The 113264-nt window shown below is 48.9% G+C and overlaps 7 protein-coding genes and 1 long non-coding RNA gene across 15 annotated transcripts; 3 read left to right on the top strand and 5 right to left on the bottom strand.

Moving 5' to 3' along the window:
- The first annotated feature begins 9491 nt into the window (after positions 1–9491).
- Cripto (cripto, EGF-CFC family member) lies at positions 9492–13252 on the top strand. The gene is made up of 4 exons (XM_034524994.2): positions 9492–9624; positions 10030–10144; positions 10237–10346; positions 12305–13252. Exons 1-4 carry the CDS (start codon positions 9492–9494, stop codon positions 12418–12420), a joined length of 474 nt encoding a protein of 157 aa, XP_034380885.2. The 3' UTR covers positions 12421–13252.
- A 13587-nt stretch (positions 13253–26839) lies between these two features.
- Fam240a (family with sequence similarity 240 member A) lies at positions 26840–39598 on the top strand. Its single transcript, XM_034483620.2, has 4 exons — positions 26840–26978; positions 27711–27790; positions 37706–37851; positions 39054–39598. Exons 3-4 carry the CDS (start codon positions 37709–37711, stop codon positions 39142–39144), a joined length of 234 nt encoding a protein of 77 aa, XP_034339511.1. The 5' UTR covers positions 26840–26978; positions 27711–27790; positions 37706–37708; the 3' UTR covers positions 39145–39598.
- A 7127-nt stretch (positions 39599–46725) lies between these two features.
- Als2cl (ALS2 C-terminal like) lies at positions 46726–70332 on the bottom strand. Of its 8 annotated transcripts, none has more exons than XM_034484576.2 (27): positions 70179–70332; positions 69292–70082; positions 65053–65181; positions 64217–64415; positions 63846–63911; positions 63376–63526; positions 62779–62910; positions 61947–62066; positions 61010–61068; positions 60796–60862; positions 60245–60441; positions 59797–59862; positions 59347–59445; positions 59077–59238; positions 58623–58734; positions 57649–57726; positions 56853–56983; positions 55659–55832; positions 55446–55542; positions 55108–55265; positions 54492–54557; positions 53923–54096; positions 53121–53163; positions 52243–52304; positions 51791–51940; positions 51470–51566; positions 46726–50678 (listed from the first exon to the last, which is right to left on the bottom strand). In XM_034484576.2, exons 3-27 carry the CDS (start codon positions 65153–65155, stop codon positions 50598–50600), a joined length of 2844 nt encoding a protein of 947 aa, XP_034340467.1. In that variant the 5' UTR covers positions 65156–65181; positions 69292–70082; positions 70179–70332; the 3' UTR covers positions 46726–50597. The 8 variants fall into 8 exon arrangements, with proteins under 8 accessions (XP_034340467.1, XP_076773824.1, XP_076773830.1 ...); XM_076917709.1 differs by having other exon boundaries at positions 69591–70082; XM_076917715.1 differs by having other exon boundaries at positions 69930–70082.
- Positions 70333–73401: 3069 nt separating this feature from the next.
- LOC143435331 (uncharacterized) lies at positions 73402–78692 on the bottom strand. The gene is made up of 5 exons (XR_013105539.1): positions 78358–78692; positions 77507–77610; positions 76821–76891; positions 76401–76484; positions 73402–76260 (listed from the first exon to the last, which is right to left on the bottom strand). It is a non-coding gene; the product is annotated as an uncharacterized LOC143435331 (long non-coding RNA).
- Tmie (transmembrane inner ear) lies at positions 75926–83935 on the top strand. Its single transcript, XM_034484477.2, has 4 exons — positions 75926–76021; positions 78872–78989; positions 82028–82177; positions 82695–83935. Exons 1-4 carry the CDS (start codon positions 75926–75928, stop codon positions 82790–82792), a joined length of 462 nt encoding a protein of 153 aa, XP_034340368.1. The 3' UTR covers positions 82793–83935.
- A 1078-nt stretch (positions 83936–85013) lies between these two features.
- On the bottom strand, positions 85014–91203 carry Prss50 (serine protease 50). Its single transcript, XM_034484613.2, has 6 exons — positions 91044–91203; positions 90744–90965; positions 88052–88214; positions 86950–87233; positions 85734–85900; positions 85014–85354 (listed from the first exon to the last, which is right to left on the bottom strand). Exons 1-6 carry the CDS (start codon positions 91186–91188, stop codon positions 85118–85120), a joined length of 1218 nt encoding a protein of 405 aa, XP_034340504.1. The 5' UTR covers positions 91189–91203; the 3' UTR covers positions 85014–85117.
- Positions 91204–92619: 1416 nt separating this feature from the next.
- Positions 92620–103442, bottom strand: LOC117693794 (serine protease 46). The gene is made up of 5 exons (XM_034484550.2): positions 103301–103442; positions 98626–98803; positions 98160–98422; positions 96888–97051; positions 92620–93143 (listed from the first exon to the last, which is right to left on the bottom strand). Exons 1-5 carry the CDS (start codon positions 103383–103385, stop codon positions 92889–92891), a joined length of 945 nt encoding a protein of 314 aa, XP_034340441.1. The 5' UTR covers positions 103386–103442; the 3' UTR covers positions 92620–92888.
- Positions 103443–106194: 2752 nt separating this feature from the next.
- Positions 106195–112386, bottom strand: LOC117693710 (inactive serine protease 45). Its single transcript, XM_034484432.2, has 6 exons — positions 112239–112386; positions 110622–110648; positions 108696–108843; positions 107966–108240; positions 106959–107122; positions 106195–106666 (listed from the first exon to the last, which is right to left on the bottom strand). The coding sequence occupies exons 1-6, from the start codon at positions 112342–112344 to the stop codon at positions 106442–106444; spliced, it is 945 nt and encodes a 314-aa protein (XP_034340323.2). The 5' UTR covers positions 112345–112386; the 3' UTR covers positions 106195–106441.
- Between the last annotated feature and the right edge of the window lie 878 nt (positions 112387–113264).

The following is a 113264-nucleotide window of genomic DNA, read 5'->3' as shown; positions in this document are numbered from 1 at the left end:
AGAGTCAGAGGTTCAGGGCTATCCTAAGCTCCTTAGCCTGGGCTATATAAGACCCTGTGGAAACACACACACATACACATACACACAATCTCACAATTTCTGAGTTCCCAGCATGCACCAGGTAGGCCTGTGCCCTGTGGTATTCACTCCCCCGTGTGTCCTCAAAAAATCAGAAACAGCCCAAAAATATACACTGATAACACAACTTCCTCATGACTAACCCCAGCTGGAATCCAAGAGAATAATACCTTTTAAGGCAGGGTTTCTCAACCTGTGGGTTGTAACCCCAGGGATAGTACAATCCTTTCACAGGGGTTATCTAAGATTATCAGAAAACACAGGTATTTGCATTACAATTCACAACTATAGCAAAATTACACTTATGAGGTAGCAACAAAACAATCCTATGGTTGGGCGTCACATGAGGGTTGAGGGTTGTAGCATTAAGGTTGAGAACCACTATTTTTCGGCATTCAGCTCAGCTCACAGTCTCTGCTGAAGACCAAGGTTTTGCCTCTCTGTGAGGATGCAATCACACTTAGCTCCCTTCCAAAGGGGTTCTACCCACAAGCACACCCAAAGCTTCACTCAGGTCATCTGAGACTGTGCCTCTTACCGGAATGTGAGTCACATGCATGGCAAAGGTTTCTTCCAAGAAAATCTGATGTCCCTCACCTGACCTCCCATCCTTTATGTTGTATGCACAGAAGAGTGAAAAGTATTATGTTACCGCCTTCCACCTCAGTGACCAATTAACTGGTCCTCACTGGTGTGGGAGCAAGTGACAAGGGCTCCTGGCTAGTGGTTTCACATTTGCAGGCTAAAACTTCAGTCACGCTGGGCTGATGATGGTCCTCGTAGCTCATTGGCTGCACTCCCAGAGTGTAAATGCACTATGCAGCAGCCTCAGCTACGGAGCGCCGGAGCTGTCATCTTCACTGTCAATTGACTGGACTTAGAATCCCCTAGGAAACACTCTTCTGGGGTGGTTGTGAGGATGTTTAACTGAGTAGAAAATCCCTATTCTGAATGAGTAGCACCATCCTGTACAAGGATGTACAAGGAAGTAACAAGGAAGAAGTGTGTGAATGCTGGCCTTTTTTTTTTTCTTCCTGACTGATGTGTTTATAAAAAGATAAAGAGAATATGTTCTGTGGGTGTGTGGAGAGGTATGGGGGAAGGGGATGTCTCAGCCACACACCAGTATAGTATAGAATAGTTTATTCAGGACATGTGGAGGGGAGCCAGGAGGGTAGTAGAGGCAGAGAGAGAGGAGAGAGAAAGGAGAGAAAGAGACAGAGAGGAGAGAGACAGACAGAGAGAGAGAGACAGAGAGACAGAGAGACAGAGAGAGGCAGGCAGAGGAGTAGAGGCCAGCCATGACCACGTGGAGAGAGGGAAAAGGGGTGAGGGGACAGGGGGATCAAGAGAGCAAGAGATCAAGAGAGAGGAGGAGGGGGCAAGCAGCTCCTTTTATAGTGGGCCAGGCCTACTTGTTGCCAGGTAACTGTAGGGGTGGACTTTAGACAGAATGCTAAACACTGAGCATACAATATGACCGCCCAAAAAGTTCACTAAGATGGCTCAGAGACCAGAGGCACCAGATGGAATCTGACTACCAAGTTTGATCCCTGAGGCCCTCATGGTTAAAGAAGAGTGACTTCTCAATCTGTCTCCTGATCTCACACATTCACTGAGGCACAGGTCTTCATACTCATGCACACAAAGTAAATATACAAATCAATAAAATATAATAAAAATGTTAATAAACGTGACCAATATACTAGGCTGACCTGAAATCAACTGTGTTAAAATATCTGCATCAAAAACTTAATTTTAGGGACTGGAGAGATGGCTTAGTGGTTAAGAGGACTGACTGCTCTTCCAGAGGACCCGAGTTCAGTTCCCAGCACATGGCAGCTTTCAACTGTCTGTAACTCCAGTTCCAGAGAATCCAATACCCTCATACCAATGCCCATAAAATAACATTACATTTTTAAAAAACAGTATTTCAAAAAGGTGACCACAACTCACTATTAATTCACTGATTTACCGATATATTAGGGATATATTGGGTGAAACAAAATATAATATCAATGTAAATTCCTCCTGTTTCTCTTTACAATGACATAAAGCCAGGCATGGTCTGCCTTCTACAACCTCCACTGTAAGGGAGCGGAGGCAGGGATCCCTGAAGCTTCTTGGCCCTCCAGGTCTAGCAAATCAGTGAACTCCAGGTTAGGAAGAAGGCCCTGTCTTTAAAAACAAGGTGGGGTTGGAGGGCTGGAGAGATATCTCAGCAGTCAAGACTTGTTGCTTTTGCAGAAAATCTGGGTTTGATTTCCAGCGCTTACATGGTGGTTTAGAACCATCTGCAACTCAAGTTTCAGGGGATGCAATGCCCTCTTTTCAACTCCCTAGGCACAGGCATGCATATGGTGCAGACATACAGGCAAAACCCATACACATAAAATACCAATACATTCATAAAAAATGATTTTAATCTACAAAATTTGCAAAGACTAGAGTTGTGTCTCAGTGACAGAGTACTGGCCTAGCATGTGCACAGTTCAGGCAGGGTTCAATCCCCAGCATCGCAACAATAACAACGACCGCAACGGCGATAATAGTTAATTTTTTAAATGATGAGGTTACATTAGTTCTACATTGCTAAAAGTTATCAAGTCTTACAAATTCAATGACTTGAAACAATACCCAACCTGGGCTTTTAATCCCAGCAGTTCTGAGGCAGAGGCCAGCCTGGTCTAGAGTGAGTTCCAGGACAGCCAGAGCTACACTGAAACCCCGTCTTGGAAAAACAATAACAACAGCAACAAAAACCCAATGCCCACTTCATTTCTGTAAGCCAGAAATCCAACTCAACTGACTTTTCACAGGGGAAGACACATGTTAATGTGCCTGGGACATTTGCACATAAGGCATCTGCTGGCTGCTCAGGACAGACTTACATCTGTTTGTGATGACAGCGTGGGCCTGTACCCAGGCTCCCACCTTGCATTTGCATTACACTCATTTCAAAATCCCTGAGAGCTGTGAAGAATGCGTGTGAGCAGTCAAATACAAATCCACTTAAGACTCGCTCTGAAACACCATCCTCCCTAGATCTTGTGAAAATCTTCCTGATTGTCTCCTGGGGCACTGTCTGCCAGCCTGTCTGCTGAGGCCAATTAACGTTGACAATGTCTGGGAACAGTCAAGATATACCTGTCCCTCTCTCTCACCAGGAGCTTGGGGATGCAACTAATATGGTATTTGGCTTGTCTTATCTAGGATGGGAAAAGGAAGCCAGAGCATGCCCCACCCGGCAGGCAATTTCTGGCTCCCCGGCTCTGCCATGCCCCAAACGGCTGGTCCATAAATAGCTAATCAGTTTGATTGGCAAAAGAAAGATTTGTGCTAAAGAGTTGAGAAAGTTGGGGGGAATGAGATGACTCAGTGGGCATAGGAGGTTGTTAACATAACCGGCCTAAGGACCTGAGCTCTATCTGGGGGACCTAACATTGTAGAAGGAGAGAACCAACCCCTGCAAGGTAACCTCTGACCCCCACACACATGCCAGGCATGGGCAAACACACATAAATGCACACACGATAAACAAATAGAATTGTAAAAATTGTGTGCATGCGATATATACACATCTAAAGTGTAAATCAAACTACCTTCCTCTGACACATTTCCCAGGAACTGAACCAAATCACCTTGTGCTTGGCAAACTTTTTAGAATAAGGAACCCAGCATATCAATAATGTCTGCAACTTCAGTGTTTCTTTCCTTCCTTTTTGGAGGAAAGCAATGTTCTTTGTTATTTTTCTAGACCAGGCTGGGGCGAAGGGAAGTATTTTCTTCCTGTCCCGATTCTCAGAATGTCTTGCATTAGCCCCTATTTTAGAAATTAGGGGGCTGGAGAGTTGACTCAGCGGTTAAGAGCACTGGTTGCTCTTGCAGAGGTCTTGAGTTCAATTCCCAGTAACCACATGGTGGCTCACAACCATCTGTAATGAGTTCTGATGCCCTCTTCTGGTGTGTCTGAAGACAGCTACAGTGTACTCATACATAAAATAAATAAATTTTAAAAGAAAGAAAAAAAAAAAGAAAGGAAGAAAGAAAACAAAAAAAAAAAATAGGGTAGTGTCTTAGTTTCAGTCTGCTACAGGTGGCCTACAGGTGGCGATTTCCCTGAGTTGGCTGGCTCAGGGAGACAGCGAGAAGCTGAGAGTTCTAGAAAACCAGGTTTTAGACCTCCTAGTGGGAACCAAGGGAAATGGGGTGAAAGACAAAGAAAATAAGAAGTTTACAATCCAGGGTTAGCAAAGATAAACTCTGGGGCAGGGCAGCCGGTACTGCAGTTTAAGGCCACAGCTGGAAGTCAGTTTAGTCAGAAAAGGTGCCCAGAAGGTCTTCCCCGAGCAAATGACCTTGAGACTGAGCCCAAAGAAGCCAGTTCAAGTCAGATCCACCAGCCAGGTCATAGGAAACAGACTACAGATACCAGTAACACAGTGAAACAAAGAAAAAAAAATGCAAATCCAAACAACAAAATGCTAAGTTTTCACCTCAAGAATCAGCAGAAACGAAGCTTCATTGTTTGCTGCAGCCGCTGTGGACAAGTCCAGAGAGAGGAGCCGAGGACACAAGAAGGGACAGGGGTGGGATTCTGGGAAAACATTTTGGAAGCATTCATAGATTAAGCAAGGAATTTCAGGGCACAATATTTACCAGGACACACCCTCAAATATCCCCAAGTGATACACCCAAAGGAAGACAAATGTGTCCAGGTAGGATGAAATAATTTCTTTAGGCTACACAAAGAAGAAAACAGAAGCCACACGGAAACAAAAGCAGTCCCCCTCCTAATCCCTTAGCCATTCCTCCTGTCTGTATGCAGGAATCTGGTCTTTCAGACCCCAGCAGGGAACTAGTGTATTCGCACCACTTTCTGTTTGTCAAGGTCTCGGTGAAAACAGCGGTTAGTTTGTTAATGAAGGAGCGCCAACCTTCTCGGAAATAACAGATTCTTCCCCTTCCCCCGCCCCATTCCCACCCCACCCCCCATTCCCACCCCCCATCCCCCACCCCCAGTGTTTCAGGAACTGGAAAAGTGGCCGGAAGCTCATTGTGCCTGGGGATGGGAGGGAATGGGGGGAGAGGGTAAAGAGACTGGGTGTGTACAGAATTCCTAGGCCGGTCTAGGTTCTTCCCAGAGGACAAAACGGAAGTAAATCTCTGTAGAAGCCTGTGGCGAAGGAGGGGGCTGGGCTGTTGGTTTTGTTATTTTGAGGCTGGGTTTTAGCTGTTCTGGGTGATATGTGCTTGTAATCTCGGAATTTGGGTAAACGGTAGCAGAAAGGTCGCCAAGTTTCATGCCAGCCTGATCTTGAGACCCTCAAAAGAAAGGAAGAAGGAAGGAAAAGTAATCTTGCCTTGTAGCACAGGCTGGCTTTAAACTCACCCTGAAGGGCAGGCTGGCTTCTAACTTCAACCCTCCTGCCTCCACCTCCCAGGTCCTACAATCACGGGCCTGTGCCACCGTGTCCTACTTTTGTGGTCTATATAACAATGTGCGGTATATATCAATATGTATCACACACGGATGGGTTTCTCTGCGGGTTGTGACATAGACCAGCATTTAGAAACGGAGAGGTACAACTCCACTTGCAAGTCAAGGCTCTCCCCATCCGCCCACCAAAAAATTAAACTAGTAAACTGCAGATTATCTACATAGTACATTGGGTTGGTCTGAGGACCCGGAAGAACCAAGTGACCTCCAATAGTGCTTGTGAAGCCACAGATTTAAGCTTCCGGCAGCCGCTCGGACCCCCCCCCCCCGCGCCCACCCGCAGGCTCCGGGCCAGCGCTGCAATTCAGACGCCAGGAACCCAAACCCAGACTCAAATCCCTCCCGACCTTGACCTTGCACCACACCCAAACACGTCCTCGCTGGCCGTCCGCGCAGCTTCCCTAGCTACCCCAGCTTTCATGGCCTCCAGCACTCGGCTCCACTGGGAGTTCGGATGAACGCCACGTGCAGAGTTAAAATTTGGCAGTTACCCTGGCGGTGGTACCCCTTTAATCCCAGCATTCGGGAAGCAGGGGCAGGCAGACCTCCTGGGTTCGCGGCCAGCCTGGTCTACAGAGAAACACGGTCTCGAAAACCAAACAAGCCGGGCAATGGTGGCGCACGCCTTTAATCCCAGCACTTGGGAGGCAGAGGCAGGCGGATTTCTGAGTTCGAGGCCAGCCTGGTCTACAGTGTGAGTTCCAGGACAGCCAGGGCTACACAGAGAAACCCTGTCTCGAAATAAACCAAAACCAATAAAAAAAAAAAAAAACCAAACAAAATAACAAAATTTGATAATGACGTATCAAAGACCTGTATATTTATACATGGTCTTTAGACTTTATTAATTACTTTCGTGTTTGACCACCTTGGTAGAATAACTAGACTCTACAACTCCCATTCTCAAGAGAAGTGAATATTTGCATATAACCAGACAGTGCTAGTTAACCAAGTTTATCTCTGGGACTTGTGGCTTCAGGGCCCTAGCAATGGGCGTAGGACTCCCGTCTCCCCGCCCACCTGAGGGTCCTCCCCTACACCTCGAGTTTCTGTGAAGGGAGGACTATTCCTGGGACGTTCTTTCTCTATCGCCAACCTTTTATAGGAAGAAGAGGGCCCATCCCCCACTGGTCTACACAGAGATCTTGGCTGTTAACTTCCCACAGACTCTCCCGGACAGGTGCCTTTCTCATCTGGGATTATCTTTCTTTTTAATCTGCCATTTTCATTTTGTGAAATTAGGCTTTGGGTGTTTGGGGGAATGGCTCTATGAACTAGAGCCACCTGCTAATACTGTCTTTCTTGTATTTTCCTCCAACGTTTTTACAAGCCGTGGAAGATGGGGTACTTCTCATCCAGGTATGAGCTAACCTTGACTTTTTGATTGCTGGAGATAGCCACTTCCGAAAACTCATGTTCTAAGCCTCTCTGGTTTTACCTTGCTTGAACCTTAAAAGGTTGTCAGGAACATTGCTGCTTTCCCTAAAGAACCTGGAACTTTATAGTTAGACTCATACAACTTGGCCATTTGCTTCTTAAAATATCAGTTTTTTAATGTCTGTGTGTGTGTGTGTGTGTGTGTGTGTGTGTGTGTGTGTGTGTGTGTGTGGTGTGAGTGGAGAGAGGTTAGACAATGATTTACTGGAATCAGATCCTTTGGGTCCTAGACATCCAACTCAGGTGGTAAAGCACCTTCTGGGTTCATCTCATCAATCACGCTGATGACTCTGCCAGAGAAATAATGCTTTCCTACTCTTGCATAAATAATATTAATATTACAGCCGAATTAAGACTGCCTCTAAAAGTTAGTGGTAGAGACATTCAATACTTAAGAAAACATCAAGAGTAACAAGCCAGAATAGGTTTTTCCCCGGTGGTGCTGGGCATTAAACCACTTGCACATGGTAGGCAAATCTACTCCAGCCCCAGTCCTTACAGCCATTTAAAAATTTTATATATGCAAACAATGCGCCGTGAAAAAATATGCAGTGTATGCAACATAGAATTGTTTAGCTATTTAATTTTATAACTACTTAAAATTGTGTGTGTATAAGGGTGGGGGCCTAAGGAACGTACATGATGAAATATTGGATGTTGGGGACTTGTTTTAAATAGTTAATGCAAAACACAGCCCTTGCTCTGAAGAGTGAGAGAGTTTATTCTGAGCCATGTAGGGATGACCATGGTTTGGGAACGGGGATTCATTTTACCCTAAATGAACATGGAAGAGGTTACATGAGCTCCTTGGTAGTCGCAGAACAAAAGAAAGTGCAAGTCTGATTCGTGTACGTTATCTGTATACGTGTAAATAATTTAAACATTTAACTGTGCGTCAGTGAAGACATCAGGTCGGGTTCCAGCCTTAGTTTTCTCCGGAGCTGTGATCTGCTTACACTGCTTCATCCCAGCGGTGTTTATGTGACTGCCAAAAGGATATTAAGTCACATACGGAGAGGTTCATGATAAACAACCATCACATGGTCGTTAAACATAGCCCAGGATACTTTGGGCTGCTAAGTGTGCAGCGTTCCAACTCTCTACAGTCACAGATGTCAGTCCTATAAAGTCATCTACATGTGGCTTTTTAAAAAAGATTTATTATGTATACAGCGTTCTGCCTGCGTGTATGCCTGCAGCCCAGAAGAGGGCACCAGATTTCAGATGGGTTATGAGCCACCATGTAGTTACTGGGAATTGAACTCAGGACCTCTGGAAGAGCAAACAGTGCTCTTAACCTCTGAGTCATCTCTACAGTCCAACATGTCGCTTTTTAAAAGAGGGAACTTCTGTCCAGTTTTGTTACTGGAGGCAACACTGGAAGAAGCGAGGTGGGGCCATTCTCTTTCTCCTTTGTGGTCTGTGCCCTCATGCTGCAGCCTCCAGTTTCCTGCCTGTTTTGCTAACTGATGTCCAATTTCCTTCTCCCAGTGTGGTTTTACTTGTGGCCATTTGCAATGCATTTGAATTTGGAGTCGTTGCTGGTGAGTTTTCTTTGGTTTGGGGTTCAGGGTTTTGTCTTTTTTTTTTTCTGGGGCTGGGGCTTCAAGACAGGGTTTCTCTGTATAATAGTCAGTTCCAGGTTGCCTTGGAACTCACTCTGTAGATCAGGCTGGCCTTCTGCCTCCAGAGCTCTGAGATTAAACGCGTGTGCCACCACTGTATGGTTGGCGCGTGTGCCACCACTGTATGGTTGGGGTTCAGGGTTTTTGAAACTGGATGTCACTGAACGCAGGCTGCCCTGGGACCCCTACTCCTCTTGCCTTCTCCAATCCTGGAACTACTACCATATCCAGTGAGCTTTGTATACACACACACACACACACACACACACACACACACGCACACACGCACGCACGAGCATATGCGCATGCATACACTTTTGTCTTGTTTTTTGGTTAAGACCTTGTATCCCAGGCTGCCTAGGAACTCACAATACAGGCAAGGTTGAACTTGAACTCCTGATTCTCCTGCCTCTGCCTCCCAAGTTCACTACCAAATCTGGCTGAAGTTTTGTTTGTTTGGGGTTTTTTTGTTTGTTTGTTTGGTTGGTTGGTTTTGACGAGCAACTTTTGTTGCCATTGTTTTTCATGTGATACTGTGGATTTAATCCAGACTTTTGCACCTATTATTGGACATACTCCCGGATTACCGTCCACCCCACTCCCACTTCTGCATTGGCATTAAACCTTAGGCTTACTCAGAACACTGCCGTTGAGCTTCCTCCTCAGCCCCTAGTGTTTTTGGATGGGACCACTCAGTCTCATCTCTAACTGGATCCCTCCTCCGCCTCTTGAGTGCAGAGATCATAAGCAAGCATACTTCATAAGCGCACTTGTTGGTGGGTGGTGGGGGGAGGTGTTTTTCTTATGAATACCAACAATCTTTTATGTGGCTTAAAATACATAATACAGGGATGGGCCGCCGTGAGCTGGCTATTTCCTCTCAGAGAGACCTCCCCATCAGAGATAACAGCATTTGGGACCAGAAAGCACCTGCAATACGCGATCGGTCTTTACAGTTTGTGCCTTCCGTGGGGATACAGAATAGTAAGACTTTTGCCTTAATCCATCTCTGTCATGGCCCTTGATCTCTGAAATAACCCTTTAGCACTTACCCCAAGAGACATGATGTGTGAGGTAGCAGCTAGGTGGGTTGTACTAGCTTGACATATGAAGGTGAGTGAGGTGTGTGTGTGTGTGTGTGTGTGTGTGTGTGTGTGTGTGTCACGTCCCTGATAATTCAGTTTCTCTCCTGGTGCCACTTCATGCTGGGACCTGGGTAAGCATCAGACCAGGTAGCCGACCTGGTCTGAACTTGAAAGTTATTTCCCTGAAAGAGTCATGTACTACAGGCCCTTCAGAGTACTCTGGGGAGACAATGCCAGCTGCATGAACCTTTGCCTGTGGACTTTTCAGTCCTCCACCTGCCCCATGACTTCTCTTACATTTCAGGTAAGCTGCTTAATAAAACTTGCTGTCTGAATGGAGGGACCTGCATCCTGGGGTCCTTCTGTGCCTGTCCTCCTTCCTTCTATGGACGCAACTGTGAACATGATGTACGCAAAGAGTAAGTGCTGTTGGAGGGGACAGAACTGGATGATGGGGAAGGAAGAAGGGAAAGGAATTTCGTGACAGTGGATGTTGTCTCTTCTCTCTCAGGCACTGTGGGTCTATCCTCCATGGCACCTGGCTGCCCAAGAAGTGTTCCCTGTGCAGATGCTGGCACGGCCAGCTCCACTGTTTTCCTCAGACCTTTCTACCTGGCTGTGGTAAGCGACTGTCCCTCTTTCTTTAATCCTTTCAAGTCCTTCAGATGCCCAAGGGACTCCCTTTCTACCTCCTGTTCTGCCAGAGAGTTCTTCATTGGCTGACAGGGACATACAGCCTCGGAATCCTTGACAGATGCTCTCTTAGGCACTGGGTCCTTAGAAAATGCTCCCTTAGCTAGAAACCCTGGGAAAAGATTCTTTGATTGTGCATCATGGTGACCCAGGGTCATTGATGGATTGTACCTTAAGTGTATAAGGTCCTAACATGTGGGATCTTTGGGATCTTTTCAGATGTGGGGTTCTTAGTGGACATGCCCTCAGATGCAAGGCCATTGGGGAATGTTCCTAAAGCTCTGGCTTCGAATCCCCTGGGGTTTGAAGCTGTTGGTGTGCAATCCCTGATCCAATGGCTCTTTACGACGTGTGGGATCCTGGCTGAAGAACACTCCCTCAGCTCCTACCGTCCCACTACAGAGTTCCCTCAAGTCTCCTTGAGATAGTCAGTGGGCTTCTGCTGGAGACACAAAGAAGTGCTTTCTGCTGTCTTTTCCTCTGGCTAGAGAGTCCCAACAGACTTGAGTGGCCATTTAGTTAGAACCCAACCCTACAACTAATCCCTCCTGTACTTTGGTGTTGTTTTGTTTTATTTTTGATAAAGTATCTTATTCTGTATCCCAGGCTGGCCTGGAATTCACTCTAGAGTCTAAGCTGGCCTCAAACTCCCATTAGTCTTCCTGCCTCAGCCTCCACAATGCTGCTGATCCAGGAATACACCACTAGCCTGGGATCTACAAGCACTTTGACTCTACTGGTGGTGGCCTTTTCAGACAAGGTCTTACCACGTAACCCTGGCTGACCCAGAACTCAGAGATCCGCCTGCTTCTGCCCCACCCCACCCCCAATGCATTGGCTACCACGACTGACTGGTTCTTCCTACATCCTAAAGGTCTGTGGTAGCTGGTCACAGCCCCCTTCATCTTACAGATCTGAGGAGATAATGACAAGGGGGTCAGGACATAGAAGAGAGCAGGGGAACTAGTGATGTCCCTACCCCATGTGGCTGGGGCTTTTTTTGAGCGTCTCACATCTGGACTCTTTTTTTTTTTTTTGGTTTTTCGAGACAGGGTTTCTCTGTATAGCCTTGGCTGTCCTGGAACTCACTCGGTAGACCAGGCTGGCCTTGAACTCAGAAATCCACCTGCCTCTGCCTCCCAAGTGCTGGGATTAAAGGCGTGCGCCACCACCGCCTGGCCACATCTGGACTCTTATAATTGACTATGCAAGTTCATTGAACAAATGATCGTGTTGTGTCATCTGGTATAAGTTGAAGCCCTATTACTCCCCCAGTAGAGGGTCAGTATCTTTACCATTGCATCCTGGGTATTGTGCATAGACTAGCAAACGGAGGTAGGGTGATTAGATAGACAGGGGGCATGTTTTCTTCCTGGAATTTAGGTCCTGAGATGTGTTCTCCCCTTACCAGAGCCTAATCAAGGTCTGCACCAACACTGGAATAGAAAAGTATGTAGGGAGCAGGGCAGTGGTGGCACTGCCTTTAATCCCAGCACTTGGGAGGCAGAGGCAGGCGGATTTCTGAGTTCAAGGCCAGCCTGGTCTACAGAGAGTTCCAGGACAGCCCGGGCTACACAGAGAAACCCCGTCTCAAAAAAAAAAAAAAAAAAACAAAAAAAAAAAAAAAACAAAAAAAAAAAAAGGAAAAAGAAAAAAGAAAGAAAAGAAAGTATCCATCCAGGGAAGAGTCAGTTAACAGTAGGTCTGTGGTTTTGATGTGAGAGTGTCACGTAGCTACTGCCGATACCATAGGTAAGTCTACTGTCCTTAGGGTTAGGCCCAGCCGAGTTCTGGATCCTATAGACAGGCATGAGTCAGGCAGTGAAGCCAGCAGGGTAAACTGCTGGAGGGACTTCCTTTAATGACCAAACATCTCAACCTTTCAGATGGTCATGTGATGGACCAGGATCTCCAAGTATCCGGGACTCTGCGGCAAACACCATCTGTGCCAACCACTTTTCTGCTAGCTGGCGTCTGCCTTTTTCTAGAGGTGAAAGTATAGGTGTCACGTGAATTCAATGCCAGTGTCATAGCAAAGATGTTCATAGTAAGCCCCTAAAATTACCCCCAAAACACTAACTAGGCCCTACCTCTGCACAACCCCTCTTTCTGGATGTGCTGGCTGTAAACTCATGACGTGTGTGCCAAGCGCCGTAACACCAGGTTACATCTCTAACCTAAAAGCTACTCCAAAATATGCTGTCTGCCACATCCTGTGTTTCTTGATAAAAGTAACTCTCTTACTTGTCTTCCTAATACTTTTAAACAGTTCTGAAGATTATTAAATCCTAATGTGCAGTGCAACTGGAAGTAAATCCAGAATAGGTGAATACAGCTGAGAAGTTATCTTTAGGCGGGGAGGTGGTGGTGCCTACCTTAAATCAGGCAGAGGCAGCTGTATTTCTGAGTTCCAGGATGGCCAGGCCTATGCAAAGACACCCTGTCTCAGAAAAACAAGGAAGAAAAACAATTATCTTTAAGGAAAATTAATGAGCCAGGTATTGTGGCAGATGGCTTTAATCCCAGCAGTCAGGAAGTAGGCATCTTACTACAAGGGTCTGTGCAGAGGGAGGAGTTCATGGCCAACCTGGGTTATGTTCTGAGTACCAGGTCAGCAAAGACTGAATGGCAATACTCTCTCACAGAAAACCCAAACAACTAAATCTCTTCTGTAAAATTACGAAGGCTTTCTCTAAGCTATACAACTATATCAACTGTTGTGGAGGAAAGAGAATGTTTATTATTGTGGTAGTAGTAGCAGTAAACCAGATTATAAAATCACATATTGTCAAGTCAGTCTTTATAATATATTGTTCATGAATATGCACAGTAAAAATGGGAAATGTTGATCAAAATGTGAGTAGTGTCTATTTCTTATTGGTAAGTTTAAAAATAATTTATTGTGGTGGGTGGCTTTTTCTTTTCCCTCTATACTTTCAAATTCTCCATGATGAGAACATAAAAAATAAGGAACATGGCAACTGTATCACACAAGCCAGATCAACACCAAAAATCTGATGGATGTCCAAGTTGTATTTTTTTTTTCTTTTTCATATATGATTTACTTACTATGTATACAGAATTCTGCCTGTGGGCCAGAAGAGGGCACCAGATTTTATGAGCTACCATGCTGTTGCTAAGAACTGAACTCAGAACCTCTGGAAGAGCAAATAAAGGTGTTTGTTTGTTGTTTTGTTTTTGAGCCATCTCTCCAGCCCCCTTTTTTCTTATTTTTTGAAATGTGGTCTCATTTTGAATGTAGCCCAGGCTGGCCTTGAATTTTGGATCTTTCAGCTTCCTGAGCTAGAGACATGCACCACCAGTTGGTTTTATGCGATGCTGAAGACCAAATCCAGGCCTTCGTGTGCTCTGTGCAAACATTCTGCCTGCAGAGCTACATCCTCAGAGCACCCCCACACCCCTAAAGAAGCATCAAAAGCCAGGTATCATAGCTCGCATCTGTAACCTCAGCACTGAAGATTCTGAGACGGAGTCAGCTTGGGATACATAGTGGGACTATGTGTGTGTGAGGGGGAGAAGGTTGAAAAGATGCCTCAGTGGTTAAACCTTCTTTGATTTGACTTCTAGCGCCCGCATGGCAGCTCACAGCCACTGGTAACTCCAGTTCCAAGGAATTCACAGTCCTCTAGTCTCAGGCACACACAAAATTTAACTAATCTTGTGGCTGAAGAGAAAGGCCCAGCAAATAGTACTTGCTGTTCTTGCAGAGGACCTAAGTTTCAGGTCCTGGCACCCACATGATAACTTACATAACTCGCATTGCAGGGGATCAGGTGCCCTCTTTTGCCCCTCAGAGGCATCAGGCACACACAAGTCTTTTAAAAGTAGGTACAGAATAATTCAGAGACACTTTACATGTCTACACTCACATGTGCACACATACACACAAAATAGACAAATGTGAAAATGATTTAAAAACAAAACTTCGTGCTGGGTGTGGTGGCGCACACCTTTGGTCCCAATGCTGTAAGCATGGTTCATACTCTTTGTCTGTGAGATTCCTTTGCAAGCAGTTTGATCAGCTGCGTTGGAATTCTTGACTCTCAGAGAGATGTAAACCAGAGCTGGGAAATGTTGGGCTTTTGACTTTTCTCACGTCCCATTAACTTTTACTTGTGATCATGTTGGGAAAGACAGATAAAGGGGTTCAGTCACACACACAAGTGAGCTAATCTTCAAGGGGCTAACAGGAACTTCTGGTTTTTATAGAAAAAGGAGACAAAAAGGGAGTTGGGTTTGCTCAGATGACAACAGAGGCAATCTAGTCAGACCTGTGATCCAATCTGTCAGCTGATGTCACAGAGTTCTAGAGAAGTTGTCATCACTTGAGGGGACACTGGTTCCCATGAGATGATCCCTGTTCACTCCTGCTTTGGGGCCTGTTCCCATCTTGAGATGCCATTGAGTGATCTCATCCTGGAGGCCTAGCGGTTGCTTGGGGGTGTGGTGGGGGCACAAGAGTTAGTGATCTCCCTTGTCACAAATCAGTCCTATCTTCCTTGAAATCTAACTTCAGAAGAGGATGAGTCCTGGGGGGAAAGGGGAATCAGAAGACACAGCAGATGTCCAGCCAAACAGTGGCAAGGCCTGGACAAAGAAGGCTAATGTTGACAGAATAAGGGATAATACAGTTTCCTCTTTGTTTAATCTTTATTTAGTTTTATTTTGGGGATCTGGCTTTCCTGGAACTCGCTCTGTAGACCAGCCCTTAACTCAGAGCTCTGCTGGCCTCTGCCTCCTAAGTTCTGGGATTAAAGGCATGTGCCACTACTGTTCTCTTTATTTTGGATGTGTGTATGTCTGCAATTTGTACAATGTCCAAGGAGGCCAGAAGAGTGCATCAGATTTCCCCCCTGCAATCGGAGTTACAGGTGATTGTGAGCTGCCATGTGGGTGCTGGGAACTAAACCCGTGTTCTCTGCAAAACAACAACTGCTCTTACCTGCTGAGCCATCTCTTCAGCCCCAAGATTTATCTTACTTTTAATTATATGTATGTATCTGTGTGTGAGTCCAGAAGAGGACAACAGATCCCTTGGTCTAGAATTACAGGCAGTTATGACCCGGATGCTGAGAAAGAAGCTCAGGTCCTCTGGAAGAGCAGAGGCCCCGGTAGCTTCCATTTTTAAGTAGCTAGATGGGAGAATGGCTAGCAGAGCCAGTCTCTCAGCGTTCAGTACAGTCAGAAGCCTGTCTAAGAGGGAAACATCTGCAGAGGAGCAGAGGGCTTCCCAACGACTCTACTGATGGTGAATACAGAGTGGGCCCCAAAGCTATGAAATACCTGAGTGACCTCAAAAGCTGTAAGAGGTCAAGGAAGCCCGGGAACCCTACCTGCCTGCTGGTGAGAACTGGACTGGGCTTTGAGCGAGATAGCTTCTGTTTAAGAATGTTTATTCCCTGGGGCTGGTGAGATGGCTCAGCAGTTAAGAGCACTGACTGCTCTTCTCAAGGTCATGAGTTCAAATCCCAGAAGCCAGCAACGACATGGTGGCTCACAACCATCCGTAATGAGATCTGATGCCCTCTTATGGGTTATCTGAAGACAGCTACAGTGTACTTATGTATTTTAAATAAATAAAAAATCTTTGAGCAGGAGTGAGCAGGGCTGAAGCAAGAAGGGAATTGTGCCTTGTGAAAGGCTCAGACTAAGGTAACAGAAGCTCACCAATCTTTGATGATGGATAATTTCCCAACCTATGCTGTCTTTGCTTTCTGGTGCCCTCTTCCTCCACAGGGTGACTTGAGTGGCCACTGAGTTTCCAGGATCCCAGTTCTCTGACCCAAGTCCATGTGGGCCAAGAAATGGACTCTACCACACTCAGGGATCTCTATAAGGAGAACTGAAGGGCGAATGAATTTGCTTAAGATAGCAGTTATGGGGCTGGAGAGATGACGCATTAAGTCTACCCAAGGACCTGGGTTTGATTCCCAGTACCCACATGACAGCTCATAATCACCTGTAACTACAGTTCCAGAGAATCCTATGGCTTCTGGCCTCTGGACACTGGCTTACAGACAGACAGACAGACAGACAGACAGACAAATACCAATACACATGAAATAAAGTAAATCTTAAAAGATCGTAATACTTTTTCTTCAGGGTCTCTAGCCCTATATAGCTTTTAAGGCCTACTATTCTAACATACAACCGAGACCCAATCAGTTCAAAATCAGGAAGGAGGCTGACCTCAGAACGGAGGCCAGGATCACTGGGAAGGCCCGGATGAATCCCCCTCTTGTCTCTGACCCGGCAATGTCAGCTCTGCACTGACTCGGTTTTCTTTCACAGCCACAGTTGGTGCTTCTTAGACAAGGCCACACCTGAAGACTGATCACAACCTGTCCTCAACAGTCTCTCTGGATGTTGCACAGAGGAATCTCAGCTACTATAGTGTCTGGGCATAGTCTTTCTCCCAAAAGATTAAGCTGAGGGCTTAGAGCCTTTGATGACTTCCAGCTAGAGCTAAAAAGGCTGTAAACCCCAAACAGAAGAGCTGGCACTCCATATAGAGAGTGGGGGAAGGCCTGGATGAGCCAAGGTATGGTTGACATGAGCATACCTTGTTGCAGCCCCGTGGGCGTGGTAAAGCCTCATGGGCTCAGTGTGAGGTGAAATACTAACTGCAGCTTCCTCCAAGCTAGCCAGCCCCTCCCACTACTGTGTGTAATAAATGCGCTGAGGTTCCAGTCGCACAGTAAGTAGTGGGCTCATCTCCATCCGAGCACGTGCTTCCCACCTGACCCCAGCTTTTCTGATTGTGTAGCTGTGCATCTGTCACTTCTTCACTCCTAGTCAGCACACAGCAATGCCAGTAGTGTATGTATATATATATATATATATATATATATATATATATATATATATATATGATGCTATGGCCCACCAGCTGGCGCCTTCTTCCCTGGACTACCCCAATGGCCATACCTGATCCTCTTGACATGTTCTTAGAACAGCCAAATTAGTTCTCTCTCTAGACATTTCTCTGGTTTTTTTTTTTTTTTCCTTTCTTTCTTTCTTTTTTTTTTTTTTTTGAGACAGGGTTTCTCTGTGTAGTCCTGGCTGTCCTGGAACTCACTCTGTAGACCAGGCTGGCCTTGAACTCAGAAATTCACCTGCCTCTGCCTCCCAAGTGCTGGGATTAAAGGCGTGCGCCACCACCGCCCGGCTTAGACATTTCTCAAACTGTTGCTCCTTACACCAAGAGGTCCCTTCTCTTGTCCCTTATAAATAACCTCTTTAGAGCTTCTTTCTCTCAACACATTACTAGACTTAAAGACTCCAACCTCAGTTGATGAGATGGCTCAGTGGTTAAGAGCACCAACTGCTCTTCAGAAGGTCATGAGTTCAAATCCCAGCAACCACATGGTGGCTCACAACCATCCTTAGTGAGATCTGATGCCCTCATATGGGTGTCTGAAGACCGCTACAGTGGTCTTTGGGCTGAAGTGAGCAGGGCCAGAGCAAAGGGGAAGACAGAGGGTGTGAAATGCATGAAAGGCGAGTGGGAAGACAGCTTGTTTTCACTAGGCCTAGGAGTCAGGATGTTCTGGCTGTGAAATGTTTCCCTCAGACTCTTGTTCTGCTATGTAGAGATTTGGGGAAGGTGTGGCAACTTCAGTCACCAGGGGCCACCGCCATAACCTCTGTTATGCCTTTCCTGCCATGGTGAACCAAAACCCTTTCAAATCACAAGCCAGGGCCAGTGAGACGACTCAGTGGCTAAAGGCACTTGCAACATAACCTGATGACCTGCTTCAATCCCTGAGACACACAGTGGGAGGAGAGACCCAACTTAACAAGAATTGTCCTCAGACCTGAGGCACGTATGTTCCCCACACACTAAAATAAATGAGTAATTGGATAAATAAACAAGTGATAGGCCAAATGAATCTTTTTAGTCTGGGTCAGTTGAGCACTAAGGAGGTAACTTACACCCTGCAACTGTGGTGAGGGCGAAGAGTGGAGGCCTGCGGAGGGGAACAGACCCGGGAGAGCCCGGTCTCTTGGGTAGAGGTCAGCCAGGGTTTGACAGAGAGCTGAGATGGTAGGACTGACCTATGTGCTCCATTTCCTGTATACTGAAGACCTCACCACACAGATGTGGGACCTGGGGATTCTGTAAGAAGGTGACTTGATAATGACCTTCCTCTGACCACTGCCTCTGAGTGGCCTGAGATGCCGTCCATTGCATGGTCAATAACTGTAGGGAACTGGAAGCCCAGGCTCCTGGTGATTTGTCTTGAAGGACCCCATTGAAACTGACAAATGACAGGAGTTGCAAAACCGATGGGGTTGGATTTGTGTGACTCTCGTCCTGACCTTTTTTCAAGCCCTCTATAAATCTGATCCATATTCGATTACCTTTGGATAAGCAGCCCCTGCCTGGCTACTGAGGTAGACACAGCTAGTGAGCTGTCTGGATTATAACAGCCTGTCTTCTGGAGTCTTCCAGGCCATTCCCTGAAGAAAACTGAGAACAGGGAAGATATTTTGGCAGAACTTTTGGGAAGATTATTTTGGGCAAGAGACTTTGAGGTCTTTCCAGACATTCCAAATGAAGCCTCTGAGGCCAGTCATGTTAGTTCAAGCGTGTCTATGGGACCCAAGGGACACGACTTGTTCATAAAGCAGCCCTGTGGCCAGCTTGACACTGGCTTTTTAAAGAAGGGGGTGGAGCAGAGGAACAGTGAAGTTAGAGTCTCCCCACCCCCCCATTCTACATATTTCACACCCTCTGTCTATGAAGAAATGAATGACTGATGAGTCCTATGTAAAACATCATGGGGTCCTGAAGAAAATGACTCCATGAAACAATAGAAAGGACTGTTGTCAGTCACTAGGAAGGCCTGTGTGCCCAGCCCTGGGAAAGCCTTTCCTGCTATGGTCAGCTTTCCCCAAACAGAGCTGCCATTTGTGTTTCTTGCTGGACCTCTGTGGCTAGTGACACATGAACTCAGCTTGCATTAAGTCTACAGACTCAGTCCTTCCTTACAAACGGCTCATAGTCTCATCTGTGAGTCGCTGGTTGAACCAGGTTGCCACCTTCCCGGAATCCACTCTTGATGGTTAGCGTTCCGGGTGCAGGCCTGTCTCACTGGCTGTTTTGCTTGGCCCGTTTGGTGGAGAGTTTTTTGAGCCTGGCTGACATCTCCCATGGGGCAGTTCTCCTCGGTCCCTACTATTTATTTCTCTTTCCCTGCTGCCTTCACATCTAAAAACTGGTCTTTGTAGCCAAGAGCGTCTGCTGTGCTGAATACAAACGTTTCAAATCCAACTGGCCCCTGGCAGTCTCTTGAATTTTCCTTCATCCTTTTAGGACAACCCGTGGTAACAAACTGTAGCTGAATAAACCCTCTATTTCTAAGAAGGAAGAGCAGGGATGTGCCGGTAAGAGCCGGCGCGTCGCCATCTGCCAGGGTCCCCTCCAAGACAGGAACTCTGCTGGCAGCCAAAGCAGCTTTATTTCCAAATGGGTTTCCTGGTGGGCATCTCAAAAGACTGTGTGGCATCTGCTTCCACCCCCTTCTCCAAAGACTGTGTCAGCCACCTAGCCTTTTGTAGTTGGGCAGAGTCCAAGAAGAGAGTCCTTCAAACCCTGGGGTCCTCACATCCATGGAGTTGAGTACAAGTGAGTAGAGACTGACAGGGCATCAGAAAACTCTGCATTGGTTCCATGGCTCTCATCTGAAAATGCAGGAAACAGGACACAAGAGCTGGAAAACGTGACACATTCCTCCACTGAAGCGGACAGGCCGAGCACCGGGATGAATTCAGCCACACCTTTTCTCCTTGGAGAAATGGCTGATGGCAGGGTTGGTCTGGGGCATGAAGGAGGAAGCTGGAGCATCTTCTGCTGGAATAAGGAAGTGCTCCGTGGAAACACTTCAACGGACCAAGAGAAGGAAGCCAGTGTGAGTGGCTCTTACAGGCCACATCTGCTGATGTTTTTGGTTTTAAGACAGCATTTCTCTGTATAGCCTTGGCTGTCCTGGAACTTGCTCTGTAGGTCAGGCTGGCCTTGAACTCAGGCTGGTTGAACATCAGAATGAAAGGTGACTGTAATTATAACAACTCACTAAAGTAGTGCCCATAATAACTAGTTAGCTATTCAGAGAGAGAGAAAAAGTCTTTCGCAGTGTACATTATCACCTAATAGGAGCTGGTGAGATAGTTTAGTCCCATGTAGACATAAGGTCAGGAGTGTGAATCCCATGTACAAAAGCTGGCCTTGCTGGCACACACCTGTAATCCCAGTGCTTGCAGAGGCAGAGACGGGAAGATCCTGAAACTTGCTAACCAGCTAGTTTTGACAAATCAGTGAGCACCAGGTTCAGCAAGAGACCCTGCCTCAAAAAATAAAGTAGAGGGCAGGGTGTGGTGACTCACATCTTTAATTCCAGCACTCAGGAGGATCACTAATGGATCTCTGTGAGTTCGAGGACAGCCTGGTCTACAGAGGGAGTTCCAGGACAGCCAAGGCTATAGAGAGAAATGCTGTCTCAAAAAACCAAAAACATCACCAAAACAAACAAACAAACAAAAAACTAGAGAGGGCAAGTTTAATGAGTCCTAAGATACTTGCTTAGTCTCTCAAGATCACTCTTCCAAGTACTTAGTAATTAGAGGCAGAAGTGGCAACTTTTCCATAGAAACTATCAGGTGCTGATGTATCACTTTATCAGAACCAGAACAAATGACTGTCTTGTACCCCACTGTGATGCTTAGCTTCTGTCAATTTAATATAAACTAGAATCACCCTAGAAGAGGGAACCTTAGTTGAGGAATTATCTCCATCAGACTGGCTTGTGGGCATCTGGGGGACATTCTCTTGCTTACTGACTAGTGTGGGAGGGCCTAGCACACTGTGAGTGGTCCATCTCCTGCAGATGGCCCTGGATCATGTAAGAAGTCAACCTGAGCAAGCTATGGAGAGCAGGCCAGTAAGGAGCACCCTTCTGTGGTTTCTGCTTCAGTTCCTGCCTCCAGACTCCTGCTTTGAGGTCCTGCCCTGACTTCCCTCAGTGACAGGCAGTTGCCTGAAAACATAAGATGAAATAAACTCTTTCCTCCCCAAATTGCTTTTGCTCATGGTGTTTATCACAGACAACAAACCAGAACCCTTGTGCTTGGATACTGGAGCTAGAACAATGTCACCTCCATGATACTGATAGCCAAAGTCCCTCCCTAAGCAGATTCTGCTGGTGAGGATGCGTCAAGCATAAGCAGTTTGAGAAGCACTCTAAAAACACTGGCCTGAAGCCTTTAAAATGTCAGTGTCATGAATGAAAAAGGAAGTAAGGAGAAGGGACAGGAGGGGAGAGAGAAAAGGGAGGAACGGACAGGACTTCACTTAATTGTGAAATCATTTCAAATCAAAAAAGATTTTCAAGGGCTGGAGAGATGGCTCAGGGGTTAAGAGCACCAACAGCTCTTCCAGAGGTCCTGAGTTCAGTTCCCAGCAACCACATGGTGGCTCACAGCCATCTGTAATGGGATCCCTTGCACTCTTCTAGTGTGTGTCTGAAGACCACTATAGTGTACTCACACATAAGTAAGTAAATCTATCTATCTATCTATCTATCTATCTATCTATCTATCTATCTATCTATCTTTAAAAAAAGATTTTGGAATGCCCGCCTACCATGATGGAGGCATGATGGATCCAATGATGTAATCACGGCACAAGAATTACGGAGGTAACCAGTAGCTTTTGGCTTGGATTTGAGGTCAGCTCCACAGGAGGAAATTCATGCCTGATACTGCAAACCTGATCAAAGTCCATGACTCAAGAGATCCTTGGCACTGGGATATACTAGTGGGAAGACATCCAATACTGTTGTCTTTCTAGATGGACATGCTGTCAGACTGTCTTTTTAATATTTGTTTATACCCACAGCTCTGTGGTGCCCTCAACCTTGACCAGAGGAAGTTCTCTCTGCAGTTGCCAGCAGTTAATGCTAAGACTCATAACTGGTTAAAGTGAGACTCTGTCTCCAAAATTTTCTTCTTTAGGAAAAGAAGAAGACACTAAATAGGTTCAGTGTAGTCACTCTGGAGGCGAGTTTGTAGCTTCTTAAAACCTTCAGCATATGCTTACCATGTGACCCAGCAACTGGCCCTTACTGTTATCCCTAGGGATGAACACTCACATTCACAGAGATCTGAACTTGAATGTTCCCTGCAGCTTTATTGGTAATAGGTTTGAACCAGAAACATCTAGAACGTGCTTCCACGAGTGGATGGTTAAACCGTGCCGGAGTGCACCATGCAGTACAGTCAGCATGGAGAAAGTTGGCTGCCCAGGAAATGATGCTGAGGGCCAACCTCAGAAGATCACAGGCGGTGTGACTCCAGTTAGGTAGCATTCTGGAAATGGCAAAAGTACAGACACGGGAGAAAGGAGTGGGTGCCAGACATGCTGGGAAGAGGGAGGGAGAGTGGTGGCTGCCACTGTAAAAGGTAAACTCGGGAGACCTTGGCATGGGATGGGTCGAATCTTCATTGTGGAGGGAGGTACACAAACCTGCTCATGTGATAGAATAGCCTGCAAGCATGCTGCGTGCATGCACACACGTGTGCAGAGCACATGGAACCAGTAAGACCTGAAGAAGAATTAGCAGCTCATGTGTGACACCATTGTCACTGTTCTGGTATTGACAAAGCACTGTTAGTTATGTGTGGTGCTGAACCCTGAAATTCGGGTTAGAGAGATGGCTTAGCAGTTAAGAGCACTGACTGCTCTTCCAGCGGTCCTGAGTTCAATTCCCAGCAACCACTTCTGGTGTGCCCTCCTGGTGTGTCTGAAGACAGCTACAGTATACACATATATGTAAAATAAATAAATAATCATTTAAAAAATCCTGTTACTTACTAACTTACTATCAATAAAGTCTTGGGTAAATTTTTTTTTTTTTTTTTTTTTGGTTTTTCAAGACAGGGTTTCTCTGTGTAGTCCTGGCTGTCCTGAAACTCCCTCTGTAGACCAGGCTGGCCTCGAACTCAAAAATCCACCTGCCTCTGCCTCTCAAGTGCTGGGATTAAAGGCGTGCGCCACCACTGCCCAACATGTTGGGTAAGATTCTTATGTGTCTCCATTTCTTTCTCCGTATGATGGGTTTGGTGATAGTATTCAGATCAAAAGAGCTGTACTCGGAGTTAATAAATGTTAGTTATTACCTACAAAAATAGTAAAAAGTAGTGAACTATAATTATTATAGCTGTCTGGTATCTGCACAGACTTACTATGCCTATTTTAAAATGTCATTTTTTTTTTTTTTTTTTTTTTTTTTTTTGGTTTTTCAAGACAGGGTTTCTCTGTGTAGTCCTGGCTGTCCTGGAACTCACTCTGTAGACCAGGCTGTCCTCGAACTCAGAAATCCGCCTGCCTCTGCCTCCCAAGTGCTGGGATTAAAGGCGTGCGCCACCACCACCCAGCATGTCATTTCTTTTAAAGTAGCATTCTTTTTAAAATTATTTTTTTACGTGTATGAGTGTTTTGTCTGCATGAGTGTCTGTGTACTACATGTGTTCAGTGCCCATGGAGGACAGAAGAGGTCACTGGATCCCCTGAAACTGGAGTTACAGTTGCAGGTATGGGGGAATCAAACCCAGGTCATCTAGAAGAGCAGCCAGTTTTCTTTTCTGCTGAGACATCTCTCTCTAGTCTGAAATTTTATTAAATTTATTTCTGTGTGTGTGTGTGTGTGTGTGTGTGTGTGTGTGTGTGTGTGTACCTGTGTGGATGCACACATCACAATACACATGCAGAGGCCAAACGACAACTTTCAGGAGTTGGTTCTCTCCGTCTATCATGTGGGTCCCAGGGACTGAACTCGGTGTCGGTCCTCAAGTGCATTTCACACTGAACTGTATCACTGCCTTAATCATCCCCGTTGTACAAAGAAGCAGTGAACTACTATTATTACAGCTGTAGGACTAGTTAGTGTGGTTTACCTAGTGACAGGAGAAAAATATAAAAGTACAGATAGGCTCTTTCCAGAGAGGTAGGTCTCTTTTAAGAGCAGAAATCTCACCAGAAAAAGGAGAGGGGGAATGGGGTGGGGAAGAATCCAAAAAAAAAAAAAAGGAATAAAAAATAGATGAATAGATTATAGTCCCAGAAAACAGTGTGGAAAAGGACACCTTAACTGCATTAAAGCATGAAGGAAATTAATTTTCATACTACACTTGAATTCCTAAGGCCAGGGCCTCTGGGGTTTGTCATTCTGAAGCTTAGCAATGGGTTTAAGCACATGGCTCTATCTTCCTTTAAAATCTGCCAGTTTTTGTAATGTGTTAGCTCTCACTGTGGCCTCTATACAATGCTTCCATTCCAGAAGGCATATGGCGGTTCAGCAAAATACCAGGGAGAAAGAAGACGGCTCCAAACATGTGTTTATAGTTGTTTGCTTTGAATTTTTTTATTTTTTTATGGCATTTATTTTAAGAGTCTCTAGCACAGGATGGTCTCAGATATGCTATGTTGCTGAAGATGACCTTGAACTTCTGATCCTCCTGCCTCTACCGCCCAATTCCCAAGATTACAGGGATGTGCCAGCAGACCTTGGTTTATGTGGTGCTGGGAATGGAACTCAGGGCTTCCTGTGTGCTAGGCAAGGACTTTATCTACTGAGCTAGTAGCATCATCCCTGGTTGTTGTTGTTCATTTGTTTGTATCAGTGTCTCACTCTGTAGTTCAGCCTGGCCTCAAAATCTCAGCAATCCTCCTGCCTCAGTAACTGCAGAACTGGGATTACAGATACAAGCCCCTTAAGCCTGGCTCTATTTTTTTTTGAAAGGGAGATCTCAACCAGCCTCCATCCTAAAATCTCCACATCAGCCAGAGGCTTCTGAGCCCAAGGCAGTGGGAGGAAATCCACCCCACCGCCTAAGTGCTCAGGGCTGAAAATCTCCTGCGTTTTTCCTCCTGTCTAGGTCTTTGCTAGAACGAATCCCACGACCAGGACAGTTGACTACATTTTTCTGTCCAGGACACCGCCAGGGAGGGGCTCCTGCTTCAGAGGGGACCAGGCCTAGGCTGCAGCGTAGAGCCTGTCCACTCTGATCTCTCTCTCTCTCTCTCTCTCTCTCTCTCTCTCTCTCTCTCTCTCTCTCTCTCTCTCTCTCTCTCTCTCTCTCTCTCGGTAGGTCTCCTTGTCACTCAGGAAAAACCAGCTTTCCCACCATTGGCTTGAGTCAACTGGAGCCATTTGAAATGAAGCTGAAAAGATGACAAATATAAATCTTTGCAAAACAAAAGCCACAAACCAGGGTGGAGGCGTGCTGAATCCGGCAAACAGTCTGCCCTGTCATTACCCAGGCCCCTCCTAGGCTGTGAGATTTGTAACTATTCTTTCAAGTTCCCAGCCAGTACTATGAACAGAACTGCGGGAGACCAGAAAGCGCCTTGCCCTGAGCATCTCTTACTTCTCCCAGTGCAAATGAAAGCCCCAAAGTATGGAGAATAAACAGGTCCAGGCAAGCGACTCTGGGTAGACACACAGACACATACACACACACAGAGACACACACACACACACACACAGACAAACACCATACATTTTTTAAAAATTTAAAGGAAACTGTACTGTGCTTCATTCTGACTGTGAAGATCCTTGTAGAAATCTCTATCTATTAAAGAAACTTTGAATATAAAATGAAGATCAGGAAATTGAAATGTTGATCTAAAACTCAATGAATCTGGAACAGTCATAAATGCATACTTCTTAAAGTAAACTCTGAATGGAGGCTATGACACCCCACATTGTCACTTGGTGAGTCAAGTGGGTTTCTTCCAGTGTCTTATGAGTGCAGGGAAGGAGCAGCAATTACATTTAGCTTTGTAAACATGTGGTTTAGACAGCTTGCTAAAGGCTTCATTGGATTTGAAGAACCTGCTACCCACCCAGCGTCAGCCAACATGAAGCTTTCCCAAGAATCTTCCAACTTAACGTATTTTGCTATTTATATTTTGTATGTATGAATGTTTTGCTTGCATGTATTATGTGCATCTTATGCCTGCCTAGTACCTGTGGAAGTCAGAAGAGGGCTTTGGTCCCCTGGATCTTAAGTTATAGATGGTTGTGAGCCACCATGTGGTGTGACACAGGTCCTCTGCAAGAGCAACTACTGCTTTTAACCAGTGAGCCACCTCTCCAGTCCCAGTTTTCCAACTTATAAATGTTGAGTTTCACGGTGGATTTTAAAAAGAGAATAAGTGTCCCAAGTCCTAGCTGGGCACAGAGGTGCTGCCTGGAGGTGCCCCCTGGAGGTGCTTCCTGAAGTCCCATCTCTGCAGGAGGCTGAGACAGGAGATCACTTGCACCTGGGAGTTGCAGGCTAACCTGAGCACCATAGCAACTCAATTTCAAAAAAGGAAACAAACAGAGAAGCCAGGATTAGCAGTTTATACCTTTAATCCTAATACTTAGAAGACTGAGGCAGAAAGGTTGGCTTGAGGCCAGCCCAGCCTATGGAGTGAGTTCCAGGTGAGCCTGGCCTGCAGAGTGAGACTCTCTTTCAAAACAAGACCCAAAGGTAGGGATTTGAATGAGAATGGCTCCCATAAACTCATAGATTTGAATGCTCTGTGACCAGGGAGTTAAACTGTTTGGGAATGATTAGGAGGTGTGGTCTTATTGAAGGAAGTGTGTCATTGGGCTTTAAGGTTTCAAAAGCTCATGCTAGTGTCAGTCAGTCAGTCAGTCAGTCAGTCAGTCAGTCTGTCAGTCTGTCTGTCTGTCTGTCTGTCTGTCTGTCTGTGACTTTCTCAATCTGTCTGCAGCTCAGGATGTAAAGCTTTCAGCTACTTCTGGTACCATGCCTGTATGCTTTCTGCTATGAATATCATGGACTAAACTTCTGAAGCTATAGGCAAGCAAGCCCTCGTTCTTTTATGGGAGTTGCCTTGGTCACGGTGTCTCTTCACAGCAATAGAACAGTAACTACGACAGCAGGAGTACACACTGAGATCCTGTCTCAAAACAAAACAGAAAACCTCAAAATCACACTCTACAAACACTTCACTGTCATTTTACCCTTTTGTTTGTATGTGATGTTTATCAATTGAAGAACAATAAACAGCTGGAGAGACGGCTTAGTAGTGAAGAACACTGACTACTTTTTCGGGGGACCTGGGTTCAGTCCCCAGCACCTACATGGCAGCTTACAACTGTCTGTAACTCCTGTTCCAGGGGATCTGCTATCAATGCACATGAAATAAAAAATTAAATAAGTTATTTTAAAAAGTCTTACTATTTTCCCTTACAGAAGAAGAAGAAGAGGAGGAGGAAGAAGAAAAGGAGGAGGAGGAAGAAGAGGAAGAAGAGGAGGATGAAGGGCCATCTAGAGTAAGTGAGCGAGTTGATTTATCTACTTAGTATGTATTTAGGTGCTGAGGTTTGAACTCAGTGTGTACCACATACCAAGCACAAGCTGGCATCCCCAGTGATTTGTCCTCTTTTGACATTCTGTGATCATTGGTGCCACCGTTCCTACATCCTCATAAGCATGTTCAGAAACATGATCACAGTTTGATGATAACCCAAGCTGTGTTTATTCTTAAACAAGAATACCCAAGATGTTCAACTCAAAAATACAACCAATATGCTCCTTGAAAAAGCATGAAGAGGGGCTGGGGTAGGATGGCTCAAAGGTCTGAGTTCAGGTCCCAGCATCTATGACAAGAAATTCAGTACTCCAGGGGTTACAATGTCCTCTTCTGGTCTCTGAGGGGACCTGAGCACTGGCAGTATTCACTCACACAGACATATGCACATAAATAAAAACATAATAAATCTTAACAAACTGAAAAGCCACAAAGGACAATTTGAACCGAGAGGTCCTTCTTCCTCTGACTGGGAGACAACCACTGGTGGCCAGCCTGCTCCCGCTGGGGGTGGACAAAGCAGATCTTGAAGTGTCATCACCCTGCGGTCCATGGATTAAGGGCTTTCAAAGAACAGCATGGCTCTGTAAGTCATCCTGTAAGGTGACCCCAAACTGTAGCTCAGCATGACAGCCAGAGCTCCTGTACCCCTAGAGTGGAGGCAGCTTTGCCTGCCATTCTGAGGATTCCCGTTCACACATAATCCACACCATGTTCTGAACACCAGCTCCACATCCAGCCAAGTCATGGCCTCTGCCGGGCTGCCAGGGCTGAAGCTTGCCTGGTGGGCAGTGGGATCAGGGAATGGGGACTATTTTTCATCAGGAATAAGGCCACCTTGTCATCTCTGCGCTCTGCTGCTAATTGGTACCTGTAACCTTGACAGGCCCAGGCGTTCCTGTGACTCTCCCACTTGGTGTATAAAAGGCAGAGACCCTAAGGGTTCAGAACCAGGGGGTGACCTCAGCTGCAGAGCCGAGGGAGGAGGGCTGTGGCATTTGCTGGCTTTACACCTATCAGACTGCAGCAGATTCATCTCAGAGGTAAAAGACGTCAAACGTGAGAGAGCCTAAGATGGAGGTTAGTTTGACACTTTGAGGAGGAAGGGAAGCGGGTAGACCCCTTGTAAGCCTGTTGTTTTCAGTTGCTGAGTCAGATTCAGGTCTTCACAGCTTCAGGACTGATGGTAGCCTATGGTTTTGATAGTTAACTCGGGGCTTGAATTCACCTTTTCCTCTAAACTCCCTTCTTGAATTTGCTTACCAGTGGCCTAGTTGTATTTTTATTTATTTATTCATTTATTTATTTTCATTTAAGCCAGGTATGATGGTACATGTTTTTAAACTCAGCACTAGGGAGGCTGAGGTAGGTGAGTCTCTTAAGAGTTTGAGACTAGGGGCTGGAGAGGAAGCTCATAGGTTAAGAGCACTGGCTGCTTTTCCAGGGGACCTGAGTTCAATTCCCAGCACCCACATGGCAGCTCCCAACTGCCTGTAACTCCAGTTCCAGGGAATCCAACAGGCACACATGTAGGCAAAATGCTAATGTACATAAAATAAAAATAAATTATTAAAACAAAAAAGAAAATGAGACTAGCTTGGTCTACATGGTGAATTCCAGGCCAGCCATGACAGCATATTGAGACTGGTCACATACTGACAGAGACACCAAAATTCCAGACAACAAACGTCTCTCCACACTCACTTAGAGGTAACTTAGGTACCACACTTAGTGGCCTCTCAATAGACTGGTGTCTGAGCACTGACCCTCACTGAACGTCATCCTGAAGTAAGCTTCTTAGAAGGCAAGATGTACGAGAACCATCTGGGATGAGGTTAAACGCTGCAGTTGTACCAACTCCCAAGTGACACGAACACTGCTGGTCCAAGGGACAAAGAGCAGAAGCACTGGGTGGGGGTTCCATAGCAGTAAGTGGTCTTTGGGACTTCAGTGGGCAAATCTGGTACAATGAGCAAAAACGAAAACTTCAGCTTAAAACATGTCCTGCTGTTTGTTTCGTTTCACCTATGTTATTATTTTACTTTATTTTCGAGAGACAGGGTCTCTCTGTGTGTAACTCTCTGCCTACCCTGGAACTTGCTGCAAGTCTCCTGTCTCAGCCTCTCCAGTACTGGGATTGCTCTAATTTTTTGTTTTTGTATCAGCACACAGTAAGACACTTGGTTGTGTATGGTCATTTCCATGAATTTTACTCCTCATATGGGCACTGCGTCTCAACCACCCCCACTCCCAATCAGAATGCAAAATAACTTTGTTCCTTCTATTTCCAACCCCAGCGCTCCGGAGGCAGATGCAAGCAGAGCTCTTGTGAGTTTGAGGCCAGTCTGGTCTACAGAGTGAGACCCTGGCAGCCAGGGCTACATAAACCCTGTCTCAAAAAAAAAAAAAAAAAAAAAGTTCTTATTACACTCCAGATGAAGTTCTTTGTCAGGTATTCGATTTGCAAATAGTGTCTGTTACACAGCGAAAGGTTTTCCCTTTGGTGAGCAGTCTTTGTTTTTTCTTTTGTGGGTTATATATTTTTGGTGTTATGTCTCAGATCCCTGTCAAACCCAAACTATGAGGGCAAAAAAGGAATCCTTCCCTATATTTTGTCTTAAAAGTTATTTTTAGATATATAATCTGCTTCGGGATAATTTTTGGGCAGGACAAGGTTTATATTGAGGTCCATTTTTCTTCTCATTTTGATACTTGATTAAAAAAAAAGATTTATTTATGTTATGAATATAAGTACACTGTAGACTTTTGCTGTCTTCAAACACAGCAGGAGAGAGCATAGGATCCCTTTACAGATGGTTGTGAGCCACCATGTGGTTGCTAGGAATTGAACTCAGGAACTCTGGAAGAATAGTCAGTGCTCCTAACCACTGAACCATCTCTCTAGCCCCAGTGTTTGACTATTCTAATACTATTTATTGAGACATAATTCTTTCCCTATCTGATGGCCTGCTGCTGGACTCTGCTTTGTGCCTTGTCTTGGAACATCAGTTTATCAGTTCCACCTGTCTCCACTATGTAGCTTTAGAGTAAGTCAGGTTCATTCTTCCCTTCCAAAAGTTTCTCAGTTACCCTGGTTCCTTTACTTTTGGCAAATAAATTTCAGTATCAGCTCCTCTGTATCTGTTTTTAAAATCTACCCTGGATTTTTATTTTATTTATTTATTTATTTATTTATTTATTTATTATTATTATTTTTGGTTTTTCAAGGCAGGGTTTCTCTGTGTAGCCCTGGCTGTTCTGAAACTCACTCTGGCTGGCCTCAAACTCAGAAATCCGTCTGCCTTTGCCTCCCAAGTGCTGGGATTAAAGGCGCGCGCCACCGCCGCCTGGCCTACCCTGGATTTTTATTTGCCATAATAATACATGTATACATTAGTTTGGAGAGACTGATGTATTTACTGTATTGAGTCACAAACCTTGCATATCTCATTCTAAAGAAGGTTTCTGGCATTCCACTCGTCAGCGTTTAGCAGACATACATGTGTTCTATTGGATTAATATCAAAGTGTTTTATGTGGGGGGAGAATTACTGCAAATGCTATTGAGATTTGAATTTTAGTTTCAGATTGTTCTTTGTTAGCATGGGTTGGTTTGGGGGCATTTATATGTCCTACATCCTTGCTAAATTCATTGATTAGCTTTGGGAATTTATAAATTGCATCTATTTATTTATTTACTTACTTACTGGGAGAGATGGTCCTGTCATAGTGTACATTGTGACAACTTCTGAAAGTCAGTTCTCTTCTTCTACCACGTGGAACCGGTCCACTCAACTCATTCAGCTTGAAAGAGCCATCTGGATGCCTGCCACCACCCCATCTGTTAAAGACAAAGTCTCTTGTAGCTTAGGCTATCTCTGAGCTTGTTATGTAGTTGAAGATGGCCTCGGACTCCTGATCTTCTAACCTCCATCTCCCAAGTGCCCGAATTGCAGCATGGACCAAGGTACCCAGCTTTATTCTTTGCTGGGGATTGAATCTCGAGTTCCAAACACTCCAGGCAAGCATTCCACCCGCTAGACTACATCCCTGGCCCCTCCAGGAAAAATTTGAGTGGTTTATTCCATATATACTTGAAAAGAGTCCCTGTTTTTTTTTTATATATCCATGATTTCCTCTGGATCTTCTCTACGAGTTTCTTTGATTATCCAGAGAGGAGAAATGCCATCCTCACCACACCCAGATGTGTCGGTTTCCTTGCCCAGCTCTGCCAGGGTTTGTCAGTGTGTCCTGAAGATCCAGTTGTTTTCGGCACTCTGGCCTTTTCCGCGCTCGGCACCATGTCTGGATATGGGTTCCTTTGGATTCAATCTCTTGAAGCTAATGACTGAGGATTTATGGAGGGTTTTTGCTTTGTTTTCGTTTTTCCAAATTTGGTCCCCTCTAATTCTTTAGTTCTAATTCTCGGAATTCCCCTTTTCCAGTCCCTTAGGCTAAAATCTGAGCCTGAGGTGGCTGAATTTTGCTGGGACTATCGAGAGAAAAAAATGGCCAGAAGGGTCAGCTCCCCCTGCTAGGCAGCAGCGCCCTCTACTGGAGATGAGGTATTTCGACGTTAAAACGATGTTGAGGAGCATTAGTCTGAGCTCTGTCTGTTTCTGGGTTTCAGACAGCCTTGAGTCTAAACTGAGGACCGTCGAAAACAAACAGAAAGTTTAGCAATGCTCACTAATCTTGCAATTCTAGTCTTTCCCAACAAGCCTCTTCCGGCTACGTGCAGTTCAGAATCTCACAGAGCAGCTCATGGTTTGTATCCACTCCTTATTGGCAAGTTTCTCTGGAGAATAGTGGAGATAGTGGAGAATAGTGTCCTCCGCTTTGTCAGGGACTCCAACCTTTCTACTCAGTACAAGCCATGATTATAAAGAGAAATCCGGCCGGGCGGTGGTGGCGCACGCCTTTAATCCCAGCACTTGGGAGGCAGAGGCAGGCGGATTTCTGAGTTCGAGGCCAGCCTGGTCTACAGAGTGAGTTCTAGGACAGCCAGAGCTATACAGAGAAACCCTGTCTCAAAAAAAAAACAAAAAAAGATAAAAATAAAAATAAATCCGAGGGATGAAAAGATGGCGCAGGCATCTTGTTGATCAAGTATGAGGACTGGAATTCCAATTCTAACACCGATGTTAGATTCCATGCATGCCTGTAACTGAGACTGGAGCTTGCAGGCTGACAGTGTAGTCAACACATGAGCTCTAGGTACGGAGAGGGAACACGCTCCAAGCGAACAGCGAACAAAATGGAGAGTGACAAAAGAGGACACACTACACTCTCTGGCCTTTGTGAGTATGGATGCATCTCACAAACATCACACATACACACAGAACACAGATACATCATACATAGACACACACATCACACAGACATACCATACATATACACACACACCACACATACACACAGATACCACACACAGCACACACAATACACACATACCACACAGACACAGATACATCATACATAGACGCAGACACACCACACACATACACACAGATACCACACACAGCACACACATATACACATACAGACACAGACGCAGACACACACACAAAGACACCACACACACACTGTACACAGACACAAACACACATACACAGAGACACTACACACACAGATACAAACATATGCACATACCACACACATACACACCATACACAGATACACAGACACCACACACACACACACAAAGATACCACATGCACACACTTACACACATACTCAGAGACACTACACACACATCACATATCGTACACAGACACATGCACACACACACCACACAGACACACACACACCACACACATACACAGACACACACACACACCATACACAGATACACACACACACAGACACCACACACACAGAGAGATACTACATACACACACAAAGACACCACATGCACACACACTTACACAGACACACAGACACCATACACATACCTGTATACACCGCACACATACAGACACAATCTACACAAATGCACACATACACACACTAATACAAATACACGGTGCAATCTTGTTAAAAAGTTGCTCTTAGGAAATGCTGACCGTGCAGGAAGCTCGCCTTTGGTATGCACGGTCCACTGTGTAACAATGAGACATTCTAGCCAAGAGTCCTAAGAAAAACCAGCATAAGCCAAAACTCTTAAAAAAAAAACAAAAACAAAAACCTCTCAGATTCCTACATTTGGTCTTGATGCTCTAGGTAACAGGAGACTTGAGGGACTGAGCTGTTGGCATGGCATCGGACTCACAGGGGACAAACGTTCTCTTCTTTCATTTGACTCCTGGAGCATGTGTTGGCTCCTCGTTCAGAATAGATGCCTCACAGATGTGATCGGCTCAGGCTCTGTGTAACTGAATTAACGCTACGGTTTAAGCATTGACTAATCCGGGAGAGTGGCGCCATGGTGACCGGAAGCCGGAGAGTGAGCAGAATTAACTTCGCCAGCCCAATCTGGCCCATGGTGTCCTCAGTGAACAGACACAGGGGGCATCATTGATTTCTTTAGAACAGTCCCCGGTGCTCCCAAAGAGCCTTCCGATTAACACCTCTACCTCACTCACCCTTAGGCAAAGAGAAGCTGTTGGTCTCTTTGTAAAAGTGAAGAAACGCAAACACAGGAAACACATGCCTGTGACAGAATGCGCTAGCCCTAGACAAGAGATGCTAACCCCGAGGCACCCCGTCCCATCCCCGTTGGGTCAAGGAATCTAACTCAGGAGTGGTGGCAAGTGCTTTACACTCCAAGCCATCTCACTCCCCTGGGGCTTTCTATTTTTTCACACACATATGGAACACCTCTGGGTGTGTGGCACCTTTCAAGGACAGAGGGAAGAAAGGGCTTCCCTGATGATCCTCTGGTGTAAGCTGCAGGGTGACATTGCTTAACCTAGAAATGATGGTTTCCCTGTCACCAAAGCATTACATGGCAGTGAGCAGACCAGGCATAATGAGAATCAGTCACAGACCCAGGAAACCAGACAGCACTGTGTACAAATGAAGAAAATGGACTCTGTCCTGAGACGTCAGTTATATTCCTCCCGCTTTGATGACTCCCCCACCAGAGAACAATCAGAAAGTCTGAGGTCTGAGGCTATAGTCCTAACCCCGGGGATGCTGAGTGAGTCCAGAAGTTCGAGACTAGCCAAGGAAATATAATAAGATACTTATCACAAAAAAACCCCAACTCATGGATTGTAGTGGACATCTGTAATCCTAATACTCAAGACATAGGAATGAGAGACTCTGAAGTTCAAAGTTACCCTCAGCTATGGAGGAAGTCTCAGGTTTAGCCTGGGCCATAGACTCTGTCTTAAAAAAAAAAATTCAAAATTCAGAAAATTTTGAGTGCTGACACATTGTCACACTGGAAAATTCCACATCGTGAAAGTGTTTCATGCATGAAACTCTCTAAAATGATGTCTGAAATTGCATCCCTGCCACGTGCATAAGGCGTGCACCAAACACAAACGAATTTCATGTTTAGAATTGGGAAAACATTCCATTATGCATATGTAAATATTAAAAAAATCTTTAACCATTTCTGGTCTCAAGTATTTTGGATAAGATATTCAGCTTGAAGAAAATATCCAATAAAAGAAAAAAGGATGTACTCAAAACTTTATAAGTTGCAATATGCTTTAAGTCTGTGACCAAGTTGAACTTAAGAGAAATATTAAAGATAAGAAAAGTGGGCCCCATTGATTTTTTTTTAAAGCCAAGTCTCACTATGTAGCTCTGGCGAGCTTGGAGTTTGCTATGTAGAACAGGCTGGCCTCAAACTCACAGAAGCCAATCTGTCTTTGCCTCTTGAGTGCTAGGATTAAAGAAATATATATACTATTATGCCTGGCAAGAATATTTTTAAATTCAAATTTAATTTCAAAATAATATTTTTTATTTTAAATATTTAAACAAAGAAATATTTTAAAGACTTTATTTGTTTGTTTGCTTGTTTGTTTTAGCTTCTCAAGACAGGGTTTCTCTGTGCAGCCCTGGCTGCCCTAGAATTCATGCTGTAGACCAGGCTGGCCTCAAACTCAGAGATTCATCTGCCTCTGCTTCACAAGTGCTGGGATTAAAGACGTGCAACCACAACCAGCTGGCAAGATTTTTTTTTTTAAAGTTTTTGATTCCTGTCTGTGTGAATGCTTGTGTGCACATGAGTGCAGATGAATGTGGGGACCAGAAGAGGGTGTCAATCCCCTGGAGCTGGAGTTACAGGCAGTTGTGCGCTGTCTAACATGTGTGCTGGGAACTGGGCTGGGATCCTCTGAAAGAACAGTAACTGTTCTTGACAACTGAGTCATTTCTCCAGCCCTCAGAGAATCGTTGTAACAAACTGGGGACATCGGCTCAGTGAAGACAGAGGTCTGGAAAGAACATCTGTTTTCAAGCGCCCCTCTCCTTATACCCCACCCAACTCTCATGACCACTGACCATGAGAGAATCATGGGATAGATCTTTAGGAGTCCTGGGCCCTTCAACACTTCCTGCTGTGACATCAGCACCCAGCTGTCCCATCCTCATCTCCATCTGTACCACTGAGCTTGCTGTCCAGGCTCTTTCCTCTGGCTTCCCCCAGGGGTACACAGGCCCAAGACACAGCCAAGAGTCTTCACAGATGCTGCTTTTCTTCACTGACCCCCTGGGGCTAACCACTCTGGATCCCTTGGGAATCAGTGCACACTGCAGCATCCTTGTCTCTCGTACTCTGGCTGTGGCTGATCCCAGGCTGCCTCCAGCAGCTTGATGGTCCCTCTCCCTGGACCCACTCTCACCAGTCCAGTCTATGCTCCAGCACACCTTGCACAGAGATGGGCTGGACACCACCGATTTCATTCACACACATATGGGAAGACCTTCTTACTGCCCTTAAAATAAGACCCAAATCCTCTCTGGATGAGCCATGGCTTTTCCTCTAGATTGGTGTCTCCTGTGCATGCTCTTCGGGGGCACTCCAGCAAACAGGAGCAGCTGCTACCCTGCTGCCCTTTCTTCGTTCAGAAAGGGTCTTTCCATGCAGCCCTCACTGGACTGGTACTCTTCCTGTGACCCAGACTGGCTTTGAACATACTTCCCTTCTTAGTTGTGTTTTGGCTGCTGGACTTACTGTGCTCAAGGAGCTAGTTTCTCTCTCTCTCTCTCTCTCTCTCTCTCTCTCTCTCTCTCTCTCTCTCTCTCTGTGTGTGTGTGTGTGTGTGTTAAAAGTGATCCCAGCATTGCAGAGGCAGAATTGAGTGGATCTTTATGAATTTGAGGACAGCATGAACTACACAGCAAATTCCAGGCCACCCAGAGCCACACAGTGATACCCTGCATTTTTTTAAAGTGAAAATTGGGGCCATCTAGCATGAGTGGTGACCATATGTGTGCATACAGACTGAAAACATCTTAGTGTCAATTGTGTCAAACCCTGAGATCGTTCCTTGTCACACATCCCTTGGGCAGAAGGCTTAAACCTTTCAGGAGTATGGATCTTGTCAGGTTATTACTTGAGATGACACAGGTGTTTCTGTCACTGTTCAGTGAGTCACTGCCTAGCTCATGAGGGTGCCCTAACCCACAACGCCTGTGCTTACTGCTAAGGAATGGTTCTCTTTCCAGTAAGGAAGAATGACGGAATTTTCCTCCAGGCCAGTATTCATAGTACTCCTGTCCAGGAACACGAAGCCTAGACCATCTGTCTTCAGTTCTTACTGTATGTGGACAAAGGATGTTCTCAGGAGACTGGGTGCCTTTGGTTCTGTGGCTGGTCAGAGTCATAAGAAAGCTGCAGTTTGTATTCAAATCCTGTATCCTGCAGAATCCAAGGACCATGCTCTTGGAAGGGCTTTGATGCCTCCTTTCTTTTTCAGGGGATGAACAATCAATACGTTCGTCGAGAGGTCTTCTGTAGGAACACTTGCCATGAGCTCAAGAGGTTCTGGGAGAGGGAGATCGGCAAGCAGACGTGTTACAGAGAGTCAGAGGAGCACCGCCTGGGGAGGAGCGCACTGAGGAAGTACGCAGCACATGCTGTTTTAACACATGTTAAAAAAATTTATGTACTTTTATGTTTTATGATGTCTGTGTAGCATGTGCATGCAGTGCCCTGGAGGCCAGAAGATGTTGGATCCTCTGGAACTGGAATAACAGACTGTTGTTAGCTGCCATGTGGGTGTTCACAACCTACCTATAACTCTAGCTCCAGGAGATCCAGCACCTCTGGTGTCTTTGAGTTATCTGCACACACACACACACACACACACACACACACACACACACACACACTCTCTCTCTCTCACGCAGGAATGTGCACATATTATTTGAAATAATAAAAATAAGTCTTGTAAGATGGAGGTACTGGAGATGGCTTTGAGGCAAGTCTGGGTAACATGAAACTGTTAAAAACAAAAGAGGGCAGGAAAGGAAGAAGGGGGAAGGGAAGGAGGGAGGGAGGGAGATGGAAGGAAGAAGGAAAAAAGTAGCTACAAAATGGACAGAGGAGGAGACGGCTCACGTGGTAAAACATTTGCCATGCAAGCATAAAACCTGAGTTCGATCTCCAGCCCAAACATTAAAATATTCAGGTACACAGTGCCCACCCACACCCCCTGTGCTGGAGAGACGGAGGCAGGAGGATCACTAGGACCTGCTGGTTAGCCAGTCTAACTGAATTGGCTAGCCCCAGTTTAGTAAGGGATCCCTGTCACCAAAAAATAAAGTAGGGCTAGAACGACGGCTCTGAAAGAGGGGGATCCTCTTTCCAGAGAGTCCAGGTTCAATTCCCAGCACCCACATGCGGCTCACAACGATCTGTAACTCCAGTGCCAGGGGACCCAATTCCCTCTTCTGGTCTCTGAGACACCAGGCATGTACATGGTACACAGACATGTACGAACACAAAATATTCATACATATAATTTTTTTTTAAATTTAAAAGTAAGGTAAAGCACAACAAAGTAAGACAGCAGACATTGATTTCTGGCCTCTGCGTGCACCCCCCCACTTCCCCCCACAATGCATACATATGTATATACGGAAAACCCCAGTCAGAAAGTGATTCTGCCCCTTTTCACTCCCGTAAATAAACGTGCATATACATTTGATTTGCAAGTCCTCCATGCACCCCTCCTAAAACCAGACCACTGAACCGTTTTGGGGAGGACACTTCCCAGAGCCTCAGCTGTAGTGAACGAGGGCCCCATCTGTTTCTGTTTCCAGGCTCAGGGAAGAATGGAAGCAGAGGCTGGAGACCAAGCTGAGGCTGCGGAACAACCCAGATGAGGCAGAGAAGCAGACAAATGTCAGCTGAGAGCTTCCTGCATCCCCGGCCAAAGCACCGAGGTCACTCCGCTAGAAGCCAGTTGAACCCCAAGTCCCTCTGCTTGCACATCCTTCCCCAGCGCCCCGCCCTGCGGCAGATGTTTCTCTCTCTCTGCATGGAGGCCAGGCTATTATTCCCAATGCCTCTGAACACGAGCTTGTTAAATATCAAGGCCTCAGACACAGTGTTTGTTTTCATATCATTTCCCTCCCGTTTTAAAATTCCTGGTCTTGCTTTAAGCATTGCATGGTATTTCTGCTCCGCTATCACCCAGGAAACATAACTACGTGAAGTCTTTTCTTGTATTTCCCTTTGAAGACAAGAGCAATGAGAAACCTGTCTACAGAAACAGCAGCACCAGTAGTCACGACATAAGGCTTGCAAAGAACCAGCCTCTGTGTGAATTGAACTGTCTTTCAGAAACCACATCTGTCAATAAAATATGGAGATAATTTTAATAAATCTAGTCATTTGCTAGTTCATGAACACTCCCTTTGTTGCATGTATTTGACTGAGTCTCCACGAGTTTGCACTGGTTGACTTCCAGTCTGTTAACTCAACCAAGCTGATATCAGGCCACACCAAGGGTGTTTAGCACACAGATGCTGGACTTTGAAATGACACTGTCACCTCTGTCCCTTAGGTCCAGAAGCATAAGGGTCACTGCCATTGAGAATATAATGATAATAGGGTCTGAGAATTTTTCTTTCTTTCTTTTCTTTTTTTCTTTTTCTTTTTTTTTTTTTTGGCACAGAGGAAGAGAGCAGAGAGATTCATGATTGTTGTACATGATACCTGTAAGTCTTTAAACACAAGGGTAATTCAATCGGTAAACAGAAAAGTAATTCCCCTGGTCACATATACATATATTATTATTTATTATACTTTAAAAATATTTACTTTCATTTAAAATTATGTGTATGCATGTGTATCTGTGGTGGGGGGTACATGTGTGCCTGTGTGGGAGTGTGTGGTGTGTGTATGTATCTGTGGTGGGTGTGCATGTGTATCTGCTAGGGGGTGGCATGTGTATCTGTTGGGGGAAATGTGTGTGTGTGTATTTGTGTGGGATATGCATGTGTGTCTGTGTAGGGTGTGCATGTGTGTTTCTGTGTGTGTGTTTGCCTGTGTATCTGTGGGGGGTGTGCATGTGTGTCTGTGGGGGGTGTATATATGTATCTGTGTGGGAGTGCATGTGTGTCTGTGGAGGTGTGTATATGTGTCTGTGTGTGGGAGTGTGCATGTGTGTCTGTGTGTGGGGGCATGAATGTGGGCCTGTGTGGGGTACATGTGTATCTGTGTGGGGTTGTGCGTGAGTGTCTGTGTGGGTTTGTGTGCATATGTGTCTGTGTGGGGGTGTGCAAGTCTTTGGGACCTGGAGTTCACAAGTGGATGTTAGCATCCCTCTGTGGGTGCTGGGAACTAAACTCAGGTCCTCAGCAAGAGCAATATGTGTAGCAGTATATTTCCCGCTGCATTAAACTCGGTATTTGGGGAGGAGCTAATGTGGGAGGAGTAAGGAGAGGAAGAGGAGAAGGAAGAGGAGGAGCTGGTGGAGAGAGAGGACAGAGAGAGGGAAAATGGCGGAGGATGTACTCATGTCTCTAGCACTCTAAGGTAGCTGTAATATCTAGGTTGGGTATTGGGTTACACCTCTAATTGTGTGGTCATCTTGTTATTGAGCATTACCAAATATATAAAGCTATTGGGTAATCTTTAAACAATAGAGTCTCATTTCTACCGGGTACCTCGGGGCTGGGCCGGGGGGGGGGGGGAGGTGGGGGGGCCGGGCGAGGGGTTGGGGACAACAGCAAGTTCAACTGCTGTTCCAAATCAAGGAATCCCATCTCCCTGGTTGACGCCATGTGTCCCTTTGACTCATTTTCCACGTTCTTGTTTACACTGGATTGATTTAAAAGGTAGGCATATCAGTGGTGTGAACAGTGTTGAGTTGAACATAACTGAATAGATTAACAAGCTTCTGATAACAGCAATTTTGGGAATTATAAGAGGATAGCAAACTTAGTCCAACACCCAATATCAAATTGTGGGCTAGCTTATTGTTTGTTCCTCTGTTTCTCCAAAAGGATTTTCTGCCAGAAGCCTTCCAACTCCCAGTCTCAAATCCCAGTGACCCCATCTCATTATCTCAATAAACAATGCTTTATTTACGGTTACTCCGGCTAAAATCTAGCTACCCCAATCTTCTCTCTCTCCTATATATCTGTCCTGTCTAGGCCACTCAAGGCCCTATGAGTCAGCTTTGGGCTAGCAACATGACTCAGTGGGTGGAAGGTACTAGCTGTGAACTCCTGATGACCTGAGCTCAACACTGGAACTCACAGAGGAAGAAAAGAACTGGCTCCTGAAACTTGTCCTCTGACCACATGTGCCACGGCAATACAGCTGCCCAATATACTCAAATACATACACGCCCTACACACACACACACACACACACACACACACACACACACACACACACACCCTACACACATGCCTTACACACACACACACACACACACCCTACACACACACACACACACACCCTACATACACACACACAATACCCATATACAGGAATGTCAATGAGTTTCAAATATCAGTTTCACTTCTTAAGACTGTAAGGTTTAGACTCTAAACCACTATCTCTTGATTCAAACGCTTCCAAAACTTATCATCTTCAGCAAAGCTTAGTGATACACGCCTGTAATTCTAGCACGCAGGAGATGGAGGCAAGAGGGTCCGTCATTTAAGGACATGCTGACTACATAGAAAGCTCGAAGTCGGCCTGGACTACATGAATTCTGTTTCAATTTTTTTTAAATAAAAGTAGTAAAAGTTCACCATAAGTCTAAATACTGCTAAAGTTATAAGAAAATTCAGTCTCCTACACTCATAGCCTTCACCACTCATGGGAATACAAATTGGTCCAGTTATTATGAAAAATACTTTTTAAAAAACCCTCAAAAAATAGAATTACCATACAAACAACTCAATTATACTATTTCAGCCGGGCAGTGGTGGCACACGCCTTTAATCCCAGCACTTGGGAGACAGAGGCAGGTAGATTTCTGAGTTCGTGGCCAGCCTGATCTACAGAGTGAGTTCCAGGACAGCCAGGGCTATACAGAGAAACCTTGTCTTGAAAAACAAAAACAAAATCAAAAACCTATTTCAGGATATAGACTTGAAGGATTCTAAGGCATCACACCACATATATACCTGAACATGCATTTATTACAAGACTATTTCCCACACCCAAGTCATGGAAGCAACTGAGGTATCCATTAACCTGTGCATGGACACAGGACACACACACACACATATAGATAGATACACAATGGGATTTTATGTAGCCACAAAGAATAAAATTATGTTGTTTGCAACAAAATGGTTGGGAAGCTGGAGAGATGGCTGAGCAGCTAAGAGCACTAGCTGCTCTTGCAGAGGACCTTGGTTCAGTTCCCAGCACCCACATGGCGACTCACAGCCATTTGTAACTCTAGTTCCAGGGGACCCAAGGCCCTTTTCTGACATCTGTGGGCACCAGACATGCACATGGTACACAGACATTCCAGGAAAAAAAAAAACACTCATGCACACAGACTTAAGTAATAATTATTTTTAGTTATGTTATTGGCTAGAAATATGGATACAACTGGAGACCGTTACATTACTGGGGGAGGAGGGAACAGACTGAAAGAAGAGAAATATATGTTTTCTCTCACATGGGAACTTTAGTTTGTATATAGGTACATAAACTCCCATCTTTGTATCTTTCTGTCTCTCTCTGTCTTTGCTGCTCCCTCTCTGTCTTTATCTGGTCTGTCTTTCTGTCTCTCTGTGTCTCTCCTTCTCTCTCTCTCTCTCTCTCTCTCTCTCTCTCTCTCTCTCTCTCTCTCTGTGTGTGTGTGTGTGTGTACGTAACATATAAATGGTTCATTTAAGCTGTAAATAGAGCCCTGGTGGATAAATTAGCCTCTGCCTCAATCCCAGCCCATCAATGTGGTATCCTCCTCACAGGGATCTGAACAGTCCTAGCTGTTGCTGCTGGAAACCTTGATACCCTGGAGACGAGCCATAGATGCTTCCTTTTGTTTCCTGTGTGCAAAAGTAATTGGATTAACATGCCTAGTGGATGTGATTGCCAGCTTCTAGAGACACGGAGCAATACATCAGAGAAGGGACATGAAGGGAAGGTCACAGCTACCTAGTCTTTGTATGGAAAGAGAGAGACAAACAGTGAAGACCAGGGGCATGAGAGAGGCCCACCACACAGGGCTTTGAGGCTGAATATGGGTCACACAGCATCTGGAACAGCCCCTAGGGATGAGAACAGCGATCACGTGACGAGACACAAGGCCGATCTGTTGGGCAAGTGAGTGGAAGGATTGCATACAGCACAGCGCTGTTTTATGAGAGTTGCCTCCATAATAACCCCATTCAGGTCAGGCTGAGGGGCTGAATGACACCACGTGTTTCCTCTCTCTTAGCAGAGAGCCAGCTTAGCATCGAGTTAGTCAACATGAAGCGAGCTGCAGTCCGAGGCGAAGCTTTAGAAGGTCCTTTTATAAGGTCCCTTCCTGACCAGGAAGCTTTCCTGGTTCTCCAAACATTTCCATGGAATGAGGGAGGTCATAGGGTGTGGAACACCTTTCCACGGTGTGCCCGCTCCGGCAGTGCCCACCTGAACCCAGAGTGACATGTGCCCAGCCACATTTGTAATTTTCCCTGATAAATATGATTTCTACTCCATGGTGATTGGCTGTAGTGACAGGTAGCCCAGGCCCCCGAGTTCGTGACAACTGGCTCCATTCAGACTCTCCAGGAACCCATAGGCTGTCTTGAGGGCAGCTCTCAAATTGAGGTTGATTTACCCAGAGGCTGGAGTAGCTGAGGCGCTAAATGGGAGGTGTGTCATCGGGTAACCACAGTATCAACAGCATGGTAAGCACTAGCAGGAAGGATGAAGGGAGAGTTGCAGGGTGAGAACTGGACGCATAAAGAATGTTTTAATGAGATGCTGTGAGGAAGCCGTGTCCAGTGGGACTTGAGATGGAAGAGATGTGCTTCCCGAGATAATCTGCATCTTTTGAAGTTACTGATCATACAAACACCCTTGGAATAATTACTTAGAATAAGGGCAGTCAAAGCCTCTACTCAAAACATATAAAAACTGAAGGGCAATGGAAAACCGTTTCCCTACAGTTCCTCCCTCTTGCTTCTTGGGTTTCTATTGCTGTGAAGAGACACCATGACCTCCGCAACTCTTAGAAAAGAAAACGGTTATTTGAGGCTGGCTTACAATTTCAGGCGTCTAGTCCATTATCGTCATGTCGAGAAGCATGGTGGCCGACTGGCAGGCAGGCAGACGTTGCTGCCGAGGAAGGAGCTAAGAGTTCTGCAAAAGCCACTTCGATCCAAACTGGATGTAGCTTGAGCTTCTGAGAAGGGTATTAAAGATCTCTGAGAGCATGAAACAGCAGCTCCCAACATCGAAGACTCTCTTCTCTCCGTCCCTCCAACCTTGGCCTGAGAAGATCATGAGAGGCCTGGATCATGGCAATTTTGTAATCAGGAAGACCTTGTCCTAGAGGGCAGGCCTGGGAGCAACAGGCCAAGGACCTGGGACAGAGGTAGTGGGACTGCTGTCTTCCCACCCGTGGTCCTTGCTCCCAGGTAGACCTGAACTCAGGGCTACACACATCCAGTGCTTTCCCTGTACTTGGTACCCAATCCCAGGCTGTTACCCTGTGGCCTCAGGGGATACAGGTGCAGAGAGCACCCAGCTTCTAGAGATAAAGGAAATGCCCATTGCTCCTGTATAGATGATATCCTTTTGTGACAACAGAGTAAGGGAAGATGTCACCACCTCAATGAATAGATAGGACAAGACTCATCCATCCCAGTCACCAGCAACCTCCTCCAGAGGCACTTCAGAACTGACTAGCTGGGTCTCTACCACTCAGCCAAACCACAGTGTTGTTTTGAACCTGGGGGCTGAGGGAGGCAGCTGGCCTCACACAGCCTTGTCTCAGTTTCCCTTTGTTCAGACTGTGACTTCTTTCTCTTCCAGGAGAAGCTACACATTGTACCTACTCCTGGCCTGCTTTTTGGCCTGGTTCCCTCCATTCGGCCCTGGGTTGAGGGATCTCTCTCAGAAAACCTGGGCATCGGTGTGAGGAAAGAAATGGCAGGCCAGGCTCCTCCTGCCCTCTTCTCCCACGAACAGCAGGGCAAAGAATCTGAATATTATTTCCAGCCTCCTCTGCTTTGCCCACCCCTCACCTCTCCTCGGTACCCCAGAAACCAGATCTCATTTCCAGGGAAATTCCACTGGGAGATGGTTTGGGATCCTTGTCATTCTCTTTCCCTGCCCTCTCTCGTTGACTGTATACCAGTCTAAGCTAGGAGCAAGGTTCTTGACGACTTAGAGCCTGCCCTTTGCTGGGGAGGACAGGGGAGGATCTTGGCTGTCTTAGTCACTACCTCATCCCCAGGGATTTGATCCACATTTTGCACTAACTCCATCCAATGAAAACCTGAAGCCACAGCTCCCAGACTCTTCCATGCCCGTCCACCTGCCCCCTTCCTCCTTTAGGAAGATCAATTAGCAACAATGTTCAAAGCGGCAGGAACCACTTAATGCGGTACTTGTCTGGGACTAGAGGGAGGGAACCACTTAATGCGGTACTTGTCTGGGACTAGAGGGAGGGATTCTGTGTGACTCCAGGAGGGGCTCAGTCAAGGGCAGGAAACTGAGATGCGTCAGTAAAGACAAAACACACATTTGACAGGATGCAGGTTGACGGGATGCAGGGAAGGGAAAGGGCAGCGGCAGTGGACCCTAGGAGAGCAGGCTCTTGCAGCAAACACTGTGGAATCAGGAAACCTGCAGGACACAATGAGACTGTTCTGGAAAGACCAAGGGCCAGGGGGTAGAGGAAGGGCACCAGGGACTCTAGAACTTCTAATATAGGTGCCAAATTGTCTTAGTTTAGGTTTCCATTACTGTGAAGAGGCACCATGACCAAGACAACACTTATAAAGGAAAACATTTAATTGAGGCTGTTTATGGTTTTGGTCCATTATCATGGTGGGAAACTTGGCAGCGTGCTGCAGGTGGATACGGTGCTGGAGAAGGAGGTGAGAGTTCTACGTCTTAATCCGCAGGCAGCAGAAGCAGACTGTGCTCCACGCTGGGCAGAGCTTGAGCATATGTGACCTTAAAGCCCGCCTCCACAGTGACACACTTCCTCCAACAAGGCCACACCCACTCCAGCAAAGCCACACTTCCTAATGGTGCCACTCTCTCTAGTCAAGCTTTCAAACATGAGTCTATGGAGGTCATACCTATTCAAACCATCACATCCCAGTCCCTGGCCCCCATAGGCTTATAGCCATAACATAATGCAAAAATGTATTCAGTCCAACTCCAAAATTCCCCATAGTCTACAACAGTCTCAAACTTGTTTAAAAATCCAAAGTTCAAAGTCTCTGAGATTCATGGTCTCTTAACTATAATCCCCTATAAAATCAAAAAAACAGATCACACACTTCTAATATATAATGGCACAGGATATATATTACAGTTCCAAAATAGATAATGAGGAAATACTGGACCAAAACAAGACAGGACACCAGCTGGGCAAACTCCAAACTCTGCATCTCAGTGTCTGATGTCAAAATGCTTTTCAAATCTCCAACTTCTTTCAGCTTTGTTGATGGCAACACACTTCTCTCTGCTAGGCTGGTTCCTGGCTAGCAGCTTTCCTTAGCAAGTATCCCACCTAATCTCTTGGAATCTTCAAGGCAATCCAGACTTCACCTTACAGCTTCACACAGTGGCTTCTCTGGGCCTCCATGCAGGGACACCCCAGCCACACACCCCACCTCAGTGACTTTCCTTAGTCACAGAAGAAGATTCCACAAACTCCTATCTTTGACTCTAAAGCCAGAACCACATGGCTGAAACTTCTGAGTTCTGCTGCTAGCTGGGGCTGGAACGTGGGCCCCCTTGTTCAATTACATCTTCGTCAGCTTTCTGTTTTTGATGATTTCCTTCACTGCCTAAGCTTGGCTGTTCTGGAACTTGCTCTGTAGACCACGTTTGCCTTGAGCTAAGAGCTCTGCATACCTATGTCTCCTTAATGCTGGGATTAAAGGCATGTACCACCAAGCCTGGACCTAAGCTTTTCTCTAATTCCTTTTCATTATAGATCTTTATGAGCAGGGCTACTATGCCTCAAGATCTGCATTAAAGGTCTCTCTCTCTCTCTCTCTCTCTCTCTCTCACACACACACACACACACACACACACACACACCCTACCTCATGAGTACAGCATCCCAGGGTGAGGTCTGGACAGCCCCTTAGGCTACTTGCAAAAACCCTCCCTGAGGAAGCCTGGGCCTGATTTGCAGATGAGCTAATTAAAAGGCCTACCAGGCAGGACTGTAGTCACAAACCAAAACTAGACCAAGGAAACTCTGCCTTACGAGTAGCGGTGCAGACGGCGATGCTTGCCCTGGAAAGGATCCTTCCAGACACTACACAGCATATTCAATTTCATCAAGGGACAGCCAGCAGCCAAAATGGGATGGCAGTGTGGGCTGGCACTTGTCACTGGAAGCCAGGTGATCCAGGCCTAAACCACACAAAGACAAACACTAGGGATGTGGACAGCAAAGGCACATTCTTAGTACATGACCCACAGGGATCCTATGGAAAAGCCTTTGGCAACGTCTATCAGTGGAAACATCAAGATGCATGCTCAGGTAAGGACCATCGCTCCTGAATATACTGTCACACAGGTGTGGAAATTTTTTGGTGTTCAGGACTGGGCCAAAACCCAGCACATGACTGGCAAATGTGCCCAAAGACCAGATTCACAGTTGGGTGATAAAGGAACACTGGATGCCCAGCCCAACTCTACCCAGACTTGGCAAACAGACTTTGCAGACCCTTCAACCTCTCTGGAGTGCCCCTGGGCATGGCACACAATACATACCCCTTTATAGGAACGGCCCAGTTCCCACTTACAGAGTGAGAGCAAGCTCCATATTCCCAATATTACTGCTTCTGAACAGGACTCTGGCCCCTCTTGAAGCTAAGAGTTCCATTGGTGGGCAGCTACCTGGGCATTTATGAACATCACATGCTCCTAGTCACCCACAGGCAGGAGATGCCGTGAAGAGATAAGGTGGGTTGTGGGGGCTTCAAGATGGCTCAACTCAGTAAAGTACTTCTTGTGTAAGCCTGAGGACCCGACTTCTACCCCTGGGATCCACTTTAAACAGCTGGGCGTAGAGCTGCGAAGCTGCAGCCACAGACCCAGGGAGGCAAACACAAGAGAATCCATTTGGCTTGCTGCTGGGCCAGTCTAGGCAAATCAGTGAGCTTCAGGTTCAAGGACAGACTGCTTCAAGAAAGTAAGGTAGAGAATGATCAAGGATAACACCTGAGATTAGCTACCGCCTCTGTATGTGCAAACATGCACATGCCAACACACACATGTGCACACAGAAAGATGAAACGGGCTTATTACAAATCCTGAATAAAGCCGGGTAGTGGTGGCGTACACCTTTAATCCCAGCATTTGGGAGGCAGAGGCAGGCGGATTTCTGAGTTCGAGGCCAGCCTGGTCTACAGAGTTCCAGGATAGCCAGGGCTACACAGAGAAACCCTGTCTCGAAAAACCAAAACAACAACAAAAAAAATCCTGAATAAATAAGTAGACTGTAGTTGTGGCCATCCGACAGAAAAGTAGGGAGAAACACACACACACACACACACACACACACACACACACACACTCACACACACACTATGAGGCAGGAGGGGGGATAAAAAGGCCCAGCAAAGATGTAGGAGAAGATGTACTGATAACAACTATGAACTCCTCAGACTGCCCTCGTCTTGCATGGCTCATAGGTCAAAAAACAGGTGTTGTAGGCCGGACAGCCATCACCCATAGAAGGATCCATCCAAGAAAGGCCATCGCTGAGATGACCCTGCACTGACTGTAGGTGAACCCATCCCCATCAGCCTCCTGAAGCACCAAATGCAGATGGCTGACTGGCACTCACTTCTGCTGTCAGTCAGTTTCCTTCCTGCATGCCCTTCACATGTCCAATTTGTCTGAAGGGTCTGCTATAGCCCTGGCTACTCCTGGAACCCACCAGGGCTTTATGGAAACCCCATGGACTCACAAAGGCTGGAGGCCGAAGTTCAGTTAGTGTTGGGGGCAGGAGGGTGGGTGGCAGGGTTTTGTCACTGCTGAACTGTGTCACAGGCACTTAGGGCTGTCTTTGAGAGAGGAGCCTCCGTCAGTTTAACCCTTCCAAGGATCTTCCTAGGGTCACAAGTTTCTGGTAGAACTCGAGCCCAGGTCCTATGTTCGTGATGAAATATTTGGTGGTCCTAGCCAGAGAAAGCCTCTCTTCGCTTTCTCTGGGGTTTGACAGAGCAGGAGAACCACCGGCTCTCCACACAGGGCTCCACACTTTCTGAGAGGCTCTGAGGGTCCCACGGGCCTCAACCATGGGCTTAGGCATGTACCTTTCTCAACATCTCCTTTGGCCCTTCCCACACGGGCTGAATTGGTGGGAGGCTACCCAGGCAGGAACAGTGACCCAGAACTCAGCACTGTGACCAGACTTACTCATGGTCCTGAGCCAGAGATGTTCATCTGCCTGGGCTCTAGCAATCCTTGGATATCCCGGCTGTCTCTCCCACAGTGCGGTCAGAAAGTGTCTTGGGTATGTCTGCTGGCAAGCTAGGCCAGGTGAATGACTGATGGTGTTTACATCCCATGCCTTTGCAAAGGGCAGGGCCTGCCAGAGGCAGCCGGGCAGCTAGGCACAGACCTGAGGGTTTCCTGCCCCAGGTCCTACTGAGAGGCCAGCTCAAGCCTGAATCGCAGCTGAGGAGGAGGAAACAGCTTTCCTCATGGGAAAGAGAACTGAGCAAACAGAGCCTTCTGCAGCTTGGGACCTTCAGGACGGGAGGAGAGAAAATGAGATGAACTCTGACGTGAGAATTTCCATTTCAGTCCAAAGAACTGAATGAAGCCAGATCTCGGGGAAGGGCTGCTGCGAACTGGACTGGAAGAATGATGGAAACTACCCATCATGCACCATGCAGCCCCGAGACTGATGGTTACAGAGTAAGACCTGAGACTAAGCGGAACCAGGGCTCTTCACCCGAGATGGTACTAACTCTGGGGAAAGGGTTATCAGAGCCCAGACCAGAGGCCAAAGGAGAGCCACCAGTTCTGTGGTCACACTGCAGCAGCAAGGTGTGTCCCCGTAGGAAGCAAAACACCATCTCCTTTGAGAACCATCTCTACAGCCTGCCTCGATCAAGGCAGCAGGGAGCAGGTAGGCAGTGCTTGCTTCACAAAAGTCCACGGCAGGCACTGGGTCCAGAGTAGCCATGTCACCAGAGTTCTCTAGTGCCCCACTGGCCAGGCAGGCGATGCAGCCTCATATCTTCCTTCTGGATGTGCTCATAACAGGACTGAGGAGAAAGAGACAAGATTGGGGCCTGCTGGTAGATCTGCTCCCAACAGCACACATGTTTCTAGGCTCTGAAAGCCACTGCACCGCCTCCCTGTGTAGACACAGCCCCAGTTAGGAACTGCCGTCAGCCACATTCTGCAGGCAAACAGCCTTCTCTCTGTTGTGGATAGCCCCGGCCTTGTATTTTCATACTAATTCCTCTTTCCCGTGAAGGGCTGCAGAGGAGGTGTGAGTCAGTACACAGGTGAATTCTAGTGAACCTTCTGCCCATTTTAATTTGTAAAATAAAGGATGGAGCCAGTGATTGGGCAGAAGAAGGGAAGGTGGAGAAATAAAGGTTGGTGGAAGAGAGCAGAGGGGAGGACTGGAGGAAGACAATGGAGGAGGAAGATGATGAAGGAGAGGATGACTGGGAAGCAGGAGGTAGAAGGACAGACGCAGGGTCTGGAAAACCCTCAAGTTATAAGGGTCTCATAGCTGGGGAACAGAGTAGTGTAGGGGTACCTGCCCAATCTAGGCCTACAGAATATATTCATAATTACTGAGTTGTGTTTTTATTGACCGGTCATATTTGGGTTGGAGATTTAAATATCTCCCACTAAATCCCTCTGCACACTGCTTGGAGCTGCAGCCTGAAGGGCTCTGAGGCTCGCCTGCCCTGTGGCAAGCACCAGCCCTGTGAGGACCCTTCCCATGGAGACACACAAGGTGGGGATTTGAGCTCTTTCCACCACTGTGGTGTCTGGGGCAGAGAAGGATTTCCTTGGGCTCTTAGCCCCGGTCCCTCACCTCTAAAGCTGTAAGCAGAAAGTCATGGAGGCCACCTGTATGGATGGGGTCCATCATGTCACGGATCAGGTGGATCTCAGCTCCCAGATGCTGAATTCTAGAGAAAGTATCATGGCAACACAGGAGAGAAGAAGGGAGAGGTCACGGATAGATGCCCCACAGCTGGGGGACCAGCCCCTGCCTAGAGAGCTAGACAATTCTGAAATGGTCCCGGCTGTGTCCCAGGTTCCCACGAGACTGGCTCCTTTCTGGGCTTCGATGCCCCCTCTGCTCTGTGTTTAATGTAGACGGTGTGGGAAGGGGTCCCCAGTCCCCACTCACTGAGCTCGAGACACCACGTAGACAAGTAGTGGCAATAGGTCATCCATAGGCAGTTTGTATTCACAGCCCAGCACCCGTTTCACCGTGGCCTCAATTTCCCTATAGGTCTTCTCAAGTGTCTCCAGCTTCTCCCGGGGGTGCACTGTAGTGCTGTAAGCAGGGTTCAACTCCTGGTCAAGGCCTCAGGGCTCAGTCTTGGAAGGAAGAAGAGGAGGGACAGCAAGCACACACACACACACACATATACACACATACACACACAATATACACACATATATACACACACATACATATATACACACACATACATACATACACACACATACACACATACATACACACATACACACACACATATACACACATACATACACACACACACACACACACACACACACACACACACTGTGCCCTTCCATGTGCAGTCTTTCCTTACTAGGGCTGACACTCACATGATCTTCTGCAGACACTCAGTAGCCGACAGGAAACACTTGTCCCGGACAAGAGAGTATCTCTGCAAAGATGAGGAGCAGGCAGGGATTTAGCTTGACATGCTCTGATCCTCAGGGTCCCTTGTCACTCACACCTGCACCATCACTGGCTTAATTACATCTCAGCCCTGGTGGCTAAGTGGCCCAGGGCGATCACACAGCTCCACTGTGAGCTTCATGGAGGAACTAGGCTCCAAAGTATTCAGAGGACCAAGAGGGACACAGATCATTTGGTGACACTCAATTCCAAAAGCTGGTATCAATGGTCTCCAGACTCAAGGGCTTGTTGAAACCCAGGTACCTGAGCTGCCTTCTTGCTTTCTGACTCTACAGTTATATGGTAAGACTGTGGACGGGTTAGGGTTAAGGTTAATGGCCCCAGTGGTAGAATTTTTGCTTAGCATTGCAAAAGCTGTGGGGGCCAAGAATCTGTCTCCCTAGGAGGCTCCAGATGCTCCTGAGACAGTGGGTGGACTCATGTGCCCTTGACCATTGCTGTCTGGTATGGCTCTTTTTACACAGGAGAAAACTGAAACTCAGAGCTCAGGTACCCAACCCATTGCCACAGCCAGAAGAGCAGAGCCTGCTGTTGAGCCTGGTCACGTGGGAGCCACTTGAGCCAGAAAGGAAGCCAGGAGTCTCTCCTCCTTTTCTGGCCTCTCCTCAGAAGTTCCAGGACCACAGTCCCCTCCTCCTCCCAGGACCACAGTCCCCTCCTCCCAGGGCCACAGGCCCCTCCTCCTCCCAGGACCACAGTCCCCTCCTCCCAGGGCCACAGGCCCCTCCTCCTTCTAGGACCACAGGCCCCTCCTTCCAGGCAAGCGGACAAGCCCTCTCACCTGATTGCTTGTCAGCTTGAGGTCCTTGAGGGGCCACAGATGCCTGAAATTGGAGACATGAGGTGGGATGCTTTGCTAGTCTGAGCTCAGACCTGTTTCTGTGTCCCCCAGGAAGCGCTAAGCATGAGCAAGGGCAAGGGAATGGGGTCACTGTGGCATTCTGGGGTGTACACACACAGCCTGAGGCCAGGGTCCTGGAGGAACCGGAACTTCCACTGCTGTGTGACAAAGGAACACTGGGCTCTGAAGGATAGGACCTTAGAATGCTGGGACCCCAGCAGGGGACAATCAGGCACTTGTGACATGCATGTGTCAGAGGGGCACTAAGGAAAAAGGATGTATTAGAGGCAGTGGGGCTGGGGGGGGGTGCAGGAGAGGCACTAGATTATGGCAAACGTCTGACCTGCTCCCAGAGCAGCCCTCGGTTTCCCCTTTAAGATCCCTCCTCCCCCACTCTCAGCGCAAGTCCAATGGTGGATCTGGAAGCAGGCCCAGTCAACGCTGGCCAGCACTCTGGGTAGGACACCAAGCACGGTGGGAGCTAAGAAATAGGAAAGGCCAGCTCTCTCTGGGGGTCAGTGGAAGAACTGAGCCACAAGGCAGTAAATCTGGAGTAGTGTGGAGCTCTGGCAAAGTCAGAGGGAAAAAACAAAGGTGTTTTCCTTGGTGGGATGATTGAGCACCCAGACCCAGCCGCATCCCCAGGGCTCTGTGGCGTCTGAATAAATAAGCATGCCTCACAGTTGAGATTTGAGTAGAACTTCCCTAGAGCCCTTGGCTGAGCGGGCAGGGGCAAGCTTACTCTTGCACATCCAGGAACTCCAGCAGTTTGGTATCAGGGAACAGGCTGAGGTTGGTGATGCCCCGGCTGTACAGCCCATCCTCTCTCTCATGGAGAAGCAGGTACAGTGTGAAGAGCTCTGAGTAGAAGCTGGGCAGGATGAGGGGCAACAGCAACCCGTGCACCTGCAGGTCCCTGAGAGGCCAGAACGGGGTGGGAGACGCTGCTGTCAGGGCCACCGCTGCACCGGCAGAACTGGAGTCTCTCCCAGGGGACAGCTGACTCCTGCCTGCTCTGTGTGGCTTAGGCCCATGTCCCCCACACCTCTGTCTCAAGGTGCACAGGAAGGCCTCTGGCAACTGCTTCCCCCTCTGCACAACTCAACCATGAGGCCTTGAGGGCACATTTAGAACAAAGATGTATCTCGTGCACGGTGGCACTGCTCCTGGGTAAGACCAAGGTCATATGTCACTGTGTGGTATAAATGGTCAATACACCATGCTTGGTGGATAGCATACATGCCCAGTGCTTTCCTAAGAAGCATTGCCACCCAGAGGGAGCCCCCAGGTACAAAAAGCCTTGCAAGGTACCTTGTCTCCATGTTCTCCTCCTCCAGGGTCTGGCCCTGGCGCTGTAAGGCAACCTTCAGCAGACCCCTGCCAGCCAATGAGAAGAGCGTGATGTGCTTGCTGCCCACAGAAACGGGACTCCACCCTTCCAGCCTCCAAAAGCGAGGGCAGGTGGTCCCATCTCCCACTGGCTGGTTAGATCTGGGTTGAATGCTTGCAGAGTCTAGCCTCTCCTGCCACTGGGGGGGGGTCCAAGGCTGGAACTGTAGTGAGTATTGGCACTCCGGTGGCAGCTGAAGCTCCTATCTGTAATGTTCATGGGATCTAGGTTCTGTCTGGGACAGAACAGATGGAGCTTGAAATTCAGGGTCACACTCAGCCTACTGCAAAGGTAGAGTTTCTATAGGGTCAGGGGTGTGCTAGGGGCCAGATAGGGATTGGCCCCTGGCCAGGAGCTATCTATTGGAGGCCCTTGCTGTCATTTCTTATACGTCTGGCCACCATTGACACACCGACCAACCTCTGACCCGGTACCAAACAAGACTTGAGTGAGAGGCATCGGATCGAGCCGAGCCTTGGAAAAGGCAATCCTGGGCCAGTCCCTAGGCAGTGGGCATCACCCTGTGCACAGGCTCACCTGTAGACAGCCCAAAGCTCCCGGGCATGTTGCTTCACCTCCTCCTGGGCCATCTCCTGCAGGTGTTTGTTGGCCCCTACGCCTGAATATGTGGCCTGGAAGGTCAGCATCAGGGTGTGGAGCAACTTCCCCAGGGGGTGTCGGGAATTGCTCAGAGCCTGGACCCATGAGAGACAACAGGGATGCTTAAGCCAGGGTCTGGAACACAATAGGCCCAGACCAGCCTCCCAGACAGGTCCACCAAGGCCCTCTGAGAACCAGGAGCAACAAAGGCCTGTCCCCGCCAGTTAGCACCATGCTGTGAGATGCAGGAGGCCTCCCCAAGCCTGGGCCCTCACCTTCCTGAGGTACTGCTGCAGGGCCTCGGGTTCACGGTGCTGCGGCAGCTCCGTCAGGATATCTTCCATGCTGCCCATACAGTCCTTGGGGTCACTCCTGGAGCACCATGCAGTGTCCCTCACCCACCCCTGAGTCAGTACCCATCCCCCGCATCTCCAGGAGCTTCTCTAACCCTCTCTGATCTGCAGGGACATCTACAGGGTCAGGCTCACCTCTCACCACACAGGTACTCCTGGGACTTGTGTAGCTCCCTGGAGCTCTGCACATGGAAGCCCAGGAGGGCTTCCTGCAGTTCCACAGGACAGCCTAAACGCACGAAGTCCCGGAAGGGGCTGTAGACTCCCTGCCAGCGGCTCTCCACAGGGAAGGCACCCAGTCCCAGCTGTCTGTGATTGGGAACAGTGAGAGATGTGGAAGATGGAGCCGGAGCTGGCAAACCATCGGCGCAGCACAAAGAGGATTGGTGGGACCAGCCTGGCCCCAGAAATGGGACAGGATGGAGAATGCACACAGTTGACCTCCAAGGTGAGTAGAGGAGAAGACAAGGCAGAGGGAGGGGCATTGTGTTTTGAGATGGAGAAGAGACAGGTACACAGTTCTGCAAAGGGCCTGGAGCACTGAAGGCCAAATCCAACCTACGTCTTGGATCAAGATAGACCAGTACCTGGAAGTCCAGGATTTCCTTGCTTTTCCCTCTGTCCTATCCTTTCCCATAGGCTCCCTGTGGTGGATCCTGCCTTGCCAACAGGCTGAGTAAGACAGACTGGACGTCTCACAAAGAAAACTATATCCTGCTGTCACCTCACGGGTATCCCACGCCTGTACCCCACCAGGCTGGGGCAGATCTCTCCAGGACCACTCTTCTCTCCCAGCTCCTGCTACCAGAGAAAAGTAGCATGCAGGGACAGTGGATGAGTCCTCTGTACCCCTCTCCAACCTCTGAAATGCTACCGGAGACCATTTTTTGTAATTTCCCCCTTCAACACACCCAGATTCTCAACAAATATGGCAAGGGCTATTCACCAGAACTGAGTTTTCAAAAGGGGTGTTCTGTTCTTACAGGAAAATAATCTGTCTCACAAATACCACATTTCTTTTCTTCTTCTTGGCTACCAGGGAGCTCAGAGCCAGACCAAGGGGCACTATAACTATCTATAACTATGTGTCTATCTCTTTCTTTTAAGACCAATTCACAATCTTTCTAGACAAAAAAAAAAAAAAAAAAAGAAAACCTAAAACCAGGGTCAAAGTGAGACTCACAAATCCTATTTTTCTTCCAGTATGTGTATGGCAGCATATCCACCATAGCCTCTGGCTGGAATTCTGGCAATAAGGCCTCCACAAAGTCCCGAGACCTTGGGTGGGAAGAGACACAACACACACTTTCAACTAGGTTGGGCTCTCACCTCTTGCGTGTACTGCTTGGGTCGGGTGGGAGGGCAGCCATGTCCAGCACTCCCTGTGTGTACAGTCCTTTATTTGTCCCACTGCTGAAAGAACCATCCAAGGTGAAGCCATTGGGGAAGGTGACCTTGCCCTGAGGGCAGAGAGGAGAGAAGAAATGTCTGTGTGTCCATCCAGCTGTCCAGGCAAGTGTGTCAGTGCTGACCTGCTTGGATGAGTCAGATGGAAACATCTGACCACGTGTTCCACCTGTCCATTCAAGGTGCTAGAATATTCTAGAAGTCTCACCCACCTCTGCTGTGAGGCTAGGTGGCTTGGTCCAGGGATCTAGAGGAGGCAATTCCTTGCTGTGTGGAGTTGCTAAATTCGTAGTACTCTTGAGCACTCATAAGGCATCAGACCTGCCTGTCCTTCTACATCCAAGATTATCCTCAGGTTTCCAAAGGCCCAGCATGAACACAACTACCTTTTGCTATGTCAACTCCGGCAGGGTCATAGAAAGAATGATGACCCTGGGGACAGCTATCCAAGACTCTGGTGGAGACGGTTCTACAAGAGCACAGCGCAGACACAACCAGACTGTGTCCTCTGGGCAAGAGGCAAATCCTCTAGTCCCTTGTCACCTTGCTCTGTCAAGTCAGTACTGCATACCGCATAGCAAGGACACAAAAGCCCTTGGACAGCATGGAGGTGTGTTGGGGTGGGGGTGGGGACCTCCAGCTGCCTATCCTCTACCTTCAGCCTTTGGCTTTGAACCCTGCACTTATGGGGTGGGGTGAGAAGTGGATGCCCGCTCACCTTCCCTAGGAGCGTCAGCTCCCTGGTGAAAGTACCTTCATACAGAGAGTCATCTTCGCATAGCAGGATGCCTGGGCCCTGGAAAGGAAAGAAGAGAACAGAGGAGAGGGAGGTAAGACTGGACAGAAAGCCAGGGTGGGTGGACACTGATCCACAGGGCCAAGAATCCCCAAGCCCTGGCCCTGCTCTCCCCAGAAGCGTTACATCCTGTGAACCCCACCCCTTGTTTTCCCTAGTTAGCCCTTGGCTTCCCTAGTTGGCTCCTCCTCCTCAGCAGCGGTTTCAGGAAGCCCCTGAATACTGTGCTGGCTTCCTTCCAGCTGTCCCTGCTTCCCTGCCACTGCCCTGGGTCCTCAGGGCCAATCAAGTCCCTTTACAACCGACCGCACCTGCCAGGAAACTCACTGACAAGTTCATGTTCAACTTTTTCCTGACTCTATGCTGTGGAACTATGCTTGCCTTTCCTTCCTCTTTTCTTTCAGGTCTCCTTTGGTTCTTTCCAGAACAAAGTGGAGTCTAAACAAACAAACTGTAAAACAGGTACAGCTGTTGCCCAGAGCCCCACCTCGTGGCTAGTAGAGAGACCCAGTCTAGGGATGGTTGGGCTGTGACTGTGATATTGGGCAGGGTCTCTGATGTCTGCCAGCAACAAGCAGGTGTCATTCATATGCTAAGGAAAATGGCATCAATTGCAGGAGTCACTCAGGACTCCAGAAGATGGAGAAGGTTCAGCCAGGGCCAGCGAGGGGTCCATGAATGCCACTGGCTGTCCTATGGCACACTTGCTCTTGTTAGCTCATGTGTGTCCAATAAGCATCATTGACTTGAGTTGCAAAAGAGGGATGCGAGGCTAGAAGAAGCCCAGACTGTGCAAAAGTCAGTGTAGGTGGTGGCAGAGCTGGACATCCCTTGCCATCCACCCGGCTTGGCTTTAATTCACCTACAGAGTGTCCAAGGCAGGGGCTACTACTCACAGCCATCTTGTCCCCTTGGAATGTGCCCTGATAGCAGACGCCTGCCTGGGTGACCACAACACCAGGGCCGTGACGCTGGTCAGCCTGCCACATACCAATGTAGCGTTCACCCCTAAGGGAAGAGGGAGTGTGAGACAGGAGGCTCAGAATGGTTCCCTTGTGCCTTCTGGAGGCTTTGCTGGCAGGGAATAAGGGAGAGACAGATGGCATTAGAAAATGAAGCCCAAAGAGAACAGAAGATGGCAGAGAAGGGAGTCATCCTTAGGGGAAGGCATGCTGGGTGGAGCCCCCTTGAGGTAGCAGGAAGCATAGATAGAGGGAAACAGGTGTTTCCATGGAGACAGGTGTCCAGGACAGACCAAGACAAAAAAGCTGTGTGATGCACAGGGGACAGAGAGAGAGAGACCATGGCTTGAGCCAGCTGGACCTCTGGCTTCTCTCTACCAGCACTCACCTGTCCCTGTCCTCCTCGATGCCATAGCCATTCCTTTGGCCTCTCTCCCAGTGGCCCGTGTACCTGAAGGTCTGGGGGGCCTGCGGAGCACTGTCAAGGATGCCAAATCCATGCCGCAGACCGGCCTGAAAATAGCCCTTGTACACTTTGTCAGTGCCATACCTGGAGAGATTCACCAATAGCTGGTTCCACCTCAAGGAGCTCAGTCCAGAGGACACCCCCCCCCCCCGGGCCCCGCCACCTTTCCCCTGCAGGCCAAAGGTCACTTACTCACAGATGCCGTACTCGCACATCCTGCCTTCCCACCAGTGACACTTGTAACAGTCAAACTTGTCCTCAGAGGCCTGGGGCACCAGGCAGATGCCAAAGCTGACCATGTGGTTGGGTGAGGTTGGAAGTGAGTATCGGGACACTTGCCTGACCAGATGCCCCGTCATGTCCCTCCATGCTACCCAGTTGTCCTTGTCTCCAAGGAGTCCCCCAGATCTCAGCATCCCCTATTCCCTTACGAAAGGCCCTGGGGACACCCCTCCCTCACCACGGGAAGGAAGGCTGAAACCCATGCTCCTATTCCCACCAGGCTCCCCCTTCTATATCTATGTAGTGAGAGGAGTTAGGTCATCTGACCACCCCTGTGTGAGGCTTGGGAATTTGGGGCAGCCATTGGGTAACAACTTCTCTGGCTGCCTCACATGCCAGTATCTGCCCAGCCAGCCTTACCCATGCTCCAGGCCCTGGCAGAAATCCCCCACGTGGTTCCGCCCATCTGGCCACTTCAGGGTTCCCCTGGAACACAGGAGGTCCTCAACATCAGGCCACCAGACTCATTCCCAGAAACCCTCAAAGTCCCTCCCTCCCTCTACTCTAGCTTCTTCCAACTAGACTTTCTCTTCACCTAGTCCTCACGTGAGTACTCAGATACCTCACAGAAAGTGCCCCCATCTCCTGGCACAGCTGCACAAGCAGCTTTGTGGGACACTGGGGTACCCTCGACCCTTCCCACGGGGAGAGCCCTGGAAACAATTACATTCTCCTTTCCCCTTGAACCACAGGAGTTGCAGAATACAGCGTCAAGCTTGAGAAAACCTCTAGTCAATGGAATTTCTGGCGAGCTGCTTCTTTCTGATGACCTGCTACAAGTGCTTAGCCCACAGCAATGGTGACTCACTTGCCATGGGGCTTGGCCTGATACCAGTCGCCTTCATAGGTAGCCTGGTAGAGCCGGCCCTCACGGTGGAAAGTATAGGCCACACTGCGGTATTCAGGAGGCATAGATGGCTCCTGGCCTGATCCCAGCACAGGTAAGTCCTTCTTGTCACATAGGGCTTGGCACACAGCCTGGGTCACCTTCTGCTGCCAGGCAACCTGGTGGGAACAGGGAGGCAGGGAACATGTCATTGCTGCTGCAGGTATGCCCTAAAGAGGCCTCACAAGGCACCTAATCCCTTCCCTTCAACTCTGTCCTCAGGCACACTGCCCTCCTACGGCATGGCAGCAGACCTGAGATCCTTTGAACAGCCCAGAGACTAGACAACCCAGAAGGCTGTGCAATGGTAGGGGCAGGCCTCAACTCCAACCTAATGATGGAAAAATTCCCATCCCTCTAACATCCTGATACCCAAGCCTAGGCACACCCCTGATCTGCTTCTGAGCCTGCAGGATTGGCACTCTGCCCTCCCTGGCTTCTGACTTGCCCCCCTCCCTCATTCACACATTTACCTGGCCCTTGGGGTCACTGGAGACAAAGGAGAACTTTTCTTCAGGTGTGAGGATGTGAAGCACACACCTAGGCAGATAGAGGTGACCAGTGAGCCCCATTTCCATCCAGGGCTAGAAGTGGGGCTCACTGGGAGCCTGGAGATGTCGGGGGTGGGGTGGGGATTTCATAGGGCACAGGGAGGGAAGTCCAGGCACCTGCAGAGAAGTCACTCACTTGTCTTGGCCAGGTTCCACCCACACCAACTTCAGGTCGAAAGTGTGGACATTGTGGTCCTGGAAGAAGACAGGGACAGGTGTTGTTCAGAGCTACGTTTACAGAGTCACTTGCACTGAAGCCCCCCAGGTGTGAAGCCCAGAGCACAATCCTCCCACAGGGGCCTGCTCCCTGGTAGCTGCACCTCCTCCTTTCTGTTCTCACCCTGGGACTAGACAGGCCTTCCTCGCCCCCTGTGGGGTGCCAGGATTGTCTAGAAACACAGTTGGCCCCTGGCAGCTTCTGCTGCAAACTTCTAAGGCTCCTCTTGCCAGAGGCCGGAGGCCCACTGCAGAGCCTGACACAGGCAGGTTCATGCACCTGCCTTCACATTCTCCTAGCTCTGAGCATCTGCTGCTCAGCTATCACGCCCTCCTGAGCTTGCCCAAGCATCCTTACTTCACCTTTGCTCATGTTTCTCTTGCCCTCCCTCCCTCTCTTCTTCCCTCCCCCTGCCTCCTTTCCTCCCCCCTGCTTCCCTTCCTTCCCCGCTTCCTCCCTCCCTCCCTTCCTCCCTCCCTCAAGTTGTTGTTTTGTCAGGCGTTTTGTAGCAGCAACAAGAAAAGGAATTCAGACAAGCAGGGAAGGGCTAGAAACATCTCTAGTAGACACACTGCAACCACAGGAGACAGGGTTACAGACACAATCAGAACAGACCCCAAGCCAGGCTGCCATGTTGAGGCAGGGGAGACAGTGCTGTGAACACCGCCAGTGACAGGTGAGTTGGGCCAAGATTACTGGCTACAGGACAAACCCTGAAGCCTAGTATGGCTTCCTCTTGACCCACAATCCTTGGTCTGTATCCTAGCATTTGGCTTTAGCCTCAGTTCTGACAGCCTTTCCCGTTCAGTTTCTAATCTGACTCCAGAACCCCCACTTCACGTTACCCGATCCTAACCTGTAGCAGGACAAGGGCATCATCAAAGAGCAGCACCCGCTCAGCCTGCAGTGGGGTGACCACCACAGGGATGTCCTGGCTATCCTGTAGGAGTCGGTGAGTAGGGGCACAGAGCACATCCTGGTGGGATAAAGAGGGAGACAAGAAGTCCAGTGCCTATACTGGATGCTGCTAGTCAAAGCTGCACCTCCCCCCTGCACCCCAGACACCTCCCAGAGACCATCCCAGCATGCCTGGAGTATCACCCAGGTCTGTCTCTGTCTCTGTCTCTGTCTCTGTCTCTGTCTCTGTCTCTGTCTCTCTCTCTCTCTCTCTCTCTCTCTCTCTCTCTCTCACACACACACACACACACACACACAGAGGCATGCACTGATGCTTCAAGATGCAGGGGGCAGGGTCACCCCTGATCCAGCTCAGAAGATCATCTCAGTTTCATTCTCTGTTCTTTCCTAGGCAGTCTCCATACTTCCCCCCATCACAGCCAGCAGGTTCCTGATACCCTCACCCCGTCTGCTATACCCTCTGTCACCCATGGTTGTTTTGGCCTGCTCTACTCCTGGCCCAAGCCTGCCATGTCTTCTGGGGACTGTCCTTCCTGCAGGGGCATTGTATGCTGTGCTAGACAGTGACAGGCATGTGTAATTGGTGGCACCACCAGAAGTCAGTTCTGCTGACCCAGCAGATAGCTAAGGGTGACTGACAGCCACCAGGTTACCAGTCCTCCTTCTTGATGGGGAAACTAAGGCATAGAGCAGCTCAAACCACCCAGCACAGACTCACATCCAATATGGAATAACCCCCTTCCTTGACTGTCCCAAAGCTCCAGACTCACCCTCAGCCGGCTGTTGAGGCTCGGCCACAGAGCCTGTGTGGCCACAGCTTGGTCCAAGGCCTGCTTCATGAAGGACTCAAGATTTCCAAACAGGGTAACTGCACGCATCATGAGTTCCTGGGCTGGGTGCTTCTGTGGGAGGACAGGGAAGGAGGGGAGGATCTGATGGACTTGGAACCAGCCCCCGTCCCAGTGATGGTCATGAGGGCCCCTGCCTAGCATCAGCCAGTCAGGCCTAAATGTATGTCACAGCTCAGCTCACTCTCTTCTCCCTGACAATTCTTCTGGGGACAGGAAGGGAGCATGAAGGTGTTTCCAGATGGATATTTCAATGACACCATAGTGTGGTCCTGGGCCATATGTCCTCACACAGAATAGAGAATTCTATGTCTGTTCTTTGAGTGTCAAGTGTCCCATCAAGGAAGAGCCATGTGCCCAAGATTCCCTAGGGCAGATTCATGCCCCGGGAACCCCTCCCCAGGGAAGGGCTATGTTCTTTCAGGGGCCCCTTCCTACAGCTTATCTTGGTCCCCTGAGTCTGAGCCCTGTTTCTCTTCTTCCCCACACCTCCATCCCCGGATTGCTTTTGGTACCCACCTCATCGAGGGTGTCCCTGAGGCTCAGCAGGAGGAACACGTATTTCTGCACATGGTGGACAAGTGGCTGGTGGAGGGCCTTGCACAGCGTGGTGCCCTCCGAGCCCTCAGAGATCCCAGGGGACAGCTGCCAAAGTGCCTTGCGATGACTCCTCCAGAAGAGAGGAAGAGCCACACACTACCTTCCCCGTTCCAAGCCCACGTCCACCTGTACCACCCACATTGTAATTGCTCTCCCAGCTCCCAGACCCAGGACACCAACCCTGGACCCCATTAACCCAGCAAAACCCTGGGCTCTCATCCTGGGAACTTTGCATCCTCACCTCAGAGGAGATGGAGACAGTAACTGCACATGCTCAAGTGGTGGGTGGACAAGACACCTGCTGCTTTGGGATGGGCTTCCCCAACTCCCCCCTTCCCTTCAAGACACTCACGCCCACATAGGGGCTACTGTGGCAGCCCCAAGCTCACCTCCTCTTCTTTGAGACCTTCTGAAAGGCTTGCACCACCACGCAGTCAGTATAGGACTTGATGTACCTATGAACAACCCAGGATCACCTTGAAAGCCCAGCTCCCAATGCACACTCAGCCCCTGCCCTCTTGGGGGGTCCCAGATCCCACCCACTGAGCAGCTAGAATCCTGATGGTCCAGGCAATTGCTTGACAGCCTCAAGCTGTGACCCAACAGTTGTATCTCAAAGGCCTGGTCCAGGTCTGAGTCTATAAGCTTGCTGCTAAGCCAATAATACCATAGACCCTAGGAGACCCACTCCAGCCGAGGTGGCATTTTGGCACTGTGGCCAAACAACAGACTGCGTGGGGCGGGGGCGGGGGTGTCTTACTCCATGTGGGCTTGTAGGACATGGTTAGTATTGCTCAGTAACAGTATGGCCTCCAGACCCTTGGAAGGTTGGCAGCATGACCTCTGCCGCAGGGAAAGCAGGCTCTGCTCTGTCACGTCCAATAACTGCTCGGCATTCTTGTGTAGCTGCTGCAGAAGCCGAAGGCACTCTTTGCCACAGGGATCTGAAGGTTCTGGGTCTGTGGAAAGCAGAGCCACCTTGAGTTGGCATTGATGGATGGTCCTGTAGTTCTGGGTTTCTCAGGACCGTATTAGTACCCTCACAGAGCTCCTCAGGGGGCAGAGTATGCTGGGGTCAAGGGCTGAACCGGGAGTAATTAGGGTTGTATGTGTGCCTCTTATTTAATGACCCCAATCATTTTGGGGAACCAAGACTCCCAGCTCCCCTGAGTCTCTGCCGCTTCTCTTTGGACCCAGATGCAGAATGGGGAGTCGTCAAGGTCACTCCCAGCCACCTTAGAGATACACAGACAGGCTCTGAGAGAGGAAAGCACCGGCCCAAGGTCACGTTCCAAGGGAGACCCCTTATGTGTCCTGCCTTCTAATCAGGGCTCTCCAAAGCACCCCAAGGAGCTCTGCATGGGAACAGGGAGTGAGGCAAGTGCTATCTGTAGGCCTCTGGTCCTCTGAAGCCATTTGGGAAGGCAAAAGCCAGGACCTGATGTCCAAAGCCTCAGCTCCATCAAAAGACGGCAGTGTCAAGGGCCAGCACTTCCACTTGAGTTTGAGAAGGCTCTCAGAATGTCTTACAGGGGAGAAATCAGATCCCCGGGGCACTCTTCTGTGCCCCCCCCCTCCACAGAGGCCTACACTCACCAGCCAAGAGCAGGGGCTTCAGGATGGGATTGATGATATTTTGAGTAAGGGTGGTTGAGAAGATCTCCTCCTGCCGGAGCAGGGCTGCCTCAGGGTTACACATAGCCAGCGTGCGAGACACTTCACCTACTGGGTAGGAAGGACACAGGTCACAGCCCAGAGAACACGGCAGGGCCGCAAATATCCTTCCCAGAGAGAGGTAAGACCCATAACCACCCACATCAGAGCCAATCGGTGAGCCTAGCTTCTCACAGAAAGGAGATCTATTCTGGCTACTGACCCTGCCCTGATGGGGCCCTGGAAGGAATAAAAGAGCGGGAAACTATCAAGGGAAGCATCCCTTCCCATCTGAAAGTATGTGTTCTTCAAGCCCTGTTTTGGCTTGCTCAGACACTTCATGAATCCAGGCACCCAGGGGGATAACCACCCAATTGTTCTTTGTCTTGGACATCTTTTCACTGAAAGTCCCCACTCGGGGACTCTGTGATTTTGGGGGGCAAGGGACACGCATGCTATCAGAAGAGGTCAACAATACTCCAAGCTCGGGGTCCTTGTCACTAAACAGAGCTCAGTAAGCTAGGAGAGGTCTGATACAACAGCAGTCTGGAAGCCTCCTGCTGAAGCCACGGGGGAGACGAGAGAACAGTAGAGCATAATGGGGGCACACTCAGCACTGGGGAGGCAGAGGCAGCAGGATTTTACTATAGACTCAGGGCAGCCTGAGCTAAGACTGTGACCTTGTCAGAAGGGAAGGGGGAAAGAGAGGGAGTGAGGGAAGGAGAGAGGGAAGGAGGAAGGGAGGGAAAGGAGCGGGGAGAAGTAAAAGCAAAGGCTCGTTGGAGTGCTGAGAGGATGGCCCCACCTTCATTGGACAGCAGACAAGCTTTACTTTGCTTCAGTCAACCCTGAAGATCATGAGAGCAGAGCAAGACAATAGCAGATCGAATATCAGACTCAGCAAGACAAACCTGGTAACAGGTGACAGACAGGGCCAGGCAATGAGAAAATTCAGCCCAGACCCTACCTGTCTACCTCCCTCAACCAGACTGAGCCGGCTGGATGGGTCCCACTCAGGAACAGGGTCACTGGGGTAGGCAGGCAGGTCAGCTGGAGTCTTGAAATGTTCTGCCCTAACGGAGGGACCTTCTAAGCAAGCAGCAATGCAGTACCCTGACATGAAGCATGGGTGCTGAGGGAATATGTCTGAACTTATTCCACAGTTGGGCTGTCTGTGGCCCTGCTCAGGCAAAGCCTCCCGAAGCCAGCCCTTGCTGTCTTCACTTGGCAAGGATGTTCACCTGTCCAAATGGCCTGACTAGAGAGATGCCTCAGGGTGGAGTCAAAGCGTCTTCACTCTGCCTTGTCCTGACACTCTGAAAACTTTTGAAATCAGCAGATTGGGGTGGGTCAGATGTCACTGGGGTGGCCAATGATGGGCAGATGACATCAGGTAGACCCCAGCAAATGTTAAGGGGGCTCAATCTTCCTGAAGGCACCCCAAATGTCACAGGAGCAACACAGGTCCCTGGCAGAACCTAGGACTCAGGAGAACTGGCTCCAGAACAGAGTAGGGCGGGGACCTTAGAACTCTGGCCCAGACATTCCTGCCCCACCTTTCCTGCTGCTGCTCTGCTTCATGGGGAGAAGGAGAGGCAGGAAAAGGAAACTGCTAGGCGCCCAGCAGCAGCCATCTTTGCTGGCAGTAAACGTAGTGCTTCTTCCACCCCGAACACACACAAGCAGAGGGTGGAGAGCACAGACTTGGGAGCTGCTGGTTCAGTTTGCACTGACCATGAGAGCCCAGCTGAGGGACTGAGGTGGGTCGAGTGACCTGGACCTCCCTGACCCTCAACCATGTTTCCTGACATTGACAGAATGGAAAGTCTACCCCTGTAACCTTGAACTACCCTGGTTCCCAGCCCACGCCTCGCCTGCTGTCCACAAGAGATCCGTCTCAGCCTGTTACGTCACAGCTTACCCATCCCTGGTGATGTGTTTATAAAAAGATAAAGAGAATATGTTCTGTGGCGGTGTGTGTAGTGAGGTATGGGGGAAGGGGATGTCTCAGTGGGCCCATGTCGAGGTATCTCTTCCCTCTGAGAGAGCAGCCACACACACACACCGGTATACCAGTATAGAATAGAGTTTATTTAGGGCATGGGGAAGGAGAGTTACGAGGGTAGTAGAGGCAGAAAGAGGCAGAGAGAGAGAGAGAGAGAAAGAAGAAGAAGAAGAAGAAGAAGAAGAAGAAGAAGAAGAAGAAGAAGAAGAAGAAGAAGAAGAAGAAGGAGGAGGAGGGGAGGAGGAGGAGGAGGAGGAAGAGGAGGAGGAGGAGGAGGAGGAGGAAGAGGAGGAGGAAGAGGAGAAGGAGGAGACTGGCCATGATCATGTGGAGAGAGGGGGAAGGGAAGGGGAAGGGACAAGGAGACAGATCAAGAGGAGGAGGAGGAGGAGGAAGAAGAGGAAGAGGAAGAGGAGGAGAGAGAGAGCAAGAGAGAGAGAAGAAGGAGGAGGAAGAAGAGGAAGAAGAGGAGGAGGAAGAGAAGGAGGAGGAAGAGGGGGCAAGCAGCCCCTTTTATAGTGGACCAGGCCTACCTGGCTGTTGCCAGGTAACTGTGGGGAGGAGCATACCTGGCTGTTGCCTGTTAACTGTGGGGGTGGAGTTTAGACAGAATGCTAACAACTGGTTCTCTCTGAAACAGAGATCTAACTAGATCAGGACATTTCAAACTCTTGTGGTTGCCTCTCAAAAGAATAAACTGTAGAGAAGCTTCTTTTGGCATGGAACCTGGTCCCTGAGCTCCACACCCAAAGCATAGACTGGACCTGGGTAGATCCAACAGACCCAGGTTAGCTGCCACTAACTCTATGGTACCTTTCATTCAGGTCTGTGGCCCAGAAGGGAAATCACATCACCCAGAGGAAAGGGCAGACATTAAGCATAGATGGGAAAGGTAACCTGGGAAGGCTGCACCTGATGTAGAAGTCTCCCAGCTAGGAGCTCTGGGTCCATCTAGAAGCGGTGTCGTGGGTATAAGGCCAGACACCAGTGTCTGAAAGTGTGTGCCGGCAAGAGTACTCTCTCTAACCCTGGGCCCAGCACCCATCCGGCACCCCTCTGGTTAACAACATGGCCTCTTCATATTCTCCCTCCTGCCACTTCTAGGGTCCTTAGTGGCAGGCTGTGCAGAAGATGAATTTGAGGCATAGAAAGTCCAGGAGGGTCTAGAGATACTATCTGTAGATCACGCCCCCAGCCCTAACAGGCTCACCAGAAAAATAAGTGGCTCAGAGGTGTTGTGTGACTCACTGGAGGCACACAGTGCATTCCCGGCAGGGCCAGCCTCCCATCTCATTTCCAGGTAGACTTGACGCTCACAAACAGGCATGGTGAGGCCAAAAAAGTTAAGTTGGGTGTACAGGTGACTCACACCTATTTTCCTTCTGGCCATCCAAACAGCAGCTGGACCTTTCCTCTGCATTCCTGGCCTCTGTTCACACCAGATCGCTCCCAAGCAGGGTCACTCGGGCCTTCCCAACCCTCACCCAGCCCTGGCCCCTCAGGCACCTAAGCCGCACCCTAGCCTGGCACTCACTCTGGTATTTCCTGGTCTGGAGTGGCATGGACCTTATTTCTGCTGTGGAGGCCCACTAATCAACCTACATGCCTGGTGGGCGGTGGAGAAAAGTGTCTGCTCCAGGCAAGTGCACAGAACTGTCACAGCCGCCCTCCAGACTTGAGCCCCGGTCTCTGCCTCTCCACGGATCCAAGCTTCTTGCCCTACATGCCTCCCAGTCTCTGCAGTCGCTTCCCCTTCCTCGGTCTGCCATGCCGCCCAGTCAGTCCCGGGAGTTACCCAAACTACTCTGCTCCAACGTTCGGACATCAGTCTAGGCTCCTCCCAGGCAGGCAACACCACCTTCTCGGCTTCTCTGTCAGCCCTTCCGCCCCGGCCAGCCAGGTCACCTGCTCCTGGCCGCCTCTCTCCCTCTGGGTGATAGAACTCGCACCCGGGTTCTAGCCTGGCCGTAAGGCACAGCGCTCGCACTCCTCACTGCGGCTGGGGGTTGGACCCCGCGCTGCGTTTAAACCGGAGCTGGGTGGCCACGGGGCCGGGAGGAGGAAGCTGAGATCGAAGACGGAGGGCTCGTGACCATGGCAGCGGGAGGAGGCGAGAGCCCCCACCCGCCGCAGAGCTCGTGGGGCAGCGGACCCCGCCCACCGACGCGCGCCCTTACCTGCGCCGTGCGCTGCGGTGCCCGGAGTGGCCGCGCAGCTCCGCGCCCGGCCGCCCTCCCTCTTCGCGCCCCGCCCGGAGGAGTTGCTCGTGCGGGGGCGTCTCCGAGGAGGCGGAGCGCCGCCTCGGAATGTCCCCAAGCCAATAACTCTCCCAGAGCCTCTCCCGCCAGACTGCGAAAGCTCCCCTCTGGTCCGCGAGCACCCCAGGATCGCACCCTGGCTGTCTTTTCCCCTCTAGCCTCCCTCTCCCGACCCGAGGACGCCAGGCAGTGCCTGAGGCCACCCCTGATTTCCTTACCAACCGACTCTGCCCAGGCTGTAGCTCTGAGACCTTGCCGACCCCCCATTGGGTCACTGGGTCCCCCACCTTCATCCACACACACTCGCGAAGGAACCTTGGGTAGATTCGGGAAACTTGTTGCTTAGAGCAGTCGGCCATGATGACCCGCAGCCTCTGAACTGAGCAGTGCTTCGGTAGCAGCTACTGCTGTGTGTGACCTTGAAGGAGGGCCCCCTGCAATTCATTCCGGGTACAGCCTGAAACTGGCCAGTTTCCTGTGCCAAAGTCTTCGACCTTGGAAGGAGCAGCGCAGTTCTAAACCAAACTTTTGGAAGGAGGAGGGACGATGGTTCAAACCTGTAACAAAGAGGCCTGCTGTCCAGCTGCCGGGCTCCCTTTTGGCCAGCAAGCAAGTCACCCCATCCACCTGCAGTGGTACCCGGCCTCTAGGAGCTGACTGGCCTGGCTGAGTTGCTTCTAAGTCTTCCAAGCCTGAGCACAGAGAAAAGCCTGGGGAAGAGACAGACAGCTGTGAAAGAGACAACCTCCATGCATCCTGCCAAAGAGAAGAGACTTGTAAGAGTCTCTGAGAAGGGGCCTGCCAACCTCAGCCGCACTGGCTCCCTTGGGATGCTTTTTGGTGAGCATTTAAGTTCGGCCAATCTGCCCTACAGTGGCAGGCTCTGAGTTGGTTGCCCAGTAACCCTACCACGGGTGTTGCTGTCATCCACTCTCCTACCCCAATCTTGGGTTCCATCCTCAAGAACCCTCCCCCAAGAACCCTCCCCCCAGCCTCTTCTTCCCTCCCCACTTGGCTAAGACCTCTCCTTCCTTCCAGCCTTTTCTTTTTTTCTTTTAAATACTTAAAAAAATAAAAGCAAATGTATTACAGGTTCTCTTTTTTTGCGTGCATGATGTGTATGTATTTGTGTGTGTGTGTATGTGTGTGTGTGTGTTTGTGTGTGTGTGTGTGTGTACATGTTTGGCTGTCTGCTCCGAAACTGTCCTTTTTATTTCTGAGACAGTCTCTCATTGGCTTTCACCTAAGCACATAGACTAGACTGACCGGCCAGTGAGTACCTACCTGCCTGTTTCTGCTTTCCCAGCGTCTCTTCCAGTTAGTCCTTGACTGAAGACCAGATTCTGCCCCTGTCCCCCGGTAATACCCAAAGGACTGGATCTACTGAATCCCCCCACCCTTCCCCCTTGGCATCACAGGTCTCCTCTTTCAGCTCCTCACAGATCTGCACATGGCATGTGCATACATGCAGTTCCCCATGTGAGACATGAGAGGCAGGATATGTACTCAACTTGGCCTCCGGGGTCCTCCACCACTGGATAGGTGAGACCCCTAGGCTACACATCTCCATGGTGGCAGCCCCACTCGTGGAAACTTGTGCATCTGTGTACAAGGACATACGCTGACACACAGGCATACGCAGAGCTGCATGCAGAATGCAAGGCACTCCCCTACGCACCAGTTCTTGGTACCTAAGCTCAAGTTCATGCACATACAGGCCTGACCCAGGCTGAGCTAAGCCTTGAGCTATTCTGGGTCGGGCTTAGGGCCAACAAGTTCAGGGACAGCCAGCTCCCAGCACACCCAGCTGCTGTGTCACTGGCTTAGGCTATCTAACTCCTACCCCCACCTCAGGCTAAGTCCATGTTTGGTCTGGATCCCAGCCTGGCTCTAACTGGGTGGGTGGAGGGTTCTCCATTCACTACCCCTCAGCTTCTCCAAAGCTATGCCTTGAGTTCCATTGTATCGAGCTCCAGGAAAGAAATGTCCACGGGGTCTGCTGGACATTGCTCAGTTCTCTACCCATAGCTTCCAACCCAGAGGCCCTGGAGACTGGCTTTGGTTCCCACAGGAAACCCATCAGATATAAAAATAGCACCGAGGGACAAGTAGTAGTCGGCAGGCCACCACACAGGAAGGGATACTCTCTTCCAGGGAGCAGAACTCCCCCACCCCAGCCTCGCTGGGCCCAGGGGAGGTGGGGTGCAGGGGCTTGTTGAGGGGACCTGGTAAGAAACTGCGCAATACCAGACAGTGGTCAGAACCCTAAATCAGAGGCAAGAAGTTGAGTGTTGCAATTTTTGAGGCCTAAGGCCAAACAGAGCTCCTCCCTAGGAGTCCTCCCTCACTAGAGAACAGGACAGATCTGGCAAGATGGCTCAGCCAGAAAGGACAAACAGGCAAGTGCTGGAAATCCTGGCAACCCGAGTTCAGTCTGGGGGAGCCCACATAAAACTACGAGAGAGAAATTACTCCACAAAGTTGATCTCTGACCTCTACATGCATGACATGGCACCGGTATACACACACACACACACACACACACACACACACACAAACACATACACACACATTAACACATACACACACATAAACACATACACACACAAACACACACACAACACATACACACAAACACACACACAAACACATACACACACGTACACACACACATACACATACACACACACACATACACACACACACACACACAAACACACACACATAAACACATACACATACAAACACATACACACACAAACACATACACACACACACACACAAACACATACACATACATACACACAAACACATACACACACAAACACACACAAACACATATACACACAAACACATACACACACGTATACACACATACACACACACATATACACACACATACACACACACATACACACACACACACTAATAAATTAATGGCTGTAGGGTGTGGTGGCACATTCCTTTTACTCTGGAGGCAGAGGCAGGTAGACCTCTTTGAGTTCAAGACCAGCCTGGTCCACACAGCAAGCTCCAAACCAGTCAGTGTCACATAGTGAGACTGTGCCTCAAAGGAAAAAAAACAAAAAAAGAAAGAAAAAGAAAATGGAGGAGACAAAGAGTCGAAGCAAAGGCCAGCATTTGGACCACAACATATGTAAGTTTTATTTTCATTGGAAAACGGGAAACACCCTCAATGTCTAACAACAGAACACTGATTGACTGAGAGCTACGGGTTTGCTTTTATTCCATAGAGCCTTCAACAGTGACAATAAAGTAAAGACTAGCATTTAGCAATGGCTTGACGTGTACCTGTTTTACAGACAAGGAGTGATGATGGTTAGGTAACCAGCCGGAGGCCAGGGTTCATACCCATCAGCATTGGTAAGGTTTTGGTGGGCTTTTTTGTTTTTTGTTTTGTTGTTGTTGTTGTTGTTTTGTTGAGATAGGTCTCATGGAGCCCAGGCTGGACTTGAACTCCTGGTCCTCTATCCACCTTCCACGTGCTGAGTTTAAGCTTTATTGACTACAGATGTTATATTAAAAAAAATAATGCGACGAATTTATAAGAGATGTCATTCGAAAGCTTGACTACTTAAATTCTCTTACATTAACTACAGTTTGTGAATTTTGAATAACACCTCATTATGCCAACCTTTCCAACTTCCGAGGGGAAAGACAAGAAATTTAAATAAGGAAGCTTTCAAATGCTGTTTCTTTTGTCTTGCTATGTAGACCAGGCTGACCTCAAATCCACAGTGATCCCCCTGCCTCTGACTCCTAAGTGCTGGAGTTACAGATGTATGGCATTTAGCTTCAATTATCAGATGGTATGTCTTCTAAGTTCATACTTCTTTGATTATTAACACTTAAGACCACTACACTAGGGAGCTGGAGAGATGGCTCAGCAGTCAAGAGCACTGACTGCTCTTCCAGAGGTCCTGAGTTCAATTCCCAGCAACCACATGGTGACTCACAACCTCCTGTAATGGGATCTGATGACCTCTTCTGGTGTGTCTGAAGACACTGACAGTAAACTCATACATAAAATAAATAAATAAATCTTAAAAAAAAAGACTACTACACTAAGATTTTTCAGATATCTTATTATTCTAAGTCAATTGGATTTTGAAGCCTATAAGACAATATGACAGTATTATGTGCCTCTGTGTGTGTGTGTGTGTGTGTGTGTGTGTGTGTGTGTGTGTGAGAGAGAGAGAGAGAGAGAGATAGGAGAAGGAATCTAGGAAACATGCATTGGACAAAAATATTTGGATCCAGAGGCAAGTGAGATGTCACAGGAATCCAGCAGCTCTGTTCAAGACCCTGTCTGAATTCAGCCTAAGCTATATAGTGAGACCCTAATCAAGATGTAAGAGAGAAAGAGAGAGACAGAGAGACCCTGCAGAGATGTAGCATACTTCTCTCTCTTCTCCTCCCTCTCCTTTGGGTTATTTTTATTTATTTTTGCAGTGCTGGTGACTGAACACATGCAAGCGCTCTGTCACAGAGCCACGATTCTGGCTTGCTCTACGTTTTGGCAGACAAACAAGACAATGTCTTTAATTTTTTAAAATGAATTTATTTTATGGGAATGAATGTTTTGCCTGTATGCACACCACATGCCCGTTGAGTTTGGGAGAAAGTGTCAAATCTTCTGGAACTGGAGTCACTGATGGTTGAGAGCCGTCCCTGGATGCTGGGAATCAAACTTGGGACCTCCGCAAGTGCTCCTAAACACTGAGCCTCTTCCAAGAGAATGAACTTTGAGCATCAGTACCCTCCCTGAGCTGAGCAGCAAGGGAAGTCCTGTGAGCAGCAGTCCAATGTGTCCTGCTAAAGTGAGCCAGCTTTCAAAGGCAACAGTCACTATACCCTCCCCTTCCCCCACCATTAGCCTTGTGATAGCCTCTGGCTTCTTATTCCCCAGGCTAGAACTCAGAGGCAGAGAGAACCAACGGTCTTCCCAGTGCCACAACCTAGTTGTCTGGTTCACCTGGACAAAGTTCAGTCCTGCCTCTCTAAGCACATGCTATAAGGGTGATTATCCCCGCCTCCCCCACCTGCCGCCAGCTACCCTCTGCTATCAATGTGGCTTTCAGTAGCCTGGCTCAGGCCTAGCCTGTGGCTGAGGCTTGAGGAAGTAGGAGGCAGAGACCTGCTGCTGCTGCTGCTGCTGCTGCTGCTGCTTTAGCTGGGGAAGCATTCCTAGGGGTTGGGGAGAAAGTGTTTATCCTGTCGTGGTGTTTTGGGATTCTATTCTGTTTCTTGCTTGCTTTGGATGAAGTGACCACTAGGTTTTGTCAGCTACTGTTGAGATGACTTTGATGCGCCCCCTGGGCCTACAGTCCTTTTCAAACAGCAGCTGTTTTCCTGGCTGCTCTGTCATCTGCACTCCCTGAAGGGCAATTGGCCTCCTGCTCCCTTTTAGGCCTCCTTCCTTATCTGTCAGTGGCACATCCAGGATAGAGCCCTATGAGACCCAGCTGGAAGGGCCTTGTTGAGGAGTTCCCCCACTCCCGCCATACGTCCTGGCCTGGCCTCCACAGCTGTTCTTGGTGATCCTGGGCCCGCTTCTCCTAGCACTCAGCAAGTGGGTGAGAGTGGAAAGAAGGAAGGAAACCCGGAAGTGTGAGGTAAACCATTGCATAGGTATCTCCAAGCTCCCAATCTCCTCTGAGACCGCAGCCCCTCCCCTGGGGCTCCACAGCTACTCAGAAACTCCATCCCTGGGTAGTCAATGTTCCCACAGGGTTAGGTCCACAGTGCAGTGTAGACCAACTTCAAGGACTTGCTAGAGTCAAGGCCCAGGCTATTTTGCAGGATAGTCACCAGGGTCAGAAAAAGATCCTCCAGGGATAGCTGACTTTGTCCTGGGGAGCAGAAGCTCCTTCCACAACATCAACATATGGCCAGCTCAAACTACACAATCCCTGGTTCTCCATATCCTCCCCTCCTGCTTTGGTGTCCAGGGTGACCAGAGCTGCCTCTGGGCAGGAAGCCAGCCCAGAAAGTCCAGGATATCCCTCAGTGCCTGTCACCATGGCAACATGCCCGCTCTGCCCCCTCCCAAGTCCAGGACCATTTTTTCCCCAAACTCAGGACGTCAGAATGGGAAGGGCCTCCTAGATCAGTCGATTTCAGCGCTTCTCCCTGTCCCAAGTGGAGAAACTGAGGCCCAAGGGAGAAGACGTGGGTGAGGGTGGGGGTATATGTTGGTCAAAGACCTACCCCTAAACCATCCTCCCTCCCTGCTCTCCCTACCTCAGTGTCCTTGGGGTGGAGTGGGAGGTCTAAAAGTCAGATAGCCCAGGCGGGGTGCCACCCACACCTACCCTCATCCCAACAGTGATGGCGCAGGTGGCGTCTCGGGAACCTGACACCCAAGATGAATAAATGATGCGAACTCAACCGCCCACAGCCAGAACTCTCCGCGGCTGCCATCACTGCCATCACCGCCTGCCGGTGGCCAGCGGCAGTCACCTGGTAGCTCTGTGCATTAGCCCCCTCGGCTCTCAGGACCTGCGCGGGAGCGCGCGGCAAACGGGAGAACATGGCCGGGAGGCAGCGTAGCTCGGGTCGGCTCTGGGCGCTGGGCGGCGCCGCGCTGGGGGCTTGCCTGGCGGGCGTCGCCACGCAGCTGGTAGAGGTGAGGCATCGCATCACGGGAGGGCTTGGGGTGTTGGCACCGTAGAGGCAGGGTCCGGCGGGTGCGGGGGAGCTGACTCTATCCCTTCATCTTGCTTGATGGGGTGACATGGTCCCTTGCCCTTCACGCTTAGAGTCACTGGTCTGAAGGTGGAGCACAGCCTCTGACTTCAGGGACACAAGCAGTTTGTGTCCGTGTGGGGAGGAGGGATACAGCTTTGCCATCCGGTCTTTGTTTTCCTAGAGGATGAGGAAGCGGGACTTTCAGTTCTTAGTTTTTTTTGACTTCTAGTCTCATTGAGGATATTCAGACCCTGGATTTAGGGTATGCTGGGGGAATTGGTCTTTCTCTACACATGTCTCCCTACTTTAGGCCGTACCTGGGAACTGGAAGATCCAAGTAGGTCCTAGTGATGACTGGAACTGTGCAAGACTTTTGAGCAGACATGTCTCGAACAATTCCTCTTTGAAAGAGAATAATGAGAAAAGGTCACAAAATGGGTGGGCTGAGAAGGTTCAGCCCAGAGAGGAGGTGAAGAAGCTGCGTGGGTGGAGAAAGCTATCCAGGAGCCTGGCTGGGGCCACCTGCAGCCTTTCCAATAGGAGAGAGCAGAACAGACTTAGAAGTTAGGAGCTGGAGGCAAAAGGGCAGGAGGACAGAGTGGAGGCCTGGGAGGCAGTTGCTAAGGGACAGACAGGGTGGGATTGAAGATAGAACCAGTCACACTCAGGGTTCTGAGGGGACAGAGCTTTGAACAGGCGAGTTGGAGGGCAACACCCCGTGATACAGATATCTGTACCTCTGTGTAGCGTGTCCCTTCTGCAATTGACCAGTGGTGTGGAGGAAGCTCTTCGAGTCGGGTATCAGTCCCTGTAAGGGAAGCCAGGCTGGCTTGAGCCCCATGGGGCATGCTAGGGCCTCTCACCAACTGCCCGGAGGCCCCTGCACAGAAACCGAGCCGTCCTCAGGGCAAAGGCTGTGGCTACAGGCAAGTCAGTTCTGAGGCAAGGAGTCTCCCGGCTCCTAGGAGTTCATCTTTTCCCAGCTCAGCAGAGGAAATCACATTTGGAGGCCATCTGCCTACAGCTCATGCAAGGCCTTTCTTCTAAGGAAGCATGGGAAATGCAGGCAGGGCCGGGATCCATGTCTCTTCTCAGTCCAACCATACAGTGTATCTCTCCACCAGGCTGTGCCTCTGAAGGAGGCAGGACCTCCAAGATTCAGAATTTCTACCTTTATGGGGCCTACCTTAAGATGCCTCGTTGTTGCCTGTTACCCTCTGCCCAAGAACCTGATTAGGGTCTTCCAGTCAGTCAGTCAGTCAGTCAGGCCAAAACACCAGGCCTGTGAAACGGGGAACAGCCACTGCCAAGCCCCCAACTCTGATGTCAGAAGTCGAACAACATAACATTGTTCCAACCACACGTATGCCCTCTGCCCATACTTGCCCATCCATCTGACCACACAGGCCATGTATCCACATACTTCTTTGCCCTCGCAGGAGTTTCCTGATCCACCAAGAGATAATGCTGGTTTAGTCGTACATCACTGTCAATTTTGCCATCAGATTCGAGAGTCCCCAGAAACAGCTGGCAATTATAGGGAGAGAAACTGAGGTCCAGAGTAAAGAAGGGAGTTCCCCACCCTAGTCCCTCTTAATGAGCAGAAAAGAGTTTAGAAGTCAAGTACCAGTCTATGGCTCAGTGACTCTGGGTTGTCTACATAGGTCACCCTCCCCATGGGTGACAGCTGTTAGCTGAGGAAGTACCTGGCTTCTGAAAGGTGCCTATCTATGTTTATGGACCAAAGTGGGGGGTGGGGGGACAGGAGAGAAGTTGAGAAATAGGCAGCTTTTCTTTCTCAGATAGCCACAAGGGACGCTTCAAGACTGCCCTTATTGATCATCTAGGAGATGACATATTGCATAAATGCCTGGTCTCACCCCTTCCCTTGTCCCTGAGACAAACTTACTGACTGAGACAGGATTATATCTCTTTCTAGTCAAAACTAGCCTCTCTCATATTCCACAAGGCACAGTCACATTCCCGTAGACACCTGGGACAAAGTCATGCGACCTCGAAACACCCAGGAGTGTTTGCCTAGCACACACAAAACCCCAGGTTCAATCCCCAGGGTAGCATCTATAAAAACAAACACACCCATGGCAAAGCCATAGCTCCAAAACATCCAGATCAGTGATGTGTTCCTCTTACTTTCTAGAAACACAAGGCGGGATGCTGTCTTATAATACTCTGTGGCCAGGTCTCCTTAGACCTGAGGTTTCATTATGCCTCCTAAGAGCCCACAGAACCTGTGTCCCTTTTAGTCGCACTTACATCATTTAGTCACCTGGTGGCGCTGCATTACTATTTTTCTAGGCCTCTCCTGGCAGGCCTTGGTGGCATGGAGATGAGTGGGGCAGGAGCCAGTGTGTGGACACCTGCATAAGAAGAGTCTTACCCATGTAGCCCAGCGGTAGAGCTCTACTGGGAGATGAGAGCAAAATCAGTCTACCAGGCAGCACACCTGGCCCATGAAACGGGCCTTGCCTTGTCTCTGGCCTTGGTCCTGAGACCCCATCAGAGCTGGCCAGGACAGGCTGTCCACATTTGCTTCTTTGAGCCTTGTTTCCCCAAACATCAACTCCTCGAGTCCAGGTCTCTGGTGACACAGTCTGAGACTCTGATCGCTGCTTTTATTCTGAATCTTGGACTTTTTGAGGTCTAGGGTGTTGGCTGTGAGTGTCTGAAGCCTTCTGGGGATTCTAAAATGTGTGGGCTGAGTCCTTGCTGACCCCATCCCAGTTTGCTGGCCTGTGCCTGGCTCACTCCTTTCTCTCTTGACCCACAGCCCAGCACGGCCCCGCCCAAGCCCAAGCCGCCCCCACTGACCAAGGAGACTGTGGTGTTCTGGGACATGCGCCTGTGGCACGTGGTGGGCATCTTTTCACTCTTCGTGTTGTCCATCAGTGAGTAGCTGTACCCTGCCCTCTCCACCCCACCACAGGAGAAGCACAACCCTTCTAGCGTCCCTGGCTCTTTCTGTACTCCTTGGGTTCAGAGCAGCAATTCCGGACAGTCCAGATAGGCTAGGCACGCACAAGAGGCCCACCATGGACTCTGGCACCTCCTCACTCACACAAAGTCCCTGTGGAGGGCTGACAGGCCAGCGGTGACCCAAAGATTTCTGCTGGACCCAGGGAAACAGCCACATGGCAATTATGTTAATTATAGGGGACTCCAACTGAATCCAGGACATGTCATCTTTCCTATGGCTGGCCTCCTGATGCTTTTCTTGCAGTTCAGCCAATTCAGAAAGCCCACACCCAGGGGCCCCGGCAAGGCCAGCCTCCACCAGAAGCTCCCCAGATGCTGGGCAGATGCAGCTTCCCCCGAGCCTTACCTCTTCTTGTTTTCCAGAAATGATTCATACCTGCTTTTCAAAGCAGGGGTCCATTCCTCTTCTCCAGTCTGGACTCTTACTGATAAAATGGCTTCGGCACGGACCCCTGATCTCCTATCCAGAAGTTGGTTGGGTGTGTGTGTGGTGACAATAAGCTGAATAAAAAGCAGGCCAGGTGGGAGAGAGAGAATACCACGGCACAAAGCAAGGGCAAGGAGGCAGAAGCAGAGAGAGAAGAAACCCATCCCACTTACAACAGCCTGTCAAGGAGGGGCCTTCTGGGCTGCAGACCAGAGGGAGGTTGGCTGGGAAGGGTTCTAGAGAGGACAGAATGAACAGAAGCTAGGAGAAAGCTGGCTTCTATGCCAGGTCTCAGATAAAACCCCTGGAACATCACCAAAATGTACCCAAAATTTGAGTTCTGGGGACAGCTCTCCCAAGGGATGGCCTAGAGTGCTGGATGGCCACAGAGAATCCATCCAGATGTGAGGGGCTCTCAAGACTTCTGATTTGTACAGGCTCCTCCTGGCACCCAAAGTGTCCTCTAGCGAGAATACCCCCTCCTCCCAGATCTGGGGAACTAGTTGGTTGTATTCCCAGCTAAGACCCAGAGAGGAGACAGCTCAGTGATGGCCCCAGAAAAAGGTGTGCCTGCAGCCAGAGCCACGGCATCCTGATGGAGACCACCCTTGTTATCAAAGGAGCAACTGCCCCAAGGAGCCCCAGAGCAGTGAAGAGAACGTCTCTGGGGTATCCCCTCATCCCCAGGGTAATAGCTAGGAACCCAAGGCCTCTCCTAGGCCCTGCTCTCAGAGAATGGTGGAGAGGCCTGGGGCCACACCAGAAATTTGCAGAGTCAAATAAAGAGGCCCATAGAAGTCATCTGTAGGGCATCCCTCCACCTCTCACTTCATTTCCAAGAGTGGGAAAGGGCGGGAACGAAAGGTCCTTGAGCAGCAGGTCAGCATAGCTACCTTCCCTAGCATAGCTTCTGGGGTGATGATGGGAAGCTATCTTCTCTGCTTCCCAGACTGCTTGGACTCAGGCAGGTATTAGTAGAGCATTGCCGCCCCCGCCCCCAATTCCCTCAGGGATGGGGACTATGGCTGAATAAAATACCCCTGGGGGCCTCCAGGACTCCTCGCTCTGTCCTGGGCCTCAGAACTTGACCCCAAATCTTTATTGATTTTCTTTGATGAGAAGCAAGCAGGGCAGGCATGGGTGGGCAGACAGTATATGATCCTTGTTTTGGCTGCCAACAGCTGCCTGATTGGCTTCTTTTGAGCTCTGGGATCCCAGGACCTGGTTACCAGCTACATGGAGCCTCAGCAGGCAGGGTCCTCAGGGTGCCATTGGGATGACTAACAGATGCCCTAAGTCAGTAGGATTGGAGCATGAGAAAAACAGAGTCCAAAGCATCCACACACACAAGGGTCTTGGTAAGACCAAAGCAGAGCACTCTGGATAATAAAAGACCATCGTCAGCTCAGGTCTAACCCCAGAGAGCCATACACTGGGGCCCTAGTGTAGCCAGCCTCTTCCTGCCTCTGAACATATTCCTGGATGCTGATGGCTCCCAAAGGAGCCCAATCCAGTTCCCAGCAGTGGAGGCTTTTGGACAATCTCTCCCATCCATCTGTCCATCTGTCCATCCATCCATTCATTCCATCCCAATGCTTCTCCCATTCTAAAGTCTGGGTGAGACAAATGGGAGCAAAATATTTGGCTCAAAGTACATACTTTGGCTGAATAAGATGACTCTAGACTACCTAGGTCTGATCCATTTCCTCAAAATAGACCTGGCTTGTCATGCCTGGGCCCTTCTTCACCTCAGTAGCTTGCCAGGAAGTTCTGTCTGGTCGTATTATTTATAATAGGAACCAGCCCCACCCCCTCTCTGGGGGCTGGGGCTACAGTGGTTAGATTGTGGGAGCCTTAGAAAAATAAACTCTGACCAGCCAGCCAGGTCCTGGCAGCCCTGCCCTGCCCATCACTAGACAGGCCAGCTCCATGTTCTGCCCAGTTGACGTGGCATAGCTGCCTTTAACCAGAAAAACATCCCTGGGATAACTCCCTCAGAAGTAAATGCCTGGGATAGGGTCTGGGTGGTCTCACCAGTTTCTTTCCCAGCCAGGGTCCAGGCTTGTCCTCAGAGAAGCTGAAGAGGATGCAGTCATACCTTTGAGTGTTTAAGGCACCTCTGTTTGTGACAAGGAGGCTGGAGAAGGAAACATGGGGTGTCTTATGAGCACCCAGAGAGGCCTAGGTCAACAGCACTAGGCTGCCTTGACTGGGACCCTCCTCTAGTACCCAGTGTAGTTAGAGTCTATCAGACCAAGACTGGCTATAGAATTTGTGGGCCACTACAATGAAAATCCCAGGTTTCATGTCCAAGTTGCTAAGAATTTGACAGTAAAACATTACACTAAGCATAGGTCATGTGCATCTGTGTAAAGTCAGATCTCGCCCGGGAGGTCACCTTAGGCTTTTGCAGAAGTCTCATGTGAGACATACTTAAGCAGACGGAGACAGGACTAGCATTTGGGTACCGATAAACTTGGCTGAGACCTCACCCCAGCCAAACCTGCTTTGATATCCATACAGTCATCACATTGTGCTGTGTCTTCAACTGCCGTGTACCACGGACGCGAAAGGAGATCGAGGCACGGTATCTACAGCGAAAGGCGGCCAAGATGTATACAGACAAGCTGGAGACCGTGCCTCCCCTTAATGAACTCACAGAAATTCCTGGAGGTAAGTAGATTCCAGTCCAATTGCAGCCTGCCCTGGACCCTGCAGCCAGCCACTTCTTCAGTCCCACTATTTCAACTGAACCTGTCTCTTCCCTCTCGCTGTAGCTGGTTCAGAGAAGGGACTGGGCACGATCCCAGGAGAGTGGAGTGCAGAAACTGGTCAGAGTCAGGCAACTAAAACAAGGAGCCTGTTTTCTAGCAGAAAAATTGTGTGTGTATGTGGGGGGGTGGGGGGGTTGCTGGGGAAGCGATTTAGTCTGTAAGGTCTTTGCCATACCAGCACAAGGACCTACCTGAGTTTGGTGCTCCAATATCCACATTAAAGGTAGACTGATATAGAAGTCATCCAACATCCAACATCAACCTCTGGTCTCTACACCCGTGCCCACGCATGTTTGCACTCATAGGCATGTATACACACACATCCCAAATAAAAAAGATCTGAGGAGAAAGGGCAGGAGAGGAGAGGTTCTTCGGCCTTTTCCTGTCTCACCACTGTGGCTTGCCCCTCCCCTCAGAGGAGAAGAAGAAAAAGAAGAAGGACAGTGTGGACACTGTGGCTATCAAGGTAGAGGAGGATGAGAAGAATGAGGCGAAGAAGAAAGGAGAGAAGTGAGGGCGGCGTCCTGGAGGTGGCAGCTGGGGCTGACAGGCCCTGAAGCCCGAGTTCAGGCTGGAATCCAGGCATCAGGACTCCGTGTTCATACATGGACTTCAGAGGCTGTGGTCCAAGGGGAAGCCAAGGCCATGATCGTTACCTCATGGCTCAAAAGATGTAGGGACAAGACTTGACTAGTGTCCATCCTGGACTCTGTTCCCTTCACATCATCAGTCTGGGCACTTCTCATGGGCCACTGTCCCTCCATAGATATAGAGTGGCCTCAAACTCCTCTCCCCGTCCAGACAAGCTTCTGTCCCATCCTTCTTGCCAGGGGCAGAAGTGGCTATAAAGGAGTCAGGGATTGGTCACTTAGGATGGCAGGATTGAACAGGTTGTTCAAAAACACAGAGGGAGGGCCTGGAGGGGGACTTGTGATGTGAGAGATTCTCTGATGTAGCTAGATAGCCGCCCCAAATAGCAAGGAAATTGCCCCAAGTTTGACAGTAATCTGTCCCTAGCTGCTAAGGTGGTCCCATTATCAGGAGAGTTCCTGACCTGGCAGATGCCAAGCTCTGAAAACAAGGTAACAGTGTGACAGAGTTGAGGCCGCTGAGGGGCTGGCAGGAGGCCCAGGGTAGAAGGGCTTCTGGCCCAGGGGTGGGGTCTAAAACACAGAGGACTGAGGAGAGTGGGCTGAACAAGAAAGCCTGGGTCTCCTCATGGGAATCAGGAAATACTTAAGACACAGGGCATGGGGACTATTATGGCTGCCTTTTTTATGGCCAGGACTCTATTGGATCATGACAGCAGTTCGTCATCTGCCTGCTGAACACAGTGGTATGCAGGTCCTCTTCTGCTATGTTCCTTATTATAAAAAAAAAAAAAGCATCTTTGCCAAGAAGACAATCGAAATGCCATTGAGGGGCTGGCTCTAGAGAGGAGAGACCATGAGGCGCTTCCAGCATCAAAATGAGGAGCTCTGACCACAGCTGGAGTCTAAGACCCTGGGAAGACTTTCCAGGTGGAAAGCCTGCTAGAAAGGTGTCCTGAGGAAATTTGTAAATAAAGCTGGGTGTCTTCTCAGTCCCAGACGTTATGAAACTCCATCCTGAGGTGAACTTCCACCCCAGTCCCGTGCTTTGCCAGACCCTTGAGGATTCCTGTAGAAGTGACACAATACATTATAATAGGTGCCTCAGACAAGCCTGACATCCTTTCCCTGACCCCTGTTCCAGACTAAGGAAAAAAAAAAAAAAAAAAAAAAAAAAAACACCAAACCAGTGGCTGAAGAGCAGTTATAGCCACCTCACCCTCTCTCACACACACCCCGCCCTGCACCAAGTGGACAGGGAGAGAAACTGAGGAGCTAGGCTGAGTTCTCCTCCACTCTGTCCCAGAGGTTCTCACCAGGCCTCTGACAGTTTGAATGTGGTGCTGGGATTCACAGGAATCAGCCCTCCTTACCCTACAAGGAGAAGCATGCAGGATGGCATGAGGAAGGAGTATTGAGGGATCCCAGAAGGCCCTATCATGGAAGTAGAATACCCTGACTAGGTAGACGCAGTTGGCTGACCTCTACCTTCAGGGTCCAGTCCATGGGCTTGAAGCATGCAGGATGGCATGAGGAAGGAGTATTGAGGGATCCCAGAAGGCCCTATCATGGAAGTAGAATACCCTGACTAGGTAGACGCAGTTGGCTGACCTCTACCTTCAGGGTCCAGTCCATGGGCTTGTCTCAAGACACACCAGGACCGCTCTGTATGGCAAGGCAGTAGAAATCTCGAGGGGCTGAGGCCACTCGAGGTCACTCAGAGCAGCAGCTGGGCAGCCTGTGGGAAGTGTGTCCACTCCACTAGGTGGTTTGTGTACCTGCACCTCCAGGCTGGAGGCAGGACTAGCTGGTCATAGTTCTCTGTGGAGCTTTGGGAACAATATTCTGGAGAGTTCCAGTTACTAGCCAGAAGGCAGTCAAGACCAGGGAGAGTTCAATTCCCACTCAAGTCTCACAGAAGGAGCACGTCCCTCTCTGTCTAGGGGTCTGGGAGGGAGGCCCAACAGCCCCAGCTTCAGCCTGGGTAGCCCATCCTAATCTTTCCGCTGCCCCTTCATACACCTGCTCTGCTTTCGGCAGGAGCCACCCCAACCCCAAACCTTTAGAGGCCCCACACTCTTCAGTATAAGTGCCCATCCCATTGTGTTTTTCTGCTTCCCACTAGAGCAGGCTCAGAAAGGAGGAGACTGGCAAAAAGAAGTGTTTAATCTCTTCTAGTCCCCGCTGGCTGAGTGCCACACCCACAGCAGCACTCTGGAGGAGGCGAGGGAAGGGGAGACAGGGTAATGTCACAGAGTGCCCAGAAGGATGAGGAACAGAAGGAAAGCCAGGAGCAAGGTCCTGGATGAGGCCAGAAGGGCCCGGGACTCCCCACTGAGGTGGTCCCAGATCCACGGCTGGTAGTAGGAGACCTGCAGAAATATGAGCGGGGCATCGCTCTTCTTGCAGCCTGGGCCCCAGCTCATCATTCCCACCAGGTACCATGTACCGCCTGAAGAGCAGACCAGGGGCTCACCAGTTATCTCCTGCAAGAAGGGAGGAAGTTAAAAAGGTCAGGGAGGTGAAGCCACGTCTGGGGGTGGGGGGGATGATCCTACCCAGGGACCCCACCAAGGATGCTCCCCACCAGATTATCTCCATATCCCTTACAGTATGAACAAAGCTGACAGTTCCTCCCCATAGGACACTCCTGTCATCAATCACACACCCAACTCCCTCCCAGGCTCATCCCCGTCCTATCCAGCACACCCCTTTTCTGGTCCTCACATCCAGTCCTTAACCCCTCCCTCTATCCTCTCCCACCCCACCCTGTTTGTTTCTCATCCTCCCTTCCCTCTCCCTCGGATCTGCCTCCTGCACCCCCCCCCCCCTTGAGATAAGTGAGCAAGGGACAGTGGTCCTTACATAGCAGAAATTTTCCCTGTTGTTGTCTGAGGCGCAGATCATCTGAGGGTTGATGATCCGAACCAGAGAGGGGATTCTGGAGAACTTGTGATAGAAGTGCTCACACTTCTTGCTGTTCAGGATAGAGACTTCCTTCTCCTGGAGGGACTGGAACTGGGGCCACATGCCTGTAGGACAGGTCCCCAGTCAGGTTTAGCCACTGGCTGTGGCCCACAGACACCGGCTCTGTCTCCTTTGCATAGTAGCCACAGAGCGGTCTCCATATTCGGGCTATTTTCCCCTCTGGCCAGCAGGTCCCAAGGTTGCCTCCATGGAGGTGCTAGAACATAGTTCACACCTACTGGGCCTCTTGGCTCTGCTCATCCTCTTCCAAGTGCCTGCCAGGACTCTCAGGGCCAAAGCCTTTTTTTTGAAGCCATCCCTGGGGCCTTTTTCTCACTAAGCTTCCCCAGATCCACCCCACAGCCCTACCCTCACTCCCCCCCCCCCCCGCCACCATGCCACCCGACATTAGTACTATCTTCCATCCCACCCAAAATGTGCCTGAACTCCTGGACAGGAAACTTCTGTTCACTCCCAGATAGGCTGTTTAGGGAGTAAATCGGATCCCTAAGGATACAGAGAAGGGCATGTCTCTTGTGCATTGGCTCCATAAAGGCAGAGGATAGTCCCAGAACCCATCAGAAAATGAATCCCTTGGCTGGGCATGAGAGAATGTACCTGTCTTGAGAGCCTTGCTCCCACAATGGAATGACAAGGGGTCAAGGGGCCCTGGGGGGAAAGGAGGGTGTGAGTGGACCTTGCTAGACTCTCAGCTTTTCAGACACAAACTGCATCTATTCTGGGAAGCATCTTGCAGACCTGAGAACCCACTCTCTTGAACTCCCTACATGCTAATGCCCTACGGTTTGTGTGTGGGTGACAAGCTATCCTTCTGAGATCTCCCTACTCTCAAGAAAGTTCTGTTTACATAAGCTGCCGTGATCCTGAGACTTCAATGGTTCCCAGGCCTAACTGACCATAGTATGTTCACTGACAAGACCTCCAAGGGGCAGGAGACTTGAGAGATGAGAGGCAAAGAAGGAAGTTCCTGGAGCAGTCAGCTCCTTTAAAAAGGCACTCCAGAAATGTTCATCCATGGGGCACCCCAGCCACACCCAAGTCCTCTCTCCCCTCCATGCGCCCTTAGGGATGGGAGGTGGGGGCTCTGACTCACCATTAGCCTTGGGATATCCCCAGCCTGTCACAGTGCAGAGAGAACTGTCTTCCACCACATACTCCAGGCCAGGCAGGCAGATAGGCCACACATACTCGCTGTACTTGAGCCCCCACTTGAGCTTGAGGAGACCAATGTCATGGGCCCGGCCAATCCAAGACCAGTACCGCCTGGGCTGGTAACCACTGTTTATGACGATCTGACGTACTGGCACATCTGAGCTGGTTCCTGTTGTCTGATTAATCCATGGGCTCCCCACCCTCACTGAATAGTTAACATGGTCTCTATGGGAATAGAATGGGGGTATATTCCATCAGCTCTAGGCTCCCACCTCAGCCCTCAATCAAATTCAGGCAGGCCATCTCCGGCTTCAAGCCACCCCTCCCAGCCCCCAGACTATTCCTTATGATAGAGCCCTGCACACACAGTGCAGTCCTCTTCGTTGTGTGGAGGAGAAAGCCAGAGACTCAGAGAGATGCCACGGCCTGCTCAGGGATGCATGTGTAGGAAGTGGTCTTGTGATATGGTCTCTGTTTCCTCAAATCAGAATCTGAGTTTTTCTCCTACATTTCACCTCGGTCAGTAACAGAGTCCCTAGGAATGGCAATGGCCTGAGTCTCAAGCCACCTCCCATGGGAACATGCTTTCACTGGTCAGTCCTCTTGGGAAAGGAAGCTGCTCTCAGGAACTCCCAGGCCCCAGCACATTGGCACACCCACCTCTTTGTCTCTACACAATACATGCCTATCTTCTTATCTCTAACCCCCTGAGAGGTTCTAAGTAGGGGCCTCTCTCAGAAGAGAAGAGGGGGTAATTTGAATGAAAGATCTAGGGCTTTCTGAGCCTCTGTTCTTAACCTATGGAGGGACTGCACGGGACTGAAGGGGAGGTGAAAGGGCAAAGGTGGGTACATGCCAGAGGCTGAGGCCCAGGAAGGAATCTGAGACTCAACTTTCCCTTGCTCAGGGTGAGGGTGAGGCTGGGCCTGGCTCTGCGGGCTCCACAGAGGACATAAGTGCTACTTGATGGGTCACCTGGGAGAGTGACTGTGACTCTGGCATTCCAAATGTCTTTCCACCCACCCACCTGGGCCCCAACTCACTGGCTCAAGCAATGGGCCACGGTCAGCACCCACTGGGAAGCGATAAGGATGCCAGCACAGACGTGTGAGCCGTTAACCTGCACACTGACCATCCACGGCCACCGTCGAGTCATGGCTTCTGGGTCCCTGAGAGTAGGGTCTGGCTCGTGGGAGGAGCCACAGACTAAAGAGGAAGAAAGAGAGTCTGATGAAGGAAGAGCTCCTCCAGCCACATCTTTTGGCTCTGTCCGCATTCCCGCCTTCCCTCAGCCTCTCCAGCCTCTCCAGTTTCTCCAGCCGCTCACCCGTAGCTACTTAACCTTTTCTACCTTTTGCTATGAAATGACGGCATCCACCTACGGGCACCCCCAGCTCCAGAAGAGCTGCAGCACTATCCAAATGCCTGGTTCCTTGTCCCTACAACTTGGGCCCCAGATGGATCTGGTGGCAGACTGCTCCTCCTCTCTGACCTAATGTGGGCCCCTGCCCTCTGGGAATCCCCTCTTGTGATTCATGGAGATAAAGATAGATGACCCAACAATAAAACAGGCTGTATGAGGTGCTGAGCAGGCACATCCCAAAGAGGAAATGTAGCAAAATCCATGGAAGCATGCCTGGCTTCCTTGGGACTCCGGATATCCAGCCTTAAGCCATATCACACACCTGTCAGTCAAAAGCTTAATATTTGTGGTATCGCATGCTGGTGAGACTTCTAGGTCACGATGTACCCTCCTGCAGAGGGGGGTGCCAACTGCTGAGGGCACTACAAAAAAAGTTGTGAAAACTCAAGAAGGGGGCCAGCCGGGTCTACAGAGTGAGTTCCAGGACAGCCAGCCCTACACAGAGAAACCCTGTTTCGGGGAGGGTGGCGATGGGGGGGGGGAGGGGGATCACTAGCTGTTTTTTTCCAAGCATAAGCATAGGAGTTGGGTTCCCTGCATGCACGTGGTGGCTCATAACCATCCATAGCTCCAATTTGGGGGATATGGTGTCCTCTTCTAGCTTCCAGAGGTATCAGACACATAGGTAGCACACACACATACATGCATGCAGGCAAAGCACTATATGCATAAAAACAAAATAAAGGAAATTGAAGATAACCATATCTAGCTGTCCAGTTATTTCCACTTAAGTATGTTCTAAACAAATCAGTGGATTGTGAAACCAAGTAAATGGGCCATGGCTAACATATTTACATTATATGTGTGTGTGTGTGTGTGTGGGGTGTGTGGTGTGTGGTGTGTGTGTGTGTGTGTGGTGTGTGTGTGTGGTGTGTGTGTGGTGTGTGTGTGTGTGGGGTGTGTGTGTGTGGTGTGTGTGTTTGTGTGTTCATTTGTAGTGCTGGGATGGAATTCAGGGCCTGGTGTTATTCACATGTTACATTTTATCTCTGTCATTCCTGTGTGGATGAGTGGACACATGCTCCTGTGGCACGTGGAGGCCAGAGGAGAATTTCCAGTATCCTCGTTTCTCTGTTAGTCTCTCGATTCAGCTTCTCTCACCGAACCAGAAACTGGATTGGCAGCTTCCTCAGCAGGGTGCTGGGGTCCCAGCAATCTCCTGTCTCTGCTCCCCATTCCCCTGTCCCTACCGTCAAAGCCCTGGGATTACTGGAGCATGAGACCACACCCACTCAGGTTTAAATAGGCCCTGGGGTTTTAACTCAGGCCCTCCCGTTTGCACGTTTGCACGGTAAGAGCTGTCTTCATCGAGGAATGATGGAATGATTACCTCCCCAGCCCACCACAGCAGTTTTAAACGGTGCTCAGCTAAGAGACCATCAGTACACATCACACACAGTACCTTGATGTCCCCTGCTAGACTTTTTGAGGCAGTTAAAGTGGCTGCACTGAATCCTAGGATAATAACTATCTCTCACGTGAGTCTTAACCACGGACTATTGTTTATGTGAAAGCATACTGATGTACTGGTTAGGTTTAATTGCCAACTTGACATAGCATAGAGTCATCTGAAGGAAAAGCCTTCACTGATAATTGTCTAAATGAGATTGGCCTGTGGGTAATTCTTTGTGGGAGGGGGAGGGTTGTCTTGATTATTAATTGATGCTGGACAGCGTACAGCCCTCTGTGGAGTGGCACCCTCCCTAGGCAGGTGGGCCTGGGCTATATAAGAAAGTTAGCTAAGCATGATCCCATGAGTGAGCCGAGCCTGCAAGCAGCCTTCCTCCATAGTTTCTGCTTCAGGTTCTTGCCCTGGCTTTCCTCAGTGACGGACTGTGACCTGGAAGTGTAAGCAAAATAAAGTCCCCACCCCCAAGTGGCTTTATCACACCAACAGCAAGGAAATTAAAACACCAGGTGTGCTCTGAAGACCCCACAGGAAGTCTCACACGGGCCTCTGATGGGAACCTGAGGAAAGGGCAAGCCAGGTCACAGGAGGGCCTGCAGCTGCCAGAGAGTCATTTGGCCACCGCTGGGCACCGAGACACCACCTGCAACTCACCACATTCCCTGCGCTAGCTTTGACTTTCCTCAGCTTGCCCACTATTTACCTCACCATGATGGAAGGCCTGTAAGCCAAGGACCCTGAAGGCAGGCCCAAGGCCTGGCCCAACCTTCATGCTCAATAAACACTTGTACAGGGACGTTCCCTTCTATCTACTCTTCCTTTGGGTCCCTGATCCCTCGACCCTTTGACCTCAGAGGTCAAAAAATCCGTAAGAACTCTCTGACCTCTCCTGCCCAGTACTCACACGGGAGGTTACTGGGTTTCGTTTTAGGAGCAGACATAGTAGTGCCCGCAGGGGTCAGAGCCCTCTCTGTTTCCGGTGGAGTCGTGGTCTCTGAAGTCTGGTCCTGCCGAGGAAGGCGAAGCCTGCCTGAGGGACAGATGCCTCTGGAGGCACAGGAGACTCCAGGGCCGGTTGGGACTGTGGTGGACAGCGTCCCCAGGGATTCTCCTGCGGCCAAGCAGCCTGTGGAAGGTCACAAGCGAGTCAGAGGCGGCCACGGGTGGGCGTGCTGGGGAGGGCGCTGGGGACGGATGGGCTCACCTGCCGGCCGCCGAGGCAGGAGCAGCAGCAGCATCAGCAACAGCAGGAGAAGGGCGCGGGCGCGGGTGCGGGTGCGGGAGGCCCCAGGCACACGGGGACCCTGAGAGCCCTGCCCACGGACCTCTGCCCCGCACCAGGGCTCCATTGCGTCGCTAGGTTCCTCCACAATGGCGCCCTCCATCGGGCGCCTCATGACGCTCTGGTGCCCAGCCTGCGTGGCGCCCCCTGGATGCCTTTCACTGGGGTGCTCCCGCCAAAGGCGCGCAAGTAGTGCTTGGCTTGTCTTTCCTCAGACTGGTGGGCCCTTTCTCTGGGTCCCTTTGCCTCACCTCAGCTAATTTCTAAGCTTCCGTGCTATCTCCATCAGCAGCTGCAGCAGCGAGAGGAAGGCCAATCCCGATGCGCCAGTACCCCTACTCCCTTTTGCCAGCATCCATACCTTCCCCTTGAATACCAACAGCGCAGGCCATTGTCCCAAAGTAATGTATTCATTAGGATCTCACTATGTAGCCTAGGCTGGTCTCGAACTCTGTCTTGGCTTCCCAAGTGCTGGGATGACAGGAATGAGCCATTAAACTTGACTTCAATGACGATTTTCAAAGACGATTTTTAAACATTTGAAGCAATGTGCTATCTAGCTCCCCTTACTAAGACTAGGGGGCCATAAGGGAGAAGTGATGGTATCCATTGGTCAATAGTGAGATCTGATGGTCACTGTGTTTGAGCTTCTGAAGAACATGTTAGTGGTTCAGCGTCATAGTTAATACATTTAAAAGGTAATGTACACTACTCCTGGGAGCCTTGGTGCAAGGATATTGGAAATTTTTAACCTAATAGACAAAGTGACATTCCCACCCTAGGTTCTTGGGAGAAACACCTGAGCAGACAGACAATTTAGTGCTCCTATCCCGGGAAAAAAGGCAAACACTGCTGCAATATTTTTACCTCCCGATGGAGGTCACTGAAGCTCACTAGGAGCCCAGGATGCAGTTACTTCACAATCTCCAAGCAGGGACCTACCCCTGCCAAAGACAGGGGAGGAACTGGCCTGGATCTGGAGACCCCTCAGGGGAAAGTTAGGGGTTGGCAGAAACAGGAAGGCGTCAGAACACAGGTGGTAGAGTCAAGTCTCTCATCTGACCTTGGGAAGTCTCCTAGAAAGAAGTTAGTTCTTACAGGAGGGCCCCGAGGACAGGTAATTTTCAGAGACACAGGGAAGGGGCCTTGGGAATATGGGAGCAGCTGAACTGCTAGGTCCACAGAGCAGGGACTTCAAGTCCCAGTGAGCAGCAGTGAAATCTACAGGCTGGAGAGACGGCCCAGTGGTTAAGAGTGTGCACTGCTCTTTGAGAAGACCTGAGTTTGATTCCCAGTAGCCATACCTGGTGGCCCATGACCACTTGCAGCACCAGCTCTAGGAGAAATCTGGCCTCCAGGGGCACCCACTCTCATGTGCACATGTGCACACATAAATGTATTTTTTAAAAGAGGAAGTTATAAGGGAAACAAGGGAACAACGTTCAGGATCACACAAGGCACCTACGACAGACGTAGAGTAAGAGTATCCCAGAAGGCTCAGCTTGAGAAACAGCCAAGTTTTATGAGGGTGGTGTTCTAAAGGGTTTTTGGTCAAAGTCAAAAACATGATAACTTTAGATGGCTCAAAAGGTTCAAGAGCATCTTCATTGAACAACTGGGGAGCAAAACCCACAGTGGGTCGAGGACCCTTCCCCAAAGTCCCTCTGTCCTGAAGTCCTGTTCAGCCTCCGGTGTCCATGTCTTCTGAGGGCGGAGCAGAGAGGAGGGAGAAGTAGCCTCTGGGAGTGGCTGTTGTAGAAACACAGCTCACAAGAGCCACAGGGAGCCCAAGGATACCAGCAGAATGTAGCCAGTGAGGATGAATGGGCTCAGGAAGGAGGGGACGGCCATGCTGGCAAACTTCAAGTCACCAATCTGCCTCCTGATCCACTGGGTGAAGTGGGAGGTGCTGGTGTAAATGCTTGGGAATTGGCGACGGCCACAGCCAAAGCTCCAGCTCACCACGCCCATCTGGACCCAGGTCTTGTTCATCTTGCAAACCAGGGAGCTCCCGGAGGTGTCCTGCAGTGGGAGGGGACAGGAGGCTTCAAGTAGCAGCAATATTTGCTAGATTAGGTCTTTGTTGTCCTCAAGGATGAGACCTAAGAATGAACCTATTCTGTGACACAGAAATTCTGTACTAAGGTTCGGGCTTGGGAATCCCACTGGCCTCTTCATCGGTCTGCTAGTTCTCTGACCATTGAGCAATCCTGAAGCCCTGGTGGGTCTCCAAAGTACAAGTGTTGATCTTCCCACAGTCTTGCTTACAGAGGGAGATCTTAGAAGCTTTGACCATCTCCTCTTTTTGTGTGCACAGACAGACATATCCAGAAGACTAACATCACAGTATCATACATCAAAAGGTAACAGTAGGTTCCTTACTATTTAAAGAAAATTCTTTTTATGGACTTCTTGCTGCCCAGTGATAGAGCATTCAGCTAGGATGCATGAGATCCTGAGTTCTAGCTCTAGCATAAGAAAAAGGGGGTAGGGGGAGCCTTTAACATTTGAAACTTTTATGAGCCAGGAAAGAGTTATATGTATATTTGTCACTAAATGTTAGGCTCAAAATACTTGAAAGGGGATTAGTAAGGATAATTCAAGTATTTGAAAGCAAAGAAATCCTTAACTTGTGGAATGAAGCTGGGGGTGGGTCGGGGTGGAGATACAACTACCCTGTGGTTTGAATGACAATGGAGAAGAGAACCTATACCCAGAGAAAAGTGCTCTCTCCAAGAACCTTACAACTTCTATTTTGTGGAATTAAATTCTGGTTGAGGCGAATGATTTCTAAGGAAATGCAAATTATTTAAACTAATTCAAAAAGGGATAGAGGGCCAGTGAGGTCAAGGGACAATCAAGCCTGAGGACCTGAGTTCAGTCCATGGGACCCACATGGTGGAGGAAGAGAACCAGCTCTCACAAGCTGCTGTCTGCCTACAGATCTCATCCATGCACACCCCTGCGCCCAAACACACATAAATAAGCATAATTAAAATTCTCAGTGTTGAAGACTGACAGGAAATCTGATTAATCCAATAACTGTGTGTGAAACAACTTAAAATAGTGTCTAAGAGCAATCCCACAATAGAAAACATGTCAATGTCCTCGTGGTCCTTCAACTTAAGCTTCAAAGAAGAGGTAATTTCTGTTACTTCAAATGTTCCAAAATATGAACAAATTATTTCCCAAGTGAAGCATGTATAGTTCTCATGCTAAAAATTAACATAAGGAGTTACTTCTCTAAATACTTTTTTTAATTAATTAATTTTATGTGCGTGAGTGTTTCGCTTGCATGTATGTCTGTGCAGTACATGTGTGCCTGGTGTCCCCAGAGGTCATAAGAGGGTGCCAGATCCCCTAGAACTGGAGTTATGGATGGTTATCGGCCACTAGTGAGAGCTGGGAATCAAACTGGCATCCTCTGCAAGAACAAGTGTGTTGAGATTTGATCTTTCAATAGGTATTGTAATGATAAATACTGGCCCCCAAGGCCTGGTTGCTCCCAGGAATGAGAGAATCTGATTTACAATGTGACCTTGCTCCCTAGTTTAAAACTATTGGTCAAATAAAGATGCTGACAGTCAATAGCTAGGCAGAAAAGACTTTGGTGGGGCTAAGCATTTCAGGGCTTGGAGTCTGAGGAGACCACGAGGAAGGAGAGGAAGGTGGAGAGAAGAGAAGATGCTGTGGGGTAAGAATCTTAAAATCATGTCCACGAGGGCTGGCCAATTGGAGTTAAGAGCAGGCCAGATGGAACATAGTAAGACCTTGGGGTTACAGAGAGTGAAGTAGAGTCCAAGAGCATAGAGGGCAGATATCTGCTCAGCTTTAGTGCTGATTAAGGTTTATTATAAATATAAAGGTTGTTTGTCTTTTATCTGGGAACTGAATGTTCAAAGGAAGGGCAGAAGCCACTAACTGAGATTAAATCTATTTGACAACACAACTGCTGAGCCAACTCTAAACATCTTAAAGTGGACCCTGGCCTCACTGGAGGCAAAAAAAAAAAAACCAAAACCAAAACCAAAACCAAAACCAAAACCAACACAAACAAAAACAAAACAAACAAAAAACACCTATGTGGTTTATTTCACACAATTGCTTATTCCCTGAGGCCAGGCTCCTCTGGACCGGACTCTACCCTAGAGCCCTACAGTGTTTGTTGGATGTAAATAAATTAAAACCAACTAGCTGCTTTTCTAGACTGTAAGGAAATCTAGATAGTGTTATCTTAGGGTATATTAGCAGCTAAGTTAAAGACAGAACCTACGTTGTCACTCCACTTAGACTTGTGGGTAAACTTCCCATAGTCCTTTGGTGTGTCAGTGATGCACATGTATTTGTTTCTTTTTTTCAGACATTCTTTCAGGTATTAAAACTACTTTTTAACTTACATACTTTTGAGCATATAAACCTTTGGTCCAAGAGATACTTATCGTTTTACTTGTAAACGAAGTATGTTTCCATATAAAGAACTTATAAACTTATCTTCTAAAGGAGATCTGTTTTTTTCAATTCAGAGAGTCGGGACTTAGGAGAAAAATGAAAACATGTTCTCAAGAAAACATAGGCTGGGGACTGGGGAGATGGTTCAGAAGTTAAGAGCACTTGTTGCTCTTGCAGAGGACCCAGATTCAGTTCAGTGCCCACAACCATCTGTAACACCACTTCCAGGGGATCGAATGCACTCTTTTGGGTTTTACAAGCACCAGTCATGCACACAGTACACAGACATATATGCAGGCAAAACACCTATACACATAAAATAAAGTATTTTAAGTAAGAAAATAAAAGATGCATCTCAAAAATATTAGTGACTAGAAGAAGCAGTGGCTGGAGCTTATCATATATAATACTATGTCTGCAAAACTATTTGCCGGGGCCTGACCCAGATCTGCAGGCATGTGGCTAATACTCAGGAACATTAAAATGGCTACAGAATTGGACAAGGTAGTGCAAGACTTTAATCCCACCACACCAGCATGCAGAGGCAGGTAGATCTGTGAGTTTAAGGCAAGTCCATCTGGTCTAAATGGTGAGTTCCAGGCCTGCCAGGGCTACCTAGTGAGATCCTCTCTAAATAACAAAAATAAAAGATAAAGAATTTTCCATGGGCAGGAGCAAAAGAAAAAAAAATTCACCCCTGTGATGGTTTGAATGAGAATGGCCCCCATAAGTTTATGTCTGACTACTTCCTTTGGAAGGGTTGGAGGTATGGGCTTGTTGGAGGAAGTGTTACTGTTACAGGGGTAGGCACTGAGGATCCAAAAGCCTCCAGCCATCTCCAGAGTGTTCTCTGGTTCCTGTTTGTGATTCCAGGTGTGAATGCTCAGTAGCTGCTCCAGAGACAGGCCCGCCTGAGTACTGCTATGTTCCCTGTTGTGACGGTGATAGACTATCGTCTTTCTCGAACCCTAAATCCCAAATAAACTCTTCTGTAAGTTGCTCTGGTCATGGTGTTTTAACGTAGTCATAGATAACTAGCTAATACAACCCCTTCCCTCCCCTGCCCCTCATGCTGGAAGCTGGGACTTTTGTACTTGATCTCTGATGGCCACATGCAAAGGAAAGTTAAACCAAGAACTGTGGATGCTGCACGCATTTAACCCCAACACTTGGAAGGCAAAGGCAGGTGATCTCTGTGGGTTTGCAACAAGCCTGGTCTACACAGTGAATGCCAGGACAGCCAGGTCTATGCAGAGAGACCTTGCCTCAGTATGACCCCCCCCCCCCCATGCTGCCTGCCCCCACCCCAGTCCACACCTGACAAGTGTCCAGGCCCCATTCTGAGCTTGTACACAGCATGTCCTCCCCAATAAACTTCTTCTGGTTCTCCAGCAGGAGGAACTGGTATCGATGATTGCAGATTTCATTGTTCACAATCCTGACAGCCAAGCTGTGGACACTGTAGGGAGTCTTTGGAACCCCTGTGGAGAGAAAGATCCAGTCATGACTTCAACTTTGGAACCTGTTTCCAACTCAGAGCCATTTGCATTTGTGCATGAGGTCATGTCCTGAGATATTCATTCATAAAAACTGCCTGACTTTCAAAATTGTTCCCACTCATTGAGAAAATTAAGACAAGAACCAAGAATGGCACATGCTTGTAATCCCAGCACATGGAAGGCAGAGGGCAGGTGGATCTCTGTGAGTTTGAGGCCAGCCTGGTCTACATAGTGAGTTCCAGGATAGCTAAGGCTATGTAGAGAGAGACCTTGCCTCAAAAACAAACAACAAACCACCACCAACAACAAACTAAACTAAAACAAAACAAGTGAAGCAAAAATCTCCCAGGGGGTTGGGGTGAAAGCCAAGTATCAAGTGAGAACCAGGAGATATTTTCCCAACAATTCTGGGTCTATGAGAATAAGCATTGGTTCACTGCTCCTGGGAAAGGCAGAGAGACCCTAGACAGCTAGCTATGGCACCTGCCGCCTGCTGAAAGGTTGCCAGGACTCCAAGTAACACCAACAGAGCTTCGTCTCTGAGGATTATGGATACATACTGACTAGAGAGGCCACCTCCATGCCTCATCATATCTGCCAATGCAGATGCCCTATAAGCAGTCAAAGATTTAATTTCCTACTAAGCTGCAGGCTAAGGACTTGGTGTGGGATCTGAGCTAACTTGGCTTTGGGGGTTGATAAGATGGCTTAGTAGATACGCCAAGCCTGATGAACTGAGTTTGATCTCCAGGACCCATGGAGGTAGAAAGAGAGAACCAACTCCTTGAAAGTTGTCCTCTGACCTTCAAGTACACACTGTGGCACATGCACATTAGCACTGGTACATACACAGACACACACACACAGACACACACACAGACACACACAGACACACACACACACACACACACACACACACACATTTAAACTTTGGAAGCTGAGGTCCTCACGGGCCACTTGAACACTGAGTATATCTTTGGGCTCAGGAAACGCTTGCAGGTGACCGAGTGAATAAGGGAATGAGGAAGTGACCCCATGACCGTGCCCTGCAGAGGCAGGTGTCTTAAGACCTCTGCTCTGCTGCACTCACCTTTGGCCTGTTCGAATCCCCACCCGATGACCCAGCACATGGTGCCAATTTTTGGTTTGAAATTGATCTCGGGGAGACAGATTGGCTGGATGAGAGGGGACCAGGTGACAGGATACTTGAGCTTCAGGATGGCGATGTCGTGAGACATGTGGTTGATGAAGTTCTCGTGAATCACAATGCTAGTGACCAGGAGCTCTGAGGAGCTGTTGTCTGGGAGGGTCTGGACTCCCACCTTCACAGTGTAGTTAGCCGGGTTCTTGGATCTGCAGGCCCAGGGAAGAGGCAGATGACTAGCAGTAAGGCCATGAGTGACTAGAGGGATAAGGTTCTGAGTGATAGGATACCTCAGGTAATGTCCTCTACTCCCAAATCCCCAGATTCACCAAGAACCATCCCCACCGCCCACTCCCCTGCCAAGGCCTGAAAGCCATATCCCCAGACTAGGATGCCCCCACTCCAAGCTCACCTTTGTAAGCAGTGCGCAGCGGTGAGGATCCAGTGGTGGTGGATGAGGGAACCACTGCAGACGTACATTCCCAGGAAAAGAATGCTTACCTGCCATGGCCACTTGCCTACCTCCACTACCTTTCCATTTACCACCTTGCAGGATATGTTGGTCTGACCACAGGACCAGAACCAGGGTCCTGAGGAGAGAGTGGAGAGAGGGATACAAAGGATAGCCCTCGCCCCATAGACCATGGCAGACCGTCAAAGCATCTTCCAGCCATGTCCCAAGCAGTCACTGCCATTTGCACAAGTCTGGAGGAACTGAAGCTACCACCTCAAAACTGGCAACCTCAGACCCAGAAGCAGACGGAGGCCCCAGTTATAAAGAAAGTCCCTTAAACAGTGGAGTCCAGACAACTGTCTGACACTTGTTATGGTTATGAGCAATCACCCCAGGACTCATTCTTGCCCATGGTTTGTACAGATGACTTGGAAAGAGAGGAGAGAATCACCAGAGGGGTGAGATCATCAGTTCAGAGCAAGTCTTGGGGCCTCATATCCAGGATTCCTGTTGGTTGTACCTAAAAATACATGGACAGTATTCTTTCTTTTTCTTTCTTTCTTTCTTTCTTTCTTTCTTTCTTTCTTTCTTTCTTTCTTTCTTTCTTTCTTTCCTTCTTTCTTTCCTTTTTGAGACCGAGTTTCTCTGTGTAGTCCTGGCTGTCCTGGAACTCTGTAGACCAGGCTGGCCTCGAATTGACAGAGATCCACCTGCCTCTGTCTCCCAGGTAAAGGCATATGCCATCACTGCCCGGCTTTGTCTCTCTTTTTCTGTCTCTCTGTCTCTTGCTCGTTCTCTTTCCTCTTTTTCTTTTTTTCTTTTCTTTTTCAGTGATGTTTTATTGTACAACTGCAACCATAGCTCATACCCAGGAAACAGAGAGGCTTGCCTGCCTCTCCCTGGCCTCAAGAACAGGGGCAGGAGGATAGGAGCTTTCATTCAACTAGAGATAAGATTGAGATTTTTAGTTTTTGTACTAAACTAGTTGTTTGCCTTTTTATTGTTTTGTTCTATTTTTATGGTGTTTTGCATATATATGCATCGATTATCATATGTGTGCCATACACAGATAGGGTATCAGATTCTCTGGAACTGGAGTTACAGATGGTTGTGAGCTGCTTGGTCTGGGTGCTATCAATCAAACCTGGGTCCTCTGGAAGAACAATCAGTACTCGTAACCAATTAACCATCTTTCCAGACCATTGGTTTTTTGTTTTGTTTTTAAATACAGGGTCTATGTAGCCCAGGCTAGCCAGCCAAAGTATCCAAGGATGATGGTGTGATCCTGATTTTTCTTTCTCTATCTCCCAAGTGCTGGGATTACAGATGTGTACCATCATGCACAGTAAGAGTGAGGTTTGTTGTTGGGGTGGGGGGAAGCAGCACGGAGCTTTTGTTGTTGTCTTGTTTGTTTTAAATGGGACATTTCATCACACGTGGTCACTGAGCTCCTCAAACAAGTAGAACTGAACTACTTCACACCATCAGAAGCTGCCATGACAGAGTCTGCTTCCCTCAGCAGTACATCATGCAACGTAAAGCAGTGTCAGGACTCAACAGCTACAGTCTGGGGACTGTGGTGAGGATGGTTGAGGGGCGATGGATAATATCCAGGATAAACTACATATTAGCAGATAACATCAACCAGGTCCTACCTTTTTGAAATCAGTATTGTGTAGACGTAATTTATGTGTCCCTCTGAAGGTCCATATATACAGTTGGTCCTCATGGAGTGATATAGAGAGGTGTTTAGACCTTTAAGAGGTATAGTTTATGGTTGGGGAGATGGGTAAGGTCTTGTGCAAGCATGAAGACCTAAGTTTGGATTCCCAGGCAGATGTGGCAATAGACACACCTGTAACCTCAGTGCTTGCAAGCCAACACAGGTAGATCCTGGGAGCTCTCCTGGCAGCCAGTATGACTGAAGTGGTGAGTTCTGAGTTCAGTGAAAGATATTTTCTCAAAAAAAAAATATGGCGGAGAAGTGATTGAGAGAAAGATCTTGATGTCAATCTCCAGCCAACACATGCGCCTGCATAGGTAAACATGTTCCCACAGAGGTGGGATCTGGTGGGGGAAGGTCTTTAGGGCAGTGGGGACATGTCCTCAAAGGAGTCTAGGACACCACTAAGCTTCTCTCTGCTTCCTGACTTTATATAAGTACCCACTCCTAGGACAGGCAGTTGCTACCTTCATTAGAAGGTTCTCTCCCAGCCCTAACCTCTAACCCATGTGACAAATCTTTAGACTCCCCAGCTCCTGTTGCTATCAGAGGTAAGTGTTCACTCATTATAGACTCCATGGGCAGAATGTTTTTACTTTCAACTACTGGCCTTCCCCAGGGGTCACAGGCACTGTACAGACCCCTATGTCTCCACACAGTACTGTCTTACTCAGCTGCTACTCAGTTCATGTCTACATCCCATCCCCATGCCTGTCTCCTATCTCCTTTATCCCCACCCTACCCCAGAGAGCCACATTCCTGGACTTTCTCATACACAACGGTGAGCTCGTGGCCATCCATCCATTGATGCTGCTGTTGTATCTTCATAATGGACAATGTGGTAATTTTGAATGAGAATGGCCCCCATAGGCTCATATATTTGAATGCTTTTCCAGTCACTGTTTGAGAAGGATCAGGAGGTGTGGCCATGTTGTAGGAAGTGTGTCACGGGGGTGGGGGTGGGGGGGGAGCTTTGAGGTTTCAAAAGCCCACACCAGGCCCAGTCTCTGCCTGCAACTCAAGGACCAAATAGTCTCAGCTACTGCCGGCCTTCTTGTGGCCACGCATCCCTCTATGATGATCATAGTTCAACCTTCTGAAACTGTAAGCAAGCCCTCAATCAAATGCTTCCTTTTATAACTTGCTTTGGGCGTGGTGTTTCATTGCAGCAATAGAACAACAGGTACTAAGGCCTTTTTGTTTCGGATTCCAGTCTATCTCAACCAAGACCGTTCAGTGTTGACAGTTAGAGAAGGGCTTAAGAAGTTTGCCTTTTCTTTTTCTATAAAGCAGCAACCCCAGAGAGAGCCAAAGTTCTGCAAAAAGAGCTTCACCAGACCCACGGTGACAACTCTGGGGGCAAGGCTGGCCCTTTCCTCAGAGTTCCCCATCCTCTGTAAGATCATTGGGTCTCAAAGAACAGTTCTTTCAAGATCTTGTGTCCAAGATAGCACCGACTCCAACCTTCCTCTAAACCTTATACAGGACTGACTCATGGGATGCAGTCTGGAGATGCTAACAGCAGGTATCAGCACCAAAGAGGGAGCATGATCTGTTGGTTTTAATATTTTTATTACTTTTTAAACTCTGTGTATGTGTGTATGTCGATGTGTTTGCATGTGCATGTGAATGTGGGTGGATCCTTTGGAGCTAGAGTTACAGGCAGTTGGGAGCTGCCTCTGATGTGGGAGCTGCCTCTGACATGGGTACTGGGAGCCAAACCAAGGTCCTCAAGAAGAACAGTGCACTCTCTTAACCACTGAGCCATCTCCGCAGCCACCATGGGTTCTTTGTGTGCTTCGTGTGCAGTGTGTGGCAGACCAACTTTGTCCCAATGTCACTTTTCCATCTGCAGCAGGCACTCAGGGATTCAAATGGATTCCACTTCAGACCTTGATACTCTGTTTTGACATTCTAGAAGCTAGGCACCACCGCTTACAAACAGAATCCTGATACTTTTTTTTTTTTTTTTTTTGCGTTCATAGGTGGCCACCCGAAAGATTATTGGCTTTGTGGATTCTATTCCTGTAAGGTCATAGCTGACTCCCACACCCTCATCAGAGGCACAGCAGCTAGCTTCCGTGCTGGTGCCTAAAGCTACACATACCCTAACCACCGGGAAAACATCACTACTGCCTGACAGTACAGTGATGTTCAGGGTTCGGTCACTCATTCAACAATCCACTAGTCCAGGAGAGAAGGTGTCACACCGTGATGGAAGAAGACAGTACCCAAGCTGGAGGATATGTACCCCGTTCCCAGCTACCACTCCAGCTAGCTTCCTGTCAGGCACAAAAATGTATAGTCAGCAGGTGACTCAAGTTAGGGATCCTACCTCAAAAACTACCTTTTGCAAGAAGAAGCTGAATATCTTCTGCCACTCAAATATTCAATCCCAAAGCATCTATTGGAAGCTGTTTGTCTTTGCTTTTGTTTGTTTTTTTTTTTTTGTTGTTGTTGTTATTTGTTTTGTTTTGAGTCCTGGTTCTACCACACATAAAGCACTAAAGCTGGACCCAGGTTTCCTGTGTGAAACGGAGGCCCCAGCATCTACCACTGAGATGTAAATTGTCTCATCTGGGAATTGGTGTAGGGTGAGGGGACACTCAGACAGCACGGTCATTGTCACAAGTCCTAAGACTCCCAGACAAGCTCATCCATACCATGGATGTTAGTTTGTTCCCTGTTTTTCTTCCCTCATCTGTTTGTGGTCACCCTGAAAACCGATGCTGGTGTCGCCCTGTATGGGACACACGGGTCACGAAAGATCACAGCTCACACCCATCCCACCAGCCTAATGAGGATACTCTCATCCCAGTACTGACAGGTGGAGGCCCTGCAGGTATGAGAACAACCAATGTAGGTAGACACCAGGCTCTCGGACCCCTCCTGGTCTCTGTCCTGTCCTACCTTCCATATAGGGCAGATTATTAAGTCTGGCAGAAGAAAGTGGAGGCGAGAGAAGGCCCTGAGGATCCACCAAACCACACGCCATGGCAAGGAGTCCAGCCCTTACTGCTCCTTAGAACAAGATGGAGCGTCTCCGTGGTGCAAGGATTCTAGAACTCAGTTGTTTACTTAGGATCGAAGAGAGCAGGCCTCAGCCCGAGGGTAGAGGCTCACCCAGCTGAAGCACCCTCAAAGGGTTGCCACAGCCATGGAGGGAGGCTGTCGGAAACCACTCTGGAATGGCGCTTTGGGGGTTCAGTGCTGAGCCTGTGACCAACTATGCCTATTCCATTACAACATCTCCTGAGCCCAGCTCTCAGCAAAGGTCTTCATGATGCCCTCATGTCTATCTCTGAGCCTGTGGCCCTGTCCCTTGTTGCCTCGATAGCACCGAGGGTGAGGTTTGTGACAGTGTCTTATGGTTAGCACATGGAGAGTTCACGTCAGCCTCCACTGATGAGCCCCTAGAGATATGGAAACTGAGCCACGACTCCTTTGCGTAGCCTATAACTGCTCTGTAACTGGAACCTTCCATTTTCCCTTAGGGACTGTATTTTCAAAACAGCAGGTCCTGGGGAAGGTGAGGGGTGGGCCACTGGCTGTGAGGCTTCTGGGGAAGCAGCAACCTGCAGGCTTGAGTCTTTATCCTTCAACAGAATAAACGGTGTCTAGGGACACCTCCCCACCTCTCCTCTAGAGATATCTTCTTCCTCCCAGGATCCATGTTCCTCAAAGTGTCCACGACTGCACCCCGCTTCTGCTGCCCCCGGTCACTCATGGTGCTGAAGGCCCAGAGTGACACACTCTTAACCGGCTGCTGAGGGGGATGGACTGACATGGTCACTGTAGGGGACCACTTAGTAAAGCAGACGTACAGAGAACACAGGTGTCACCCTAGGAACAGTGTAGAGGCTGCAAAGGGCAGACTTCATAGGGGGCTGTGGGGAAGCCTCCGTGGAAAGGGCCCACCTGCTGCCTCAGAGAACGGATGCCCAGTGGCTCCCCAGCACTGAATGTGGCTGCATGTGGCTGTGTGGAAAATCCCTTAACACGGATGAAATGGTCTCTGAACTGGAAATGAACTTGCTGTGTGATGTTCAAAAACAAGCAAATCAAACTTTTCCCCTTAGGAATTGGTGGTAGAAAATGCAGAAAATGGTAGTTCCTATAGTCGGATGCTCTCAACACAGCAGAAAGGACACGGAAAGGGGAGAGAACGTGGAGAGAGAACTTAAAAGAGAGATACTCTCTGCCTCTGTGAAAAATAACTTTCTTTTAAAAATATTTATTTTACTTTATTTGTGTTTGCCTGAAAATAAATTTTATATATATATATATATATATATATATATATATATATATATATAATCAATCACATGTGTTTAGTATCCACAAAGGCCAGAAGAGGGTAAGTAACCCCCACCCTCAGAACCTAAGTTACAGACAGTTGTGAGCCACCGTGTGTTGCAGGAAGGGAAACCAGGGTCTCTGCAGCAGCAGCAAGTGCTCTCAACTGCTGAGCCATCTCTCCAGCCTCATCTTTCAAAAGACTTTCTTTTGGGAAGAAAGAGGGCATTTGTTCAATAAAACAAAGATAATAAAATAAAAACCAAGCACATTTGTAATCAAGTGATGAAACTATGGGTAGTTTTGCCTGTCTGTTTGTCTGGAACCCAAGGAGGCCAGAGAGGGTGTCAGATACCCTGGAGCAGGAACTGCAGGTGGTTGTTAGCTGCTGAGCAGATGCAGGATTTGATAGTGATCTATCTGTTGCTATTTGTTCTCTTACTTGGAAACCTCGTGTGTGTGTGTGTGTGTGTGTGTGTGTGTGTGTGTGTGTGTGTGTGTGTGTGTAGGGAATTTGCTCTGCCTGGGACTCTCCACAGGAACTTCAGCTGACTCAGCAGCATTTCCCCAGTCAATTTCTGCTGGGTGTTCTTAACACCTGATTTAATGGTATCTGTCTGTCTGTCTGTCTGTCTGTCTGTCTCTCTCTCTCTCTCTCTCTCTCTCATCTATCATCCATTATTTATCTGTTATCAATCATCTATCATTTATCTATCATTTATTATTTATCATCTATTGATCTATTATCCAACCATCTACCTAACACTTTATTATTTTAGCTTAGTTTGTTATATACTCAATAAACTCACTCATTCAAAACCCAAAGTATGATTGTTGTAGACCCTTCTCCAAACCATATAAAACAGAAGTCTAAGATGACTAGGCAAATCCTTTTTGTGTAGTAATGCTCTCAGAAACCCACAGACTGTACAGGTGTAAAGTGTAGGAGGGATTGACAAGATTTGAAAGACACAATTGGCAAGCAGGGAGCACTCAGCTAAGCAGGGAGCACTCAGCTGAAGCACAAACTTTGTTCCACAAGTGTTTTCAATTCAAATGCATGGATCCCTCAGATTGGGCCTCAGACCTTTGATATGTTTTGTATCTCTCTATAGCAGAAGGATCATACTTGTGATAATCAGTTTTGAGAAAGGAAAGAACGAGGAAGGAAGAAAGGGGAAATGGAGGGGGAAGGGAGGGAAGGAAGGAAGCTAACTAGCTAGACAACTGAGTCTAGAACTCTGGCCGTGGATTATTACCACTACTGGCCCACAAGGCGTATTTCCTGTGCCCCCTGACACTGTGACCACTATACAAGTCAGGAAGCTGACCCCACCAGCCCAGGCCCTTATTCCTACATCCCAGTACTAGAAACACAGCAGAAACCATGGGCCCCCAAACTAGGGGCTTCTCCCGTCTACTTGAACCTCCAGAATCATCCCCCCACAAAAAAAAAAAAAAAAAAAAACTGGAGGGGAGGGCGAGAAAAAAAGAGAAGAGAGGCAGCTCATGCTCACACAAGTTTAATCTCTGTTCTTGGTCTTAAATTCCAGAATGTTGCTTGAGTGACTGGGGGAAGGGGAGGAGAGTTCAGAAACAACAGCCCTCCCTGCTAGGATGCTAAAGCAGGACCCAAGTTCTCCAGGGAAAACTTTCTACCCTGACTCCTGTGGAATATGGATATGCAACTATGCTCAGTCATCTACCTAGTGCCATTCAGCAGAGGCCAGACAGGACGATGAAGGGGTGGGGAAGTCATGGACTCACTGGGAGCTGCAGCAGCCAGGGCAGGAAAAGAAGCCAGGAGGGCCCCGACAGCGTCCCATGGCTCACTTGCTCCTTGATCCATATGGTATACTTGGTGATGCGAGTGTATACATTTAGACTCGGTGCTTTGGCGCAGGACTTCTCCCATGAGAATACCCCGGCCAGAATCCATCTGCCATCCACTTCACAAACCAATGGCCCCCCGGGGTCTCCCTGGAGAAGACAAAGGACTGATGGAGGCTCTGCTGGGACCAAAGGACCTACAATGCTGACCTTCTCAGTTCTGCCTGAGAGAATCATTTTTCCTGGAGCTCACTAGCTGGGGACCCTTTGTTTCTCAGATGGAGACCACAACTATGAATTGCAGCCAGCAGAAGTCATAAAGGACAGTGAGAGCAGAGCCTGGAGACGGTAAGGGGGAAAGAGGCCAAGCCCCAGGGTACAGGCCCCATCCCAGGACTCACTCCCCAGAAAGAGAGTTGCCAGAATGCTCCCAGAAACTCACGTAGCATATGTCCTCCCTAAAATTGGTGGTACAGATCATGTTCTTCCGGATAAGGGGGATAACTCGGGGGTAGGAGATCTTCTTGTGGAAAATACGGTCACAATTCTTGTTGTCTATAATGAATACCTCAGCCTTCCAAAGCTCTGGAGTCAGTGTCAGCTTGGCTGTAGGGAGCATAAGGGATAAGCTGTGACCCCTCACTCCACTCAGCCCTGGCTCTGCCCAGGGTTGTGGACCTTCCTAGCCTGCAGGTCAGCTGAGCTCTACCCTACCACACTGGGCATCGTCCTTCCAGTGGTCTTTCTCTGCAGTGCAGGCCCGACACAGCAAGCCCCTCAGCAGGAAAGGTCTTGGTTCAGGAGCCTCTTCTCTAGGAAGGTTTTACTGCTGAACCCAGAAGGCTACCGAGTCCCAGCACAGCCACTTACAACTCAGGACGGTAACCCTATGATTTCTCTTTCCATGGTGTCTGTTCTCTTTGCCCCAGCCAACAGGACAGCTACGTCTAGGCATCAGGTCATCTATCTGTTCAGAGCTCAGCTCAGATCCCCTGATGTTTGCTTTGCTTGTTTTGTTTTTTTAAAACAAAAACAATGGCCCAGGCTGGTATCAAACTTAAGTCCTTGAGGTTGACTTTGAACCCATCACTTCCTGGCTCCACCTCCCTAAATGCCGGATTACAGGTGGCATTCATCCCTACACTTGGCTTCTTGGACACCTGCTTTGTCAGCCTCTATGCTGCTTGCATTACTCTATCCTTTCTTGCATTCCAATGCCAAGGGTTCAGACTATGGCAGCTGTTTCAGTCATGACTAGGGAGGGAAGAAGGTGAGGAGGAAGGGAGGGAGGAGGACTTGGTGACAATATAGGGCAGAGGATCATGCCTACCAGCCCAAGCAGTAGTAGCCTTACTGCAGTGCTGTGTGAGCACCACATAAGGAAAGACCACAGCCATAGCGTCCTCAAAGGCACCATAAGGGGGGCGTCCCCAACCCCATCCAGCTTACCAGAGGCGTGCTCCTTAGCCTGGCCCCAGCCAGTCACCCAGCACTTCATCCCGACCTTGAAGTTGAAGTTGTGTTCTGGGAGACAGATGGGCTGCACGTACTTATTGAAAGTGACAGGGGTTTCAAGACAGAGAAGGGCAACATCGCTTCTGATGAAGTTCCGTCCCCAGTACTTGGGATGCATAATGATGTCACCCACGGGAATCTTCAGGGCCCGGGAGGAGCCGTTGGGGTGGAGTGTGCTGCTCCCCAATATCACTGAGTATTCTTTGTTGCTGCGGGGAGGTCAGGAGCCCACCTGGTAGACATCAGTTTCCCGCACAAGTATGCACCTGCCTCCTCCCGGGACCGTTCCTGTCTCTGGAGTCCACTCAGTCTGGGCTAATACAGCCTGGGGTGCTCAAGGGCAAAGACATAACAGCCCTCTCATTCACAGTCACATTGAGTCAAGGTGTGTGGGTGTCAGTGCCCATAAATATTGTCCTGGTGTGTGTGTGGGGGGGGGGTTTGGGGGGTGCTGGGTTTTACTGTTGCACAGTTTACGATACAGTCTCTATTGCTTGGAGTCCCATCCCAACTTAGTCAGAGGATCTTGTGAGATCTTGAGCCTGGCTCTTCCCACTCTTCACTGTTCCCCCTCCTGCATGGTTTCTTATTAGTATTTAGGGAGCTGGAATGGGCCCACGGTAGCTCTTGGTCTTTAGATCCTGGCTATATGGGTCACACTCACCTCTGGATGCAGTGAGCCGCGGACACCACCCAGTTTCTATCAATGAGGGCTCCTCCACACACATGCTCATTTTCTGTCTGAAGGCTCACTTCCCAGGGCCAGTGGTGGCTCTCCTCCAAGTTGTCAGGCCACCAAGGTGTGCCACAAACTTCAGAACAGGCAATGCAAGAGAGTACAGAGTCCACAGAGAGGAAAATCAGAATGATCAGGAACACGTCACCCTTGGGGTCAAGTTGCCAAGGCTGTAACATCAGAGGATTCTTCCCATTTCAAATAGAAGGGACTGGCAGGGAGAGAACAGTGGCCCCCAAGGGTACTACTGAGCCGAGCAAACAATGACAGTTACAGAGATAAGACATAAAGAGACAGAGAGACCTTTCAGCTGGAGACTGAGATTCACGGAGGGAGACTTATGTCCAACCTCAAGACAATGCAGAAACAGAACAGGGATTTGAAAACAAAAAATGCCTTTCTCGCACAGTATTCTGTTCTTCAAAAGCTGTACTGTCGGCTGCATTTCTCTGATGAAAAAAAAAAGCTATTAACTTCTCTACGGGCGGTCTTTACCGTGAGCAGTCTGGAACTCTCAGTTATTAGTTTGTCTACTGGTCTACCAGTTGACACGGTTTGGCAAACACCTTTAATTCCAGCGTTTAGGAGGCAGAGACAAGAGGATCTCTGTGAGTTCAAGGCCAGCCTGGTCTACACAGAGAGTTCCAGGATAGCCAGGGCTATATAGAGAGATTCTGTCTTTAATAAACAGATAAAATAATAAAAATAAAAACCAAAAAATTAAAAAAGAGGATATAGAAAACCTCAAAAACATATTTATATAGAAAAAAAGAAGGTGGGTTATGGGCAATAATATAACAAAGCAAAATTATAAAATTATTTATAATTATAAAATTATAAACACATTTGAAAGTGTCCTAACAAAACTGATGGCATACTAACAAAGCTAGTGAGAAGCTGGAGAGACTGCTCAGAGGTTAAGAGCACTTGCTGCTCTCCCAGAGACCCAGGTTTGGTTCTCGGCACTAACACGTTGACCGACAATCATTTGTAACTCTGGGTTTAGAGGATTTGACACCGTCTTCTGGCACAAGGTACAGACACGTGAAAGTCTTGCACAGAAAATTAAAAAAAAAAAAAAACTATTTTATGTCCAAATAAGAAACATCTTTAGGGGGCTAAGAAGACAGCTCAGTTGGAAAAGTGCTTGGTGTGCAGGCATGAAGATATGAGTTCAGTCCCCAGGACAGGGTGAACCTGGGCATGGTAGTACACACTTGTAATTCCAGGGCCAGGGAGGAAGGACAGGCAGATTGCTGGAGCTCACTAGCCAGACATCTACCCTACTCAGTAACCTCCCAACCAGTGACAGACTCTGTCTCCAGAAACAGAGTGGACAGCATATGAGGAACAACAACCGAGTTTGACTTTTGGTCTCCACATGCATTTGCACGTACATGTGCACAGCCCTTTAAATGAGACTGAATTACAGAGGGAAAACTGGAAGGAGCGAGGCTTGGACAGAAGCAAGAACATAGTAAATCAACCCCATAGTCAGTAGTGAACCTTACTGGAGCCTCACAGGCCAAGGCAACCGGGTCCTATGACCCCAACCGTGCACTCCCTGGATCTAAGGAAAAAGACAGGAAGCCCTGAGAGCTGGGCTCTTGAGACAATGGCCCAGGAGGCTTGTTATGCAACTGTGGGAAAAGTGCAATGCCTGAGCCGAATTCAAAGTGGCTCTGCATTCCCATGGAAGACCCAGGCATTCTTTGTTCCAAACAGTAGGGTTGTGTCGTGGCAGCTACACGTGCTGTTCCTACCAAGCCAGAAATGCTTTTTAGGCAGAGACATTGAGAACATGTTTTTCCCCAGGACTGAAACTTTCCCTGCCACGAGGCCCCATTGACCCACCTGGTTCTGTGTGGTCCTCATTGTAACCTGAGGAGAAAAGGAGGACAGACGTGAAGCAGGAACTTGTGGCAGGATAGCAGTAAAGGGGTGCAGCACCATCATCAACTCACTCATCGAAGAGTACTTAATCTCATACTGTTCCCCAGTCTGAAGTCACAGACTGGGCAACAAGTGTGCGAAGGCCTATCTGGAGACACATGTTGCCCAGCTCACCATATGAGATGGAGCAGGGCCTGGGCCAGGGCCAGAAGCAGCAGGCAGAAGAGAGGAGAGAACACCAGGAAACATCTCAAAGAGGAGAGAAACAAAATAAATATTGATTAAAAAAAAATCCCTCAGCTGGGCAGTGGTGGTGCACGCCTTTAATCCCAGCACTTGGGAGGCAGAGGAAGGTGGATTTCTGAGTTCGAGGCCAGCCTGGTCTACAGAGTGGGTTCCAGGACAGCCCGGGCCTCACAGAGAAACCCTGTCTAGAAAAACAAAAACAAAAACAAAAACAAAAACAAAAACAAAAACAAAAACAAAAACAAAAACAAAAACTCCCTCCAGGAAGAAGCACAAGTATATTCCAGAGATTCTGGAGGACAAAACCAACATCCGTGGTGGAGGAGAATGATGTGTGGGGAGGGGTAGCTCAGTTTCCCCCGGTGAGCAAAGAAGAGGGAAGAGGCAAGGAATCAAACAGCACCTTCAGAAACACCCTTACGTCAGAGATGAGCAAAGACTGGGTGGCCTGATGTGGGTACTGAGGAAGTGTGTGTGTGTGTGTGTGTGTGTGTGTGTGTGTGTGTGTGTGTGTGTGTGTGTAATCCCAGGACTAAGGACGTGGAGTGGAGACAAGAGGTTCAGGACATCAAGGCTACCGGAGGGCTCATGAGACCTTATCTCACCTCCCCAACACCACCAATGAAAGGAGAAAAACGGGGGGTGGGGTGGGGGGGGTGCGGGGGAGGGGCTGGGGGAGAAACCACGGGAAATTTTAAAAAAGGAGAGAGATGTAAAACAAGCAAAATCAGGAACAGTAAGTGGAAGAGTACGTCAGGAATGGGCTGAGGATTACACGGAAAAATGCATGTGCCAGGGGGAAACACGCAGCGCTAGTGGCTCCTGGGGAAAGCTGGCCATGGGAGGGATGGTAGGGCAAAGGCGGTGCACACCTTGGGCCGGCAGTGGAGCCTGACTGATGTAAGCCCCGCTTCTCACTCAGCACGGGGAGGGCCCCACCCTGCTCTTTGGCTGTCAGACTTGGAGGGATCTCTGGGGGCCGTGGGGACAGGGGAGTCTGAAAAGACAGCCCTCAAGGCTTCTCTCCATCATAGCCTCTGCTGGATGGAAAGAAGCCAACGTTTAGAATATCATCCTTTTGAGAGGATGGAGACACGGAAGGCAGAAGGCGCCCGGCTGTGGAGGGAGGCCAGGGATGCTCACCAGGCCTGTTGTCTCCAGGAGGCCACGGGGCGCAGTTGTGACAGGCCTGAGGAACTTAGGAGTGGCAGAAGAGAGGTGACAGCGAGGTGGCGATGGCACACAGAAGTTTCAGGTGGCGGAAAGGCATAGCCAACCTGAGCAAGACCGGAGGGGAGAGGACCCAGAAAGAGAAGGAGATGACTGTCTCACCTAAGTTTGGCCACGGAAGCAGCAACAGTAGCGCCGCCAAGCAGGTTAGGATCCAGCGTCTCAAGGATCCAGGCCCAGCGTCCAGGCCGCGCAATGACGTAGCCATCCATGAATACGTCCCTGTGGACGGCAGAGATAGCTCCGGCGTGCTGTCACGTGTCCACACCCCAGTACGTGATGGCGTCTAAGACACGTGACTGACCTGGCGCCAAGAGCCTGACCATGCCTCTTCAGGGCCGTTGAGTTCTCTCATCTGGACCCACTCTGGTCCTTTAAGATGACTTCAGATTCCTTGACTGGGACTAGATCCCAGATTCCAGATCTATGAAAGCACCCTCTGTGCTCTGAGATCGTGGCGGTGCATCCGGAGCCTAACTGGTCAAAGATCTCTGGGCTGGGATTGGCAGCTTGATGTCTAGCCTCAGAGTTATTACCCTTGTTCTTAGCCTGTTGCACATGGTGTTTCACGGTCACTATTGATGAGGGCCTGGAAAGCCCAAGAAAGAAAATAACAATACGGGCAGGAAAGACGGTTTTGAGAACGTAATGGCTGAACTGGATCTAAGACTAAATCAAGGCAGGAGAAGGGTGCTGAATAAACAAGGACAACCGTCCTCTTCCACAGACCAGCAGTATGACAGGAGGTTACCACTGACAAGGACTGGCTGGTTTTTGCCTGGCTTTGGGCATAAACAGGGCTTTTCACAGAATGGTGATCTTTCATCCTTGAGAGCCTAGCAGAGATTGGGAGGTGATTATCAAAATTTTTCTGTTCCCTTTGTTTATTCCAGGTGTCCATCAGAACTCTGGGGACCCTATCACCCAGCCTGTCATTTAAAATGTTATTTTAAGCCGGGCGGTGGTGGCGCATGCCTTTAATCCCAGCACTTGGGAGGCAGAGGCAGGCGGATTTCTGAGTTCGAGGCCAGCCTGGTCTACAGAGTGAGTTCCAGGACAGCCAGGGCTACACAGAAAAACCCTGTCTCGGGAAAAAAAAAAAAAGAATTAAAATGTTATTTTATTTTG

The sequence above is a fragment of the Arvicanthis niloticus genome, chromosome 21 (assembly GCF_011762505.2).
Source record: "Arvicanthis niloticus isolate mArvNil1 chromosome 21, mArvNil1.pat.X, whole genome shotgun sequence".
Lineage (NCBI taxonomy): Eukaryota > Metazoa > Chordata > Mammalia > Rodentia > Muridae > Arvicanthis > Arvicanthis niloticus.
This window is presented reverse-complemented; position numbering and strand designations above follow the sequence as displayed.

Excerpts from the sequence above, each read along its gene's own strand:
- Cripto (XM_034524994.2), top strand. The coding sequence starts at position 9,492 with ATGGGCCGCCGTGAGCTGGCTATTTCCTCTCAGAGAGACCTCCCCATC. Across the intron at positions 10,145-10,236 it reads GAACATGATGTACGCAAAGA|GCACTGTGGGTCTATCCTCC; the intron begins GTAAGTGCTGTT and ends CTTCTCTCTCAG. Across the intron at positions 10,347-12,304 it reads GACCTTTCTACCTGGCTGTG|ATGGTCATGTGATGGACCAG; the intron begins GTAAGCGACTGT and ends TCAACCTTTCAG.
- Fam240a (XM_034483620.2), top strand. The coding sequence starts at position 37,709 with ATGAACAATCAATACGTTCGTCGAGAGGTCTTCTGTAGGAACACTTGC. Across the intron at positions 37,852-39,053 it reads GGGAGGAGCGCACTGAGGAA|GCTCAGGGAAGAATGGAAGC; the intron begins GTACGCAGCACA and ends TTCTGTTTCCAG.
- Als2cl (XM_076917709.1), bottom strand. The coding sequence starts at position 69,639 with ATGGGGGGTCGGCAAGGTCTCAGAGCTACAGCCTGGGCAGAGTCGGTT. Across the intron at positions 59,239-59,346 it reads TGCGAGTACGGCATCTGTGA|GTATGGCACTGACAAAGTGT; the intron begins GTAAGTGACCTT and ends GAATCTCTCCAG. Across the intron at positions 55,543-55,658 it reads GAGTACCTGTGTGGTGAGAG|GAGTGACCCCAAGGACTGTA; the intron begins GTGAGCCTGACC and ends ATGGTGCTCCAG.
- Tmie (XM_034484477.2), top strand. The coding sequence starts at position 75,926 with ATGGCCGGGAGGCAGCGTAGCTCGGGTCGGCTCTGGGCGCTGGGCGGC. Across the intron at positions 76,022-78,871 it reads TCGCCACGCAGCTGGTAGAG|CCCAGCACGGCCCCGCCCAA; the intron begins GTGAGGCATCGC and ends CTTGACCCACAG. Across the intron at positions 82,178-82,694 it reads ACTCACAGAAATTCCTGGAG|AGGAGAAGAAGAAAAAGAAG; the intron begins GTAAGTAGATTC and ends CCCTCCCCTCAG.
- Prss50 (XM_034484613.2), bottom strand. The coding sequence starts at position 91,188 with ATGGAGCCCTGGTGCGGGGCAGAGGTCCGTGGGCAGGGCTCTCAGGGT. Across the intron at positions 88,215-90,743 it reads GAAACCCAGTAACCTCCCGT|TCTGTGGCTCCTCCCACGAG; the intron begins GTGAGTACTGGG and ends CTTCCTCTTTAG. Across the intron at positions 85,901-86,949 it reads GGGATATCCCAAGGCTAATG|GCATGTGGCCCCAGTTCCAG; the intron begins GTGAGTCAGAGC and ends CCTGTCCTACAG.
- LOC117693794 (XM_034484550.2), bottom strand. The coding sequence starts at position 103,385 with ATGGCGTGTGGTTTGGTGGATCCTCAGGGCCTTCTCTCGCCTCCACTT. Across the intron at positions 98,804-103,300 it reads TAATCTGCCCTATATGGAAG|GACCCTGGTTCTGGTCCTGT; the intron begins GTAGGACAGGAC and ends CTCTCTCCTCAG. Across the intron at positions 98,423-98,625 it reads GCTGCGCACTGCTTACAAAG|ATCCAAGAACCCGGCTAACT; the intron begins GTGAGCTTGGAG and ends CTGGGCCTGCAG.
- LOC117693710 (XM_034484432.2), bottom strand. The coding sequence starts at position 112,344 with ATGGCTACGTCATTGCGCGGCCTGGACGCTGGGCCTGGATCCTTGAGA. Across the intron at positions 110,649-112,238 it reads GCTTCCGTGGCCAAACTTAG|GTTACAATGAGGACCACACA; the intron begins GTGAGACAGTCA and ends TTTTCTCCTCAG. Across the intron at positions 108,241-108,695 it reads GCGGCTCACTGCATCCAGAG|CAACAAAGAATACTCAGTGA; the intron begins GTGAGTGTGACC and ends ACCTCCCCGCAG.